At 43.8% G+C, this 125,278-nt stretch overlaps 1 protein-coding gene across 2 annotated transcripts; it reads right to left on the bottom strand.

Moving 5' to 3' along the window:
* Nucleotides 1–31,974: 31,974 nt before the first annotated feature.
* On the bottom strand, nt 31,975–102,593 carry nrp1a (neuropilin 1a). Of its 2 annotated transcripts, none has more exons than XM_050056233.1 (18): nt 102,064–102,593; nt 100,362–100,814; nt 98,945–99,119; nt 81,119–81,300; nt 69,131–69,358; nt 65,161–65,316; nt 61,956–62,122; nt 50,332–50,487; nt 47,459–47,603; nt 43,640–43,971; nt 41,073–41,217; nt 38,396–38,506; nt 37,671–37,721; nt 34,275–34,418; nt 33,889–34,166; nt 33,682–33,778; nt 33,516–33,569; nt 31,975–33,188 (listed from the first exon to the last, which is right to left on the bottom strand). In XM_050056233.1, the coding sequence occupies exons 2-18, from the start codon at nt 100,426–100,428 to the stop codon at nt 32,902–32,904; spliced, it is 2,775 nt and encodes a 924-aa protein (XP_049912190.1). In that variant the 5' UTR covers nt 100,429–100,814; nt 102,064–102,593; the 3' UTR covers nt 31,975–32,901. The 2 variants fall into 2 exon arrangements, with proteins under 2 accessions (XP_049912190.1, XP_049912191.1); XM_050056234.1 differs by having other exon boundaries at nt 38,417–38,506; nt 102,064–102,592.
* Between the last annotated feature and the right edge of the window lie 22,685 nt (nt 102,594–125,278).

Raw genomic sequence — 125,278 nt, 5'->3', positions numbered from 1 at the left:
TATATATTCTCAGGGAGATGATACAAGCTCTAAATCTGAAATACACACCACACACAAATGTGTATTTTCATCTAATTGTACTGTGCAACAGTTAGAATAAAGTTTTTCTATTTGTATGATTGCATTTGTGTTTATTATATACTTGTTTAAGTATAGCAAGTATAATGAATATAATGTAGGAATCGGTAAGAGGAATCAGACCGTTAAGAAAGAATCGGTAAGGAATCGGAATCGTTAAAATCCTAACAAGTCCCAACCCTTCACTTCACAGAAACCTCCGCTGCAAAACTAGTGTTTTGGAGGTGCAACTAGAAGTGACACAGATACACCTCCACACAAGTATAAATGCTCACAACGGTGTAGGCGACGTGTGTAGGGTCTGCACACAACTATAAATCCCACTTTAGTCTATTGATGAGGGCGTTATGATCGACAGTCTCAAACGCAGCACTAACGTCAAGAAACAGTGTAATAAAACATTCCCCAGCATCAGCACCCATCAGTAAATTGTTCCTAACCCTTAGCAGAGCAGTTTCAGTGCTATGTTGCTTGTGAAACCCAGATTGGAATGTATTTAAGATCTTAGTCTGTTTAACACAATTAAGAGTTGGGTTAGCACCACCTTTTCAAGAACTTAAGAGCAAATGCAGTTTATAAAATGAGTAAACCCCCCATTTATCACAACACATAAGCCTTAATAAAAACAATAAGAATTTTCTTCACTTTCCACAGCATGACATTCTATATAAAAACACACAGAACAACACGCGGCTCTGTTTTCGGATTATTTTCAGTAAAAATAATCAACCTAGCCAGTTATGTATTTACTTTAAGCTTTGTGGAAAGTTATTTCTGTCTCAGTAGTGGGGATGGAGTGGAAAAATGTAAGAGAAAACAAACTATCACATCCGGAAGATCCTTGAATCCTGTTTAGACTCTGGGGAGTGTTTACAGAGGAATGCAGCTCCTTATCTCCCTCCCTGCCCCGAGATGGGTGAAAAGTTTAATGTGCTTCAACTCGACGGAAACTAATCCATTCTTTTCCCCATATAGTCTCTGGTATTGATTGAATAACCTAAAAATCATGGTAAAAAGTGCGACAGTTTGGAATTCATTGTAAAAAATGATGACTCATGGGACTCAGATGAAGCAGTGATATAAATCATACATAAGAACTATCAGCAGAACCACTAATGATAGAGCATGAATCACATCACTGAGTGAGCAGAAATGACCGTTAAAGAAAAGAGACTGTGTGACTCAGCAACAGGAAATGGAGGTGATAGAGGTGACGGCAGCATGTCCAGGAAGCTCAATCTTTGAAATGCTTAGTCAGAAGAGATAAGGAGTAACACAGAAACTTAGACAGACTGAATGTGGCCCAGATGAAGCTTTTTAATGTGCACATGGATGACTTGTTCCAACTGTTGAATGCGTGTAATACAGGGTGTATCGTTGGCTATATTTTAATAACTCATCTTATGTATGCAGATGATTTCTAGTCTTCTGCCCATACAGCACTGGCCTACAACAGCTGCTCTAACTATGGTGCTGATTTTGACATCAAATATAAAACCAATAAGAGCAACATCATGATTGTCAGAAGTAAAGGAAACAGAAAATTACTATTGCCTGAATTGTTTTTATCTGGTGTTGCTCTTAAAGTGTGTAATGAGATTAAATGTACAAATATGGCGTGTCTGTGTCACTTTGCAGTTACACCTCAAAAACAATAGTCGGCGGTGGAGGTTTCCGTGAAGTCCTGTGAAGTTTAGTTGATTCAAAACACACATTAAACATGACTTCAATTTCAAACACAAGTACACAAATCAGCTTCACTATAGCTCACAGCATTCACAGACAAAGCACTTGTCTTATACTAAACACGTTTTCCAAACAAATATCACATGCTAACATTATTAGCACAAGCCTATGGTATTTTACATTGTATAAATTAGCCTAGTGGCCAGCTCTACTTCAACGCAGAGCCTACGCCATAGGTATGGCGACGATTCAACACAGAAGTAAAAATTCCGCCTTACTGTGGCCTATAATGATGAAATGAGACTGTTTCTTAAACTTCCACAATGGTGCAGTGCCAGCCAAGTGTTTGTAAATGTTGGTGTGCCTACCTGCCCTGCTGTAATATGAAATCTTATATATCGATATGTGTGAAGGCTCCATGTATCAGGAAATGGCATCATCCAGGCCTTGGCGACCCTGAGCTGATCTCAGTCAGGGGCCACTGGCTCTCCAGCCTGTCTGTGGGTGCAGTTTATTCAATTTTGTATTTTAATATGAATTTGTATCATGCGGAGTGAATATTTCTGCCTTTCTTTTCAATATATTGTATTTATTATATGGTATTTTTGTACATAGACGATTGTCTGTCCTTAATAAAGTCATTATTATGATTATTGTTATAATTCTAATTATTATTATTGGAGAGGTCAAGTAGATTTTCTGATTCAATGTCTCTCTTCTGACTTCACCATGTGATCTTCTCTAACTAAAACAGCACAAACTGATCTGTATTATTCTTTCTTGTGTTTTTGAGAGGATTTTACAATATTAAACATTTCATTAAGTGTATAATAGGTAATAACAATGAAGGCATGATCTGAAGTTCTGATGTGTTGCTCTACTCACAGTATGCTGTACATATCAGTACTTTCATGACTTCTGGAGCCTCCCTGTGGTCAGTTTTGGTCACTGCGTGGAAACGAACAGACAAATGCCTTAAAAATGCAATAATAGTTGGTTTACAGTTTTTTTCTTTCCTTTCATAGCATCCAAAATCCCTGTCATTGACATCACATTCAGAGCAAACAACTGTCACTGTCATGACAACATAATAATAGGCCTCCTGTTTTTTTTTTTTTTTTTAGAGCAGACAATTTGACTTGTCAGTGGGAAGAGCACAATTTAAATTGCTCTGTTCAATTCAAGTGTCCCAGCAAGAAAACACAGTGAGCTAGCACGCACAATACAACCCTGAAAACAGATTTCAGCCATTATTACTTTGATTATTTACACCCTTGCATTTCCTAGGCAGATGTTTACTGTGTATGAATAAATACTTTATTTTCCTCTGGTAACTATTTGTAGTCTAATACATGCCTGCTATAATGTCTACAAAGGATGCGAGATGGAGAAGAACAGAGTTAACATGCACATGCACTGTGAGACTATACAGTGGCTGAAATGCACCTCCATTTGTTCTTTTTTTTTAATTACTATTTTAATGTTTGCACTGTTTGCTCTGTCTTCTTATTGTTGTTTTCTACATCTATTCTATTTTTGTTATTGATGTTGTTTTAATTCTGTACCCCCCAATGTGCAGCACTTTGGCCGACTGCCGTCATTTTAAATGTGCTCTAGAAATAAATCCTGACTTGACTTGACTTGATAACTGCGTATTATTTAGCAAACTATAAACCTATGTATGTGGGAAATATGAGTTAGCTGGAAAATCAAGTTTAAATCATTTTAAATATCTTTGCACCTCTTGTCTGCACTGTTGGTATTTTTAATGGTGATTTTTGTTATTATAAATCATTTAGTCATTAATTTTACCTTTTATAGTGATGACAGCCCCCTTAGCATTCACCTATATTGCCTATGCCACAGGCCAGTACTGCATGTCAGCATTAATAATGTCCACTATGTCTGACTATTCTGAATGTATGTAAGCTCTAACAACATGAACCTTGGTTTGCTAAAAGTAATGGATAAGCGGATAATTGGCAGTAGTTGGCTAAAAATAAGGGAAACTGTTAAAACACTTGGCTTGACAAATGGCTGAAAGAGCATTAGTTAGCTAAATGTAATGGATAACAGTTATAACAGTAAGCTACAAGTAACTATTGAACACTTAAAATAGCATTAGTTAGCTAAAGTAACTGATGAGCAGTAAAATGATTTGACTTCAAACTTTAAAATCAGAACCAAAGTCGGTCAATGAGGATCCATATAAAGAAACCAGTACAAATATAAATATAATATTTTTTAGAGTAACAGTTAACTGTATTTATGTATGTTAAGCTAAAGCATTGATGATCCGTGATTCAAGCAGTCCAGCGGTCCGCTCTAGCACTTGTATCAATCTACCAGCATGTAGAGGCATGTCTCAAAACAACAACGTGTGCCGGTGTTGTGTCCCTACTGGTTTCCAATTTAACTGGTTTCCTTACCGAACAGCCGCAGATGTGCTTCGCCTCCGTCAGCAGATTCGTCACAAATTCACAAACATACACAACATATTACTGGAGATCTTAAAGTCGCAGCCCACATCTACCACAGCGAATATGCTTCTGTAAGTGAGCACTACGTACCAGCGACATTAAAAAAAAAGAAAGTAAAGAAAATATGATATACACAAATTTGCGTCAAGCTGGACTCGATTTCATGTCAACAAAAGACAATATAACACAAATCGCATGTCTACCTGTGTGAGCCACTGAGACTCACAGAGCACACAGCTTTCCTCAGGTATAAATTACGTCAGCATCCAGGTAACATTTTGATTTGGGCTGACCTGAGACAACTGGTTACCCTCGGCTTGCCTTCAAAGTACCCACATAATGTTTCTTGTTCTTTTTCCACGAGTCTACAAACATATTCAGTGCCACATTACAGTCTGTACAACACTGCACACTGACAAACCCTGTTGAAAAAACCAGCATCGACCAGACCAGCATAGACCAGCATCAGACCAGCATAGACCAGCATCAGACCAGCATGGACCAGGTAGACAGGTAGCACAGACGCGTTTCGACACTAGGTCTTCATCAGTGTCACACCGATGAAGACCTAGTGTCGAAACGCGTCTGTGCTACCTGTAAACTGCCAGACGCGTTTCGACACTAGGTCTTAATCGGTGTGACACTGATGAAGACCTAGTGTCGAAACGCGTTATGAGTTGTATGAGTAAGTTATGATAAAATGTTTAAACAGCTAACTAACGGTATTTAATCGGGAACTTTAAGCTAAGCTAAGCTGTGTGGGTTTTTCTCTGGGACCTCCAGTTTCCCTCACATATAATACAACAATAATAAAAGCTAGCTGTTAGCTGTTTAAACATTTATTCTTACCAGCTACTTTAGCAAACTAAATTTGGCAAAATTAATCCATCTTCTAACTGATAAAATAAACATTTTAATTGGCATGTCAGTGTTCAACTGATAAAATAAACATTTTAATTGGCATGTCAGTGTTCCTTTGTGGTGTTTGTGAGAGTGATGTGTTAGAAGTGGTCAGAGAAGAATTAAGTGGCTGTGTCCACAAACCATTTACTTATATATGTGTAATGAATCCTTTCTTATAGGTCTGGGTCCTGGGTGCAGACTTGACACGCATTAATTTAGCTATTGCAAACGTACATAGTTGGGCCCAAGCTAAACAACTGAATGAGACACAAGCAATAATAACATTAAGTGATCATTTAAACACTGTAGGTTTGTCTGATAACACGAATTTACAAAACACATGAGTGGGCCCATCTAAGCATATCAGAGTGGTATTACATCAAGGAGTATAAAGGAAAAAGCCTGGCTTGTTTTAATAAGTCTTGCTAGTTTATGTGAGGGATTCGTTTCATTACCATGGCTTATATGAGTCCCTGCTCAGTAACCATGGTAACCTATACTGCTAAACTAGCCTGCTCCGTGGCAGGCTCACTGTCGAGCTGAGTCTAGCTGCATGTCAAAGAAAAAGACAAAAGACAGTTCTGTATGATATATTTTTGTGCAGGCAACACTTTTATCATGTGTTTCAGACATTTTTCCCATCATGTGACCAAGCATGAATTTACCTGTTTTATTTCCAAAGACCATAATGTCTTACCACTCTGATGTCTAAAAAAGCCAAATGATTATTTGGCATGGTCCAGCCTTTTTCAGTTAATCCCAATTTTATTCATGATCACCCTTGTTTTAGTTTAGAGAGTTTAGACTGTATAATGTAGGGATGCCCATATTTCCCATCATGCCTAGTGCTGGACTGAGCAGTTAGTAGTTTGCAGTTAAGTTTGCTGTTTTATATGCCAAAACACAAATGTCACATTTTATTAGTGACAAAAATGTGTCAGGGCCGGCTGGGCCGTTTATACATTAATCATCGGGGGCTCAAGACAGTGCAGTAGAAATGCATACATATATAAATGGACACAACCAGCAGGTCACATTAGTAGATGAACCTGGTGACATATGTACATATTAATACGTATCCAGCAACTGTCTGGAGCTGGATACATAAGCCCTAAAGTGTTCCTCAATCAAGTACACTGGACACCAAAATACATATTTAACACAACATTCAAGAATCATAGAAACATGTTCAAAAGCAGTTCATCATTCAAACCCTTGGGAGCCAATGTTTGAAGGGTGTGAATCCAGTAAGCCTCACTCCTGCACAACTGGCTTGTTTTCATAGTGTTGTTACACTGTGCACAACTCAGGTAATTTTCGTAGTGGACATTGTTTGTCACGTCCTTCAAGTCCTGCATATGTGTCCTAATCGGGTCCATAGAACTTTTATGTTCCCTCATCCTCTGTTTTAGTTTCCTAATTGTTTTTCCCACATAAGCAAGACCACAAAGACAGCGGATCAAATAAATCACGTGTGTGGATGCACAAGTGATAACACTGTTGACGGGAAATAGTTTGCCTGTGTGGGGATGGGAAAAGTGGCTTGTTTTCATAGTGTTGTTACACTGTGCGCAACTGCGGTAATTTCAATAGTGGACGTTGTTTGTCACGTCCTTCAAGTCCTGCATGTGAGTTCTGATAAGCATGTCCTTGAGGATGGTGAAGTCGCAGTGGTCACTGTTTTTGCGGCTTTCCAGTACCTTAAAAAAGTGGCTTGTGAGGCAGAGAATAGGTCCTGTGTTTACCTGTTTAATGCCACAGAAAGGTAGTGATGAAATATCATGGTGAGCATCATTAAAATGCACAGCCACGGGATACTCCCGGTCATTTCTTCGTGTAGAACTTTTATGTTCCCTCATCCTCTGTTTGAGTTTCCTAGTTGTTTTTCCCACATAAGCAAGACTTGAGTTTCCTAGTTGTTTTTCCCACATAAGCAAGACCACAAGGACAGCGGATCAAATAAATCACGTGTGTGGATGCACAAGTGATAACACTGTTGATGGGAAATAATTTGCCTGTGTGGGCATGGGAAAAGTGGCTTGTTTTCATAGTGTTGTTACACTGCGTGCAACTGCGGTAATTTCGATAGTGGACGTTGTTTGTCACGTCCTTCAAGTCCTGCATGTGAGTTCTGATGCGGTAATTTCGATAGTGGACGTTGTTTGTGACGTCCTTCAAGTCCTGCATGTGAGTTCTGATGCGGTAATTTCGATTGTGGACGTTGTTTGTCACGTCCTTAAGTCCTGCATGTGAGTTCTGATGAGCATGTTCCTGAGGATGGTGAAGTAATAGAATCAATAAATAAAAATAAATACCCAATCTACTTGCACTCCTGCACAACTGGCTTGTTTTCATAGTGTTGTTATACTGCGCGCAACCCAGGTAATTTTCGTAGTGGACATTGTTTGTCACGTCCTTCAAGTCCTGCATATGTGTCCTAATGAGCATGTTCCTGAGGATGGTGAAGTAATAGAATCAATAAATAAAAATAAATACCCAATCTACTTGCACTCCTGCACAACTGGCTTGTTTTCATAGTGTTGTTACACTGCGCACAACTCAGGTAATTTTCGTAGTGGACATTGTTTGTCATGTCCTTCAAGTCCTGCATATGTGTCCTGATCCGGTCCATAGAACTTTTATGTTCCCTCATCCTCTGTTTGAGTTTCCTAGTTGTTTTTCCCACATAAGCAAGACCACAAGGACAGCGGATCAAATAAATCACGTGTGTGGATGCACAAGTGATAACACTGTTGACGGGAAATAATTTGCCTGTGTGGGGATGGGAAAAGTGGCTTGTTTTCATAGTGTTGTTACACTGCGTGCAACTGCGGTAATTTCGATAGTGGTTTTCATAGTGTTGTTACACTGCGTGCAACTGCGGTAATTTCGATAGTGGACGTTGCACCTACATGCAGTTGGTTCACTACTTAGTTTTTGGCATTAGTTACTATACAGGAATTTAAAAGCCTGAAATCACTGGACAGTCCCACTAAGACATGGCATAATGGTTATGTGTGTTCTGTGCGTGAAAGGCAGCCGTGGACCACACTTTGCCATGATGACACACACACTCACTCACTCACAAGGTGAAACAACCTGATCTCACAGAAATACGTGAAATGACCACGCTATATATATATAGCCTTAAAAGACTCAGTGTAGAAATGTCTTCTCTTTCTCCCCACATTCCAAATAACCCAGTACGCAAACACAAGCAAAAGGTTAGGGCATAGTTATGCTAAATCACTGGCGTTGGAGGGGGGAGGGCAGCTCACAGCTCGCAGCGCGCACATTCCGGCAGCCGACATGAGCCGACAACATTCAATACGTGTAAACCAGAGGGGACCCTGCCTGTTAGCATAGTGTGCGGCTGAATGTGCATTATCCCTTTTAATTACACAATGGATCTTACTGCTCAGCATCCCTTTTAATAATTGTTTTTATTCTCTTGCCCAAAATAGCAAAAACAACTGCGCCAGGCCGCTTTATTTTTTTTTTATTTTGACTAGACTGTCCGCCGTCAAAACAGAGGGGTCTTTGTACTGTATATGAAAACTTCGGCTACTTGTCAAATCCTGTAAAGTTGTGATTATAATCTCTTATTATTCAGTCTACAAGTAAAGTCTTAACGTAGGGCCTACTGTGTATTGACCAGATCTATACAGTTAGGCTACTGTACAAGATTCTATTCAAGACGTTGAAGAGACTTATTGACAGATGCCTTTCATGCAGTCGCCAGTGGCTGGTTTTAGATCATAAGGCAAGTCGCCTGTTTCAACTGCCAATCAGCTCGTAGCAAAGTCAGCTGGTCACGTGGGGCAAAATGACAGTTTTGGACAGAGAGAAGAGAGAAAAGAAAGGAAACGATCACCTCACCAATTTGTTTGAGGAATAGCTCCACGGTTCTGCGAGTGTGCAAAAGCATGCAGTAGGCTACCATCAATTTATTATTTTTGCACCCTCAGTTGAAATTAAAAATTTAAAAAGTTAAAAAAAAAACAACAACCCCGCACCACTCCGCCGACTGACGTGTAGCGCCGGTACCCGGTGTATTTTGGCTGTCAGAGCTGTGCCAATTAAACGTAATGACGGCTCAACAAACGTTAAACGTTAGACATTAGTGCACAGGACACAAGGACAGGACTGCTGCTTCATTCATGGGTTTTTTACGCGCATCCGAGCGCCTGTGCCATGCGTAATTCAACTGGGAAGGCGCAGCAGAGCCAGCGGGGTTTCTTCACAAAAACACAAATAATATAAGATATTACACACAGTTGTACACACAGAATATCCTCTAAAACTCTCAATATCCTCGTTAATTGCCTTTTGCTGACAACAATCCCATGCCTTTTGCTGACAACAATCCCCGACAGGCAGCCGGCTGGGAAGGGGAACTTTTGAGTGGCTCCTACTGTATATCTTAAATGAAACTTCTTTAACTTTATTGTTTAAACAAAACTTCTCACCAACCATCCATGCTTTCTGCCAGCTAATTTCTCCATAGAATGAGTTCCAATAAGATTGTCCTAAAGGTAAAGTTGTGGTTTGAATACAATTTCTAATATATTTGTTTGAGCATCTCTTCTTTGTTATATTGATTTCCCCCACAAAAATCTAGCTATTAAAGGATCCAGCAGTAGGCAAAATTCAATCACAAGTTCCTGAGCTTCTAAGAAGCTGCAGTACACCACCTTGGTACAGCATCAAACACTACTGCATACTCTCTGGGTGGGACTGGAAACTGAAATTTATTCATAAATTCTTGGTAAGAGAGTAATTGTCCTCCATCATTAACAAGTTGTTTAACACATATAATCCCATGATCAAACCACTTCCTGTAAAATAATGATTTATTTTTATAGAGAATATTTTCATTGTTCCAGATGTAGAGATTAGCTGGTGAGAAGCTATGCTTATAAATCAGTTTCCAGGCAAGTAAAGCTTGTTTATGAAAGTTTGACAGTTTAACCCGTAGTTTTTCTATTTTGTAATTACATTTCAATAAAAGATGGATTCCACCAACAGCATTAAACACAAATTTAGGAAAAATATTCCAGATGTTGTCTCTCTCTTTGATTAGGTTTGCTAACCACTGCACTTTGAAAGTATTGTTCAACATTTCAAAACTTAACACCGCCATGCCTCCTTTACTTTTAGGGTTACATAAGATTTGTAGCTTTATATAGTGACACCTATTCCTCCAGATAAAATTAAATACAGTCTGATCTAGTTTTTTGTAAATTGCTGGGGGCAGTTCCAGAGACAAGGACACATATACGGATCTGGATATACCTTCAGCTTTAGAAAGAAGAACTCTACCACTCAGTGACAGGTCTCTCATCAACCACATATTGAACCTCTTGGCTATTTGTTGTGTTATTGGGTTAAAATTTAAATTGCAGCGATCGTTTTCGTTTTTATCAACAACCACACCTAAATAAGTGACAGTGTTCTTTACAGGAATACCATTCAGGTCCGACTAAGTGACAGTGTTCTTTACAGGAATACCATTCAGGTCCGACAGATCACATTCTTTAATTGGCAACAGCACAGATTTATTTAAAGGGCCAGTGTGTAAAATGGGTTGAAAACAGTGACATCAGTGGTCAAATTCTAGATTGCAGGGCTCACTCGCTCACCCCTCCCTTCGGGTAAATGACGGTGGCCTCGTAGGGACAAAAAGCCTTGCGCACGAGTTTTTCAGGAGTAGGTCTATCTAGCGACGAGGTGAATGTTTATTTAGAAATCTAAACCATGTTACGATATTGTAATGAATCCCTCATGAGCAGGAGACCAGAGGAGCGTTCGGGAAAAAGGCCAGTTTATTTGAGCACTCCAAAAACTCCGGTAACACTCCAGGGGGTAAAAGACTCCGTCCCAAACTCTGACTCTTCTAGCGTAACACACACACTCCATACACACATACTCGTTTACAATACCTAGCGGGTACCCCCTCCCCTCTCTGCTCCACCAATCTCCAGCCCGCACACTGACTGACAGCGTAGCCTGTAAACAGAGCTCAGCTGTTTATTTAGCCTAGCAATATCTCCGGACTATAGTAGCTGCAATGGACGACTTTGAACGCGATTTTGAAGAGTTTCTTGTAGCGGACACAGACCCAGAGCCATACCTGTTTGAGCCGGAGCATACAGATGAGGAACTTGGATGCTGAGCGGGCGAGAAGAGAGGCTGAATCCTCCGCTCACATTTTGCTGCACAGAATGGGATTCAGTGCTACCATCGTTGGGGAGATATATCATCAGGAGGAAAAGCGCCGCAGAGAGTGCATCACAAGGAGTGAAGTTGCGTCTTATTTTCCTCGCAGATGACGGTTAGGGTTAATTCTCTCCTGTTGCGTGGTAACGTGTGGTCCATTTGCAAACTTTATAACTAAAAAAACTTTTCACTACTCTCTATCGACGAACTACTAACACTCTGCTGTTTCCTCCTCCTTCTTCCTTCCTTCCGCTGTCTTCGTTGAATTTTATTTTATAGCGATTATACACTTGTATAAACATATTAATGGGTAGAATATTCAGATTCAGATTGACAATAAACCATGCCAAATATTACACACTGGCCCTTTAAATTAATTCTTAGACCTGATACAGCTGAAAATTCATCAATACAGCTAACTACTGTACTTACTTCATATTTATCCTTTAAGAATATCGTTGTATCATCTGCTAATTTAAATTCTCTGCCTAGAGCGTTTATACCTTTTAAATGGATTCTTTTTTATATGTACAGCCATGACCTGTGTAACCAAAAGGAATAAAAAGGGACTTAATGGACAGCCCTGTCTAATCCCACGCTTTATATAGAATCTGGGGGTTGTACCACATGTTAGTTTTACTGAGCTGTTACATCCTTTATATAAAGTTTTTACCACTTTTTGGAACTTTTCTCCAAGTGCAAAAAACTCAATAGTTCTAAGCATAAACTGGTGACTGATTGTATCAAATGCTTTATAGAAATCAACAAACAGAATAAGGCTTTCATCAGGAATATAATAATTATAATCAATCATGTCCAATATTAATCTTATATTACTGACTATGTTTCTTCCAGGCATAAATCCCGATTGCTCCTCATCAATGATGTCATTTAGTCCAAGCTTTAGCCTTTTGGCAAAAACTGAGGCAAATATTTTGGCATCGTTATTCAGCAGGCTGATCGGTCTCCAGTTCTCAATGCGAAGTTTGTCCTTATTTGGTTTTGGAATTAATTTAATTAGCCCTTGTTTCAGGGTTGGAGGTAACTCCTCTTTTTCTAAAGCTTCTTCAAACATTGCTGCTAAGAATTGCTGTAGTCTTTGTAGAATTCTCCTATTAATCCGTCATTTCCCGGTGATTTATTGTCTTTCGAAGCTTTAATGCAAGTTTGTACATCCTTTAAACTAATTTTTTGGTCACAGATTAACTTAAAGTTGTCATCATTTTTTTTTAATACCTGGTTCTAAGCCTTTAAGAAACACTGCAATACTATCTTGGACTACTGAGTCAGCACTGTACAGTGTTTCGTAGAACTTGGCCACATATTGTGAGATCTCCTTTTCATTATCACATATTGCATCATTAATTCTGAGTTTGCCCAGAGACGATTGTTCATAATTTCTTTTTTCCAAGTAAAAAAAATACTTTTTCACCTTGCTCTAGCCACCTTCTCCTCGATCTGACAAAAGCACCCTTGGCTTTTTCCTCATATATTTTGTCCAGTTCAGGTTGTGCAGTAGTCAGATCTTTTAGTTAGTTTAGTTTAGTTAGCTAGTTTTGTTGATAATTTTATAATTTTTGTGACCATTTGAGATTCTCTCTCTCTTTTTGTTTTAGAAATCTTTTTACACATTAATATTGCAAAATTCTGAACTTCAAATTTCATTGACTCCCAGTATTTCCTAAAACTATTAAATAATTCGGCTTGTTTCCAGTGTTTATCTATAATTTTTTGAGTTTCTTTAGAAATTCTTTATTCTGTAACAGTGTCTTGTTCAATTTCCAGTAATCTCTGTTAAAGTTATGTTTCCTTAAAGTTGTTGTTAACTGACTGAGCTTATTTTCTATTATTAAAAATAATTATATATTCGTGTTTTTATTATTGGAGGCATAGATGTTTACAAGAATGAACTGTTGATGGTCAATCTCAACAATAAGCATTATCCATCTCCCTTCTGTATCTGTAAGGTGTTTAATTACATGGCCTTTAAACTTGCCGAGCAGAATAGCTACCCCTGCTGATCGACTGCTACCACATGAAAACCACACATCTTTTCCCCACTGACTCCTCCAATATGATAAATCTGTGTCTGAGGCATGAGATTCTTGAATAAAGTAAAAATCTGCACCTTTATTCTGGCAGTATAAGAAAATACTTTTTCTCTTCAACTCATTTCTGATAGCCCTGGCGTTAAAACAGAAATTGACATTCAACACCACACTAAACAAGACAAAAAAAAAAAGAAGCAAAAACAACATGAGAAAAAAAACCCACCAAGAGAATAAATTAAAAAGCACTCAAAAATCCTCTCTTAGGATATGAACTGCTGTTGTGTTTGCGACAGAAGAGTCTAGATCTTACAGGGCTTATTAAAATTCATTTTCCAAAATATGTATTGGCTTGACTACCTAAACTTATAACAAGAACACATAAAGACGTTACCTCAATTGCCCTTATTAAAGAGGCTATATTTTAATTTAGTTGAGGCACCAAGATAATAAGCAAGACAGAGAGAAAAGAAGTGGGCTGATATTGGAAAATACAACAAATCAAATATATATTGCCTATCATTTATGATCCTCTCTAAAGAACTAAAAAAAAGTCGCCCATCATCTCAGCGGTTTAAAGCCTTGCGAAAAAGTTACATTTTAGTCTGAACCACCACTCTAAGTTACTGTAGTAGGCCTATGCAACATTACCCGTTCACAGGTGTTCATAGCGTGAAAGGGATAATATTACAATTCATCAAAGTCTGTGAATCCTAATAAACTATATCCACTTTAACACATCCTGTAGATCTATAATTAACCACCATCCAGCGATATTGTATAGAAACAGCCTTATAACACATCCTTCACTGTAACTCGCCTGCTCCACCAGCGGCCACAGCTTGTTCCTCGCGTCTTTAACTTCTTGCGTCAGGTCCTTCATTATTTTTATGTTCTTTTCTTCGAGTAAGCCAGAGGTTCTGGTGTCCTTCCATATCTGGTCCCTGTGGGACCGTGACAGGAACTGGATGGCAATCCGGCGGCTGGAGCGAGCTTCTCCAGAGCGGGGACCCAGCCTGTGCGCAATGTCCACAGAGAAAGGCAGCTGCTCACCGATGTCGGGGGAAATCTGGCAGAAGAGACCGATGACGACCTCCTTGACGTTTTCTCCGGTCTGCTCGGGGATCCCTGGGACCCGGAGGTTCCATCTCCTCTTGTAGGCGTCCAGGTCGTTGCATTTTTCGCGAAGCATCGTATTTTCTTTCTCCAGAGTTTCAACTCCGGTCTGGAGGTTGTCAGGTTTTTTTTGTTACATCCTCCACCTGTTTCCCCAAAAACTCAAGGGAGTCTGTGATGCTTTTCAAAGTGCCTATGTTGCCTTTAACAGTTATTTCTAGAGACCGTAGCCGTCTGAGGGATTCTTCTTGCATCCTCTCAACTTGTTCCATGGCTGACAGCAAGCGAGAATTGAACTCAGGCTGCTCATCCTCCTCAATAATCAGTGTCTTTGATTTCTTAGATGGTGGCCTCTGATTTTGAGTTTGGGGAGAGGACTCCGAGGGTGGCCCCTCTGAATTCGGTAGCTTATCCATAACTTCCAGCTGGTCCTCCACTGCTTTTCGTGCTTATGAATGCATGTTATCATGAAAGAAGTTTTTCTTCATGTCTGTCAAAGTGTTTAATGATCCGACCAACAGGTGCAGTGCAGAGGTCCGATGCAGGTAAAAAAGTTTGGTCCGGCCTCATGTTCAATCAGCTGTTCAATCAGCTGTAGCTGGCTTCAATTCAGCAGGTGGAGCAATGGAAACACGTCTCTCTTTGCTCAATCTTTACTTTGTAACAGTTCAGGTAGGCATATCAGGCCCTTAGATGAATATAGGTGTTCAGAGAGTTTAAGATTTACTCATCATCGCAGAGTAACTCCGATGCGCTGTCACAGAGACGCCATGCCTGCAGCTGGCTCTAAGTTAGGAGGTCTCTGCCAAGTTAGTTGAGAGGGACCCAGCTGCAGAGGAATATGCTGAACGTAGATGCTTCATTGGCTTCTGCGGCGCCGCCCTCTCATCAGAACTCACATGCAGGACTTGAAGGACGTGACAAACAACGTCCACTATCGAAATTACCGCAGTTGCGCGCAGTGTAACAACACTATGAAAACAAGCCACTTTTCCCATGCCCACACAGGCAAACTATTTCCCGTCAACAGTGTTATCACTTGTGCATCCACACACGTGATTTATTTGATCCGCTGTCCTTGTGGTCTTGCTTATGTGGGAAAAACAACTAGGAAACTCAAACAGAGGATGAGGGAACATAAAAGTTCTATACGAAGAAATGACGGGGAGTATCCCCTGGCTGTGCATTTTAATGATGCTCACCATGATATTTCATCACTACCTTTCTGTGGCATTAAACAGGTAAACACAGGACCTATTCTCTGCCTCACAAGCCACTTTTTTAAGGTACTGGAAAGCCGCAAAAACAGTGACCACTGCGACTTCACCATCCTCAAGGACATGCATTAGGACACGTATGCAGGACTTGAAGGACGTGACAAACAACGTCCACAATCGAAATTACCGCATCAGAACTCACATGCAGGACTTGAAGGACGTGACAAACAACGTCCACTATTGAAATTACCGCATCAGAACTCACATGCAGGACTTGAAGGACGTGACAAACAATGTCTACTATCGAAATTACAGCATCAGAACTCACATGCAGGACTTAAGGACGTGACAAACAACGTCCACTATCGAAATTACCGCATCAGAACTCACATGCAGGACTTAAGGACGTGACAAACAACGTCCACAATCGAAATTACCTCATCAGAACTCGCATGCAGGACTTGAAGGACGTGACAAACAACGTCCACTATCGAAATTACCTCATCAGAATTCACATACAGGACTTGAAGGAAGTGACAAACAACGTCCACTATCGAAATTACCGCAGTTGCGCGCAGTGTAACAACACTATGAAAACAAGCCACTTTTCCCATGCCCACACAGGCAAATTATTTCTCGTCAACAGTGTTATCACTTGTGCATCCACAAACGTGATTTATTTGATCCGTTGTCCTTGTGGTCTTGCTTATGTGGGAAAAACAACTAGGAAACTCAAACAGAGGATGAGGGAACATAAAAGTTCTATACGAAGAAATGACCGGGAGTATCCCGTGGCTGTGCATTTTAATGATGCTCACCATGATATTTCATCACTACCTTTCTGTGGCATTGAACAGGTAAACACAGGACCTATTCTCTGCCTCACAAGCCACTTTTTTAAGGTACTGGAAAGCCGCAAAAACAGTGACCACTGCGACTTCACCATCCTCAGGGACATGCTTATCAGAACACACATGCAAGACTTGAAGAACGTGACAAACAATGTCCACAATCGAAATTACCGCATCAGAACTCACATACAGGACTTGAAGGACGTGACAAACAATGTCCACTACGAAAATTACGCGCAGTCTAACAACACTATGAAAACAAGCCAGTTGTGCAGGAGTGCAAGTAGATTGGGTATTTATTTTTATTTATTGATTTTATTACTTCACCATCCTCAGGAACATGCTCATTAGGACACTAGGGCTGGGTATCGATTCAGATTTTCCAGATCGATTCCATTCGATTTTCAAGGACTCAGTTCGATTCGATTCAATTCAGTTCAATATCGATTCAGTCAAGTATATTTCAATTATGATACAAAATTTGCTTGGATATTAAGATATTTTCTGAGAACTAACGAAGTATATTTAACAAGGATCCCTCTGACCTGGTGCATTACTATTAAAAATACTGTTTACATTAAGAATTGACCCCAAAGCAGTACATTAGTCATCATGTACTTTTATTTAACATTACCTGACCAACACATACAAAATAAATATTTTAAATTAAATCTAATCACAAGGCAGACAATTTAAATGAAGTGGCTACAAAAAATGTAAACAAAGGACATCCACACGTTTGCTGCCTGTAACCGTCTTATAAAGCTTTTGTGCAATACACTACAGTGGTTGTGATGCACACATTGACTGTATCAGAAGAGAAACAATATACGTAGGTGAACCCTGCAGCAAAGTGAGCCCTCTTCCTCAGAGAGGATCTTTGCCTCCAAGTTTGTTTCTGGCGGCAGAGCAGAGTGAACCGTCTTTCTTCTCAGAGGATCTCTGTCCCATGAGAGCAGGCACACCGCTCTCCGTGTCCGCAGCCCTGAATAGCTTGTAAAGCTTTAGCATAGTTAGTTAACACATTTGTTATTGGCCCATGTGTTTACTGCTACAGAAAATTAATGAATCTTTGGTTTATTTGCACGTCACCTCTCTGCCGTCTTTTATCACGCTTGCTAACGCTACGTTAACTTTACCAGCAGATCTGTATGAGGTACAAACTGAGGCTACAGTTAATCTTTTCTGTGAAACTAATGTGCATTTAATAAACATGCGTACATTATTAGCGTTATATTTTTAGGGGAAAATGCGAGTGAGAAAAATGCACCGTAGACCCATGCCTTCAGTGGACGCGCTCCCACCATTGTTTGCTGCTCTGTTTTCATTCAGTGTCCGGCCGTCTCGCAAGATCTCTCGCCATAACCTCAGGTGCTAAATGCTGATCTCATGAGACTACCTGGGTTGATAGTACTACAGGCTGCTGCAGTCTGCTACCGGCTGTACATGTCCACGGAGGAAAATAGTTATAGTAAAAGATCGATTTTTTAATTAATGAATCGATTTTCTGCCATTTAAATGAAAATCGATTCAAATCGATTAAATCGATTTTTTCAACCCAGCTCTATCATGATAACACAGCAAAAAAGTCACACAAAGCACGGTAAATGAGATGGAGTTTAATTACACTGGGGTAGCCTAATTAACGGGAAAAACAGGGACAAGTAGGTTTTGAAAGATAAAAAGAGAGCGTCCTCTTGGCTTTTCACATGGTAATATTATTTTAAAAAATATGGGTTGCATACAATAGTTGTAATTCGACCTAGTCATAAAATGCTACTAGGCTAAGTAGTGGCTCCGTGGAGCCATGGACCAGCTGATAAGCCGTCTTTCCCACATCTGCAGATATTACAGTATTTTGGTGATAATCACTGCTCCTCCCCGTGTACAAATGAAGCATTGCAACTGGTTTTCACACAGGTCTCTAGGGGCGTTACAAGTCAGGGCTGCATTTCCTACGTCATCGCGGGGGATTAAATTAACTCCACAGAGCAGGTGGCAGGCTTGCACGGAGCCGTCACGGATCTGCCGCGGACCTGCCGAGGTTCAGTCATGGAAACGGGAACTTTTGAGTGGCTCCTACTGTAAGATTTATCCAACACAAAAAATACTGGCAAGGTTTAATATTGATATTGATTTGTTATGTAAATTCTGTGGGAATGAAGAGGAACAATTCATCATCTGTTTTATCAATGTGCATTTTCAAAAGCAATCTGGACTGATGTACAACATTATATAAGGACAATAACAGGACAAGTACTTCTTTTACAAGAAAAGGACATTTTCATTTATTTTGAAGAAAACCTGGATGATGATACAGTCTTTTTTGTTCAACTAATCCTGATGCTTGGGAAATTCCACATTCATGTTTTGGAACTGCAGCGATACGCCATTACAATTAAAGACTGTAAAAATAAGAAAGCTGTCAGAACAAACCGTGTGCTTCAAAGTCTCAATATTCATCCCAGTTAATGAGGGATGTGTACAACCTCACTGGTAAACCCTAGCAAGAATGGTTGTAATGTTGTGTTATTGCATTGTTGGCTTTTTTTGTTTGTTTTTTTTCTCCTTCTTTAAGGTGGTCTTGTTTGCTTGTCTGTTTGTTTGTTTGTATGTATATCTGTATTGGATGTGATCTGTAGCTGTGTCAATAAAAAAAAAAAAAATTCTGATGAGTAGTGATGTGTCCTTCCGTGTCGAGGCTTCGAAGCGTGTGTCGAGTAATCTGGGAAGATTTTTGTGAAGCACATATCAAGGCTTGTGTTGATGACGTATGTGGTGACGTTCGAAGCCTCGTGAGTCGGCCGTACCACGTGACTGATTCAGCAAACGGTTCGCGGGTTTGGTGTGAGATTCGAAATATAAGGGGCAGCGAAACGCAATGGATCCCCCCGCCACATTTTGTGAACTTCAGACTTTGTTACGAGTTTGTTTGCGATCTATTCGAACTTTTTTTTTTGCGATGGAACCAGCAAGACAAGAGGAGATTTTCCCCTGTCCCCCTATTTCGGAGTTTTAATAACACAATCGTGGCTTTTCAAGCGCACATATGATGTTGAATGTGTACACTTACTGGCGAACGTGTATCAAAGCAAACAAATGAACAAAAGCGATAACCAAAGCGGTCAACAAAAATTACGGCTACCTAGACTTGCCTCCCTCGCCCCAGTGCAGGTGAAACAGCCTCTGATATAACCTTCTGGCTGTCAACTACGGTGCTCACGTGACCCCAAACTCTACATCACCATGGCAACAAAACAAAACAAACTGAACACAGAATAATCAATCAGCAAAGCAATATCTGGCTCCTACAATACATATATTACATACATTACATACAATTACATACTATTACTGTTACGATCCCCTAAATCAGCTCGTACCAAGGAGACCGAACACAATTACACAAGTCCAGAGTTGCAATAAAAAACACATTTTTATTATTGAACAAGGCAGACAAGTGATGTGACCAACTCAGTAACCAAAACATACAAAAACCCTAGCTAAATAAAAACCCCTCCCAAACTAACTAAATACTGGTGGGCCAGCCAAAAAGAACAAAAGAAAGGGAGCCACCTCTGTCCAACCCACATGGGCCGGCGGAACAGGGTTCTCCCCTCTACCCTAACAGAAACCAACTAAACCCTAAGCAATGGAAATGAAGCCGCGAAAACTGAACTACTGGACCCACCAGAAAGAAAGGAGAAAGAAACCAAAAACAACTTACATAAGGTCACACAACCACTACCAAGATCTCTGCTAATGCAGCAGAATGAGGAAAAAGAGCCTGAGCTGCAGTCCCCTCCCCCTCTTTACAGGTACTCTGATTGCTGAGCAGCCACACCCGTTGGGAAGGAGGCAGACACAGAATAGGCCCATTTCCACTGAAGAAGTTCCTGGTACGATTTGGGGGGCAGGAACTACTACAGGAATGTCCTCTCGCTCGGCCCTCTCAACCGCCGTGTCTCCACTGAGAGAGCGGAGTAGGAGGAAGGTTCCTGTAAAGTTACGGGCTCTNTCAGCGGCAGCCACTGATGTTTTCTAGACATCGTGATTTCCCAAAACTGAATACATACCACACATAGCAACACAAAACTGCTTTGCTAGCTCAATCATGTTGTAACTAGGATATCCGCTGGAAAGAATATTTTTTTCACGGGCCATTTAGTGAGTTTTTTTTTTACATGGCGGAGGAAGCTATATGAACGAGCTAATCCTCGTCTGCTGAGTTTTAAAAATGCCAGCTATTTTGTTGCTTTCTGTTGACATCACATCCCTCCTTGAGTATATCCAATCAGCACCAAGTAATCCCCAAGCCCCACCCAGGAGTCTTTCGGGGCCGTTCTGAGTACCTGCCCCGAGGTAGGTAACATTACATACATACATACATACATACATACATGAGCTGAGCTCCCATAAAGAGGGCATTAGCTCCCATGAAAGCTGTAAACCATACATCTGTGGGGGTCTCTAACAAAACATTAACAACCACTATTTTATCACAAATTATGTGTTTTTCAGTGTAATGAGTATTATTTACATTAGCGAGATAAATAACTAGTCCAAAATAAGGACATGTTTTCCAAAATAACAACGATATTCTCCTGTGAATGACAGGCCTTTGGCTGCATTACGGCGCCAAGACTCCATGGGGTGCTGTAAGCCTATAGCCTATCTTTGTTATTTTATGTGCTGTAGATGTGGTGAAATACAGCTCCGGTAGCTGACATCACGCAATTCCGGAATGCAACAGTCAAAATCAAAACGTAGCCATATTGGCAGGAAAGTTCGCTGTTCAACTGACTGCCAAGCATTGTACAGCTAACAGCTAACTCGTCTCTTCTTCAGGCTGTATTCATATAAAAGTGAACATGGTGGACAGTAGGGCTGGACGATTATGGCAAAAACAATAATCATGATTATTTTGATTGATATTGAAATCACGATTAATAAACACGATTATTCATTGATTTCAAAACTTGAGTATTTATTGAACCACCAAAACTCAACTTTAAATATAACTTAAAAGAACAGCCAGAAATAAATTAGTAACAACAAGTAAAAAAATAAAAATAACAATAGTAAATTATAATAATAATAGCAATAAAACAATAAATAAAAATACAGTGTAAATACCCAATCTACTTGCACTCCTGCACAACTTGCAAAATTTACAACATGCAAAAAACACTAATAACAAGGCCAAAATCAAAACAAAATACTCTTTGAAGGTTTTTCAAAAACCTTTTTTTTTAAAAAAAAAAAAAAAGGATTGGCCCTCCTCTCTGCAATTTGCCTCCTACATGTTGGCTGGGAACAATCAGCACGACATTTATCATACAGGGCTGGCAGTGCTGAAATGTTTACGTGATTACGTGGTTTACGTTTATAAAAGGCAAGTTTGACCTTTGAATTATGGCGTGGATTTTGTGAAGCTAGTAAAAGGATGTTACTCACTCAATGAGCAGCGCAAAACAAACGTGCGATAAGAAAATTACTTACATTATTTTATTACCATTATATGTAAGGCTGCCAGATTGTATCCATTTGTACCCCTCCAGGCTCTTGTAGGCTTTCAGGGAAATCCATTTGTACCCCTCCAGGCTCTTGTAGGCTTTCAGGGAATCTCCAGAGTAGGACGAGGGAGAGTAATTGTAGATGTCGGGATACTGCAATATTGGAAAATTGTCCGCTCTGGCTGTCTCAATACTCCTGAAAAGCTCCCCAGGGAGCATTGTAAGGGTCAGCTATGATTAACAGGTGAAGTTTTGCGCTATATCGCAAAATTTCCGGGGCTTTAATGTGCGAAGTGAACTCTGACACTCATTATGGAACACTGCGTGGCCCCTTCACGCTGCAAAATGTCACTGATTTCTGCGTGTCTTGCCACTCTCAAAAAGTTCACGGATCAGGTCTGCATAAGGCTGGAGTGCAGCCATAACTAGGCTACAAGTAGTTGAGAATGGAGCGCTCCTCTGCAAAGTTCAGAAGTTCCTCTGCAGATCTTCCAGCATTCCCCAAATTTATCCAAATATCACAATAACAAAACAAAGAAATTAAAAACTTCATTTTCACCTTCTTCTGTTCTGCTTTTAAAACAGAAAAACACAAAAACTAGATTGTTTTTCTGATTTGGTTTTGAAACGGAAAAACAAAAGAACGAAGGGTACACGGATTCAATTGAAATATTTGTGTTGTTTTTTTTATTCTTTTCTGCCAGGGAAACACAGAAATCTACACCATAAAAAATGAATGAACAGTTTTAAAGTCATTCAGACCTTCATTACACTGCCTTTGAATGAGCATTTAGTGATCAATTTTACCTTTTATATCTTTTTTCTCTTTGCTCTTTATTGTAAATCTATATTTTCTTTTATCATCTTATTGCTCTGTAGAGCACTTTGAATTGTCCTGGTGTATGAAATGTGCTATACAAATAAAGTTGCCTTCCCTTAGCTATGAGGAACCACACTCATTTTAACTACAGTATATATGAGACATTAGTAGTTTGTAGTAATATTACTCCACTGAGCCATCCAGTGGTAGAATAGAAAATTGCAGATACAGTTTACACTGCAGTCAGGAGCTGATATGGCTGTTTGATGATCATGTTCAGTGGTGGAAAAAGCATCAACAACCTTTATTTAAGTTAAAGTACCATGAACACAATGGAAAAAATTACTCTAATACAAGTAAAAGTCTTGTTTTAAATGGATTTGTAAGTTAAAAGACTTAGCTACAAGTAATTTTTGAACAATTAAAATAGCATTAGTTAGCTAAATGTAATGGATGAAACAACAATGACACCTGAACAGGAGTACAGATGCTGCCAGGCTCTGTTTTACATCGAGCTGAGAAAGCTGAAAGGACACACCAAGGAGTCCATTCTTGAAACCCTTCTGACAGAGGACCCACACTTTTTTGTTCTCAATGGGGGGAAAATTACCGTCCTGCAGACACAAGATGAGGTCGAAACAGAGAGGTCAACCAGCATAGATGATGCGTTTGACTCATTGAGTGACGCTTATGATAGTATTCACTTCACAGTAAGCAGGCTGACTGCTCAATTTCCCCTGTTCAACAAAAACGCAGGGGGAAAGAAGCAGCAAAAACGCAGGGAGATAAGTTATTGGAACCCCTGCAGAGAGCTTTATGAGAGCACAGCTCTCTAGCCAGCAGAACAGGACAGCCTCTAAGAAGGAGTTAGTAGAAATGCTCCACCGGAAAGCAAGAACGGACGTAGAAACTGAGGATATTGTGATCTAGGAAACGCCTGGAGGAAAAGTTGTTTATTACCTAAAACCCTGGCACTGGGGTAAAAAGTAGGTAATAGGTCAGTAGGTAGTTGGTAGAGCTCTTTTGCTGTGTGGGGTTTTCTCTGGGGTGCTCCAGTTTCCCCGACATATTTAAAGAAAAACAAAACAACAAAGCAAAAGGCTCATCCATCAGACGCTCACCACCAGCTGCCCCAGGTCTGTCTCCAAACATGGATGGGTAAAATATGGCCCAGCATGTTGGGTCGTACATTAACCCAACATGCTGGGCCAAAGCAGCCCAGCGCTGAGTTACAGAAACAACCCAAGTTGGGTTTAAGTTATGATAAAATGTTTGAACAGCTAACTAATGGTATTTAATCACGCACCATTAACTTTAAGCTAAACTAAGCTGTGTGGGTTTTTCTCTGGGACCTCCAGTTTCCCTCACATATAATACCACAATAATAAAAGCTAGCTGTTAGCTGTTTAAACATTTATTCTTACCAGCTACTTTAGCAAACTTAATTTGGCAAAATTAATCCATCTTCTAACTGATAAAATAAACATTTTAATTGGCATGTCAGTGTTCCTTTGTGGTGTTTGTGAGAGTGATGTGTTAGAAGTGGTCAGAGAAGAATTAACTGACTGTGTCCACAAACCATTTACTTATATGTAATGAATCCTTTCTTATAGGTCTGGGTCCTGGGTGCAGACTTGACATGCATTAATTTAGCTATTGCAAACGTACATAGTTGGGCCCAAGCTAAACAACTGAATGAGACACAAGCAACAACAACATTAAGTGATCATTTAAACATTGTAGGTTTGTCTGATAACACGAATTTACAAAACACATGAGTGGGCCCATCTAAGCATATCAGAGTGGTATTACATCAAGGAGTATAAAGGAAAAAGCCTGGCTTGTTTTAATAAGTCTTGCTAGTTTATGTGAGGGATTCGTTACCATTACCATGGCTTATATGAGTCCCTGCTCAGTAACCATGGTAACCTATACTGCTAAACTAGCCTGCTCCGTGGCAGGCTCACTGTCGAGCTGAGTCTAGCTGCATGTCATTAATGTATTAATGCTCTAATGATCAGTCATGAGCCACTGATGAGAACAACCTTTGGTTTTCCAGGTGAGAAATATAAATTTGACCAATCCTCCTTGTGGTGTGACAGCTCCTGAAAATGAACTGCAGAGCAGCTGGACCAGATCTGGTAATTAAAAACTTAATATTTACAATTGCAGACCTGCTGGATTATTAGAAAGTGATAAAATAATCCTTTATTAATGGTTTCTCCAGAGTTTTGGTGTTTGATGGCATATTACACATTTATATCTGCATTATTTCTGTGTAGGAATGATAAATGGCAATGGTATTTTTCTCTAAGTTCTTCTTACTGAAGGGACAGTTCACCCCCAAATTAAAAATGTACAGTTTTCCTCTTACTATTTTCTTTCTACCGAACTACACCCACCAACCGTATCTCCCTGCAGAAGGAAGAGTGCATCTACTGCTAGCTCACCTAGCACCACTGAGCTAACTAACGTTACAGCTCAGCTGAGAGGGACGCCAGTAATGTTTACGGTTCCAGCTGTCATGAGCCTCTTAGCCATGAGTAGATGCACACTTCTGTGTGATGATACATCTGGTGGAGGTAGATCTGTAAAGAAAAGTTCCTCTACATAACTGTCACGACTGATGGAGGCAGCAAAGGCAGGAAGGACCCAAATGCAGACTGAAGGCAGACAGATTCAGTGAAGACAGTTTAACAGTGCAGAACAGGCTTATAGGCAGATGAGATGACAAGCAGGCAGCAGCAGGACACCACAGGGGGACATAAGCAGATGATCCAACAAGGAGCTGTCAACAAAAGCAGGTTTATAGACTGGCATGGGCGATGAGGGAACTGATGAGGATGTGTGAGTGGGGAGGAAAAGTGCTGGTGATTGAATGTGGGAAAGAGGTGAGGATATGGGGACAGAAAGAAGAGTGCAGGGACATCTGGTGGGTGGATGGAAAATGGCAGGTCAGACAACCCTGCTGTGTGTTCCAATACCCACACTACCATACTAATAGTATGTCAGAAAAAGATTTCAACATGTCCCAATACATAGAATGTCAAATGCAGTATGCAAAAAATACCAGGATGTTCTATTACATCCAGACAGATTTTGCAGTATGCAAGCCAGCTGGCTATTCTATGATTGGCAGGTGTAGTTCAGTAGACTGGAAATAGTTACTGCATGAAACTGCTCACAACAAGGTCTGTGGATTATCTCGAGTAACTACATCATGATTTCTGTTCAGACATTGCTGAGTGCCATCCAGTTCCATTGTATAAAAGAGAAGTCAAACACCTCTACTGCTGATTTTCCAACACTTGGCAGCTCACACCAAAACTAGATTAATAAACAGCACTACAGGTAAGAGGAAAAATGTGTTTTTTTGATTCTGGGATGAACTGTCCCTGTAAAGGTCTTAAACAATTTATAAGACACTATTAATGAAAATAATTCACATGAGTATCCAGTCATACATCATTGGCAATAACTGAGCAGTTTATTAAAAGGGTGTGTCTTTATATGACTGCATCGTTTGGTTTTTAAATTCTTTGAATGTTCTGCAGAGCATCCCAATTCTCCATTAAGTATGTAACACAAATAAATGATTGATGATGCTTTGCCTCTTGCTTGCTTGACTAATTAATTAATTAATACCGAGCGTTGCTTTGCGAGATCCTCGGTTCAAGCAGTTTTAGAGGAGATAAAAAGGATCTGGTGGTGTTGCTTGGTTACAAATCTTGCAGTTAATTGTGTGTGAAGAATACGCAGCCAAATGATGTTACGAGTCTAATTTGCTTGTTTATGATAATGGGGACTAAGCGTTGCTGCTATTTATCTAAGATCTGCTAATGTTTAAAGACATTAGGCACCACACATAATTGCTGATATTCTTACTTTTGTCTCACATTCAGAGGTGGAATTTAAATGAAACTATAAAACTAACTACCTTTCATATTCTCTGGTATTCAAAGTCATTTCCTGTCGATGTCCTGCCAGAATAACACAGCAGTGCTTTAGGATGTGGCCTCAGCTCCTTAGATGAAAAACAAATCAGTGAAAATGAAGACTAAGCGTAATTTCTGATAATGATAGAGCAACAAGAAAAGCAGCTGAGCAGCTGAGTGTGGCGCACATCAGCTTCTCATTAGTGGTCAGCACCCGCCCTTCGCTCCATGCCATGATCCTAACCACTGTTTACCACTCTAATAGGTGGAGAGTCCTCACATTAGAGACTCCACTGGAGTTGTTTCCATCTGCTGTAAGATCTGGGCAGAAATGTTCACCATTTATTACTCGGTGTCACAGTAAATTAGTTAATAAGTTGTATTTACTCTCCTATTAAATCCACCAAAACAACTTAAAGGGGAACACCACCTAAAATGAGAATTCCACTGTGTTATTTCCAAAGGCCCTGGAGAGTTCAATCAATAATTGTGAACATGAACTACTCTCTCTCAAAGCCATAAACCAGAGAAGTAAAGTCAAGTTTCTACACTTTCTGTATGGTACCTTTGGAACCAAATGTACCGTTCAGACATGGTACCTCAACCCAAGCATTTCCTCGGCAAACATTACCTTTAAATGTGGGCGGCACTCACTGTATTTCCTCTTCTATCAGTCTGCCACCGACATTTTCAGAACAAAATAAAATAATATACTAAATAAACTGTCTCTGTGTGCACATAAAAAATAAAGACCTGGGTATATTGTTAAATTCAATTCGCAATCCAACTTAAACAACAATCCAACTTAAACTTAACTCCAGTGTGGGACCGGCACGAAGAAAGGAAGGTATGGTCTCTGATATATGTGTGTGTGTGTTCACTTCAATCCTACTGCACTTGACGTGGAGGTTCAGTTAACATCCTCCTTACGGCAGCGACAGGTTCTGTATCTCACGGGCTGGGCTCGCCATCCAGTACTGGAAAAGGTTCTCTCTGAAATCGCCTCTGTATTCCTGGGATCTCTGCTGATGGCTCTGAGGTGTCCTCTGAAGTCTCAGCTCTTCTTAAGGGGACTAGTAGTAGTAAAGCTAGTAAATTCACCTTAATGCAAAAAACAATACAACAAAATTAACAGCATAAATGTGGTCACTGATGTACCTTTAAACTATTCCTCAATTTTTGCATATATATGTTCAATTATTACTGCCGTCAGCACTTTAACTGCAGCAAATAACTCTGAAATGGCATAATGGCAAATGGCACAGAAACAATATAAATGTCAGTCTCCTTAATACAGCAACATAACAGAACGTGTCTGTTTAGCAGCAGTATATTTTAGACACTATTACATGTCCGATTTTCAACCGCTAAGAAATTTAGCATAGTCAAATGGGATTTTACATGGTGACAATAAGCACTAAAACTAGCTTACTTTATGTTAATTAGCCGCATGCTAGCGGCCGTTAATATACTAATTAGCGGCATACTAGCAGAGTTAATATGCTAACTGGCCGCATGCTAGCCTACTTTAACATGCTAATTAGCAGCGTGCTAGCAGACATTAATATGCTAATTAGCCGCAAGCTAGGGGCGTTCATATGCTAATTAGCCGCGTGCTAGCTGACGTTAATATGCTAATTAGCAGCATGCTAGCGGACATTCATGCTAATTAGCCGCGCGCTAGCGGGTGTTCATATGCTAACTTGTAACTTGCTAACAGTTGACTCATCTCACCAGTGCACTGTAGCAGTGTGTAGGCTCGGAAATGGCGTCCGGCCTACTCTGCTCACACTTATACAGACACAGACGGCGTCTCTCTTCCTTTTTCCACACTGTAGTTTTAGCTTTTAATTCACTTTTCCATCATGTTCCGCTCAGTTTCTTATCACTTTCGTAGAGTCGTTTCCTCTCATCAACGGTTCAGCCAAGACTAACTGCCCTTTCACTGCGCTGGTGTGACCAATCAGTGGAAGGTCGGGAGGTGGCTTAAGCATCTGATTGGCTGAGGTGAAAGTGATCTCTGTGTTTATTGGCTGTTTTAACTCTCATACTTTTAAACACTTTTACACTCTTGAACACGTTTATGTGTGCTGTTTAAGAGAATTGTATTATTTCAAATTGAATGGTATGAATTTATAGATGTTAAAACAGAGATGTGTTTATTTATTCATCTTTTTAATGGCTTATTTAACCCTCTGGGCTACATAAGCGTTCCACCTTAAATGTCACTGTCAGTCGGCCCAGTGAATGAAGTTATATTTTTCTCAGACTACAGCTGCTGTGAGAGGCAGCAATACATCCTTTCATTGTATACTTATAGTTTACTAATGTATGAAACACTCTCCACAGTATGAACTCTTCCACATTTTTCAGGCCAGGCTGAAAGAGAGCGATTGAGCAGGGACCTCCAGTTATACACTATACAGCAGTGGCTCTCAAATGGTGTGATGCCAATCCAGGTGTGCCGTGGGATTTTGTGATAACTGGAGCTGGAGCCTATCCCAGCTGACATTGGGTGAGAGGCAGGGTACACCCTGGACAGGTCACCAGACTATCACAGGGCTGACACATAGAGACAGACAACCATTCACACTCACATTCACACCTACGGACAATTTAGAGTCACCAATTAACCTGCATGTCTTTGGACTGTGGGAGGAAGCTGGAGCACCTGGAGGAAACCCACGCTGACATGAGGAGAAGATGCAAGCTCCGCACAGAAAAGCTCCCCCACCCTGGATTTGAACCAGGAACACTCTTGCTAACCACTGCACCACTGTGCCACCCCTTATTTATTGTAAACAAATCAGTCTATATGCAGAACATCTCCCTCTGCGCCTGTGCTCTGAGTCATTTTCTGTAGAGCTCCAGACTTTAAACCCTATGACTTCACAAATGTGAGTTTTAGCACTCCAGCTGTGGGAGTTGTTTATGTTTTATGTTTTTCAGACTGTCTTAGACCATAGGAATAGGAATGAATTTTGAAAATGGGTGTGGCTTCCCTTTGACTGCACTGTAATTAATTAATAACCAAATAAATGATCAGCCTCCTTCATATGAAGATGCCTTTTATTCATATCTTTGGAAAGCGATGGCTGTGAGACAGGAAGAGACAAAACCCTCTTGTTTACATCACTGTCTTGCTGTAAAAGTGCTTCCACATTACTTTGATGCAAAAAGCAGATGTCGCTTCAAAGAGCCGCTCCTGAGGCTGCTGGTTAACCCTTTACAACACGGCTGTGATGTCGATCTGACTGAGACGAGGTGGCGTTTCAGACTCTGGATCACAACACAAATATTCCCTTTTCTTTTTAAGGCCTTGCTGTTTATTCATTTTTTTCCTACAACAGCAAATTACAGAAGCAGTATTGAAAATAAAAGTCTTATTTTCTTGTTCTTGTAAAAAACAAAACAAAATCTGCACAAAATTTGAATGACAGTACAAAACGAAGCGTTAATATGCCATGTAAATGGACAGGGAGGGACATTACTGTTGGAAAATCTTTTATGCCTTTTTCAATAATGAAAACATCTTAATATTTTTACATTTCAGAATTATATCACATAATCTGAAACTATATTTATATATATATAATATAAAAAAGATGAAAGAAATGAACACGTGTTTTTTGTGTTTTTGAATTTCTTCTGTTTTTCTTTTTTGCAAATGAACGCTATAAACACATAAACCTCTTAAATATATTTATCAGTGCAACATTGTTTGTTTTGAGTCCACGCTACAGTATCCTTTTTCTCTAGTTTAGCAGACGTCGCCGGAGCTACAGTCCTCCATAGCTGAGAGCGCAGACGGAAAGGTGTAGAGGTCGAAGAGGAGTGGGAGGTCAAATCTGAAAAAAGAACAAGCTGAGAATGTGTTCACCACGGCACGACACACAAAGCACACAGATGTAAAAGACGCCACCCTTCTCAGGATCAAGTTTTTGATTGTTTGATTGTGGTGCGGAAAAAAAAGGGTTACGGTCCTGTGGGCCCTTGTGTCCTGATACTGTCGCTCTCACAGGGAGTTCACACAGAGTCTCTTCCCCTTGTCGTGTCTCGTGGTGGGATCACCCCATCCATCCATCTGCAAACAAGAGTCTCACCAGAGATTTGAAGAGTTCACGCTGAGGTGATATTTGCGCTTCTTTTAAGCTTAAAAAGAGATAGAAAAAACACACATTGCTCTTCTCTACAAGCGTCCTGTCGTCCTGATTTCCTCTGCTGGCGCTCAAGCAAGTGTTCCTTTGTGAGTGATGACCACCGGTGAGCCGTGGTCTTATAGTACTTTAGTGTGTGAGTGAGAACCCCCCAGTGAACAAGAAGGGGGCAACCATCCTTTGGTAAAGCCGCGGAGGGGAGGCCAGGTGACCTGATTCAGGTGACGCCACTCCATCCCCCGCCGTACCAGTGTCCCATCCTAATGACATCAGCTCTGACATCACAACGTTATGGCTGCTACACGTGAAACACGTAAAAACTCTTTGCGGTCCGAGAGGCCTTAAGCTACAATACAGCATGTGAACAATACAAACTGGGTTGTTTATTTCTTTTTCTTTTTTTTTTTAATCATGAGACAAACGTGTCTGGCTAAAGTAATGATAGCACCATTCTTCAGTTAGTGTGTTTACCCCTCTGATGATAGGCTCCTATCACGAGGGGATCAGTAACAAAGTGCATTCAAGCTGCATTGTCCAGATAGCACTTCTTCAGTGAACAATCCACAGTGACGTTTGGAGGTGACAGGCTAGGCTAAGTGTTAGCTGAAGCAAAGCAATGTTGATTGTTGGGTTTTTTTTGGTATGCTGGCAGACATTTGACATATTTAATCACCTCCTCTGCCATTAACAATTGATGTGAATGTTTGGTGACCAGTCACAGCTGAGATATAATTAAGACATGAGATTAGTTGAAAAAGAGTTCGTCGTGATAGCTTTTTTTTTGTTTTTTGTTACCTTCTGATTCATTCGTCCTTCGGTGGTTTTTGTGAATTGGGCGTTTTCGATGACAGATGGCTTGAATGCACATTGAGATCACTGTAATATCACACAAATCTTACTCGTCTGAGTAAAAAGCAATTTGAAAATTAAAAATCGTAACACTGCACCTTCCACAAAACAGTCAGAAGATTGTATTTACACACACAAACAAACCCATGAAAAAAGGGATACTGCAGCTTTTTTCCTTTTTACTTTCTTTAAAAAGGGCAATAAAATATATTAAAACTTATTTACAGTGTGTGGTTTTTGGACAGAAAACAACAAAAGAACAAAACAAAGCGCTGTGATCGACTGTAACCCCGTTTTGCAGGTATTTATACGATAATGTGCCCCTGTTTCCTGTCGTCATAACTTAAGCCAAGTACAGTAAAAAACACCCGGATCAACAGAGGAGGCCAACCGAAATGTACTAAAGGCACTGTCAGAACCATACATTGCCATGAATAGGACCCTCACTTTAGAGTGATAGAGGTCGAAGGGGAAAGGGTACATGTTTCAGGGTCATGGGTTATGGGCACACCCTGTATGCCACGCCACGGGCAAATCTACAGTTTTTGCCGGATATGGTTCATTTAGGATTTTGATACGTCTCTTTCAAAAGTTGAAAATAAACAGCCTTCATGAACTGATAATAAAAAAAAAACATTTCTTTCCCAGAAAACGATAAATACTTTAAACATTATTAATAAATTGGTCTCAACACCAGCATCCGATTGTAAAAATGAATGAAAATCAAAATAGAAAATTAAAATATCATCTAAATCATCTGTACATATTTTTTTTCTGTATTTTATTTGTACACAGTGTCCCCTACTGGTAGGTTCTTTTTACTGCAGCTCCTGAGAAAAGCGTGGATCAGTCCAAACCTCCCATTGGTTCCTGAACCTGTCCCTCATCCAGCAAGTCGAGGGCGTCGGCAGTCCTTTGAGCCTACCTACTCGTGGATATACGGGAGGATATGCCTGTAGCAAGTCTTGTGCGCGCTCTGTGAGCTCTGCGCGTCATACAGTCACACCGAACACACTCAGTCCGAGCTCACGCCTCTGAGTACGAGCTCTGTACGTTGAGTTTGTCCTTCTTTAGTTTGACACCGTCCACTAGTTCAAAGTTATAGTTCTCCAGGGCTGATAAGTTCCTGTCCGACATGCCTCCATGTGAGCAGGCGCAGTACAAGACCACGCCGCAGATGGCGCCTAGGAAGACTCCCAGGGCGGACATGGCAATGATAGTGATGAGGATGGGGTCGAGCGTCTTCAGCATGTTGCCCGCTCCGCTGATCTGATTGGTTTCCACAAAGTCTGGGTATTCAGTGATTTCCTCAACTGGAGGGGAGAGACAGAAAAGGAAGATGAGATGTGAGGTGCAACAAGTGCCGGACCTAGGACATTCAGGGCCCTAGGCAAACCCCCACCCCCAAATATCATTATTATTATTATTAAAATATTATCTTTACATTTGTGAAAATGGGGACAGTACAGAACAGTTCCAGTGGTACCATCCACAACATTTTACAGTGGAAATAGACAAAAAGCGTACCATAACTGAACTGAACTGTACTGCTTGGTGAAATGGGGCTGATGAAGAATCTGATGGAGTGCACGTGGCTACCAAAAAAAGGGATAATACTGAATATATACAAAATGACTTACGGATATCATTGATGTGATCTTCTGGTAGCATCGGCTCTGTGGGCACGTCAGGATCTGTTCAAACAGAAACTCTAATGAGATCAGACCTCGAAAGAAAACTGTCGAGTCATAATTCAGATAAAGAACTGAATGCGGGCATTGTAACTATGACCACTAAAAGCCTCACCTTTACACTCCCCCATGCTGAGTCCATTGAGAACCTTAATGTCATCCACAGCAATGTCTCCCCAGCTATTTCTCTCCACCAGACCTTCGATCACCACCTTAAAAAAACAGAGTGACTTTTTGGCAACCTTTTCTTGAATGCCACAATGGAAAGAGCACGGGTGTCGTGGTAAATGGCCAGACAAGTCACAGGCCAATTTTGATTTACCTGATAGGGTTTGTTAGTGCGGGGCACAAGGACACGGCCTTCCCTCCAGCGGTTGCCTTGGTGACCACTGACTGTCCACAGCAGGATGTCGGCCGGTCCGTCAACTGTCTGTTTGCGCTGTTTGATATGCAGCGTGCCAATGTGCGGCCCGAACATGTGGTACCAAAAGGACACGCACAGGTCTGAGTCCGGGGAGCTGACCATGGGGCTGACCAGCCGAGCCACCTCGGTCTCTTGGGGACTTGTCGCCAAGGTGTAGATGAAGTTCCCTGATCCACCTGTTGGATAAAAAAACCTGTATCACTGAGGCTGAGAGAAATGTGGGAAATGTGACTTTCAGCATTAGAAGATCGGCCCAATTAAGCGGAACCCTGCAGGGTGCTCACCTGTGTGGTCCATGTTAGGTCCAGTGTTTAGAGTGGGGGTGCCGCTGGATTGGATCTGCCACCTAGACCCGGTGTCCTCTGATGTCCAGCTGCAGAAGGACGGGTCATTGGCCCAGCCGAAGTCACAGGCAAACCACAGAAAAGCTGCAAATGTGTTGAAGAAAAGGTCACGATCATGTGTCAGGAGATCACATTTCATCATCCTCCTTATTACAAATGGAGAAATAGCCGAGAGCTCTGGGCTTTCACCGAACAATGACCTGGGGGCCTGTCATGATATGACTGCAGGCTACACTTTGGGGCTTTATTCACTCGTCCTGATCAGCTACAAGCACTAGAGGGCAGCAAAGAACTGCGGGACTAAAGCTTGGCCTCCCATAGGTGGGGGAGGTAAGACCAGCAAACTCAGGAGGGAGAGACAGACTGGGACAGTTACGGCTCTAACATGAGAAGAAGAGCGAGCCAACAGCACAGACCTCATGTAGACCTTATTTCTTGGCGACAGTTAATGATCTCTTTTAATGAACGTGACAGGGTATATAAAAGAGGTATGGAGGGACACTAAGAGCAGGCACAGCACAAAGACAGGGGAAGAGGAAGATGGGGTCTGGACATGGTGTCCAGTTGAGAAAGCAACATTCACAGAAACCCGCAGAGAGCTCAGGATTTTAATGAGAGCAGGGACTTGAGGTTTGAAGACAGCTATGGTAACAGTGCCGGGGCCCCATTCCAACAATGCAATCCCCCACGGACACATGCCGCGCTGAAGGAGCCTCAGTAGAGGCAAGAAAATGTGTGGGAGCTAAGGCTTTAGTGTTTTTCAAATTGGATAAAGAAAGACTTCCAAGGAACACAAGGGAGCGAGATGTTTGGGATGTTCGCCACGGCCTTAAACTCCAGCATGAGATGTCTTGAGAGATACAACGAGGCGGCGCTCCAATTGATAGAATATATGAGCCAATATTCCCTTTAATAATGGGAAGGTTTTAACTAGCTTCTGCAGGCAACGACTCTATTTACCCATTAAACACAAAGGATGGAATTCCCATGTGGAACCGCACTTCAGACGCCAAGCCACTTTTTTCGTAGCGACGTCCCGTTCCCAATTAAAATGGCTTTGGCTTTTTTTTTTCCATTCTTGGGCGGCTTTCACTGAGGCTACCAACAAGCTCTGGATAAGATGAGCAGCCACATGACTCACTTGGCCATTTGATGAAAAGAAAAAGACTTTTTTTTTCTTGTCGTATGCCAACGGAAACTACATCCTCCGAGATTAGAGAGCACGGCACGCGCGCACACCCAAACAGACACGCACAAATACACAGGACTGATTAGCATTCATGGTTTGAGACTCTTGAAATGAAAAGTCAGACAGATAAGTGTTTGCCCACCGAAATGTAGTTATGTTCATACACACGCAAATATGCAAACACCTGCACCTCGGCTCTCATCTATTCTCGTAGCCGCTGCCCCGGCAGACTGCAGACAGACCACAGAGCCAGCTGATGGAGTGAAGGGGGCTGGGTGGAGCCTATGGCCCATTAGCCAAGGTCAGACTGGGGCACAGCCTCTCAGCTGGCTGCTGCCTCATCAACCCGCTATAGGAGACAGCGCTGTATGTGTGTATGCGTCTGTGCATGTGACCTCAAAGCACACCCAATTTCCTGTGGTCGTTTGCATTGTGCTTCCTTGTTTTTTGTGTTGTGTGTTTTAGTGTGTGTCAGTGTCGGCCCAGTGATTAGTGATTATGCTGAGAAGGCAGCAACAGAGCACCAGTGCTAATCATCAGCTCGGCCCGCATCACACAGCCTCCCTCACCCTGTCAGCAGGAGCCTCTCAGGGCCATATCATCAGCTTTAATAACAGACACACATCAGAGGAGAGAGGCGCCTAGAGCTGGCAATCATTAGCTGAGGTACGCTTCTTGATAAATCTATGGAAATTAATTCTAAAAAAAAAACCTTGAGCAGTTAAATATTTACTCTGTATTCAAACATTCTGCAATGTAATCCTTAAAGGGACAGTTCACCCCAAAATAAAAAACACATATGTTTCCTCTTACTTGCAGCCCTATTAATCAAGCTAGATTGTTTTGGTGTTCGCTGTCGAGAGTTCTCCTTCTCTCCAGTATTACAGAACTAGATGGCTCTCGGCTTGTGCTGCTCAAAGCGCCAAAAAAAGACATTAGCAGCAATGTCTCTTTCCAGAAATCACAACCTGGTTACTCGGTAACTACACCTGCCAAATGTATCACCGCACAAAAGGAAGTGTGCATCTACTGATGGACGAGAGGCTTGTGCTTGTTACAGCGCAAGATAAAAACATGGTGCTAGGTGAGCTAATAGTAGATGCACGCCCAATTCTGTGCAGTGATACAGTTGGCAGGTGAAGTTCTGTAGAAAGAAAATAGTTCCAACATGAAACTGCTCACAACAAGGTCTTTGGATTATCTTGAGTAACCTGGTCGTGATTTCTGTAAAGAGACATTGCTGCTGATATTTTCCAAATGTATTTTTCTGACGCTTTGAGCACCACCACAAACCGAGTGCCGTCTAGTTCCATTATATTGGAGAGAAGGCAGACATCTCTACAGCCGACTCGGCCAAACTCATTAACAGGCTTCCAATCATTCAAAACTCTGCTGCCCGGATCATTACCCACACCAAATCATCCGACCACATCACCCCCATCCTCATCCAACTACACTGGCTCCCTGTCCAGCATCGAAGTGACTACAAAAACCTTCTGCTCACCTTCAAAGCCCTCCACAACCTAGCCCCCACCTGTCTCTCTGACCTCCTCCAGGTGAACACCACCTCCTGCTCCCGTCTCTCTTCTTCTGCTGGTCTCCTGGCCATTCCCACCTCACACTGCAGCACCATGGGCTGCAATGCCCCCAGGCTCTAGAACTCCCTACCTCCACACATCTGACAGTCTGACAGCCTAACATCCTTCAAATCCCATCTCAAACCCACCTGTTCAAGCTAGCTTATGCACTTTAGCACTAACAGTACCCTCTGAACCCCAAAATTTCGTCCTCCGCGGCCATTGTGCCCTGTGCAAGGTAGGGGAAGGCAGCTCACCTCCTGTCGCCTTCCCCCCTTCTCCCGCCCCAAAACTCAGTACAGTACTCTGGTACTTTGGAAGACGCTGGCCTCCGACTCCGACGCTGATTTTTCCCGGTGAGTCAAGTGCCCAGTAAAATGTATATATTATTTCCAACACTCTGCAACTCACACCAAAACAATCTAGATCGACAAACAGCACTACAGGTAAGAGGACAAATATATATTTTTGATTTTGGGGTGAACTGTCCCTTTAAAGACATTAAATTCAGCACTTAGTAAAAAGAGGAATCATTGATGGGAAAATAAATATCGTTAAAATTTTTCTCACCTGGGATGGTATCCACTTCAGCAGTAGTGGTCTCTGGCATCGTGGTACCACCTGTCACAACACATTAGCATGGTTAGCCTAGCCTGGCAGGTTCCTGTTTAAATTGCTGCACTCATGCACTTAACGTATCCATGCTAGCTAAATCTAGCTAATCAGCACATCAGCACAAGTCCCCTGCCTCTGTATATCTACCATGACGCACTTATGTAACACTTCCAAAACACGTGACCGAGGCGGCGCCATGCTCATCATTGGAGACTGCTGGTTAATGGGGAGTGCAGGCAGCAGTGCAGGCTCAGAGAGTTACTGGGTTAGTGGGAAATGAGGTCAAGAGGAGTGAGTGGAAAAGAAGGTGCAGGAGGACGAGGCAGGTGAGAGATAAAAGGACAGAGAGGCAGAGCGGGCTGTCGGTCGGTTTAGAAGCAGGTGTGCGTGTGGATGTGCACGTGACGATCTCTGATGTGAGTTTGTGGAGGTGGAGGTAAGAAGGAAGAGGCTGAGAGGAGAGGTGGGATCTACAGGTGCAGATAATTAGAGCTGTGCATGCATGCGTGCTTGCAAGTGTGCACAGCAGGTAGGCAGATCAGCTGCAATATTAAGTCTGACTACAGCAGAGAGAGGTGAAGCTGGGAAAGTGGAGCAGATCGAGCGCAAGCCATGGCAGACAGAGGAGCAAGAGGGGGGCAGGAGGTTTGGTTGCAGTCTCATGAGGGCGATGTTAGCACCTGTCACGTCGTAGTCATCACCTGTGCCGCTGTGGCAGCTCGCCTGGTCGTCGTCGCACTCGTCGGAAGGAGTGGTGCTCGGGACTAGTGTGGTAGGTGGGAGTGTGGGAGCTGCAAAGGTGGAGGAGAAGAGAGACAGCACATGATGTAGATTAGATTTCTAATCAAATGTGCAAAATTCCAGTGATGTGGTTCACATTCTAATATTTTAAGCAACCAATTCTTTCCCTCATTGTTCAGAGAGGGTACACTCATGTGGATTGTTAGCTGTTGCAGAACATTACACGCTCACAGTCGGAGCATGTTCTCAGCTACAATAGTGTTTGTAAATTTAGAGGGAAAATACTGCAAGGTTTGAAATCACATTACATTCATTTGGTGGAACATTTTTGTCCAAAGCGACTTATAATAAGTGCATTCATACATGAAAGGGACGGGAGGGGGAAACTGGGAATGAATACCTTTTAGACAAACAAAAGTGTTTTCAGAGTGCCCGAATAAAAGCACTCTTTTTCCTTAAGAAATGAGACGTAAGGAGAGCCAGCGTGGAGATGCAGTCTGAAAAGGTACTGTAGGGTTTCCAGCCTGCTTCATAGTTAAAATAGAAAAAAGAAAAACACTGAAATATGTATTCAGAAGCTCAGCATGTTCTGCCCACACTAACACACTGGGCTTCAATCTAGGCCTGAGCTATTAGCATCCCTCCTTTCATCATGCTGTGGAGGTGTGGGTGTATAAATAGAGTTGGAGCTACAGCATGGTGCTCAGGGCTGGGGCGGCTGAAACTCAAAGACGCAGAAGCAGAGGCTGGGGATTGGCTATAGGCAGGGCCCCTGGCTGCCATGGTGACCTATCATTACGGCCCCGCCGCACTTGGATGTGGGCATGCTCCTAGATCCGCTCCACGCTCCGCTGCTGCACAGCCGTTCTGCGATGTGTGTGTGTGCATTTGTGTGTTTTCACTGACTGAGTAATGAACGGGAAGAGGAGAGAGGCCTGAAAAATGTATGTGCACCGTATCTATGTGTGTTTCAGTGTGTGTGTGCCTATACTCTCGCTCTCTCCCTCAGCTCGATGAAATATGAGGCAGATCAGCCTCTGTCAGATTCAGGGTGGGGAAGGTCAGGGATGGGGTCAGCGCTGCGTCAGGGGAGCCTCTCACAGAAATGAGGATTTAGCCCTCCTGCTTGCTACACACAGACACATACACACACACACTTGTGCGCACTAGTCGGAGCACCTGTGCATGTGGCTGATTGTGTGTACATGCTTGTAACCACATATTTGGCAGGGCGATTGCGGTCGCTCCGTGTGTGTATACGTCTGCGTGAGTATGTGTGCGCATGGCATTAACACTGAAAACAAGCATTATCATCTGACTAAAGCTCCCGGTGGGAGTCCACGAGGCTTACAACGGAATGGGCCTCCCTGAAATCCAATATGTAAATCCACTTAGGGCGAGCGCACTACACACTCTTATATCGCTGAGCTGTTTCTGTGCTACATCAACTCCGAGAGAGACAGATAAAGAACAGGGGGAAAAATAGGGGTAATTTTAAAGATAGCAAAGTGTGTGCGGCCCTTTGAGAGGAGAAAGATGTGTAAGGGTTGGGAAGAGTGCAACGGGGGCCAGGCTGCAATAATCCTACTGGGCCAGGTGGGCTTTCATTTGATCCCCACTTGAAGTGACGAGCTACGGGCGCAGCTTTGATGTAACATGGAGACAAGACAACTGTCCCATGTAGGGATAAAGAGCAGGAGCTGGGCAGCTGTGGACTCGGCGCAGGGAGCCCCTACATCTTTAAATAACCCCGACTCTGGCAAAGACATGACGCTGCTTACAGCCATGTCATTAGCCGGGATGATCGATAGCTCACCTGTGTGAGCGTCAAGACTCGTCAGATGTGAACACATGTACACACGGTTTGTGAACGGATGCACTGAGTCAAGGTGCGCACAGTGAGCTTGTTATCGTGGGTAGAAAATTAGTATTCTGTCTTAAAGAGCGCCAGGAGTGAACATTTCATTGCCGTGGGTAAAAGCGTTAAAACACTGCTGGAAATGTCATCGGCATGGTAAAAACGTTTCACTGTGGGTTGTAACTTTTCCACCATTGGTAGAAACGTCATTATTGCGGGGGGAGAGATCAGCACCACGGGTAGAAATGGTAAATGGACTGCACTTGTATTGCGCCTTTCTAGTCTTTTAACCACTTAAAGTGCTTTTACACTACGAGTCACATTCACCCATTCACACGCTCTCACAAACTGGTGGAGCAGCCATCAGGAGCAAGTTGGGGTTCAGTATCTTGCTCACTTTGACGGATACTTCGCCAAGACTTCACCAAATCTTAAAGGAACACTTCAACCACAAAATGATCACTACTGCACAAGTTGTGTGAGAGTTCGTAAACAGATGTTTTAATAGTTTTGCTGTTGTTAAATGCACTCCCTCTTCACTTCAACTCATTGAAAATATTCCCCACTCTTGGATTCTTCGTTCACCATGGAGACATGAGAGAAAAACAAAGTTTCTTCCCAAATTAAAGTAACACGGGGTGAGTAATTAATATACAAATGATCATTTTGTGGGGAAAGTACTCCTTTAAATGATACTTCAGACAGAGCATAAACAATGCAACAGACAGGTTTGATAGATTCATTCAGTCCCAGTTTACCTTCAATCTCGCAGCCCAGGAGCTCAAGTCGCAGGCCCATGCCAGCAGGAGTGGCCCTCTCTGGGTAAATCCTGACAAAACGGGTCAGCAGGGGCTCCACTGTCCTGAGCTCAGGTGTGTCGTAGTTGCTGTTTCCTTCAAATATCTGTCAGGGAAAAGCAGAGAAGGAGCAGAAGGTAGAGGGGACAGAGACAGAGAGGGAAGAGTGAGCAATAAGGACAATATTGGTGATAACGTCACTGCTGGGCGTTTGACTGATAGAGCTCTTCAAACACAGACACAGAGGCAGACTCATCCCTGCCTCCTGAAAACCAGGAGTGGGGTGGATGGGTGGCGTGTGCTGGGTACGTGGTGAGAAAGAACAGAAGATGACCAGATCGCTCTCATCTGGCTGACATCTAAAGCGCGGCTTAGGCAAGTGAATCAGGGGATGGAGGGTTTGGTTTGGGGCGGGGGGGGGGGGAGTGGAAAAGACAGCACGCCACACACCTCTGTCAAAAGTAACTTTCGGCGCCTTCAACTCTGCCTCAGATCCTCAGAAGGAATAAATGAGGCAAAAGAGAAGGATGTGGGATGCAAGAGTAGCAAGTAAAGGAGGAGAAAGAGGATTGATGGAAGTGGATTAATGGGTGTGATCACGTGAAGGAGCCTGGTGCACCTTAGATGCTGGGAACCTCTCAGGCGAGGGGAGAGAGGCGGCTAACTAGGACAGGGGGGATATGGATCCTCCTTACTCTCTTCATAAATCAACCATCAGCCCATCTGGATCAGATTTATGCCCTGTCAGGGACGCTTGTAATTGGGGACGAGCTGTTGCAGCTTCTCTCGGAGGTGTATGTGATTGTGTATGTGCTCTTATATATATATACATTCTTTGTGTGGAAGCGAGCGCATGCATTGAGCAAAGCGTCGGCGTGTGTCTCCTGTGCGTGCTGTGACACCGGCAGATAAATCGTGGGTCACTTCTCGAAGTTGCGCGTTCTTTCCTCTCGTCTTCCCTCCCCTGTTTCCCCCCCTGGCTCGATTCACCCCTCCTTTCCCTCTGGAGAGGTTTCACTATCCATTCAAAGGGTTGAACGGTGCGTGTCGCACAGAATACAAAGCAGGAAGAGAGAACTGGGAAAAGGCTGTGAGAGACTTGAGATGCTTATCCTAATGTGATTCAAAGCACTGCTGAAATTGACTCGCAACGACTCCTGAATGACTCACAACTGCCAGGCGCAACGCTCGGGTGAAAATTGACTAAATGCGTCATAATCGGAATCGATGCTCTGATGTATCTGGGAGACATTTTTAGAAGCGTGTATTCAAATCATTTTCCACAATTCTGAAGGTAAAAACTATCTTTTGGTGTGTGTTAGAAATCAAACCAATTCCAAACCATTTCCTTGAGAGAAATTTGCCTCGACATAGAAAAAGCATTACGAGTTCTTTGGTTATGCTTCTGATTTGTTAGAAAAACTGAACAAATATCTCCGTTAAACAGAATCAGGCTGTTCTCACGCACATTTGTACATTTTCCTACAAAAAGTAATGCACCAAAATTCATCCATATCCTATGCATTCATGAGCCAATAATTCATGTATAACCCACGTCTTTGGGAAGGCTGCAATCATGTGACCAATGCTCTGATGGCAGTAAAAGAAGGAAGCGGTCCCGTTAAGAGGCGGGCTGGGGTGGTGGATGGGTCACAGAACAGGACTTTGCCCTGGGACTTTCCAAAGGGGATCGGTACTTGGAACCTTCAGAACCCAAATTCATACATATTGCACGTTTTTTGGAAGGCTGTGATCACGTGAAATAATGCACTGACTGTAGTAAACAAGGAAGCAGTCCCAAATGGACTTGTAAGAAGAGAGTTTGGGGTGGTGGAAGGGTCACAACAACATGGACTTTTCCCTGGAGACATGTGTTTGGTACCATGTGAACTTTGATTGAACTCGGAGTCATTTTAAGGTATGTCCTCTCCACGTAACTTCATGTTAATTATGCAACTGTACGTTACGGATGTAACATCATTCATGGGGGCGTTTTTTGGAGGATATCAGACAAACAATTACGTCTGCATTTTCTTAGGATATTATACAAGCCGTTCAATGAGGATATGTTAGTAACGTAAGTAGTGTAAAGTTCTACCTAAGCATGTTTCTTTTCCTTAACCTAACCACAGCATATAAAGTGCTTTTCAAAACAGTCACAAAGTGCTTCACATGACAATAATTAAAAAAGACAAGACATGAAAACAAGTATGATAAAAGTATGTTTTTAGAACGGACTTAAAAGAGATTGCTGACTTGGCCGATCTAATTTCCTTGGGCAGATTGTTGCAGAGTCTCGGGGCCCTGAAAGCAAACCTTCTGTCCCCTTCAGCCGGGCCTCTGGAACGGACAAAAGACCTCTGCCCGAGGACCGTAAAGTACGTCCTGGCATGTACAGTACTAAGAGTTCGGAGATATAGCTGGGAGAGACACCATGAAGAGCCTTAAAAGGAATTCTACAATGTCCCGGCACTTATTTGTAGGATATCATACATTGTGTGAGGATACGTTGACAGATGACATCTCACCTTTGGCTTGTTCCCGCTGGTGTCCAACACCATCCTCCAGTCGGACCCATTGTTGCTATAGCCGAAGCGAAACTTCTTCATGAAGACTTTGTTCTCGCGGTGCTTCCCTCCCTGGATGATCATCCCCTTCACCAGCTTCTCCTCGCCAAGATCCACCTGCAGCCACTCGCTGGTGAAAGGCTGGGGCTGCGGCAGCAGGGTCCACCCGGTCCTGCTGGTCAGCAGGCGGGCGTTCTCTGGTACCCAGCTCCGGTCCGTGTGCGAGGATGCAGTGATCTGGTTGTCGGTGATCAAACCTGATACCATGCCCAGCATGCCCGAGCACGGGTACTCTGAAAGACAAAAAGGGAAAGCAAGAGGTGCTTAGCTTTTTGATACAAACTAATGAAACCCTGCAGAGATGATGGGCAACAAAAGACTTGATCTATATCCAAAGGCTTGATGTTCAACATCATTTACCACGCCACAAGTAGAGTTTGGTGAGTTTGAGGTTTATATAGGGGCAGCAGGGATGGTGAAAGTCAAAGTGAGGAGGACAATTCCCCAAACTCTTTGTGATGTTGCTGTGATCTCTCCCTCTATTCTCTGTCTCTCTGACTGCAGATCTCATGCATACTAATTCCTCTGCCTGAAGCGGTTGTCTCCAGGCAGCCAATTAAAACCCTCCTCTCGGTTGGTGCTTCCACGTCCTGCATTCTGGGAGTGCTTTTTCTTTTCATCTCCCTCATCCACCCCCCTCCTCCCTCTATAGACTCACATATACCAACACACAGAAACACATTCTCTTTGTGTTTTATCTGCTGCTGCACTCATCTACCTTCTGCTCCACAGCTGTCAACATCTGTGGGACTGTGTCTTTTAACACCTCGTTGTTTCCTGTCCGCATTTTCAAACTTTCTTCTCCTCCTTTTATTCTACTTCTCTGATCTCAGCCTATTCTAATTCTCTGTAGGTTTTAGCATCTTTGGATGTATTTCTCATTTGTTTCCAAAAGGAGACAGCTGTTTTCTTATTTTTTGTTCTCCATGCCATCCTTGTATATCAGGAGCTGAACAGGATAACAACCTGTTGCTGCGGCTCAGACGCATTTGCATGTTTAAATCTGATTTTCCTAACTTTCCACATGTTGTTACCTTCTTACAACTGCAAGGATTTCCAGTGCCATCCTTGCTAAGCTGTTGTTGGTATTCTATCCAATGATGTATCATTGACTGTTCATGATTGACCAAAGCTTCTGATGGTACTGTGAACCAGAACAGATAACCCACCTTCCTTTTATGGGTGGTCCACCTTAAAAATTGACTATTTTTTTATGTTAGACTCTGGCATTGAATTTTGACATTACATTTTCAAAGATTTATTGGAATATCAAACTGCTCTGAACATAATAAGCCGTAAAGTTTTAAAGGTTTCTGTCGTATACCCTTAAGTAAATTGTGCCTGGATAGGGCCAGTCTACAGATTTGTATATTATTTGTTTTAAAACTTTATAGTTGTTGTGTCCTGTGGGTGTAACAGTAGAATACACTGGAGCTCACATACAGTAAATTTCCCGGTGATGTAATTACCCCCAGAGTTCTGACACTTAGCAGCGTGTATTAAGGGTAAATCTTCCTCTCTGTCTCTTGCTAACTCTTAATCCCAAGACACTGAGTCAGGGACATGTGGTAAGCAATAACATATTTACTATCTGGCTCCCACGGAGGGATAAATCCGAGCATTATTACATCTTCTGTGTCTGTGAGACAAAGTGCGCACTGTACCGCTGCAGGACTCAATAGCGTAGCTGCATCTGGGAAAAGAAAGAGCGAAGACTTGGGAGAACAAGGCTTCATTCAGACTTGTGTTTCTCTTTCTGGTTACCTAGAGCAGCTCCTATGCAGACCCATGAGGACTCTCTGGTCCTGCATTCTTAAAAAATCGGAGCTCAAGGAACAAACACTAGCGGTGCGGAAGCCTCTCAAATGTTTTCTCGGTTCGTCTATCGTCTTTCTCTTGTCTTTGGCCAAGATCTGCTCAAGAGTGGTCACAGTCTCCGGTAGAGCAAAGCTACGGCACTGTACATTAACCGCCTTTGAAGTGGGAGGATATGAGAGAAAGGTACGTGTGTGTGATTGTGTGTGTGTTTCTGATCTGAGTTTAGACACTCGGGTGAAGTACCCGGGTCATCTGGAGCTGGTAATCGACTTCAGCTGCGATCACAGGAGCTTCAGAGATGGCGTGCATGCAGTGACACACCCTGAGGAACAAACACGTGTGTGTGTGTGTGTGTGTGTGTGTTTGTGGACTGTAAGCATGTTGATGGTGAAACATGGCGGTGTGGGCTGCATTTAGGGTTTGGGTGGAGCATCAGAGGTTCATCAGAGTTATTTATACGCTGTGGCATATTTACAAACAACAGGGCGGTGGATCTTTTTATTAATGAGTAGCTGTTTGTATCGGCAGGGGCACGCGACCATGATGATTTAGGGAACGACATCTTGCAACATTCTGGGGTACAACTCCTCTGATCTAATACCCGAATTATCTTGACATCTGAAGAGGGAGTTTGAAATAATTCGACATAGCTCATGTTTTGGTGCACTGTATAGAATATTGTTACCATGGCAACACTTTCCAGGAAAAGTGGAGATGCACTAAAAAGTTCATATTTCTTTCAACAAAAGTTTATCCAGTAAAGTTCTGGTATCATAACTCAAGGTAGAACCGAGTGAGTCACTGAGTTTATACAGCCCTCAAGAGCCTCCCCGCTCCTCTCTGCTAGCTTGCAGTGGAGCTGGCAGTGACTTCATAGCACCCAGGGGGTGCTGACGTCCTTACAGAGGCCCTGCGGTGACTTCAGCTCTGTGATGTGTTTACGCTCTGTGCAGCGGTCTGGTCGCGCGCCTGAAACACACGCCCCAGCTGTAACCCTGCTGTACCCACAGTGCCCTCTGCTATTACATGAACAGCCGCACACATGTAATGCATAACTGCGTTACTCCACACACACACAGAACACTATATGAGCACATTTGGCTGGCTGCAACTAATCCTGACCCTCACTGTAATCCAAGGCTTAATGCTGAACTAACAACAGAGGCAACAAATGGCTTTTTCCCCTGTCCTTGTAAGATATACAAGTACAGAGCAGCAAAACACACAGGCAAGCATTAATTAACATCCAATACACATGCTCATAAACCCGTAGAGATGCTCACAGATGTGCTAAAACCATATGAAAGTGAGCCACACACACACCAGTCATTAAAACAACATCGACAAAAAGGCAAAGATGAGGAGAGCTTTGCCAAAATCAAAGCTCTGCAAGCAAAAGACAGACTGTGGCTAAAGAGGAGGCTGAGACCGGCTCGGCAGGAGGGATGGGGCCGTATAAATCCCACCCAGCTCCCACTCTCTCTGCCTGCCAGCTGTTGGCTCCATTTATATTGAATGAGGTGCATCTAAACATGGGGTAACATAAATAGGTAATCCTCCTGCATGTGCCGCTCCTCTATAATGCAGCAGCTAGCTTTAGCCTCGGAGCAGGACTCTCGCAGAAATAGAGCTTCATGTCAACACCTGGCAGAAGAAGTGTTTGTGCAACTGGGGCCAGCAAGTACGCTGAAACAAGACAGGAGCTAAACTAACACATGGGCATGTGCACAGATCCTAAATAGAGCATCATCTGATTGTTGCATTTGAAACTGTATCTAATTAGACTATACGCAGTATAACACAGGCGTGTGTGTTTCCAGTGGCAGCTGTGAGCGAAGATAGAGCTGAGATGTGTGTGTCTATGTATGTAGGCAGATCAGCAGGGATCTCAGCAGTACCAACCTGATATCTTACATCCATACACCTCGAAGCGCAGCGCGATGCCTGTTTCCCAGGTAACCGGACGGATCCGGACGAAGCGCGTCAGCGTGGGTTTGGGCAGCATTGTCTTAGCAACGTCTGTTGGGTTGGTGTTGCCTTGGAAAACCTGCGATGGAGGCAGAAGGTGTGTAAATTATTGACATGTGGAGTTGAGATGCAGGGCGGAAGTTTGTCTGAGGCCTTGACTGCACTCAGTCGAGGAACAGAGAGCCGAGGCACATGTATTTATTATTACACTCTGTTTAATGCACACATTGAAGGAACTAAAGGGGATTGTATTTCACTGGAGTTGTCCCTTATGTGATTTCATACGACAGATTAAAACTGATTGATTAAGATGCAACAAGTATTGTCATTGTCATAATCTGAAAATTAAAAAATAAAACTGCAGGTACTAAGCCATTGTGCATTAAGTCAAGGTATTGACACATGAAGCAGCACTGGAAACATCCAAGCGGCAACCTGTGAGGCAACAAAATAAAGCCAAAGTGGAGGTACCGAAAGCTGCAATTCCTCTAATGGCCACCAGGGGTTAGCTCCAGAAGTGTCCCCATAGACCATGTGTCAAACTACCCAACCTTACAGCAGAAATAAACATGTTTACAACTTGATACACAAAAACAGTTTTGGTCTCTATAGCTAATTTTCACATTCAGGACAACTGTACAAGAGGTACATTTTTATATAACTCATCTGTTAACATTTTATCATGGCTTAAAGTCATGTTAGGCGTAGCCGCAGCTGTCACTATTTCAGTGTGTTTTGAGTTTATGAAAGTTAACTGTAATGTTTTAGTCGCCTAAAAAGTCTTGTTCATCATTTTGAGGTATTAAAAGACCTTCTATGTTCAGTTTTTCTGAAAAGTACTTTTTGTTATAATGGTTTTCAGCCTGTTTTTTCATAGCAAAAATTAGCATTAGCATTAGCATAGTTAAATATAGCAGTAAATGCACTGTGCAAACCAAGCTAGCAGCTAGCATTAGGGTTGACTCCACCTCTTGTCTCCCAAAATCCAAGATGGCAACGGCCAAAATGCCAACTTGAGCTTCAAAGCGGGAGTCAGCAAACTAGTGGGTGACGTCTCAATGGCTACGTCCATTATTTTATACTCTCTCTGGATATGACAAATTTAAAAGGACAGCTTTGGTGCTATGTTGTGCAGCTTTTGTACATGAGACAAATGTCATACATACAAACGCACATGACAGGCTCAACTGATTTCCCCAGTCACCCCTAAATTTGCCCTAGGACTTTCTCCTGCGCCACATGTAGCAGCACAAACAGGCCGTGGCCTGTGACTGTGAAACCTGAGGCAGTATGTTTAACACTGACAAGACCAGATTGACTCAAGATGTCCTTTTCCTGTCCTCTAGGTCCAGATTTGGTGGAGGTTTTACTGCAGTGTCTTGTTTAAAGGTCAGAGATGCCACTGTTCTCCCCTGGGGTCAGTTGACAGTTTACTAGCACCATACGCAGAGGCCGGCCACCCAGCAAAACAACTCCCAACAGTCCGTCACAGTTCATTCTGGGTAATTGAATCACACCAGTGACCATGTGACCTCCTGACCTCCCCAGTAGAGTGTCTATGGGGCAGAGAGGAATCCAGCTGAGAGGAGCAGGATGGACAGAGAGGAAGCAGTTCAGCTAATCTAGGATGAACAAAAACACCACCAGAGCTGATCCATTAGTCCAAACAGCCTGCCTGCCCCTCTGCAACCTAGTCCCAGAGCAATACCTGTCACCCACGTCACTAAGGGACTGCAACGAAGTCATCCACTCCCTTAAATGTCACGCCGAGTCTCCTCTCCACTCCACTCGCTAGCTGTAAAGTGGCTTTTTCCTGCGCTGCGCTAAGACGCCAAACTGCAGGCTCAGCATGTAGCAAATGGTGCCCCTCCGCACAAAAGCACTTTAGAGTCCGGAAAAACACAGGCTGGGCTTACCACGGCACCTTTAAGCCGCCACTTTACAGAAGGGACTGTGTACTTTGGAGAGACCATAAAATAATCAGGCCTGGGGCATGTGTACATAGCAGCACAAACACGCTTGTTTGGATGCTGTGTTGCTGTTGAGAACTTTTTTTGTTCCTCTTGTGGTATTTACATGTCACACAGACACGCACATGCCTCTCGGACTGTGCGGACACCCACCACGGAGATGGTGTTTGCCTCCAGATGGACAAAACCTGGTCTGATCAGCAATCGATGGTTACAGCCTGTCACGCTCCGGTCAAGCGTACCATTCCTTCCTTTCTCTTCTTCTCCCTCTCTTCTGGACACTCCTCTACCAGCTGCTCAAACATTACAGCCTCTCCCGTTTCCCCTCTGTCCCAATAACTCTTGTTTGTCAAGTCTTTTGTCATCCCCGCTTCTTTTACGACAAGTTGACGGGTGCCTGAGATAAAACAGAGGCTACATTCCTTACATAATCCTCCCTATGGCTACTGCAGTGTTGCATTAGCACCACAGTCTGAGCTGAAAATACCATCCGCTAACATAGACCGTGGGTATATCACCATTCAGAGGAAAGTGTATAATTGCATGTTGGGAGTCAGAGAGTCAAGTACATATGGCTGGGTATTCCCCCTTTTGTTCAGCTCAAAGGCAACTTGGAATAGACCACAATTCAAGTCAGCTGGCGGCTTTACTAAGACGGGATATTTCAAGTGAGGACCATGTGCGGCGGTGGCTTTTATGACAGTTACTGGTCAGGCAGAAGCAAAAACAAACTATTTCCATTATCTAGTCTGCTCTGATCGTGTTGTGTCGAGGCAGTGGCTGTTAGGCTACTAAGAAAAGTTATCAGAGCTTCATATCTCCAGATAATTTCACTACCTTTTGTTTGGAGCCTTCCTTCAAGGTGATCCAGTCCTCTCCATTGGAGCTGACGTCCACTTTGTAGGACTTGACATAGTAGATCTTGCGGGTCTCCTGGGAAATGGCGCCCTGGGTCCCGATGGCTGAGACGAACCGCAAGAACCCGAGGTCCACCTGTAAAGAGAGAAAAGACACTTGAGGAAAAGCTGCTTAAAATGTTCCACAGGAGCTGAAAGAAAGACAAGATCCTCCCCGAATGCTGATTACCTGGAGCAGATACAGCTGGAGTATAGAGCCTGTTTAAATGCATGAATATTTTCTTTTTTTGTGGAAAAGCCTTTCAATGCATCGTCTGTGTTAATAATGCACTGTCAAGCTGGAGAGTTAAAAATATAACCCCACTATTAGAATCACCTCTGGCCATAGTCTGCTACCTGGAATTTAATAAACAGCAATGAAATGATATTCACATTAATGAAAGAGACACAGGATGACAACTTAATTTCCTGAGATGGGAGACAAGAGCTTATTGGATAAAAGTGAATGTTGAATGGAGCGAGGGCCACGATCACATTATCAAAATTGGCCAGGAGGAAAGAGAGATACAGATTGAATATCAAATATTGTGCCTTTAAAATATGCAGGGCTTTATAAAGTAATCATGAACTGCGGCGCATTACTGGAGGGCTATTATATTTTCACAAGGAGAAATCCAGAGGCGGTGGGGTCACAGAGGCACGTGAGCGAGTGTCTGGGTCTACGCCTGCTCTGTAGTTGTCATGTATGTGTTTTCACGTGTGTGTGTGTGCGGCTTTCAGAACTGACGCCAGGCAGAGAGTGTCACTGGTTTGCATCAGACCTGGTAAAGGAGCGATGTGTCCGTCTGCCAGGCATCACAATCGTGACCATCATTGCCAGGAGAGGAAAACACACACAGACACAGTCCTGTGTGTGTGTCACCCTGGCTTCTGTTTCTGTGGTAAGAATAGCCTTCATCTGGCTTTTGATGATGTTAAAGGAGTACTTCACCCCCTTAATCATGGGTGTTAAACATACGGCCTGTGGGCCAGAACTGGCTCGCCAAAACGTCCAATTCAGTCCACTAGATGACAAGAGTTAGAGGTGCTGGGTTTCAAGAGCAAGTTAAACAATGTGTTGCCTGGCCAATAGTTACATTTCAGGCAGGAGGCGGTAAATATCTTGACTGAACTAATAACAATGGAGGATGCTAGATGAAACTCACTATCAGGAAAGTTTAGGGCTCGGGTCGGGTTCGGATGTCTGTTGGGGTCGGGCCAGGCTCGGTTATAACTGTTTGAGACTCGGGTTGGGTTCTGTCAGGACAATGCATCCCCGAGCAGCGTTCTATGGTGAACAAAGAATCCACAAAAGGAGAAAATTCTTGATGAAGCGAAGTCATGGAGGCGGCATTTAGCAACAGCAAAACTATATCAGAATATTAATTTACAAACCGCACACAACTTGTGCAGTATAATTTATCTGGCTGTATGCTTGGTGTACCCAAACACGTACAATTTCACTAAATCCTTAACTTAAAACTGAACTGACCTGAACTCTTATCATAAAAAAACATAATTTTACTTCGCTGAACATGAGAGCTGCTGATCTGCCACTGCCTCCATCAGTAGTTTGATATTGTGTGACTTTGGGGAGTGGTGGGTCGTGGGTCCATTCTGAGTGCAAGTGACTTGCAAACATGCCAAGTTTGTAAAAAACACACTTCATTATTAGGAACAGTGAATTTCTGGCACAGAGCTTTTATTTTGAAGTGCTGTTTTCTGCTGTCGCGTGAGTGACTTATGGTCAGCTGCTTGACAGAGACAGCAAACTAGCTTGACGACATGGCCAGACGCAAGTATGATGCTGAATATATTAAACTGTGTGGACCTTGAATTGATGACTAAGGAGAAATCTGGACCCTGTGGCTGGACCAGTTGGGAACCTACGTCACACAGTAACACAAAAAAACGGACTGAACGAGACAGCAGCTCCTGTGTTCAGTGAGGTAAAATTACATTTTTTGTCAATGGATTCTGGCTTTAAAGAGAGTAAAGATATGTTGCACTTTCAGTTCAGTTCCCCGTTGGAAAGGGGTGTCTGTTTGGGAAATACTGAGCATATGACTGGATAAATGAGACTTGGATTATACTGCATGAGTTGTGTGAGAGTTTGTTAGTGGATGTTTGATATAGTTTAACTGTTGCAGACCCCCATGACTTCGACTCATCAAGAATTTTCTCCATTTTTGGATTGTTTGTTCTTTTCTTCTTCTTTTCTTTTCTTTTCTTTTTCTTTCATCATTTGTTTTTTCATGACTTTAACTTCACACAGGGTGATTAACTGATATACAAATGGCCATTTAGGGGTGAAGAATTCCTTTAATGCAATCTCACTCCACTGGGACTATGAAGGCCTGACTCAGAGCTTGGAGGTGAGGTCAGTTATTGTAAGTTCTAAGACACGCAAGGAATTTTTTCTCAGCCATCAGTGATAACAAATCATCTCCTTTTGACCTCTGCGGAGGCTACTTAACCTCGACGTACCATCCCTTCATCCATAACAGAGGAGAAGAGCGGTTGCGGTGTGAAACTGAGAGGCTTTCAAAGGACTGCTAACTCCTCAGTGTATGAAGCAGCAAGATTAATTTTAACAAGCATTAACACCATCTCTGACAAGCTGAGCTGACGTTAATGAGGAGTAATGGTGTTGCGTGCAGACGCCTCTAAAACACGGGAGTGATGCAGGGAGCCGGGGTGTCAGTGGAACAGGTTTTCAGATCCTGAGGACAGATGAGGCCTTTGATGTTGACGTGAGAAGAAACGGCGACCAGAGTCTTGACTCAATTACTGTGGAGATCTTCGGTACGTGTGCACGCGTGGTGTGAAAATGAAAAAGTGGAATCCTTTATATGAGAGTGAGCACACAGACACAGAAGCGTGCACATATTTTAGAAAATCAAAGCCAGGGTGATCTGCCACCAAAAATCTCCACAGAGCTCCGGCATGCTAAAACCATACAGTCCGTGGAGGCGGCCAGCTTCGCCTGCCAACCTTATATACAGCACCGCACCACACTTAATGACTCGGAGCAAAGAGCAGGAAAGGAACATCTGCATGCCACAGAACGCCGGTCATTCCTGCTCCTCAAATTCACTTCCAGCAGTAAGAAGACATAAACAGATGGGAGCAATAAATGAGGTTCCACCATGCTATTCTCTCACTCTCTCTTGGCTACTCAAAGGATTTGGATGGATGGAGACTAACAAAAAAGACAGTCACATACAGAGATGGAATACTTTTGTTCCTGTCTACAAGCTCAGGGGGCTTATACAGTAAGTCCCAGATTTCTTCTGGGTCCACAAATAGAGACAAAATCAAATCCCCTCAGCTTCAGACGGTTCCCATTTAATAATGCAGGAGGAGCCGAATTCCTCTCTGCCGGGTAAACGGCCATATGTGCCAGTGCGAGATGAGGAAAGCAAAGCGGATGGCAGCACGGCCCGAGCCGGCGTATATTAGCCCAGGCAGGTCTTTAACATCTGTGTTCAAACGGCCGGCGTGACTCATTTCCAAAGTGGACCAATGGCAAAGTAGCTCTCTGAAAATGCTTTATAAAAAAGGTCTAATAAGACTTGGCCCTGAGATTTTTTTTTCCCTAAAAAAGATCTCATTAGGTGTAATGGAGAAGAAGAGCCCCTGGGAATGAAATGAGTGGTGGGGCTAATTGGGAACACTCATGGGTGCTCAGACTCAAACAATCTCAGAACCTGAGTGTGCTGAAATATGGGTGGTTTTGAAGAGGGTTACACTGATGTACGACTTTAATCAATATTCTGCAGGGGTTTTTTTAAATTAATGTTTTTATTTAAAGGGTAGTCATTTTTCCAGGGCTTCTCTGCCATTTGATGGGTGTGGTGAACATACTTTGATCATTTGTGGCTCACACAAACTGCAGGGATGCGGGGGCAAATCAAAATTTAATAACTTTACAAAGTTTCTGGCACAAAAGCTTAAATTTAATCACACTGAATATATGCCACTTGAGTCCAAAATTGGCATCAGGGGAAGCTGTGACGGGACGTGTCGAGGGGGAAAGTGATGAAAGACCGCTGGAGGAGAGGAAAGCGTCCAGAGAGGGTGAAGGTTGAGAGGCGAAACAGGCCGCTGACAGTGATGCCTTGCAAGATGTGAAGGACAGCAGCGTGGAGGTCTCCAGTGGAGAAGTGCGCAGACTAGATCAATTTCACAGACACGGGTTGATAACAGGGCCCGGGTAATGAGCAAAACATGATTTATTAATGGCCGCTTGTTAAAAGCGGAGGAACCAGGCCGAGGCTGCGCTAACAGACCGGGGTTACACAGGTCAGGGAGAGAAGACTGGCTGCCAGGACGCTTGGATGTAACGCGCAGTCCATCCCACACCGCAGAGACCGCAGTGAAAACAAACAGGCCCAGATAATGATAACTAGTGGGACTCCTTTTAGCCCAGAGCCACGAACAGCACTAGCTGACCCATATACATAAAACAACATTTAGAAATCGCAAGCAGTGCGCAGTGGATCTTGGGTAAATATATCACCCTCAGATGACAAACTTAGTCGTCATCAGGCCCTGAAAGGCTGAATCATGCTTAATGGGTGATGTAATCATTGCACCCAGAGGTGTGAATTATGACTCCTAATCTAGCATCTGTGGAGATGTGCTGCAGTTTGGGACTCTGCTGATGTAACAGAACGAGGCTGGTGTCTGTTACTCATTCACCTTATTGTTATTTCTCCTATGAGAGTGCGTGTTTGGACCGGAGCCCACCTATAGACAAACGGCACCGTACATTCTGCTGGTGCACAGTAACTCATATCAGGAGGGACACACACACTCTGTGAGTCGTAAACATGCCAGGCAGGGTAAGAAATCACCCAGACTCCTCAGAATCTTTCCATAAAGCAACGGCAGGACTTCTACATGTCCTTGTCTCCCTGGAGTTTTTCCTTCTCTGGCAGTCCAAAAATATGTTCGACTCATGTGTTTTGGGTGCTCGCTACCTTCCTGTTGTGAGGCAAACCGATGACTCAAAGCCCCTCGCCTCACAACAGCCAGTGTACACGGCTCCAGTCGTTTCACAGACTAATGAAACCAGAGAGGCAGAAAAAGAATTAGTCGTGCTCGGGCTTGTAACATCGGCCAGTTAGAGCCTGGTGTGCATGCAATTAGATCAACATACTGAATCCACATCAGGCACTTGATTGAGGCATGTATATGTGTGTGTGTTTGTATGTGTGGGAACGAATGACAGGCTGACAGTGTATCTATCTATTTATGTGTGTTTGTACAAGTTTCAAGAGACAATTTTCCCATTATCCCTGAGCAGCAGTGGCAGCTGTGGGTGTGATCATTAGCTCTATCTGTTACTCAGTGTATTGTCTCTGTTTGCTGTATGACTCAGATGTGCAGTGAGGCCACATGATATGTATTTGAGGCTAAAGCCGAGTCTTGTTGTGTGGGTGCAGTGAGGAGACGTGTGGTTTATAAGGACGGGGTGGAAGAAGGGTGGAGAGGGGGGGGCGTTACAAAAAAACAGCAAAGGCTCAAAAGCTTTATCTCTCGCTGCTTGATTGGCTTATAATTGAGTTGCCAAGAAGTTGCATGCAGCAATCCGTACTGCGGGAGAAGTTTACCAAATACTTTCTTTTAAATCCATTTCTCTGCTTCCTCCGACAGACAAGGGGAGAAATAGCTTCCCATGTGTGTGTCTCAGTGTGTGTGGGCTGCTGACTGAATAACCGAGGCCTCTGGGGAATGAGTTTATTCGTTTTCCCTCACCAAAAACAACAAGAGAAATGCCGAGGGTGAGAAAGGAGGGAGCGCTCCTCCGTGTTCCAGAGTCAAAGAGCAGCTGGTAGACACAGACAGGAGCCCGCGTCCTGGAAACAACCTCTGGAAATGCTTTATGGATCTCAGAGGATGGTATAGTTGGAAGAAAGATAGCCTGGAATCATTGCGGGCCATCAAGTACATGCACAGCCTCCAGTCACCTCTTTCTTTTTTATTTTGCATACAAAATCTGATTATAATGTCCTTTGTATGATAATGAGAGAAACATTTTTCTGAACTACTTCACCACGCAGCTTAAGAGATGCTTTCCAGCCCCAGATGCAGTATTTCCAAACCAGCTTTCAGCAATCTGTTCCCTAATTTCACCTGCAGGACTTCTGCAGCGGAAGCTTTTCTGGAATAGCTCCATTACCTGGAAGTGTAATTAATTCTCCTTTCATGAAAATTGTATTACTCAAATGCTGCAGGACCTATGAGCTCCACTCACGACCCTCCATTTATCACAATATTCACCTGACAGAATCACAGTTTATTTTTAGCCCCCGACACCTCTTTGGTGGCATTAAATTATGCATGTCTTCCCCGCGCGCCAATCGTGACAAAGAGGGATGTATAGGTCGGGCGACAGCTGTAATAAAATAAAAGGTTGTCTGGTTTGTTGTGTGAAAAGTCCGCTCGGATGTGTACCGTTGCATGATTAAGCTGATTAAACTGCCCAGCTGTAAGAGGAAGCGTTTAACACTGAGGTTTTAAAGCTTCCTTCCTCCTGAATCATCTTTAAGACTCTAACTCCAGGGTCATTCCCATCCTTGCAACACACATGACTAACGCTCTGAGTCATGATTATGAAACTTAAAAACAGAGATCAGGAAGGAAAAGAGGGCGACCTGAAGGTATGTCATGTCTGGAAGCGGCTCGATGATCCTATCCCAGGATCTACAGCTGCGGATGACCGTTTAGTGACGACGGCTGAGTCGACAGCTCTAAAGCTCTTTTTGTCTTTAGCGCAGACACTGAAAATGACGCTGATTACAGCTGAGCTTTTTGTCTCGCTGTACTTATGCAGCGCCGTTTCATTTCATTACATCATGCCATCCTTCATGTTTCGATTTCTAGTCCCACTTTTGGGCTACTCCACTCGAGTGCGGGTCTCTATCTCGTCATTGATTTTCCAATTGAGAGCGAGGCCCGGGAGCAGCGAGGCACAGACAGCATCCATTGTTTCCATTTGTACGACACGATGATGATCTCACCAGCAGCCGCGCATGCCAGCCTCCGCTCCTCTGCTCTCGCTAGACTTCATCAGCTGAGAAGCTGCTGTTAATTACCAGTCCATATTCTAATTACTCATCACTCCGCGCGGCGGTAAGCCCTGGAACGGGGACAGGAGTGAAGAGAGAGACAATGGCAATGAAGGGGGCATTTCTGAAACTCATTGACCGCGGGTAATTGGAAGCACATTGGGATGAGGAGGGAAGCAGGATATGGCAGAGCGCGCTGGTTTAGCGTCTGACGTTAGCCTCTGCACTCCAGGCTGTGGAAAAGAGGGAACGGTCTTTTCATTGAGGAAGTGTGCGATTAGTGGTTGTTTGGTTGGTCAAGCGGCGGAACTTAACCTGTTATCTTTGCTAAGTGGCCCATATTTTCATGTTTTAAACTGCCATGTAAACCTTTGACATCCTTAAGCTTAAGTTCAGTATCACATGCAGGAGCTAAAGAAGCATAAAACACTGATATGATTCTTAGTGGTTAGACACCACTTGTTTGGACACAGTTCTCAACATGGAGGTGAATGAGCGGGTGGCTAGCAGCTAACAATGCTAACTCCATAAATGGTGCTAAAAACACAGCTACAGTATTAACAAGAGGGGAATCAGAGAGTGGGCACTGCGCTGTTGTGACGACCCGTCTCTGTATCAGCTGTAACAGGTGTACGTTTTATTTCAGTTTTGGGGAGGACACACATGAAGTGGGGGTTTGGGGTCCTCTGACAAAAGATTTTGAGTGTCTTAGGGCCGTACACAAGCTGTGTCTAAAACCGCCTGGAAACGCAAGCTCAGGAGCTGGGTGCTACCCTAGTGCCTTTTCTGTGCCAGCTTTCAAGAGCACGGCGGCAGGTTGCATCCGAGGTTGGTCAGCAACAAGCATGGTATTAAAGCCTATTTATCTGAAATCCTGAGTGCAGAGCTGATCTTCTTCCAGGTGCTGTTTTTAAGTGTGTAGGCCGATCGTCCATGGGACAGATGGGACAGACAGGGCGGATCAAAAACACGGCATGTGTTCAGCCTCCAACACTAAATTTCCTGTACTCTGACGATTTTTATGCACCAATTTGTGCCTTCTCCGCATCACTTTATGGTGTAAATGTCCTTAATTTTGTCAAAGTAAAAGTCCTCTGCTACTTTCTTGTTTTAACTGGGGAGAGGCAAACCAGCTGGACCGGCTTACCAGAACAGACCACAGAGAAACTTGATTACAACACACAGGGGTAGCATGACTTCATTCTCTGCTCAGGACGACATTACTCAACTATATCTTTACAAAACAAATAGTTTGCTTCCATATTAATGCTCTTAATGTCGTGCACAGAACTTTTAAACCATTTAGGCTTTCTGAGTCACATAAATACATCAATAAAAAATGAGGTAAATAAGATATAACACAATCTGGGAGGAAGTTAATGTCAGGAGCCATCGTGGCACATTATAAATTCGGAGAGCAAAATCAACTCCAGCTCATAAGGATGCAAAACCCTACCCTGGTGTATGAGATAACATGAACTGTACATTGCCATTATGAGATGCTCAATAAAGAGGCTTTCAGGTATTGACAGTTGGGTTCTCTCCAAGACGGTGTAAATTATTCATGTTGTGTGTATGTGCGATCAATGGCAGCTGCCTGACAGAGATCCAGCCTTAGGTTTTATTGCATCATTCAGATGCTGTGGTGACTCTCGGTGGCCATCAGATCCTTTCGCCGACATATTTGACAAAACCGTTCCACACTATGTCAGCTTCATGGCAATTTCGCCTGTCACAGTCCCTGAGGAGCTGTCAGCTTTCAGGCTGTGACGCGCAGAAATCATATACCTTCCCTTCAGAGATGTATGTGCTGCACGGATGCAGTGTTGTGTGCCGTTCAGGTTTTCCTTGTGGAGCCAGTTGGAGTTCATAAAGCAAGGATCAGGCAATAAGCTGGGTAGTCTGGGGGTGTACCCTCATTTATTTTTTGCTGCAACCTGCTGCAGAGACCCTGCTGTTCATCCTCTTAAGCTTCAAAGACAGTCATGGCTCACACAGGCTGATAATATGCAGAAATCTCCCGCTACCTTGATGTAGATCTGTAGACCCTGAGTTTTCATGCAAGATGAGGAGAAAAGAGGAGTGAAAAGGCACAGATCTGAAAGGGACGAGGAAAAAATGACACGGAGGCCCGTTTTGAAGGATTATTGCCTCTTTTTTTTACTCCCTCCTCAAGCCGCAAAACCCCCCTCAAAGGACATCTGTCCATCTCTGAGTACACCAAAGGGGCTGATTAATGGCCTGGCTAACCCAGCACTCAATGCTGAACCACACCACACCAATCTAATTACCCAGAGAAGAGCACACAGACTCTAGCATCTTGCCCTCCTCCTCTCCATGCATTAGAATGAGGCAGCATTAAAATGGATGACAAATCTGGATTATGTTCAGCAAAAAAAAGGAGAGCAGAGCGAAGGAAAATGCCCAGGAATCAAAAGGCCGCCTGTCATGAATAATAAAAACTGTCTGCCTCAAAACTGCAGTCAGGGAATGATAATGAAATAAATAATGAATTGATTACCATGCATCTGACGGCGCACTGAGATGATTTGTACGTGCCGCGAGGGGGCCTGAGCTTGTTGCAGCGCCACGGACAGGCTTAATGAAAGAGGAATGAAGAATTTCACTCTTTTAATACCACTTGTGATAATTGGGCTTCGGCTCAGAGTGCTCGGCACAAGTGCATCGTACTCCTTGGAAAACATAAATTATGTGGCAACCACAGACTTGGCTCTTTCACTGCGTTTGAAATTAGAAATTAGAAGAGCCCCATTCAGTGTTTTGATCTGATTAGTATTGGGAAATCAGCATGCCCATTAGAGCACATCCCCTTCAAACTCCAGATTTTACTGCCAAATCGAATCCTCAATATGATCAATACTGTAGCAGAGATGGTCCGGAGTGGCAACAAATCATTGTGATCACTTGTAATTTCCGCTGACAAAAAGGCAAACGGGACTGGAGAAGCCTTCAAGTCTGTGCTCTTACCCTTAACACACATATCTGACTATGAACAATGGCCTTTTCTTTCAGAGAGAAAAATGCTTCAATACAAAAGACTGTCCGACTGCTAGAGGAAGTGGTTAGGGAGGCCATGTTTCTTCCTGATCCACTCAGATGCACGCTGGGTTCCTCTGCAGGACAATATGGACTCGGCCAGACCCTCCCTACTCACCCGCAAAGCCAAGAACGCACACATGGACACGTACACACACACACACACGCATGGGAGAGTGCACTCGAGCTTGCACACATACATGTTTAAACACTGATTAAATTAGTCTGAAGGAGCAGCAGGGGCCCTCAGGACAATATTTTCACTGCAATAATAAAGGAAAAGCTTGCTTATGGCCCTCCCCGAGCAAATATTTGGCTTTGGGTCAGCTCTATTATTCATCCCCTGAGGAATACGTGGGGGCCAAACTTTTCAGCAATGAGGCAAAAGACTGTACAAAAACAGTAGAAAAAGAAAAACAGTCTGGGCATTTACAAGGCCTGGAGGCTTTCTGTTAATAAATCAAACATGCATCCAGGTAGTGCGGTTGTGTCACGCGGGGGTTGTGCTGTGACTGGACATGGGATATGTGACTGGGAGAACTAAATCCTTAATCTTCCCACATAAAGTTCCCCCCATGGGTGATGATCGCTGTGTGAAGATAAGCCGACAGAAAAAAAATATGACAGTGCCTGTTTGTGTGTGTGTGTGTGCGTTTGTACTCACTACACTGTGAGGACCATGTTTTTAACCAACAGAGTGAGGACATTTTTGGAAAGTGGGGACATTTTGGACAGTCCTTACTTTTTCGCAGGCCTGTTTGAGGGTTAAGACTTGGTTTAAGCTTCAGGTTAGAATTAGGTTTAGGTTAGGGGTTAGAATTCAGCTGGAGGAATAGGGAATGCATTATGTCTATAAGGGTCCTCGCAAAGATAGAGGTACAGGGATGTGTTTGTGTGCGTGCGTGTGTGTCTGTGCGTGTGAGGCTGGGCAGGATGCCTGGACTAAATCCCAGCATCCCCGGAGGCGGCCACTGTTATCAAGGAAAGAGGAAGTTATCAGGTAGGACAGGGAGACAGAGGGAGAGAAAAGACACAGACAGATAGGCAGACAGTGACAGAGAGAGTGGACACAAGCAATTTTTGTGAGGCGTGGACTCAACCACCCCGGAGGTCCATCAGGACGGCTGACATTCATCATCGAAATTGTTGGGTCTCGTCAAAGTGTTATGGAGACACCACACCTCCAGAGACTGAAGGACAAACACAGAACACTCCTACTGTGTTCAAGCAGGCACTAGTCACTTCTAATGCTGCATACACCCTCAGACTGTGACTCACCTCCAAAAACATACTGCAGGGAGCTGACGAATTGTTCTTTACTGCTATGGTTTCCTTTTCTTTACCTTCCCTGTAACTTAAACTACCTTTAAAGTGATATACTGTGATATTTTAGTCTAATAACCGTCCTAAAAATCATGAAGAAATGTGGCACCTGTATCCACTCTTTGTTCAAGTCCTCTGCTGGCGTCCACGCATTCTCATAGTAGTTGAGTCTGGAGCGCTCGGGGGACCAGGAAGGGTTGTACTGGGATGACGCCATGATTTGGTCTGATGTTATCTCCCCTGATTCCATTCCCAGAGGGTCGCTACAGTCAAAGTCTGAAGGGAATGAAAAAGAAGAGCAAAAGATTAGTTGAATCCCGAGTGCTGAGAGCACCAGAACGCACCCAGCTTGTGCTTTCAGTGTCCCCCGGAATCAGAGCTCGTCTCCGGGGAGGAGGACGCCACAGGACAGGCACTCAGCGCTGCTGGCCGGAAAAGAACAGCACATCAGCAACGCCTCAGTAAATCCTTTCTGTTTCTCCCTCTTTAGTTTCTAATGGAGGCCGGATGGAAGTGTTCCACGTTAAGATGTAAAAATGTCTTCATAAAACATTCAGTGTGGGCTAAGATTAAGCCAGTATTAGGCGTTAAAGTGACTCTCACTCCAGTTGTTTCTTCCACTGACTGGATCTGTTTCCATCTTCTCCCTGTGGGCAGTTTATCTTTTTTGCACTCAGGGACTATTTTCCCTAACTCGCTCTCCTGGGGGAGTTTAGGTGTGTTTAGTATCTGTATTTTGGGGCCATATATCACACTCATGGCTCAGCCGCTCATGGTAGGAGGTGGTTTCCCTTGTTTGTGTTGATGTGGTGCAGCCGTTTAGAGGCATCCTGGGCTCCGCATCTAAAGGCTGAGCTGGGTCAGCTTGGGGCCGGCTTCTCTAACCCCTGGAGGTCAGACATGCTGACACCGCTGTGGACAGAGCTGCGGCAAAGGTTGGAACGAACGACATGACCTTTTGATCCACGCAGGAGTCGTATAATGTCACCACAACAACACAGAGGCATGTGAAGGCACACTTTCACACATTCATGCGGACCATTATTCTTCTCATTGTTTATTTACTTCTTTTTCGTCTGACGGCGAAGTCTCTAAACACCCTGCCATAAACATTCGACCCTTCGCCGAAAAAATGCAGTCATATGCTTGTTTGTACATGGTCACACACTCAGAGGGCACAGGACGAGGAGCAGTGTGGAGCTGCGATGCGGCTGCTGCCTATGAGCTAACACAGATGGTCTCCCCATCTGCCACACAGCTAACACACCTCAGTCACTGGGTCAGTGTGTGCGTTTGCGCTTGACGGTGTGGCTTGCATATGTGCGTTCTCACGTGCATGAGTGTGTTGGAGTGTCAGCGTGAGGCTGAGAACACCGTCTCGCACCTCTCCACCCTCACCATCGGCTCTCTTTGAGAAGACTGCCCGTACTTGTCAAACTTTTGTACCCAGACCCGCATCATGTAGATAGCTGGATCATGATCAACAAAAACACAACGAGCCGTTTGTTTGCCGCTGAGGTCGCTATCTGATCATGTGGGTTACCAACCAAAGTGGGGCTGATAGCTGAGGAGATAAGGAGGGTGGTTGGATGGGTGGAGGGGGGGCGATTGGAGGGAACCAGTGCAAGAGAAACGGGGTTAGAACAAAAAGACAAGGCCTCCTTTCATCACCTTATCACCTCTCATCAGCAGCTTTCAGCTCGAGTGTACCCTTCCCTTCGACATGCGGAGGCGAGAAAATCCACCGTGTATTATGCATAAGGGGATTATAAATGATTCAAGTGGTACAAGTCTGGAAGAGCGCAGACAAAGTTTGGAGATTTTTTTTTTCTCTGTCTTGGATGCGTCTCGGTCGGTGATGTAAGACCAAGCAACTCATGTAAATGATGGTATTTACTGATCGCGGGTCAGATATTTCACCATGCCTCTAAATGGTGAATGTGAAAAGTTGATTTGCGTAATCTGATCTTAGATGTGTGATTAAAGCAGCTCAAGTAACTCGGTGGAAACTGAGGAGAAATGACATCAGCAGTCATCGCCGTGCTCATTACTGTGAGGCGGGGTCGCTGTTGTCTGTGTGTGTGTGTGTGTGTGTGTGTGTGTGTGTACTCAGCGCCTGTCTTCCCTCTGGGCAAGACAAAATCCTTTTTTGGAGACGATTAGTAGATTTGTTGAATGTCATCCATCTCCATTGCTATTCAAAGACTGACTGTGTGTGTTTGGGGTGGTCTCGCCTCTGGACAGATTTACGACTCCTACCAGCGCTCGTCTTCCTTAATGAAATGTTTAGTCGGAGCGTTTTGCAAAATGGGGTCAGGGGGTCGAGCCCTGCGATGACGATGCTGCATGTAAAAGCCCTGGGGGTGTGTGTCCGGGGTGGTTAGCGGTGGGGAAGCTGCCTTTTGGAGCCCGTCTGGGCTCAGAGTGTGTAAACTGAGGTCTTGTAAACCACAGGAGGCAGACTTGTACCCTGTAACACATTACCCAAATGAAGAAGCAGGAGGTGTTTATTTAATAACTCTGAAGCTCTGTTAAACGTGTGGGAATTTGTCATAATAGGAGCACGTGTGGCTTCAGTTGCGGGCAACATCTGCTTCTTGCTCTTAGTAATATTCCTCAGGAGGTTACTTTATTGCCCTCTAATTCTTTTGCAACTACCCAGTTTTACTTCGGGCTCATCCAATCCAAACTTTCTTCCACTGAACAACTCTCTCTGGATTGTGATTTAATTCTGATTTCTTTTGATTATTTTTTTTTGCCTCCTCTCCTCCAGCCTCCTCTGATGTTTCAGTATTTTTATCAGAGTTGTTCTGATACCAGTATCCAAAAAGCCTTTGATGCTGCCTAAAATGCTGGATTGGGTTTTGGCCAGTACACAAGTCTACGCACCGATCCAATGCCATATAACTTATTAATAAACTTTCAAAAAGTTTTACAAGTTTTCTTCCCTTGAATCAATTATTCTTCGTTGCACTAAAACAGTAGCATACAAAGTAAGCTGCGCTGTGCAGCCACTGGCAGCTACTGTTTTAGAGCAACAAAGAAGAATTGATTTCTGGTAAATTATGAAGCGGTGGTCATTAGCAAATGTTTGATATGGCAATATCAAGAAAGTTATATGGCAGAGTTCAACATGAGCCACACCAAACATCAATAATAGCAATCATTTCACATCCTTACAGGGTTCACAGTATACAGCTGTTGAATTATTTTATGACTCAATGGTATTGGATCGGTACTCGGTATCGGCCGATACACAAGTTCAGGAAGGATTTAATAGTGTCTGAACATCTCTAGTTTTTGTGCCAGCTTACCCTCTGGAACAGTCCTTTCAATGACGGTGAAGTTGGCCGAAAAGCCTTCCTTCGCGATGGCGCTGTCAGTGTTGATTGTCAGTGCCATGATGCCTGTGTAGGAGATGATCCTGCCTGGGGTGTTCTGCCCACAGTACCTCCCAACGTAAGGACCGACTGGTGAGAGAAAGGAGAGAAAAGCATTGTAACTCGGGTTAGACTTGGGTTAACTCAATATTTGTTTGTGTGTCACAGCCATGTCACACATGGGTTTAACATTCAAGCGTTCACCCCCCTACGGAGGTGTGAAAACTAGTGTGTCGGTGAGGTATGACACAGACCGCATCGTATTTCTTTACCCAACCCCATAAAGACGCTTGTGAAAAGACTCCCGACATTCCTGACACAAGAAAGCAAAGCGTAGAAGGGACCTGTGGTGTAGGCAGGTCTCACGGTCTCTGTCTATTTGCTGGCTGTAAATTCAGCTGTTTTTTTAGACTTGATGCGGACACAGCCGTGGCTGAGTGAGCTTTGCAAAGGAAACTGGGTAGAGACAATAGGGGAGCACTGAAAGACAGACAGAGAGCAATAAAAGCACAAGAGGGACATGTTCCACTGGGCACACTGAGTGGAATGGGGGAGCAGGAGGGACGGTGAAATGGGAGGTGAACATTAGGGGGAGACAGAGTGGCAGAGAAACATGGGGAAAGAGTGATGGGGGCAGGAGGGAGGGAGTGGGAGAGCACAGTGACCTTGCCCTGTGCCTCCGATGTGTGCTATGATCCATGCACATTTGTGGGTGTGTGTTCCTGTTGGCGTGTAGGGACCTGCAGCTTATCTGTGATTAGTAATGCTGTGATCAGCGGCGAGTGACAGTCCTGCCTCCCTGCGGCCTCCTGTCATCCAAAACATGCCACTTTCAGTCCAGCTCCTACATGAAAGGCAAAGGCCAGACCCCTCGGACTTGCGGGGCAGGGGCGCGATGGCTCCGATTAATCTTCAGGTGTACGTGCGTGAGAATCTCTGTGTGCTTTTAAACCCTTTGAGGCCTGGGCTGAACATAAAAATGCCATCTCCCGGATTATCTGCATGACTCCCCAGCGCTATGAAATTTTAAAGAGCCTCGCTATGAAGTCTGCATCCTGCCTGCGTCTCCGTTCCTCAGGGGAAGAGGGACAAGGGAGTGGAGGTTGCTCTTCCGCAGCACCTGTCCAGCGAGGTGTGCTTTCAGAGGCGGAGGGACAGGGAGGTGTGATTACCCCAGTGCTTCACGTAAGCCTGCATTCGCCCAGGCATCTCCCATCTCTGAACACCCCGACGGCGAGCAGGCCTCCAGCCTTCTGTGCTAATGCACTATCGATCCAGCAGGCACCACAGGAGCCACCTGGCAAAAGCCGACACACTGTTTTCCTCCCATGGCTTATTTTTATACAAGGCTGTCTGTCACATACAACAACACTTGAAGGAGGGTGTGAAACCACGTCAGTCCGGAGTGGTCTAGTTTCTGCCTTGTATTGGCTCACTGTTGGACAAAAGATCCTGCTTCGTTTGTGCTGTATGTTCAGCTAAGAGAACTGAGAGATCTCAGAATTTTAATAAGCTGGAAGTTGCACAGGAAATGTTTCTATTTCAGACCCCTGAGGTACTTTTTGTATAAATATGTATTAAAAGGTGATAATAATGTGACATATTCTCAGCTCTCCGAGCCTTTGCGGGTCTCCTTAATCAACACTAATCTTGAAAATTAAATTTATCCCACCTCGAGGAGAGAACATGCAAGTGAGTTATGGAAATACTTTGTGGAATCAAAGGTCAACTCCGCACTAGTTCAAATCTACGGAGCTCAGAGAATATTGGACTTCAAGTAAACTCACTTGAAAAGACACCGCGATTTACACTTCAACCTTATCACTTGGAGCGCCCCAGCGAGAGAATACTGATGTGCACCAGGCTGAATGCTACTAGATCAAATTCTTTCAATTTTCAGCCACTGATGGGTGAGAAAAGCTTTCATCTTGTCTGCACCCTGCGTTGGAATAGCCAGGAGAAAAACTGCAAACTTCAAGAGGTGATTTCGCTCGCTGAGTTCAAAGGCTCATCTCGGGCCATGGAGGCATTGCTTTGAACAGCGCGCCCCCTCTCACTCCGTCTCTCACCTGCTGATTTTTTAGATGGATTTGAGAATGCTATTTTATGGCAATATTTTATTGTGTGTCTGAATCTAAGTGTGAGCTGCGGGCCTTTGCTCAACCCCGCGACCAGGAGATGTTGGCCAAGCTGGTTCAGTTCAAATTCTCTCTTGTGGGAAACATAAGGAAACTTCCACAGGAAATTCCTTTCATAGTCATTTCCTGCAACAACAAATTGTGCTTTTTATGCGTCAGAGATGCAACAAGTTAAATATCACAGCTGAGACTAGACCTCAAATTCCCAAACGTACAAACACTCACAAATCAATGTGGCTAGCAGAAGAAAGAAGGGCGGGTGTGATCAGGAAGTGTTTGGCGTTGAGCGATGACGAAGTGAAACGCTCATGACGACAGACTCTTGGACACTTGCCAAGTCTGGTTAAAGCAGTTAGCCCACTGGCCCGGATAATGCCATCATATTTATTTCCTCTGAAACAAAGTAGTGAGAAGTGAAGCTGAAACCACCTCTCTCCTCACCATCTTTCGCTCTTACTTTTTTTAGTAGTGTTTTATTCCCTCATTTTTTTAGTGCTTTTTTGTCTTTCTTTAAATTACAGATACAAAAGTTCATCTACAGTTCAGGCTTAAAGGGGACCTATTATGCTCTTCTGTCTATTAATAGTTTTATAACGAAAGAATTAAACAAAACAAAAGTCTCGATTAACGAGGTTAACGGAAACCTCTGGCTGAAGACCGTTCTGAGGACTCCAACAGTTTTTTCTACTCTGGCTACAGTATGATGTCATAGTGTGCTCCATTTCTTTATATGGGAACTGCTCCAGGCATGTTACTGCAAGTGTTTACATTATGTAGTCTACACTGCTACATGTAGCTACATGCTAACGTCAGGGAAACATGTAAACGTGGCTGCTGATGTTGTAAATTTCTCTCTGATTATGGATTATATTCCCACTGTAACATGTCGGGTTGTGTTAAAAAGCTTTAATTGGTGATTTTTCAACGGTAGACAGTGCCACTATTTTCCGTTATAGTCATTCCCCAGCTGCAAGAACACTGCTACATGTAGCTACATGCTAAAATCAGGGAAACATGTAAAGTGGTTGCCAATGTTGTACATTTCTTCCCGATTTTGGATCATATTCCCACTGTAACATGTTTGCTTGTATCTAAAAGCTTTTAGTGGTTATTTTTTCACAGTAGAAAGTGCTGCTATTCTCCGTTACAGTCATTCACCAGCTGCAAGAACACTGCTACATGTAGCTACATGCTAATGGCAGGGAAACATGTAAATGTGGTTGCCAATGTTGTGAATTTCCCCCTGATTTCAGATCATATTACCACTGGAAACAGTTTGGTTGTGTTTAGAAGCTTTGATTGGTATTTTTTATGGCTGAAAGTGCTGCTATACTCCTTAACAGTCATTCCCCAGCTGCAAGATCACTGCTACATGTAGCTACATGCTAACGTCTTATTTCTCCCTGGTTTCGAACCATAGTTGGGTTGGGCTTAGAAGCTTTTATTGATGTCTTTTCATGGTAAAAAGTGCCACTAGTCTCTATTACAGTCATTTCCCAACTGCAGTGATGGCCAAGAGACAGAACACCCAGAAACACTAACCAATCAAAACAAGACTGGGCTTTTTTCAGGAGAGAGGGGACTTAAAAGAGACAGGCGCTAAAATGGAGCATCTCAGACAGAGGGTGAATACAGATGTTCCATCACAGACATGAGGAAAATAACATCCTTTTGACCATGACAGCATGTAAACATGTGCTAGTAGAAACCAAAAATAGCTGAAAATGATCAGAATCGCTCCTCTTCAACCAGCACTGCTTGCTCACCTCCAGGGAAGCCATCCCAGATCTCTAGTCTGTCATAACGGCAGAAAACACCAGTAGGGGGCGTCGGGTCGGGCTCCAGCTCAAAGCTCTCGAACTCCAAGATGATCTCGGACATCCTTGGGGCGAAGATCATGAAAGTGCAGTCCAGGTTGTTGGGGTATTTCTCCGGGAAGCCTGGTGACTTTATGACACCGCTGTTGGAGGTGAAGTTCCTGGAGCACTCAGGACCTGCAGGAAGGAAACGAGAAGTGAGAAGACGAGACAATACAGAGGACAAAGGAAAGGGTGGGGGTGATCCTTTTGAATGACTTTGGTTAAGTGATCTGTTTTGGGTGGCTTTGTGTGGCAGGTATTGAGAAGCTCTGCCTCCCAGCTGGTCTATTGAGTGGAGGAGAGTTTACAGCCCGCAGACGAGAGACCACCTTGATGGTTCTTCTATTCAAAAGAGGCAACATCTGGGTCTCTCAACCCTCCGCTATGTGGCTCTCTGCCTCCTTTTTCAATCCCTCATGGGCACAACATCATATTTCTTCATCACTGTGTATGTGTGATGAATCTGTTACTCCTGGAACATCTGGACTGTGAGAGTAAACATTAGTGAAAGGCCTCAATCACCAGAATCGGGGAGCGGTGAATAAACAGCTTGATTCACGGTGCAAAAGCCTGTCTTTCTTCCTCTCACACATACACACAGCTACACACACTCATCAGGAGACGTCTGTGAAACATATGAGAGGTGCTCAGGCAAAATTACAGCGTCAGTGATGGAAGACGAGGGCAATGACTGCGCATACATCAACACACAGACACGCACACTTAAACACAATTTTACACAAGGGAAAGTCAAAATATTTATTCACAGCTCCCCGGAGAGCTGCCTTTCAGCTGATGAGGAGCATTAACACATTTCCCATGTTAGCCACTTCTCAGAGCATCATGAGCACAAGATTATGATTTAAGAATGAGTGACATGTGATAAAAAAAATGACGCTAACATCTGCCGGATTTTATTTATTTATTTTTTAAAGAGAGTGATAGAAAGAGACATTAAGACATGCTCACTGTGTGTGCTCAAGCTCTGGGCCAGATTGTTACCAAGCCTGGCTCCACACAAACACACACATACAACTCAGAAAAAAGAAAACTACTGTCATCCAGGGCAATTATTTGGAGCCATTAGTGGCAGAAATGTGCACAGGATAATGTCATTTTCATGCTAGTCTGACAGGCGGCGTGATGGGCGCAGATGGGGCCGATCGAAACCAAAATTGCAGGGAGTTATCGCTAGATAGAGCCTCCGTGCTACAGTCATCATAGCTTAAATAAATGTGGCAAACTGCTTTTTTTCCACTGTCACTCAGGCTTCTTGCTGGGCCCCTAATTCAGGACCATCAGGCCTACTTCAGCCTGTCCACCAATGGAGTGAGTGAAGGGAGGGAGAGCCATGTTGATTTTTCTCTCTCCAAGTTGAAAGCCACGGCGAGCGGCGTTTTGACTCTAAAGAGAGCTGACATTTAGTGCTGCCGCTAAAGTGTGGCTTTCAAGAACAGTGGGCGCCATTAATTTCACAGCTTCCCCTCGTATTTACCCCCAGAAAATGGAGAGATTTTGTCGAGAGAGAGAGCGTTCGGCGAGATGAGAGGGCTGCTGGATGCTGCAGTTCTGCACTTTACCCCACCGTATTTGGGAGAAATGTCAGACAGTTTTTTGGGGAGGGGGGAAAAAACTACACATGCGAGCCACTTTTTTGAAAAAGGCGCACGTGAGTCCCTGAGTGCTCGAGACAGTTGGAGTATCCAAAGTGCAATTCGGGTCAGGGTGCTGAATTTCCTGTGGATATTGGCTCAGAACGCCACTCTCCATCCATTTCATCAGCCTCCACCATGACCCTTATCTCAGCTCAGCAGTTGACCAGAACAGATTTGGTCTTTGGGAATGGTTCACTCTGAAAACCTGTTAAAATCCAGGCAATAGACTGTCACTGAAAAGAATATAATGCCTCGACTGATGCATGATGCTCTATAATATTGAGAGATGCAGCGGTGGGATTTTATTTGGCCGATTTTGATCTTTGAAGTTTGACTTGCTGATTTTTGATTTATGTTGTATAACTATATATATATATAAAACTATAATTAACAGCATACACAAACATATGTGGAGCTTTTCTTTAAAGCCACTGGAAACCTGAAGTTAAAATAGTAAAAATGTATACATGATATTAAAAACAAGCATCTCATTAAGCATCCAAATTTGAGTAAACCTAGCTCAAAAAAAAAGTTTGTTGTCTGAATCAGGGACTAATTTTGTTACAAAGTTGTATAATTGCCTAGAGTTGGTTCGTGTTCTCACGGCAGCATTTACAAGCGGACCAGCTCAAATGCCTTGTGTGAGAAAGCTGCTCTTGATTGGTCAGAATTTCCATGTGGGAAAAATCCAGGAAGTAAAGCAAACGTTGAAGAAGAGTACACTTGCAAGATGAATGTGACACTTTCTAATGTCACAATGGAGGGACAACTACGCAGGTTGATTTTAGCGCTGCTCATCGTGGACTTTATTGCTGTCATTGTTCATTTTAGTCAAACCATACAGTTTGAAAACGAGGCGCGGCTCCAGACCACCTCTTCAAGATGGTTTCAGTCCGGTTGTCCTGGTGCGCACCTGAGTGTGATTGCTGTGTTCACACCTGCCCAAACAAACTGCACTAAGGGGGCTAAAAAACTTGAGTTTGATTGACGTGAACCAAACAGGGCAGGTGTGAAAGCACCCTTAGAATAGATTAGAACACCAACTGGAATATGGCGCTAATCATTTTAGCATTTTCCATTTACTAACTTGAAATGGTTAGCATTAGCTTGTCTATGAGAAACTTGAGCTTATTATCCACTACCCCAGTAGTCTGCTAGTTATCTCGACTACTAGCAGACTTGGGTAGACCACTCATACTTGTCTTTATATTGAGTTATACTTTCCAGACTAAGAAGCTAGGTGCATTTAGCATCTTCCATCCACTTACATGAAACAGTTAGCATTAGCTTTGCTATGCTACATTTTTGAGCTACTTATCAACTCCATGATTAACACAGATTTGGTGAGTCACCTCAGTCTGCCAGTTAGTTTAACACAGCAGCTTTCAAACCATGTGCAGAGCAATGAATCACAACTTTTGAGAACAGGTTGCAACGACTCTGACAGCACTCACTGTTTGTGCTGCTGTCAATGCCGTGAGCCATCGTGTGGCACATTGTGTGACATCTGATTTCAGTCATCAGCCAATCAGTTGGTGCATTTCTATTAATACTTTCTCAGTGATAAGTTCAGTCTTACAATTTGGCCACATCTTATTTAATGCATGCATTTGTGAGATGTAGGGTAGTGCTTAAAACTATGTATTGGTATTTATTCCCTGTTTACTTAACATATCTCCCTATCAGCATCAGGCCCTCCTGCTTCTGTGCTCTTCCTTTATTTCCCTGACTGAGGCCGAGCCAAGGACAAACTCCCCTATTGTCAGCTTTTGTGTGCCTGGCTGCGTTTCTACCCCCTCAAGAAAAGGACAGAGCGAAGACATCACAAACAAAATAGAGTGGCGAGAGAAGACAGAGCGCTCTGGTCGGTCCCACTGGCGAGATAATCATCCAACAGATCTCTTTTATCTAGCGCCTCCACATGGGAGGGCTTCCGTCGCCAGCTCCCCTCGCTACACCCAGGATGCTTTGTGCTGATGTCGCACGTGTGAGGCATCCAGTGATAGCGGTGATGCTTTTTTCTGTGGCGGCGTACGGCGTGTGTGCGCACATCTGTGTTGACAAGGAGCTTCAGGAGACAAATATATCCCGTTGTCAGCCACATGCTAACTCCCCACCCCTTTTCTCACTCTGTCTCTCACTTGTTCCATCGCTGAGGATTGATCTATATGAAAGGGGGTTGAAATAGGAAAGGGTTTTGTAACTGTGACAGGTTTGACTCAGGTGAGGCTGACAGGGAACACACACACACAGGCTGTCCTATTCCATCTGAGATAAAACAGTTAGAGCCAATAGTCCAGCCGCTGCTTTTAAACAAACAGCTGAATTTACGACAGGAAGTCGGGAGAGAAAAAGAAGTAACCTTGAACACACGGTACATTTACCGGCAACCTCTAACCAGGCGCTCAAACATTTACTGCCGGCAGTAATGGATTCCTTTAACTCTCGTTTATGTTGAGCCCTTCTCGTCTGGACGGGGGAGTAAACAAATGTCACTGTGACTCGCTCCTCGCTGACTGATTAGAGTTTGTTCAACAGGACAAGCCGCAGCCGACAAAATGATATTTAATGGGGATCTGATTTCAATCTTTGCAAGTGTTAGCGATTGATATAAATCTTAAATAAATATGGTTTCAACATTAAGGGAGCAGGGCGCCTTTCTACTGTTAGTCTCCCTGATGACTTGTCCTCTACGTCTCTATTAAGCTGTTGCTTTAAGTGCTGAGAGCAGACTGGGCGTTAATCATTAGAACAACATTGTGCCAAGGAACAGGCGTTAAATGTGACAGCCTCTTGCTATTTTCATTTTTAAATCTGTCTCTGTGTCGCTTTCCCCCACTTCTCTCGCTTTTTCCATCCATTCATCTCCCTCTCTCCTCAGTATGGGTTATTACAGGCCGGAGCCATAGGGGCTGAAGGTGTTGTTCTTGGACCGCTAAGTAAATCACCACTGTTTATGTTCCACGTTGCTCTCTGGCTGATCATTAGCCCAGTTCACAACCCTCCACCCCCCATTACTGCCACCACCCCCTCCAAACCTCCCCTCCCCTTCACTCTGTCCTCATGCCACTCTGACAGAGGGGTTAATCGACGGTGGAGAATTAACTCTTTCGACACTAAATCAAACATTAACCTGAAGCCTGTGGAGTGTCAGTCAATAAAACAGATGGAAAGGCAGGTTTACGTTTGCCCATACACACACACACGCCCTGAGGTCCTGCACAGCTGACATGGTATTTAGTAAATCGCAACCCAATTGGTAGAAAAGTTTTGCCATTGTGCGTTTCTGCAAACCACGGATAGGTTGTATTTGCATGTTATTATGTAGCAGATACATTGAAACTTTATACCTGTTTATGTTTTAATAATGTTGTGGTTAACATGTGATTAGGTTTAGGCATAAAAACTACTTAGATATGGTTGAGAAAAGATCGTGTTTTGGCTTAAAATATTCAGATTTGGTGTCGCAATCCCCGCTGGAAATGCAGAGATGTCTTTGAAAAAAAAAACAACCACTTTTCCTGCCACTTTCCGGGAGGGAAACACAGTAAATACGAGTATGTTTTTTTTGGCACTATCCCCGCTGGAAATGCAGTGACGTCTCAGTAAAAAAAACAATCGGTTTTAGTGGCCCTATCCTGGCAGGAAACGCAGCGATGTCTCCATAAAAGACAAACAATTTTCACGCCACTATCCCAGAAAAAAACACAGCGATGTCTCTGTAAATACAAGTACTTTTTTTTGGGCACTATCCCAGCTGGAAACGCAGTGACGTCTCCATAAAGACAAACACTTTTCATGCCACTATCCCAAAAGGAAACGTAGTGATGTCTCAGTAACATCAACCACTTTTCAAGCCACTATCCTGGAGGGAAACACAGCAATGTCTCAGTAAATACAAATATTTTTTGGCACTATCCCGGTAGAAAACGCAGCGATGTCTCTGTAAAAAAATACCGCTTTTCATGGCAGTAGCCCGGCTGGAAATGCAGGGACATCTCTGTAAGAAACAACCACTTTTTGTGGCACTATCCCAGCAGGATACGCAGCGATGTCTCGGTAAAACAACTGCTTTATGTGGCACTAACCCAGCTTGAAATGCAGTGATGTCTGATGTAAAAAACAACCGCTTTTCGTGGCACTGGCCCCGTTGAAAAAAAACAAAAAACAGATGGGTCGCTAAAAAACATCCGCATTTGGTGGCTAAAAAGCTGCTGGAAACAGTTATGACTTGTTAAAACACGCCTGGTTTGTTTGGTGGTCTCAAACAGCGGTCTGTAGCTTGGCAGGCATCTCTCGCCTAGGTGTCACCCATCCCCTCCACCTCCACATGATATCGTCAGCTCATATACTCCGTCACTTCAGAAATATGATACAAATGAAACGTACAAATGTAACTTATCTGTGGTTTGGGGTCACGTACAATGCCAGCTTTTTCTTCTGGCGACTGGGCTGCATGTTGCCTGCACCTGTGACGTTGCTTGAGGGATGGCATGGCGGTGATGAGATGGAGGGTAAGAGGAGTAAGGGGGGTACGGGAGGGGGTTACAGTCTCCCTCTGGCTCCCTTTAAAGACGTTTGTTGTCTTAGGTTTTCATGAGGGCTGCGTGTGTGTGTGTGATGACAGTACGTCTCCATGCCAGATGTGACCTATGCCATCAGAGCGTGCTGTCCATGAAAGCAGAACGTGCCCCCTATTAAGCCCCTCCCCACACACACACACACCTTGAAAGTGTTTTCACAGGTGTGCGCTTAGAGTCAAAGTGCCCGCATGACAGTGACATGATAAACAGGGCTTCTGCCTGGAAACACTGTGCTTTTGAGTGTAAAGACGAACGTCACAGGCCTCTGTCTAATAGGCTCAGTCATTCTGCTGAGTAATTGCAAGGAGACAGAGATGAGCTTGTGTGTGTGTGTGTGTGTGTGTGTGTGTGTGTGTGTGGGGAGGCGGGCGGGGGGTTACTACCAGTGGCACTATCTCTGCCTCCTCGCCCACTTCAATGGGCCCTCGGCCAGCATTGATGTGGCTCTAAGCTAACTGCAGAGCTGTTAAAAGAAAACATATGTTGTGCATGTGCGCATGTGCGTGCACAGGCACTTAAGAGGACGGATCTCTCCAGAAACACTTGAGGATTTTAAGTGAGATGCTGTCAGATGACGGGATAAACACAGCGTTCAGTCCTCTGCAAAAGAGGGTAACCCCACCTCATCTCTGTTTACACGACTTTCGGGGGCTGACGTTACAGATTTTTGTTCAAACCGGTGGTTGTTTATCAAGACAAGGCCATAGTTTGCCATAACTTCTTTTTATTCACCATTTTATTACTGCCTGGAAGCCAAAGGCCTCCGCAGAGACACACATAAACACAACCAGCTTGCTAATCTTTGAGCTCCCTTCAGCTCGAATATTCCACACTCCCCGATTCATCCCTCTCCTCTATCTCTTTCTCTCCCACCATCTTCCTGTCTCTTGCCAGACTTCAGCCAGCAGAGCGAGCCTGCCAATTTGCAGGCTATAAAATAAATTGCCCATGCTAATTAAGATGGTCGGACGGGATTGAGGAGTGGAGAGGGGTAGAGAGTGATGTGGAAGCGGCCATAGAGAGACGCAAAACAACCTGTTCTCTTCCAATTAGACACTTTGCGGGCTACTGTTGATGAAAGCCAGGGCTCCAAACGCCGGCACGTTGAAGTGTGTGAAAGTGTATTTACATAGTTTACAGCTTAAGTGGGCAAACCTGCACATGTACTCGTATGAGTCAGCCTATGATCCCTCGGGGGAGTTCTTGTTTACACATGTTTGCTTTGTGGGAATATTTATCTTCCATGTGACCTTTGCTTGTGTGTAACCCCAGATGAAAGGCAGTACCAGCCCCTGAGGTTGACTTCCAGTGATCCCCACGCCTATAATCACGGTGATAAACAGCCCGCATTCTTTGCATTTCCCTTCATTGGCATGCACAAGCGCCAGCCTCCCATTCCTCCATCCGTTATCAGAGCATCTGTGTATCATCATTAACGTTACATGTGTTAGCCAACACAATGTTTTCCCAGCTAATACCCTGCTTGTTGATAAGCTGTGCTAATCAGCTAGCTTTGAAACTCTCTTTCTGCTCGGTTCTCTCTCTCGCTCTCACAAACAGGGCTGTTAATTGATCTCAGAGCCCTCTTCTTGGCGGCAGGCAGCACCGCAGTAGTCAAAACACGGACTAAATTCAAAGCATAACGAGGGTCTGGATCCACTAAGGGAGCGGCGGCACACCCATGGTGCTCCTCTCCGCTGGGGGACGGAGCTAGGTGCAAAACACCCAGACAAAAAAGCTCTGCCCTGGGTTTAATCTGCAGCAGCGCCCCTGCTGCCTCCTTCTCCCCTCAGCCCTGATTCCCCTCTGGATTCTATAAGCACAGATTCTCATCTAGCTCCAGCTCCTCACTCTCCATCTTCTCCTCTACCCACTTATTCATATTTCTTGCTAGATCCGTAGTTCCTCATATCTCAGCGCCCTGCGACTGTGCTCAGCAGTTCCCCTATCGCCACTGGGCCCCTAACACGCCTCATTTATAATCAGTCCTGGCTAATAGATGAGAGTGGGAAATACCAAGCTAATCACGGGAAGAATGTAGTCGATTTCAAGGGGAACGAGGGAGCGCGTGCGGATGAGTTTGCGTATGTCGGGGTGGAGTGTCGCTTTGATCTCGTAAATGGAGCCACACTCCACCAGCTGCCCCGCCGTGATGGTGACACGCACAAGCCCAGACACACAAACAGCACAAACACACACTGGCCCAGATTAAAAGGAAGGAGGGGACCTTGCAGGGACATTCATCATGTCTGCGAGGTCACGGGGGGCCGTCCCACAGACTGCTGCTAAGGTTAATTAATGAAAGTGGAGTCTGTAGCACCTGTCTGCCTACAAGTCACTCTCCAGATATGTGCTGTCCTCCTCCTCTTCCTCCTCCTCCTCCTTCCAGTCCAAACAAAGGAAGGCAGCCAACCTACAGGAAATTCTTCCTCCTGGGATGCTGTGTTCTGATAAGATAGACATCCCCTGAGGTTATTTATGGATTATAGTACATGATTCCTGACTAAAATTACTCACAGGACTTAATGTTAAGGAAGGAACCTCGCACTGATTGGATACCACTACAGTGAAAGCACTTCCTACACCCACGTCAGCTCACTTTCTCCACAACCAGCTTGTCTGTGTTCACACTGAAAGGTTGATCCTCTTGCTGTTGGATCGCCATCTGACAATAAACCAGTGCTTGAAACATTTGTTGAATCAATGCTTAACAAATGACGCCCTTGCTCACTGTACAATCATTCACACCAGATAAAAACTGCAACAATTATGGAACATATGGGACAATGATTCACTGGTTCTGAATGGAGCATATTGCTCGCCATATTGCGACTGCATAATTTGATGCTCTGGTGCCTTGACTAAATCACAAACAAACCATGAAAGTAGACAGAGAGGCTCTTTCTGGCCCCTTTATCACAATTATTCCTCCAGCTTTCATACTGTATCGCACTGCGTATGTGTGATCGTGTCAGATAAAGACAGATCAGATTGAAATTACATGTGATGTTGAGCTCATAACAGTGTTTCCCCAACTTTAAACCAAGAACTCACACTTTATTCTATAAATATATAAACCATGGGTGGATTATGAGACAGTCGGCCCCTGGGCACAGATATGTTAAAGGGCTCTTACAGTGGAGCGAGACGCATAGATTTTGTGGTGGTTTTATGTCTCTTTGGAGCCGTAATGCATCTTTTTATGGCTTTGTGTCTCCTTCTTGTTGTTTTGTGTCTCTTTGAGGTAAGTTTGTGCCTTTTCTTGTTTTTTCTCAGTCAATTTGTGGGCATTTATTGGTCGTGTTTGTAATCATTTGCATCTCTCCGAGGTAATATTCTGTCTTACTGAAGTCATTTTGTGTCTATTTCTGTCTTTTTGTCACTTGGAAGTCATTTTATGTCTCCTTGTAGTGGTTTTGCATCTCTTTGTGTTCATTCCGAGTCTCTGTCCTTGTCATTTGTGTCTCGTGTCTTTTTTGTAGTTGTTTGCGTCTCTCCGAGGTTATTGTTTGTCTTACTGAAGTCATTTTGTATCTCAGTGAGGTAATGTTGTGACTTTTTGGGGTCTTTTTGTCACTTTGTAGTCATTTTATGTCTCATTTTAGTTGTTTTGTGTCTGTTTTTGGCTGTTTTGTAGTTGTTTGGGTCTCTCTGAGGTAATATTGTGTCTTTTTGAGGTAATTTTGTGTTCTTTCTGGGCTTTTTTGTCACTTTGTAGTCATTTTATGTCTCCTTTTAGTTGTTTTGTGTCTTTTTTTGGTTGTTTTGGATCTCTTTGTAGTCATTTTGAGTCTCTGTCCTTATCACTTTGTGTCTGTTTGAAGTCAAATTGTATCTCATTGTAGGTTTTTTGTGTTTTCTGATAGGTATTTGTGTCTCCCTAAGGTAATTTTGTGTCTTTTTGAGGTAATTTTGTGTCTTTTTTGGTCTTTTTGTCACTTTGTGGTCATTTCATGTCTCCTTGTGCAGGTTTTTTGTCTTTTTGGTTGCTTTGCATCTCTTTATTGTTATTTTTTGTCTTGTTGAGGTAATTTTGTGCCTTTTTGTCTTTTTGTGTGTTTTGGTAGTCATTTGGGTCTCTCTGACCTACTATTAGGTCTTTCTGAGCTAATTTTATGTCTTTTTGGGTCTTTTAGTCACTTTATAGTCATCCTGTCTCCTTGTAGATGTTTTGTATCTTTTTTGGTTGTTTTGTATCTGTTTGAAGTCATTTTGTGTCTCCTTGTGTTTTATTTGTGTGTTTTTGTTCTCTTTGGGTCTCTGAGATTATTATTTGTCTTACTGAAGTCTTTTTGTGTCTTTTTTTGGTTGTTTTAGATCTCTTTGTGATCACTTTGAGTCTCTGTCCTTGTCATGTTATGTCTGTTTGTAGTCAAATTGTGTCTCCTTGTGGGTTTTTTGTATTTTTTATAGGTATTTGTGTCTCCCTAAGGTAATTTTGTGTCTTTTTGAGGTAATTTTGTGTCTTTTTTTGGTCTTTTTGTCACTTCGTGGTCATTTCATGTCTCCTTGTGCAGGTTTTTCTGTCTTTTTTGGTTGCTTTGCATCTCTTTATTGTTATTTTGCATCTTGTTGAGGTAATTTTGTGTCTTTTTTTTTTTTTTTTTGTCTTTTTGTGTGTTTTTGTAGTCATTTGGGTCTCTCTGACCTAATATTAGGTCTTTTTGAGCTAATTTTTTGGGGGTACATGTCATTGGTTCGACATCCCATTAGTCCGACTGTCCGCGGTGCTGAACGGCTTGCGGCGGGCGTATGGTGCGCCGCGACCGTCTTGAGGCGGAGCAGGCTCACGGCTTATGTGTTTGTCACTTTCTTTTTCATTTTAACCCACACCATGATCTTTTCCTGACTCTAACCAAGTGGTTTTTGTGCCTAAACCTAAGCAGACCTTAACCACAGGGCATCATGATGATTTCGGAACGGACTTCGGAACAATGAGTTTAATATGGTCGGAACAATGGGATGTCGAACCAATGGGCAGTTCCCATTTTTTGGATCTTTTTTTCCACTTAATAGTCATCCCGTGTCTCCTCGTAGACGTTTTGTATCATTTTTGGTTGTTTTGTGTCTGTTTGAAGTCATTTTGTGTCTCCTTGTGTTTTATTTGTGTGTTTTTGTTCTCGTTTGGGTCTCTGTGAGATAATTATTTGTCTTATTGAAGTCTTTTTTGTCATTTTATGGTATTTTATGTCTCTTTTTAGTTGTTTTGTATCCTTTTTTTGGTTGTGTTGCATCTCTTTGAGTCCATTTTCTTGTCATTTTGTGTCTGTTTGTGGGTTTTTGTAGTCATTTGAGTAATCTTGTGTCCTAATGAGGTCATTTTGTGTCTCTTTTGGTTTTGTGTCACTTTGTAGTCATTTTATGTCTCCTTGTAGTTGTTTTGTGTCTTTTTGTGGTCGTCTTCTGGTTATTTTGAGTCTCTTCCTGGTCGGTATGTGTTACTTTGACATTTAACATGTTGCCAGTGAAGGCCAGAGGACCAACTGACTTTAGGTCCCTGGACGTGTGCCCAGTACGCTGATATTAATGATAAAAATTGCATAATATAAAATAAGTTGTGTTTGTGGGTCCATATTTTAAATATTATTTGTGCCACGTCAGGTTGTATTTCAGATGGTTGGGATGAAGTGAAGCTGCAGCTGTGTCAGGCCACTCACCTGTCTTGAAGATCTCATATCGGATGGAGAAACCTGCTCCGTGCGTCTCGTAGTCAGACACGAACTTGATGAAGAGCTGGTTTCCGGAGGAGACGACCGGAGAGGGAGCGATCTTCCCGCAGTACTTCCCCACTAGCTGACCGCTCTCGTCCACACCGTCTCGCACCTCCACATAGTCATACCTGAACAAGACAAGAGAAAGGGAAGCGGCGCTTGTCACGTTGTGCTTTGGAAAACAATATTTTTCTCTTGAGGTTTTTGCTCTGTTCCTGTAGAAATATCACTGTTATTACACTCATGATGTGCATGTATGAAGACACACACACACACACACGGAGGTAAACACACATAGATACATACTCAGAGGACCACATGAACACAGAGCAACACAGCATATTGTGCAGGTAATGTAGTGGAAATAAAACACTGTGTACTAATGAGGTCTCAGGTTAAAACTCAGGGAACAGGTGGGCAGGTTATGCTTTCATTATATCGACCTGGTACACACGCGCACACACACACACACACACACACACACACACACACACACTGCAGAGGTTTTGTGCTCCCAGCAGCACTGAGGTCAGCTTTACGTAACTGCTTTGACTACTGAACTTGAGCTGAACAGTTGTCTATCTCCTGTTTAACCACTAGATAACACTAACAGACAGTGTGTGTGTGTGTGTGTGTGTGTGTGCCTCTTGGATGAGAGAAAATAGGAATTGAAAGTAAAGTGATTATATCTTGGCCTTTGGCTTAGGCTGGTGTATAGAAAGAGCAGGTGTTAAAGCTGTTGAACACACACCCACACACACACAAACATCACATTCAAATGGAATTTCAGACCCACGGCTACTGAAGGGAGCAGCCGCCTAATTGAGTCGGCACGGAGTTTAGAGGAGGAAAACAGCTTTGAAATAGGACTGGGAACAGGAGCCATGACGCACACACACACACGCAGAATCTGGCATGTGAAACTTAAGCTGGTTGAGGAGAAATTAGAGCGACCGGCCGACGAGGGTGGTCCAAACAGCCTCTGGTTATCAGTGTGTGTGTTTTCAGGCACTTGTTAAATGCACTTGAATGGCGGTTTTTACTCTGGTGCCTGCACGTGTGTGTGTGTAAGTTTGCATGATGGTTCAGATGACTTTTCCGTGCTGTGTTTTGACTGTGAGTGACGGGGCGAGTGCAGCTCCAAAAGCAGATTTGGGTTCAGGTTTCCACAGTTCCTAATTGCCCATAACGCCCGTTTACCGCCAAGTTTTCAGCTCTGCAGGCCACTTAGCGAACATATTCCTGCCCAAACCCTGATGACCCGCTGCGACGCTCCTCCATCTTCATCAGAAACCAGATGAAGAAAAAAAGTGCAACTCACACACAGTAAATTACATGAATTAAATCTGATGTATGTTGGGATAATGTGCAGCAGGTGTGCGGCACATTCAGTCGCACACATGCTTCTTCTGTCTCCTCCCTCTCTGAGAAGGTATGTGCCTTCTGGGCAAAGGGCCCCATTTTCATAGTTTTGCTTGATTCCCAAATTACTGTCAAAACATCACGTCTCCTTAGCGATCCTGAATTCACTTAACGCACAGGATTTCACACAAAAAGGCGATTTACACTTTGAATGACGGCCTGGGGATGTTAAATCCCTCAGGTGGGGCCTGACTTGTATCCACACGCAGCTTTTGCCACCTTTTTTAAAAAGAAAAAGGTTTCCTTCACCTGCTTTGAGTTTAAAAAACTTTGTGAAACAGAAATCAAGCTACCAGAGGTGATGTGGGGGCAGAGAGGAGGGGTGTCTGCTCGGTTTTTATATGTGAGACATTAAAGCAAGTGGTGGGAGTCGGCTGGTGAGGGAGAAGAACAGAGTGTAACTAAATGTGGAGCTGGACAGAAGTGGCACTCCTTGAAATTGGGTCCCGCGAGGAGGTGCGGTGGATGGATGACTTCACTCGTCTTTCTGCTTGGATGGAGTGATCTGAGGTGATATGGAGCTGTCAACATGCATCAAGTGTCTCTTCTTCTTCTTCTCCTTCCCTTTAAATCTTTACTGTCCCGGGTTAAAGGTAGTCTGTGTCTCATCCCTCTGTGTTTGTCTTCTGTACCTCCAGCTGAGGCAACAGTCCAGCTCTGCTCACACAAGCACCACTTTGTTTCAGCTCCTTTATCAGCTGCACTGCAGTAAAAATACTAGTTTCATGTGGTGTTTACAGTGTTATTCCCCCCCGCGCCTTCCAGGCTAAATGGCCAGGGAATTACTCATAATTTGGTTTAAAGGGCTCCCCTGAAGCGGGGGTCGGGTTTCTGTCTGTTCTAACGATGTCATGGTGTAGTTTAGTCACCAGAGCAAATATTTAGGATGAAAGATGTGAAAGTTACAAAAAGGGATCTTTAATCGTAGCAGGAAAAGTTATTGTTACTGGAAGAAAGGCTCTTGATGTGATTCCTCTCCTGATTCCTTTCCTCTCCTCTTGTGATTCCTTTCCTTTCCTTTCCTTTCCTTTCCTTTCCTTTCCTTTCCTCTCCTTTTGTGATTCCTTTCCTTTTCCCTTTTGTCTCCTCTCCTCTCCTCTCCTCTCCTCTCCTCTCCTCTCCTCTCCATCTCTCAGTTCCCAGCTCACAACAGAGAGCATCAATCTTCCTGTGGCCCTGCTCTGTTCTATCAGCAGACTTATAATTCACCTCAGAGCCTCTGTTTCTGCAGCTATCTGCCCCCCCCCCCACAACCCCCCATCCCGCTCCACCCACCAACTGCCAAAAGCTGAGCATTGCCAGACGCCTAAAAAATTGATGCTGAGATGCATCATTGAGAAGAAGGAGCGAGGAGCAGGCTGCAGTACAGCTGAAGGAGCTGAGCGAGTGTTTGAGTGGGTTTGTTGTTTGTGTGTATACATGCACCACATATGTGCAAACGTGTGTGTACATTCAGAGCATTATGCATATTGTGTACAGCGGGTTTGTACGTGTGTGTGCACACAAACGGTTGCCAGTCAACTGATGTTTGCATCTCGCCTGTCCTCACGCACCCCTTATTCACCATCCAAACGAGAGACACACTCTTATTTTTGTTTCTATTTCGACTCCTCGCACGTCCAGAAAAGCTGTTTATTGCATTTTTACTCTGGCGCATCATCATCAGCTCGGATGGCCCTCGTAAAGGCAGCACAGCGGGAGAGAGGATGCAGATGGAGGCGAGAACACACCCTGGGGGTCCTCGCTGTGCTTGCTCTGTGTGCGAGGCAGGAGAGAGAGAGAGAAAGAAAGAAAGAGAGAGAGAAGACCTCCTCCTCTAAAATGTCTCTATTTGTGCCTAAATGACTGGTGTGTCAGCCAGAACTCCAGCGGTTCTGCGCCAGTGGGCCCACACGCTCTGCTCTGCTAACACAGAGCCATCCAGGCCCTTATCATCTGGAAGACATTATGGCAAACGTTTGGCGGGGCAGTTTGACGACTCTGAAAGGCTCTCCTGTTGCCAGCTGTGTTAAATGTAGCTCTAATCCATTGCTTTAAACACCTGTGGGGACTCGCTTCTCGGATTGTCTATAGGGACGACGGGGGACAGTTAACAACCTCTATTTCGGATCATAAAAGAAGAACATGACCTACTTTTCAGCGCCGGATGGTCCCACAGTTTCGTGGTCCTCCTGACCTTCCTATTTAAACTTAGATCCCTCCTCTCAGGTGGGCTGCGTGCTGATTTTTGTATGTTGCATCACTCCTGTTGTTGCTCCGATTCCTCATGACAATACAATCCAGTTGAGCCGTGCACCTATTTATCTGTCTCGTCTGCTTTGGGTCTGGGTGGGCCTGCCAACACGCCTCGACACACACACACACACAGACGATCACACACGCACAGTGAGCTGCCTACCACAGTGCTAATAGTGAAAACGGTTTGCCAATCCAGTGGGGAAATTAAAGGGAAAAAAGAGAGGGGGAGGCGGGTGAGGAGGGGGTGAATGTAATTCTCAACGACCTTCGCTTCACCGACTCAAATGTATTAGCCTGCCTTCTTTCTTCAGGCACAGAGAGAAAGCAATCCGCTAGTGTCAAACGAGAACATTAGCCCTCCTTGCAAAGCCAAAGAGAAGGCGACAAACCACCGGCCTAACAATATAACAGTTATATTGCCTGAAGCTTTCCCATGGAAACAATCTGTCCTCCCTCTATAAATGTCTGCTTGATATGGTTCTATAAAAGCAATACAATCTGAGGCAATGGAATAACGCTATGACGGACTGTATAAGCCTCACACAATTGGTCGGATTTCTTAATCAGACCATTTATAAGCTCAAGTATGCCGTGGAAACCCCCAGAACAAGAGCTCTTTCTTTGCTATTACTCCCTTTGGTTCAGCTGCGCACAGAACAAACGTCCAGCGCTTTTCTCTGGCGTTTCTCTTTCTGCGCCTGTCACAGTATAACCTGCTATCACACGAAAACATGTCACCTACAACGTGTCAAAACATCTCCGGGTAACACAAGTGGAAAGGCCTAAACAACGGGCCTGGGACAGCTCTGTGAGGCCCAGGGGACTTAAGGACTTTGTCGTGAGCTGTCAGAAAACTCCAGAGACCTCACGTGTTAACGAGACTCGGCTAACAAACTGTCACTTGGGGCTCCTGAAAAACATCATTAACGTTTGTACAAGGGGGCACAAGACACGCTGATCCTCGACTGACTTTTTACAAGCCTGGAGGGGACATACCTCGCTGAAATAAAATGGTCTCTCTTTCTCTACCTTCCCTCCCATACTGCCTCCCTTGCGCACGTGACATTCATTAACCCGCGCTAGAATAACAGGTTCCCTCTTTCCTGTAACAACCCTCGCATCAGCTCACCTGGACAGACACGAAGGAACGGAAAACCAGGGCAGTAAACCCAGTCTACATTTTAACGCTCTCAGCTGAAAACATTAACCCTAATTGACTTGCTAGCATAAAGATTTTTATTGAAGATCAAGACGTCATCGTTAAAACAGAAACCATGAAGCTGGAAAAAAAAAATCAGCAGATTTCTTTCAGCGATCGCCCTCTCCATTGACGTGTCTCCATTTCTGGTTCCACAGAAAATTACTGCAGGAGTTGAAGGCCTCAGAACGTGGCAACCCACCCAGCGGGACAAACCACCAACCAATCAGAGCTGATGGGTTCAGAAGTGGTTCCTCGTCGGCGAGGGGGAGAAGGGCATGATTGCTTTGCTCACCACCACGCTGCCACATGGAATGATGGAAGATAAAAAAAAAAAAATTAAAGATGGATGAAAAGATGGATACTCCCCGTCCAGGCGGCCCAGCTGCACCCCTCTGACTGGCCATTTTGGGTGTCGCCCCCACACTGTTACACTCAGCTCGCTCATATTTTTAGATGCGGCGGCTGGTTCTGATTTTGCGGCGGCCTCGGCCACACGTTTGTAAAGCATATTCGCTTTCCTGAGCAGCAATTATCATTAGCATTGATGGATTTAGCGTGCCTCCATCCATTAGCTTTCCTAATTACACTGTCTAGAGATCTGCTGTCGCCAACAATCAAATTAATGAATTTGGCTATTTAGACTCAATTATTGCATCCCCCCTCCCTCTGCAACATGCACAATAATCCTTTATTTGGAGATATGGGCGCAGACTGACAGAGGGAGAGTTCTGCCCCAAGGGGGGGATCCTTTCTGTTCAGCACAGAGCGGCCTCACACTGCCCTGAAGTGGACGGAGAGGCGAGGGCAGGGGCTGATGGGTGGGGGGGGGCTAAAAACAAGCAGGGGAAATAAAACCACAAAGTTCCTACTGTTAGCAGGCTGTCTAAATCCCCCCTAGCTCACCTCACATGTAAGGCCCGTTGCGCTCTGAACCCTGGCGAAGCTCAAGTATGTTCAGCTGACTTGCTTTCTGTTCCCATGGGCCGCTGTGACATGCCCACAGGGCCGAAGCAGAGCTGTGCGTGTTTCCAGTGTTCCCGTTCTGCACACTTTGATCATTAAAATTGTGATGCGTGATAAATCAGTCACAACAACACTATTGTATAAATGTAAAGTGGTTTAAACAAAGGACAAAGTAAATGTGTTGCTGTTAACTTCAGTCATTTGTCTGATGTGGCCAAACACTGCTGACTCAGAGATAAAATAATCACTGGTTCCAGTGCTTAAGGTTATTATCAATTAAAAATGCCAACACATTCTCACTCTGACCTCGTACCCAGTGTCAGCTGACATAGGCTGCAGCCTGCTCGTGACCCCTAAGAGGATAAGCGGTTACAGAAAATGAATGGTTTAAAACTGAATTTTGGTTCTAGTGAATCCAGAAGTTATTGTGACTACAGCTCCAAGAGGGACAATTTTACATATTACAATAAAGATGGCCTCCTTGTTGAGCTAATAAAAAGTCAAGAGAAAAATGTGAATAAAACATGGCTGATTATATAATATGGTTGTAAATGGTTGTTAGACTGCAGAGTGTCTTCCTAAAATTCAACTGTCAGCTTGATTTTTGCATTATTGAATATTTATTTGCTGTGTCTTTTCAATACTCCAGTTAAAAATGACAAATTAAATATTAATTAAGTGATAAATGTTCCTTTCTTTAAATGAAAATGGAAAACAATGAGTCCTCAGCCTGTGTTACTATACAAAATGTGTCAACACATCATCTACTGTATCAATGCAGCACAGAACAAAAAGCTACCTGTTTGATAATAATAATGTGAAAATGGTTGCATCAATCTGCAGTGCACTGCTGACGTGTAAAGTTCAAGACTATATGAAAGCTGTATATAATAGCTGCAGCTGTGAGCAGAATATCCATCGAACCACATTTTCTTTTCCCATCACACATCTTGTTATCATGAATACGGCGAGAACGACTAAGTACAATTAATTAGAAAACTGCCCGTGGCGAAATGGAAATACACATTTAGCACTTTTCCCCTGCAAAGCGAGCTTCGGAAATGAAATTGCTTAGCATACAGCAGCTCTCCATATGCATCTCTGTGTGCTGATATGAATATTCACGCGTGAATGTATGCTTTTGCAGCTGAATCCCTTTGGGTGGATTTCTAAGAAACACTTCATAGAAGTAAAGCGACAGTGAAGTAATGGCCTTATTACGGAGTCGTTTTGAATAAGTGCTTTTATGCAATATGTCAGTTATACACCGTATCATAAAAAGGTTTAACACATTAACACAACAAAGCCAGACACTCTGTGATAAGATTTACAAAGGGCCAAAAGAGAAAATGAAATTTGTATAAAAGTCTGAAACATACAAGGAAAGAAAGTGAGTCGACGAGACAGAAAGGATGAAAAGTCCTGTGTGTTTCCTCAAAGAGGGGAGCGAGAAGCAGAGGGAGGGAGTGAGAAGCACTCCAGCCCATTTCTGGGGCCATTACAGGAGGGAATGGCTCCCATTTGTCCCACCTTGACATTTGAGAGGATCTCTGATTACACAGGAGAGAGGGGCAGGCAGAGGTGAGCGAGGAGAGAGTCCTCCACAGGGGTCTGTGGCACGGCTCAGATGATACGCCGTCGTTACAACAATGAGAAGTCAAGGGTAAAAATAACAGGGCGAAAGGGAGAAAAGGGGGCGATGTGGCACAGCAGGGCTGAGGCGTATACTGTCTTTTTAAACACACTGTCCCCGCCCTGCTATAGTCGCCTGCTCACCCCCGGGTTATATACGGGACTCAGTGACATAGAAACACGTACACCCCGCAGGGTGGTGCAGAGTGTTGGGCTGCTTCATCACAACCTACTGTATAATGAAGACGCAAAGACCCACGAGCCTCAGCTTAGTTCACAATGTAGGAATATGTAAAATATCTCAGGCCTGTAAGCAGGGGTCCAAAACAAAATCGCTTGAGCAATTGAGCACATAAATCCTGTAGTTAAAGGTCCAGTGTGTAGGATTTAGGGGGGCATACTGGAAGAAATGGAATATAATTTAATAGGTATGTTTTCTTTCGTGTATGATCAGCTGATGAATAAGAATCGTTGGGTTTTCGTTACCTTAGAACGAGCTATTGATATCTACACAGGGAGCAGGTCCTTGTCTACGGATACTGCCATGTTGCACTGTCATGTTTCTACAGTAGCCCAGAACGGACAAACCAAACACTGGCTCTAGATAGGGCCATTCGCATTTTCGCACTGGCAATGGTAGTTAGCAGCCCCTCAACGATGACACGCAACTGCTTTATTCAGCGTTTTGACCAGTTTAAATTACCATGTCTGAGAAGACCAAACCTCTGCGGATTGTTTGGCTCCTCATTAAAAACTGCCGAGCGTATGGATCTTCATTGATCAGAGAATAAAGGTGAGCACGCTTTAACATGTGGTGGATGACCCGCCTAGCTCCGATGAGCCGAACTGCTTTGGAGAAACACAGATTTGTCAAGTACAACTGATTTGTTCAGTGTTTTTACTGGTTTTAATCACCTGGTCCATTTGATTTAGAGACACAGAGACCTCCGCGGATAATTCGGCTCAATGTAATGTAGTGATGCGCGTTAATCACCTGGTCTATTTGTTTCAAGAGGAAGAAACCTCTGCGGATAATTCGTCTCACTGTAAAAACCACAATGAACACTAAAGGAATTCTAACCAGGATAAGCTTTAGCTGGCTGCAATCTGCAATCGTCACCACATAATCTCCCGAAATCATACACACTGTTCCTTTAATATAGCAACAGGCATTTTTTTCTATTAAAAAAAATGTAATTTGGTTCACTATTACTTGGAATAACTGGGACTTTTTCATCGTAAACTCCCAAGAGTTAACTTTCAGGATAGACCATGAATCTAATCAAAAGAGTCCAAGAACAGTATCCCATTTATTCTGAGTATGTCACAAAAAGGGGGTGCTTGTTATGGGACAGACTATTACTGGATATCCTGTTCATGACTACATGTGTAGGATGTCCATGATTGAGGCCCTGCATGCTGGAACCTTGTGACAAGAAGAAACACGAGGAAATGTGGAGATAATTGTCAACAACCTTGAACTAGTGACCCACTGACCTCATCATGGGACTAAAATTAGCCGAGGGAGCGCTACATAAGGTCGCATTTTACTGGCTGATGAGAGAGAAAAAACTGCAACAATAAGAATATGCACTCCCCCAAAAATCGAGCATATACAAAGGCAATCATCTATCTGTTTCTGATGCTGTGAGAAGCTATAGCGGCGCTCCCCGCTGGGTAATGAGCTGTGTGCGCGAGGAGCACGCCGCATTCAAAGACGGCAAGAGGAGCTGAGGAGGAGAGTAGAGGAGCGAGGGAAGGGAGGAGGGGAGTTGAGGCTGAGGTCAACTAGAGGTAAAGCCTTTGGGTGCTGTTCAAAACTCTCTCTCATCTCCACAATGGGCAGGAAGGGAGAAAGAGAGTGTGGCGTGGGCGGGACGGTGGTGTTGCTGGGTTAAAAGGAAACTGGCTGGCGAAGGAGATGAAGAGGGAGTGTGAAGGCATGTAAGTTTAGCAGCTGATAGGGCGATGGAAGAGAAAAAAAAGGGAGAAGTAGTGCAAATAGTTGATAGAGGGAGTTGGCAAACAGGTGCCGACATGAATCCAGCAAAAGGTTCAGAGGCGTGAGGCACGCTCTTTGTATCTAAGATTCTTTTACATGGCTCAGCAACAGCTTGGAAGCTCGAGGGCAATGGTAGTAATAACTGCACTGGGAATTATTTAATTAAACGCCCCATCCGTCCCCCCTAGCGTTCTCCCTCCTCTTTCTTTTCTCTGTCCTCCCTGCAGTCTGCGGAGGCGGCGGGGGATCGAGGGGGTCAGAGAGCAGTCTGGGCCGGGTGCTCCGTGACCCGGTCATCTGGCTGGACACGCAGCAACTTGGCTGGGAGCAGTGGAGACTGTGAACAGGCCCTGAGAACGAGTCCTGGAGGGATCGGATTGTCCACTTGAGTGTGTACAGTACGGATAAACAGCCACCTGACCTTAAACCACACAATAACCTTGAAACAAGACAAGCTATTCCTAGTTCTTAACAGGAAGAGGGATAAAAATAAAGGAGAGTGTTTTTACAATAGCACATATTTGCCAGAATAGCCAGTTGATCAGTTGTTGCCAGATATAGGCAGTTTCCTTTCAGCGTGGATCAGCCCTTGGACGCAATATCTACCATTTATAACCACATCCTTTATTTAATTCTGAAGGCTGTATTGTTCTCACTGCGTGCAAAGAACTCAGATTTTCCAATGATGCAGCACTTCGACAGCCAAAATAGGCCGTGCTGTGAGGGCCACATGCCAAGCGGTGTATCTCTTCCGTGGTGTTGGGCAGAGAAGCTGAATGCTTGGCATTACAGGGCTGATCTAAGTGCTGACGGCCAGCCAGCACCTGCCAGCATTTGGAGGGCAAGGTGACTCCTCCATTAACTGGCCATACAATCAAACTTTGCTGCCAACTTGAGCCCCTCTCCCACTGGACGAAAAAACCCCACTAACACCGACTAACATCTGGCTTTTGTCTTTAGTGGGAAAGGTCAAAATCAGCACTCATTCCTGGGACAAGTGACTCTGCAGTAGTCACAGGTATTTATTGAATCCAGATCCAGACCATTTTGGTCGGTAACCTCTGCGACTCTTTATCGTCTCAGCCACAAATTCCATCTGTCTCCGTCTAGAAGAGCTTGAATATTGTTCCAAATTAGTCAAGTTTGAAAGAGTTTAGTTAGTTTTCCATGTTTAAAGGACCCGCATGCACATATTTTGATAGAAAAAGGGTGTTTGATGTCGTCTGTTCGAGAGCAATACTTCCTTCTGCTTTCTAGTGACATCCTCTAGGAGATTGTGTAAGTATGCACGGAGGAGAGGGGCCTTCTTAACACTGAGTAGGCAGGGGTCATCCTGGAACGGCTTGACAGGCGCCAGGGGTACAGGCTACTAATAACACTTTCAGCACTACCCCACTGTGATAATGTCACAGAAGGTTGCTGTGAGGCTGAATTTACAGTCCTTTTTTTCACAATTACTGCCATCTAACAAAAAAATAAAGCCGTGAAAAAAAAAAATTAAGTGGTGGCTGTGACGAAAAAGAAAGACCACAACTAATGCTGCCAATTTAGTGAGGGGAGATCAAGCAAAGAGCAAACAAAGCCGGGGATTGTGAGTGGCTCTAACTCAATCAGAGAGCAGCGGGGTACCACCCCATCAATCACTGTCTGCTTGCCGCCCCGGCCGAATCACGCCCAGTTGAGTGGTGGAGAAACACCAGCAAGCCGGCGGCCCGCTGGGCCCAAACACAGCGACCGAAAATGACCCCGGGGATATGTGGCTGACGGTCATAGGCTTTACTTCCTGCCTACCTACCTCTTAGCCGCTGCAAACAAACTTTGCAGTCCCTCTGGGGACTTGCTTGATTGTTTGAATAAAGAACCCTGTGGTCGCTGAGCCCCCCCTCCCACCTGCCATCCCTTGTGGATCTGTAAGCACCGTGGCGTTAGGGCAACAAACAGGCCGCGTAGCACCACAGCCACATCAATCAAACTCCCGAGCCCCATTCAAGGTTAGACCACTGAGCGAAACATGTCTGACAAGCCTGGACACGCTGTATTAAAGTGTCCAGAACTCCCTCATCAATTCAACTAAAGAGCCTCCTCTCTTTCCTTTCTCCTCTGGGACGGGGGGATAAGTAAGACATTCGGAGGCACTGCTTCAGAGTAATCCACGCCTGACTACTGCTCTGCCACCCACATATCATCAACTCCAATGATTCCTCACTCATTCACCCTCCTTGCCCCTTCTTGTTGTTTTCCATACAGCCTCATAAACCGAGAAATCAGCATTTGATGGGAAGAAAAAAAAGGCGAGAGACGAAAACCTGTTGCTAATTATATTATATGAGGCAAAGAGAGGGGGGAGACGGTGCTTATTGCCAACTGTCCTTTGGAAACAGAGATGCATAATTGAATCATAGCCTCAGTGTTTAATGCTTTTTCATTGGCGCTGGAAGGAAAATGAGTATGATTTTTTCTTACAGTCAATAGATGCGTGTCCAGATAGAGGGCTGAGATTACCAAATGTTGTCCTCTAATCATGAGACTCTCCATACGGCTCCTTTTTCTCGCAATCTGTTTTGGATAAAAAGCTAAAGAGCATACAACTGACATCTCTAAGCTGTGTGGGCAGCGGCTCCGTTCCACAAGAAACTTCCATATAGGGAAGCTCGTATTGGTTTAGGGCTGGAAAGAAAAAGAAGACACAAAAAAAAAAAAAGAATTCACCAGCCGTGTGCCAGAAACAGCTTAGTGACACTCAATCCCTGGCAAACACGAGCCGCTAACTCCCACATCGAGATGAAAAACAAAACAGGCAGACACGTGAGACCGTATGATGCTTTTGTGCTGCCGCAGATATGTGACCGAGGCTTGAAATCCAGCGGGTTATTTATGAGCGCTGGCCTTGTCTCGTCGCTCTCCCTCTCTCTTCCTCACCCTCCTTTTCTTACTCCTCGGCTGTGAAGTGGACCTCCCTCCCGCTGCGAGGTAGAGTGGCTCGCCTCCCGGTTGTGGTCAGGTTGTGCATGAATCAAAGTGGTGACAGAGCAGCGGGGAGGATGGCAGATGCCACGGCCAGAAAGCTTTTCAATCAGGCTGCCCTTCCAAGCCGTGGCCAAGGTGAAACACTTCACCGGCAGATGAAAAAAAAGGACCCTCAACCCCATGGTCACTCACACACACAGACACACACACACGTATTGCATGCGTGCACACATATGCACAGACCTACTTTAATCCTGCTCATTAGCCAGGGAGAAACCCTTTATGTTTAAAAGAGATGAAGAAGAGAGTAATGAGAGTGGAGGTCAATGGCATCTCTGTCTGCTGTCCCATCTCTCCTGCCCTCTGGTTAATTAGCAAGGTGAACACGTAACGTTTATCAGCAGCTTTCATTTGCTCTGAACGGCTCACCTCACCTCCTCAGCGGTTACATTTCGCAGGTAGCAAATGATGATGTATTGTAAATAGAAATTTAAGATGCGGAGTGCTTGTCTCTGAAAGTTTCACCATGCTGACAAAATAAGGTTTGGTATAATTGCCGTGAAGTGCAAACAAGATAGATTCAAAGTTGATTGCTCTTTGATATGCCGCTGACAAGCCAGTCTTCCACAGCACACTGTTTCAATGTAATTCTAGGTGTAATTTGATTTCCATTGTTACGAACTGTGGGAGTCTATTGCTGTGGAAAATACCAGGTGCATAATTTCAGCTCCTTTTGTCAAACCTGGTCGTTAAAAGAAGCGGCGTCGCCCTACGCGCTCCTTATTTTGCAGCGCCGCTTTGAACTCCACCGGCACGGATTCTTCCCTGACATGCACTTTGAAAAGAAGCACACGTCGACAGCAGAAATAAATGCCCGCTAACAGGCCATAAGTATCTCTAACAATCCATGTCACTCCGAAGCCCCGTCCCCTGAGCCCCGGAGGTCACAGCACTTCCCGTCTTTAAAAGCCTCCGCCGCCACAGGCCTGTTAAGAAAAGGCTCCTGTTGCGTTCCTGCCTTATTTATTTTCCTCCATGACAACGGCTGATAAACGGTCACACAGCCCACTTCTCCTTATTTGTTGCCTTGCAGAGGAGTGTGAGAGAGGAGTTACCGCTCCTCACTCCCCAGCTGTGGAGCTCCACTGCTGCATGCTCTTTAGGTGGCAGGGGTATTAGAGAAAGTGGACAGCGGGATCTTTTCCCAAAAGCCCCCTCTGTCCTTCACTCTCACTTCCTAGAAACAGGTGGCACCCTTTGTTGGGCACTGTAAGCATATGAGTGGAGTTAGTGGGATTCCACATGACAAAGGAAGAGCCAACTATAGATGCGGGAAGGGGTAATACCCACGCTCCCCCCGTCCCGAGCTGCTGTTAGTCATCTCTGGAGTCAGGGCCTGGTCAGGAATGCCAGGATGTCTATTGTGGAGGGTGCACAGCGGAGAATGTTTGCCTTCCCAGCAGGCCAAGCAGCTCCACAGGGGCAGCTCAGCAGGAGGACGGAGGGGACAGAGAAAGGAGAGGTCTACAATTAAGAAGAGGAAAAGAGTGCTTTTCCAAGCTTTGAGTTACAGGCACCTGAAGGCAGGGGGGCTCTCGCAGACTTTTTGAAGCGTGGAGAGGTGGGAGGCTTTTTGCTGGCTTTCCCCTCCATCTCCCCCACAAAGGGCCGCTCAAGAAGGCATTCCTCGAATATCTCTGCCTAGTACCACCCTGCCATACATCTCTGCTGCACACTGTCACATTGGAATTTCTGTGAGGTCCAGAAAAATACCATCCAGACAGAGAGAAAAGCAAAGAAACGAGGGAGGGCTGAGGGAGACGAGGCAGTGTCTCTCTCCCTCCCTCCCTCTGTTTTTTAACCCCTCTCTCCTGCTCCTCCAAAACAAACACTGCAGCCTTGACTGACTGGCTGGCTTGCTGCAGGGATTTCACTGTGCTGAAGAAGTTTTTTTCAGTCGGGTCAGCAAATCCGATGCCATCAATGATTCATAATATTGTCAGGAGTACATCATATGTATAGAAAGTTGGTTCTCCTCCTCGAGTCAGCAGGAGATGGAGAGAACAGCCTGCAGCTCAGGACCCAAGATTCACCAAATCTTGTTTGAGTGCATTCAACACTGGACACTTCATCCAGTTTCTACACAGACAATCTTCCTTTAACAGTAAGAACTATACTCTGTCTTATAAAATAGATAAATTGCCCTTCAGTGTGCCTTATGTGAAACCTGTCTGTCACTTGTTTAGATTCAAATCCACTGAAACCTCCATCTTTTCCTCAGATGGCAGAGCTGTCAGTCGGACGAGCCTGACAGCCCTTATCAGATCGCAGGGAAACAGAGAGTGCATGAGCGGGGAGGGAGCGGAGCGAAAGCATATCTATTTACTTCAGATTTTTTCACTTGAGCTTAGCTCGCTCATTCCACTGATTTTCAGAAGCGAATTGACTTCAAATATTTGCCTTGATGCGGGCTGCGCCTTCGCCTCAAACTTCATTAGCTGTGAGAGCGGTGAGGGCGGCCCCTGCTACTCGGCTCTGTGAAAGTCTACAGCGGTGCGTGAAAGGTAAACACGTTCTGCATTCAGAATCGCAGGGCTCACTTAGTCTCCTTATCTCTGTGATGAAGTGTTTTCCTCCTCCAGCTCTCAGGATACAGGCCTCTGCACTTCCCCAAACAAACCTGTCAAGGGGAGTGCACACGTGCAACAACACCGCCCCGGCCAGACTCCACTCACTAAAGGCTGTTTTTCTTCTTATGAGCACCACTTTGAGTGCTTCTTGTTTGGTTTGCTGATAACAGCCATGTTGGAGAACATGTGGTGCATGTGTGTTCCATTTGCCCACTAATTAGATTGCAAGGCAGTGCACTGAAGCATGCATTGTGGGGCCCCGGCTGCCTCCGCCCACTCTGCCAGTCCATCAGATAAGGAAGCCATTCTGGCTCTCATCAGTTTCCATTATGTAAGGGTTGATTTGGTGAGTGGTGCTGCGACAGGGAGTCTGATGGGTCCGACACAAATCACACCCAACTACTGTCTACAGATACATAAGTAACTATTCCCCGACCCATAATCGAGTTACCTATGACATGCCTTGTCAGCGATTAGCACAATAACCCACTCTCATGTTACGCAGCGCCATAATTTGAAATTAAGGCAGAAAAAGGAAAGTGGACCTCAGTGTGTGGCTTGTTTGTGCCAGCTGAAGCCAAAGTGGCGGTGGAAGACAATGTGAAGTGGAGCTAAAGTCCCATGAAAACCACTCCATTAAAAACATTAAAAATGAAACGGTACACCAGGTTAAAAATAGGACAAAACTGTAGGTCAGGTCGACCTCGTTTCCAGCTGCAATCTCTGAGTGGCCACATGAATCGGAGACTTCAGTTTCACAACCGTCTGTTGTTGTCATTTGTTAACGTTGCCTCTAGACAAGTGGTTTATAACCCTCTGACCACACTCCTGGTGTTACAGCACATACTGTAGCTTGTGTTTGCTCCAAATTTAAGGCATGAGGCGAACGAGGAAAAAAAGAAGGGAGAGATGATCACAGATGCAAACACATCCACTGCACAAACTTCATCTGCCGTTGCTTTTATGAACAACTAACTGGCAATCAGCACATTCAGTGGCGGCTAAATGAAAGCGCGGTGCTAATTTGCAAATGATACATCGATGGATCACTAAACTCAAAGCCCGCCCTCCTTTTAACTTAGGGGGGGAGAAAAAAAAAGCAGCTTCCTCGAGCCTGCAGGGACTGAATTCTTTTTGCTGCGTGTGTTTAGAAACAGGAAATTCATTCCTGACTAATTTGATTAGCATGAGCATTGTTACTTCTACTCCCTCCTCCTCCTCCTCCTGCCCCTTCCTCGCTCCCTCTCTTCCTAACCGAGGATCTCAGACAGTTTAATAGTCCCTCTGGTGCTGAAACCGGACCCAAAAGAAGTGTCAAGGAGCATCCAGCCTTTAGAAGACAGCGGCATTCAGCCTGCCATAAATCTCTGACAGCAGTAAAGAAAGGTTAAAGTGGGATAAAAATCTGGGATTAAAAAACCAAACCCTGCAGACATATACTGAAGGGGTGGGGGTGGGGGGGCACAAAGGGAACGTAGGGTCCAGGTTTGGGTGGAGCGAGGATACAGTAACAGGATCCAGCAAAGCCCTGTACTCTCCCGAGCCCTGCAGCGTAAACAAACAGCTGAGACAGAGCAGGGCAGAGGCACCGACACACGCACCAAAAACCACACACACACACACACACACACACACACACACACACACACACACACAGACAGACAGGCAATCAGAGTGAGGCAGTCTGCCCAGGCGAGGCTCACCTCAGGGCAGCCACACTGACACAGGCTCATCACATTACTGTCTGTCTCCTGTTTCATCGGCTTAAACTATCTATCTGACAACAGGTTAGCCGCTTAGCCTTTTGTTGGATGCGACAGCTCGCGGCTTACAAGTCAAATAAGGATCAGTAACTAACTGTCACCGGGAGATTCACCTTAAAAAGGGTAATGTCACCTAGTGGAAAAAACACACGAGTCATATCGTTGCATTTCCAAACGACTGCCTGATTAAAATAAGCTGAGACTTATTATTCTATGTAACCCCTTCTTGGAATTTCTTGTGTGCAGAGTGATGGGATTTTAAGAGGAAAACATGAATGGCTCATTAATAAGGACATTTTCTCTTGCAGTGTATAAACTAAACCACAGTTAATATCCTCTGCTGAGTCTTCTGGAGCCCACAGCTCTCCTCTCAAAGCCTTCTGCAAAAAGCACGGCAATTCAAATCGATATTACACCCCGGTGACTTCACGCCACAAGGCCGAGGAGCGGGGACATTCCAAAACCAAATGGCAGGGGTGAGACATTCCTGCCGCCCTGTGTGTCAGTGCCAGAGCAGCATTGACACAGTTTCAGGGAGCCTGCGGACACTAGATGGCGCAGTTTCATGTGCAATATGCATGAGGGGAAGGGGGGAATGAGTGTCACACACACATGACCGCTGCACACATATGAAAGGAACATGCATACATGGTATAAAATATGAATCTAATACATCTATTAATCTATAGGTGTGTGCGAAGGGCTTCTACACAGACTCTCAAGGGGCAGAGGTTCCCAAAATGAGGTCTGGGGGCCAAATGGGGCCTTTGAGAAGCTTCCTAGACAGTTTCATTCTCTGTTATTTCATTCACCTATTCATGCAGAGTAAAACAAAACTGATTTATTCCCAAACTAACTTTAAATCCAATCAGAGCCCCGGGGAAAAATCTGATTGAAAATGAGGTTTATTTTGAGCACATCTGTTTTTCATACACAAGATCACGCTGTACTCACTTGCACTCCCGGTCCTCCAGATCGAAATGCGGATTGAAGTTGATGAGGATCCGCTGGTGAGGACCAGGCGCCGTTATCACCCACACACATCTCTGAGAAGGCGGGTAAGACAAGGGGTATCCGGGAGAGGTGAGGTAGTTGGCGGTTGAGATTCTGATGTTGCCTCCACATTTATCTGTGGAGGGGAGCGAGAAGAGATTTGTGAGGACAGAAACAAAGAAAACTCATGAGTCTACTACACCAGTGCCTCTCTAAAGATGGGCTGATGGGCTTACAGGACAACACTGTGATACAAACTTTAAATTTTGTTCAACTCCTTTAGAGTGAAGGTCCAAAATCTATCTGTTTATGACTAATACAAATTTATTTTACAGGGTTTAAATGTTCAGGATGAACAAATGTGTGCACAGACTTTCACTGTAACAAAGTATGTCTACATATTTTGTAATTAAGTAGTTTATTATTATTATTATTATTATTAAAACAATTGTGTTTAACAGATGATAATATTGTTTATAGTGAGCTATTATTAAATAGGCTTGCTTTGGCACATTAAGATGAAGTTACACTGACATAAAGGAACAGTTCCCCACATTAAAATAACAAAAGGAGCAACTTTAAATACATACATAAGCAAAACAAATAAAAAGTCTGAATATAAAAGCTATTAAAAACAAAGTTTTTGTTTTCCCGGAGTCACAATGATCTACAGTCTGTTCCTTTAAACTTCCTTAACGCAGTGAGTTTCACCATTAACATGAGTTATCCTTTGTTTTCAAAGGCCCGCTGCTCACGTTTATCTTCAATTGTTTTCATCCTTTTATCATAAAAGCCTCCACCATCTGCTGCTCTAACCTTCACACACATACACACATTTTAGAAATCAATTAAATCGGATTAAAATGAGAAAGGAATGAGAGTAGAAACGAAACTGATGCGTAAAGAACACAACATGGGGAAGTTGTGTTAAGGCTGACTTTTTGAACTTCACCAAAACACAGATCTTATTAACTGATGGCTGATAAAATCATGTTCTTAAAAGGAGCGTTTTGTAGTTTACAAGCCTCACGAGAAACTGTGCCTGCGTAAATACAAATAAAAAGATATTTATGGATATTTAATGGTGTCATGGGAGATAAAAAAAATTCACTCACAAGGCATCGAAAAACTGCTCAATAAAATAGAAAAGCAAAGTTTTAAAATAATAAGAATAAAACAATTATCTGTGAAGTCAAAGTCTCTGTTGAAATGTAATAAAAGGGATTTTTCCGAGGTGTTGGCAGGTGAGCGTGTTGCGAGTTTGCCAAAAGATCAGCGGAGATCAGAGCAGGCTAATCTTTTAGAAAAATATTGGGATTAGTAGCTTTGCTGAGTACATAAAAGCTTTATTTATACAGATATCATATGTCACACTCACCGTTTTTGAAAGCCTTGACCACCAAAAGGATTCCCATGAACAGGAGAAAGACTAATCCACAATGCATCCTTGTTTTCTCACCAAAATAATTAAATTACGCATATAAAAAAAGAAAAAAGAAAAAGGAAAATCCGAAATTAAACTCCTCCGACAGGTTTTCTTTTGGGCAAATATTCTTCTCTCCTCCTCTGAGCTTGGCAAAATAAAGCAGAAGTGTCTCTTTGAACGAAGTTGGAAGTGATCTGAGTGCGGGCTCAGGTCGCTGGCATCCTGTCATTCAGCTCCTGTTTCCTCTCGCCTGTGCCGGCTGCGCTCTTCTCTCCAGCGCCCACCGTGCCATATCCTCTCCAAAGAAGCCAAGATATATGAAGAAATCACCCACTCCTTTTTCTTTTGTTTAATTATTGCGTTGTTACTCCGTCAAATGATGCCCGGGCAGGAGGTAATCCTTGGCTGCGGAGTGAAAAGAGAGCAGGTTAGGATTGCGCGCTGCGGCCGCCGTGCGCTCTGGACATTCCCCGATTCTGTCTGAACGCGCTGTTGTTGGTACAAACAAGGCTATAAAGGCACGGATACACCCCTTCCCCAAAATTGTGACCACTTTGCTTCTATAGGCTCAGAGTGAGGACTCGGAGAGGCTGATGATTGGCTTGATTACATATAGCCAACCTATGTGGGAAAAGCCCTGTGTCTTTATATGTAAGCGGAGCTGCGCACTGAGTCACAGAGTACCAGCAGTCCGTTAAGTGACATGACTCTCTCTCTCCTTTTACTCACTCTCTCTTTTCCCCTCCCTCCCTCTCACACAAAAAGGAGCCAGACATTAATGGGAGATGTAGTAACACAACAGGACTCCCTCCAGGAACATCTCAAAAATATTATTTGGGATATCACCACATAGGAAATAAGAAATTTGGCGATGCTGTGCTGCTATAAAGCTTTGTCATTTTACCAAATATATAACCTGGATTCTATGGAGTACAGTAGGGGTGTTTCCTCGGGATGTCCTCCTCCGCTTCTATCTGGGACTGATAATTTTCTGTGACACACTAAACTACATAAGTTCCCTTTTGTGTCTTCAATCCATCCCTCCTCCAAAACTGATCCAGCCCAGATGGAAGCATATCTCCACTGCAGTGCTCCTAATAGGCCCATTTTTTTTCTTTTTTTTGTACAGGAGCTAAATAATAAAGTGTTTTCCCCCCTTTTAGTCCTTGTGGATTTCTTTTACGCGCCGGTAGCTACCCAGATTCGCCGATTGTCTGCCCCACAACAGTGACACCATTAAACCGGCACTCCGAAATTTAGGGGAAATCAATTAAAGCATAAATTAAAGTAGCCTCGAGTCATTTACTCAAGGCTGCCCTTACTGGGTCACTCTGCACACACACACAAAAAGGAACGGAGCAGGCTTGTATTCGGCAGCACAATACAGTCCTGCGCTGCACAATCCTGCATGAACACAATGCATGGCAACATATGAAACATTTGTTTTAATATGCATGTTATGATTTAGATATTTTTAAACACATGGAATAAAGGATTGCGACATAATAATGAGATCATATCAGCCAAATTCGCTAAAATATGTGCGTGGAATTATGTAAAAATAATGAAAAATCTATGATGATTTCAGGCACTTTAACGCACCGGTATTTCTTTCAGCTTCATGCACAAGCCAAATAAAAACAGCTGCATTCACCTGCGTGTTGAGGACTCGCAAACCCGCAGCCCTCCTCTGTCCACTTCCAACATGCGTGGAGCAGAGTGTACGATCCGATAGGCTTCCTCCGATTCTGTTCAAAATGACACAGATCTTCTCCACAAAAGCAAGTCAAGTTATTTCTCCCCCGACACCCCCTTTTCTTGTACACAGGGGGGAGAAACACAGAGCAGTCCACTTCGGTCCTGGGTCCCCACCGCGCAAAGACGCACAGCCGCTGCCCGGAGACTCGCTCTGATGTCCGCGTACACACTAGTCTCCTCCCCGCTGATCTCTCCGGCTCTCCCTCCGCGTTCCGCTGCCTCTCATTCAGCGCTGTCACAAGTGAAATCCGGCCAGTGTGAAGCAAAAACACAGGCAGTCCCAGAAAATATCAAAATGATATTGAAGAATAACGCAGAGAATCAGAAAAGTCGCGGTTGATCTAAGTTTTTTTTTTCTCCCGTCCGTGTCTCCGTGCGCCACCGCTCTCGGCTCCTCCACTGATGCAAATGCAGAGGGTTTGAGTCCCTGCCAGCCCCACACGCCCCTTTACGAGAGATGAGTACGCGGGCGCGCGTGATTGTCCGCGTGCGTGCGTGTGTGTTGGTGTGTGTGGAGGGGGTGTCTCTGCAATCGAGATGCAGATTTCACCCAGCTGCCTCTCTCTCTCCCTCTCCCTCTCTCTCTCTATCAGCCTGTAGCCTTCTCTGGACGCATCAGACAGAAAATGCTCTGTAACCCGACGGCGTCTTCTGAGCTCATAAGCCATCTTGAATGAGATCCATTTTTTATTTATTTTGGATCACTCACAGAAAATCTTCCAGCTCTGATGAGAAACTACAGTGCCTCTGTTATAAGTTTAACAAAGGTGAGACATGAACACCACAGTGAATCTGTAACTCTGACATCACAGACACTAAGGAGCACCACACACACCACAGGTTCCTATAGAAACATCATAAGGACATCATAGACATGCTGTATGGCCCCGTTTTCTGGGAGCCTATAGGGGCTCAGGGGACCCACTGAGTGTGCACTGTTGTTCCTGTGAACAAAGACGCTGCTGTATGGACAATCTGTCTGTCTGTCTCACACTTAAGCCTGCACCAAAAATGCACAGACTCACAAGTGACAGCATATGTCATTTCAACCACTGTGACATTAAAGGTGTGAGATATGACACCAGCTGGGAGTGTGGAGCCACAAACCCTTGTAAAACAAACAAATAAAAGTAATAAAAATCACAGTATTTGGTGTTATTAATGGTGAAAACAGGATTGATGACAATGAAAATTGGACTTGGCGTGTATGAACTGTTAAATTAGCAGCAGAGGTGACAGGGAAGGATTTTAGAAATCTAAAAACAAACAGGATCAACCATGGAAACAATCTAAAAAAATGAATTATGATTTCTAGAGTGCACTCACAAACTTTAATTTGCCATAACTGATTATGAAACTGAAAAACTGGAAGCAGAGAGAGCAAAACTTCCGGTCAAAACACCCATTCATATTTTCTCTCATTGCACAACCCTCCAGTAGAAGAGGAACTGACACTGAAACAAAAATTCAACCTACTTCCCATAAAGCTCCAAGCTCCCTGACCCTGCTCCTCCTCCCGCTGTCACCGGGCTTTAAGGGTTAAGCCTGGCACACACTGCTGCTTGAGTTCTCTGCTGTTTTAGCTCAATTGACTGCAATAACTGGAGGTTTCCAGCTGCAGGTCTCTGCTGGTTGGGAGCCTTCTGCCCTGTAGGGGGCGTCAGAGCTGGTGAGCAGCTCAGGCAGAGCCACCCAACTGCTCCGCCAGCTCACCTTACTGTAATGCCTCTGAGAGTGCACAGCTGGGTTTGCAAACAAGTGCGCTGATGAAAGGTTTTTGCAGACTTAATCACTATATTCAGCATAAATCTGAGTCAGACTTCATGCATCAGCATTAGCAGCATTAACAGCACTCTGCTGAAATGATAACTTTGATGCAGTGTGTGTTGTAATCTGCTTGTTTTAAGGACATAAATCATTGTGTTGCCCTGTGAGGGATGGAAGCAGCGCTGTCAATTCAGGAGGTTGACATGCTTTATGGTGTATTGAGATGTCCCCCTTTTGAAAAGTTTTCGTGACACAATGGAGCAAGATAAGCCTACAATCCCTGCACATTATTATTTTCTGTTCCTAGAGAGAGGCAGACAGAGGATCGAGTGGCTTTATTCCCATCCCAGCCTCGGTAATTCTCTGTCTTGCTGATAACACAAATGTTAAAATGGTGCCGGGCATCTCTATCAAAGGCAGCACTAACTAGCCTTTCGTGTCTTCAGGATAACACAGGAACAATGGCTTAGAGTCATTTCACAAGGGTGCCTGCCTGCGCCGTATCTAAAATGAGGGGGGGATTGTAGGGGAACAATAAAAGAGCCATTTAAAGGATTTGCTTCTTCATATATATCCGCACTAATCTTTTGTACAGCCCCGATGAATAATTAGCTCCGGTACAAAAGCAGACATTTTATGGCTCCTGTGAGCAGTGGACTTGATTTCATTAGCCTGGCCTTTATTCACCAAAGACAGTGAGCCAGAGTAAAATGTACAGGTTCAAACCATTTGGCACAAAGTCAGTATGAGCATTTCACCTCAGTTTCTGATTGAAAAGTCTCTCTTTGGAGACGTTGCCAAGAATTCAGACATGATTTAACACCTTTTGTGCTATTTTGAGATCCTGCATATAAATTTCTCGGCACGACACAGGGGCTCACTGGATGGTTGGGAGAGTGAATCATATGTTATGGCTTTCACAATCAGATCTCAACCCCACTGAGCATCCACAGGAGACTTTACACCAACATGTAAGACAGTGCTGTCCAACACCAACATTAAAACACCAAATGTAGGGATGTCTTTCAGAAGAATGCTGCTCTGTCCCTCCAGGACAGTTCAAGAGACTTGTACAATCTATACCAAGACGCACTGAGCTGCTCTGGAGGCTCGTGATGGCCCTCACAAAGCAGCACTGTTAGACAAGAACATCAATATTGGGCAGTTCTGCTAAGCCCTGGCTTCCATTCAGTTTCTTTTTCATCCAATGCCAACTTTTAAAAAATCCTGCTTTCTACATTAATGCACATGACAGCTATGGTATTGTTAGAGAAAGATCGGCCCATGCACTAGAGGCAAATGCTGGCATTGTATGTGTCTGCATACCACAGATACATTTGTACATTCATATGTATTATATCAACATTTCTATAGTGCAGTAAGAAATGTCATTGGGAGATGGGTGGATGGCGTATCATCCAAGCTGCAGATCACTGTTCGACACCAACAAACAACAAAACTGTTGTTTTTTTAGGTACCGAACATAGGTGTTTTCTGAGCCCAGTCTCACCCCGAAGGCTTCAAAATCTGGTGCTTAGGCAGTGACTTGCAGCGTCAGAAACCAACAAAAAAGGCGTCCCTTAATGTCGGCATGATACAGTGGGAACCAGGGGGACACGTGGTGGGACGAAAGTTAAGGTGACGAAAGGCCAAGTGGGGCAAGCTGGCGGGAGGGGTGGTGGATGGGTCTAACAAACACCGACCTTCACCTGACAGAGCGGTGTTCACGTCTCATAAGATTCTAAAGCCAAACCCTTTTCTTTTTTCCTAAGCACATGTTTTTGTTGAAGGAAAAAGAAGTAAATTTGCGGTGTTGTACCAACGTAGTGGGTTTATTTTGAAAGAGACTGTATGTAAACGTTAAATTTCCTGTGAAAACAGAAGTGTATTTTGAAAGAAGACAATGCATGCAACAGGCAGAACTTGACACAACATCCCAGAACATCAACAACCAACGCACCCAGGGTACCTTTCACGTCATATGTGGAAAGTCCATGACCCAACGTCGATATGTGACGAGGTCGGAGTGAGAATGTGTTGCCCATCGCTGTGTTTCCACCATGGGTAGTGCCACAAAGAGCAGGTTTTTTTTACAGAGACATTGCTGCATTTCTATCCAGGATTGTGCCATCAAAACTGCGTATTCCAAGCCAAAACATGTTCTTTTCCTCACCATATCAAGTTGTTTTTGTGCCTAAATCTAACCACATTTTAACCACAGTGTTATGGAAGAAGAAGAAAGAAGACACGTAAAGTTTCAATGTATTGGCTACATAATAAGATACAAATGAAATGCATATGTGGTTTGCAGAACATACAATGCCGATATTTATTCTGGCAATTAGGTTGTTAAGATCATGGTTAGGGCAAATAAAATGTAGTTGAGGTGTGGCAATTAAGACACTTGGTTACGCTTGGGGAAACACTGTGGTTACAGATGGAAATGTTAATAACAGGGCTGTGATAGGACATAATTTCTGGTCTCCTGTATCAAAGTAAGAAATGCTACATGCTCATTCACCTCCCCACCCTAACTTCAAACTTGCATTATAAAGGGCACGCTCCTTACTGCGCGGGTACTGGGCGTAAATCATGAGGTGAAGAATCGTCCAAAATGGACATAATTCTTAGTGATACTGAGCTGACACTTTATATTGGTTGTGTCTCCCACCTGTATGTAGAAGCTACTTTCACAATCTTTGGGGAGACTCCAGAAAGGAATTTTAAGAGGGGATTGTAAATATTAAGTTGCAGTCATCAAAAAAATTCGATCTGTCAGTATGATATATGATCTGTGATCCATCAATAAAACAGACATTTGGCATCCCTGAAACATTCCCCTCTGGGTAGTTTTTCAAACCTGTTTTGTTTAGTCCAGGTGTGTCAGACACTGCTTCGATTTCCCCCCTTTGGTATGATTCATATGGAACAAATTCTGGAGCAATAATTTGTGGTGGAAATGTGATCCAGACTTGATCAGACCCAACTACAAGGCGTGCTCTGCAAGTCTGAGTTAAACAACTAGCCATGAGTGAAATCAACAGTTGCTAGCAGATAGCCAAAGAATGAATCAAGGTCTGACCTGGACCAGCAACGAAATATATTGCCCTCTTGATAATAGGGCAGACAGGACCCTCCTCAGGACGTTCTCTCTGTGGTTAAGCTCTTGTAGTCTCACATAGCCAGACCTGTCTCGCACCATGCCAGCTCTGGAGAAAGGTCTGAACCCTTCATAATTCAGTACTGAGGGATATAACGCTCTTGGTTGTTTGTATTTTGTATTTCTTTAAACCAATCACAATTGTCTTGGGTGGCATATAGCCCAGGGCGACAGTGCCCTTGCAAAATAGTGTTGGGGGAATTTGTTTTGGTAGAAAGGCAGGGGCCGGCATTAAAATGGCTAAATCCCTGCAAATGAAAACACGACATAAAACATTTTAGGTTTTAGACTGTAGCGTGTAGGGTGCTAGCTCAGAAGTTGTTGTTTTACGCACAGTACTAAAATAAACTGTGTAGATACGTTTCATGTAGCAACAGGGAATTTGAGATAGGCAGGCTTTACACCATCGACTGTACAAAAATAATGGACGTAGCCATTGTGACATCACCCATTGGTTAGTGGACTCCTGTTTTGAAGCCTCGAGTTTGGCATTTTGGTCGTCGCCATCTTGGTGTTTGCAGCCAATAGTGATCAAAGTGGTGGAGAAACATAGGGTGGATCTGACATATAGACCGTGGTGACGGATCACTAACAGCCTGTCATTCAAGGCAGCCCCGCCCTTCATTTTGAACAGTTGTCGTGACTGGGGTAATTAGCTATGGAGACCAAAACTGTTTTTGTACCAGGTTGTAAACATGCTTATTTCTGCTGTGGATTTAGGCATTTCACTATGGGTGTCCAAAGGGATTGGCTTGCTTTTGGAGCCGGCCTCAAGTGGCCAATTGAGGAAGTGCAGTTTTTGGCAACAACACACCAGCTTGATTTTTCCACCCAGGAGGTTGCAGCTTGCTTTCTATCCACAGGCTACTTCCTGTGAGCCAAACTAATATTCTTGCTCCCGACCCAAATACGTTTAATCAATGAGCGGAGTAAACAGTCTCTCGTGGCTTTTAATGATGCATTTTGATTTGCTTGAAGCCAAACCAAGGGGACTACACAGCAAGTTTACCAACTCACCACAGCAAACAAACTATATTAGCTCCCATGACAACTGGCCTGACCGCTATCCCGGTTAGCTTTACAAGCTCATAGTTCATACCAGTGCCCAAAACAGTTTACTGATGAGGAGAATCAAACCAGCTCACAGCCTCAGGGGATTAAGCCGGGCCACCAATTCAAAGATTTGGTCCAATATTCCACTTGCAGCTGCACTGGTATTTTCAGCCCTGCTGCCCCAAATGACTGGGTGCAGGGTGCCAGTCCTGATGTCATATCATCCAACGTATGTTGCACTGATCTCCGTCAGACACTGAATCTTGCCTGCTGCCGTCATATGGACCATTTAATCTCTTGGATTTATGCGCTAAAAACCCCAACCTTTTGATATGAGCTACACTATATCCATCTTGGCAGTATATCCTCTGTGAAAACAACATGTACTCTGACTGTCACAGAGTGCATCAGGGACATGGCTGCAGCACACACTCTACACTTGAAGTTCAGTATGAGATGACAGACGTAGTGTTTCCTCCACCAGCAGGAATATTTAAATGCATGTTCTCGTTCCACTGCATTACAAAGTGGATTAGAGGTGCAGACCATGAACTTTTTAAAAGACCTTGTTACCTACTAATCACGCCGCGTTCCAGTTTCTCTCCCATGACAACCGCAGTAAAAGACAGCTACGGGCTGAAAGTTTATTGTGCACGTGAATAGGGGCTACACGGCTGTCACACTGAGCTGCCGTACCTGTTTCACAATTTCTGCAGCTGTTGATAATTACCAGCCGAGGAATGTTTTACACACTCTTGAACAGGCTTGCTGGCACAAACGAGACACGCACACAAACTCTGTTGAAGTGTTGTAATCGGGACTTTTTTGTCCGCAGGTATGTGGAATGCACATGTGTGAGGAAAGAGGGTGGTGAATGCAATCGAAAACAAAGCAGAGAGAGACAAACAGAAGCCGAAGTGGCCCGGCTCTCTTATATTCACTTTCTGAGGCTTTGGGTGAGGAAACACAGGAGAACCTGAAAAATCCCTGCACCGCTGACTCTTGAGGGGCGGGCAGCGGCGGTGGTTGCGGTGGTGGTGGTGGGGTTCAGTCAGATCAAGGTCTGGTGTAATTGCTACAAAGGCAGAGTTTCTCCTCCGAGGCGTTTGGGCGAGGTGAAACTAAGTGTGAATGGAATTAGCAGCGGGTTGAATAAAGCGCTTGTGAAGTTTAGAGACATTATGGTAATAGAGAGAGAACAACGAACCTGAAACATTTTCAGGGATATTCCTCATTCAAAAGGAGGCAGGGGGAAACACGGAGGACGAGGAGGAGGAGGGCGGGGTAGAGGGAATAGAACAAAAACATAAAGAAATGGCTTCATTAGAAGTAGAAACATTTACAGTGACATTTAGTGAAGCGGGGAGGATGTATGAATAAATATGCATAATGTTGCCGGGAAGCATCGAGAGCTTCTCAGGGGCAGAAGGAGGGTGAGAGTGATGGCTCCTGAATTAATGATGAGGGAGCCTACTGTCTGTCTCTGGGTGTGCATGTGGGCTGTATGAGTGTCTGCACATGTGACAGCATTTAACTGCAAATGTGTGTGTGTGAACTTTGGGCACACACATACCCAACTCACTCTTGCAGCACCCCAATTTCACATCATCACTGATGGAAATTACCCAATCCCTGATACCTAATCAAGCGATCTTTTTTTTTTTTTGGAGACACACAGATTCCCGATTGTCTCTGATGCTTAATTACATTTCTGGAAAGCCAGGCAGCAAATTCCAATTTTGGGTGTAGATATATATTATTTTTCTTTTCGGGTTAATGTTCTATTCTCCACTTGTTTTTTTTTTTCTCTGAGATGATGAATATTGTGCCGCTCATCATCAAACGCACAGGGAGAAGCCCCAGAGATCAGGGCAATGGAGGGGAGGGAGGGAGGTGTGGAGCGGGAAGGAACTGTCAGGGAGAAATGCTATGTAGGTCAATGAAGAATTGCACTGGGATATTGCCTCCTCAGCTCACAGTCTGGGAAGCTGATTTGATTTCCGGTGAATCCATCCGACTTGAATTATGAGAGATTACCCTCCCTAAAATCACCTTGGTGACTGCTGCGCTCTCAGGGGCATCCATACAGAGAGATCTATACAGTATATTCTCTAATATATATATAATTAGAGTCTGTCTAAGTTCTTTAAAGAAATCTCATTCATACAGTTTCTCTTTTGTGACGGTGCGTCCTTCAGATATGAGCTGGCGTGTAGTGGAGAGAGGACTATCCTTCACTCCACTGATCCACACTTTTGTGGCTGACACAAGTTCCTACTGAGTGTACAGTATATTAAATAGCAAGAGAAACCCTAACGCCAAACAGAAACATCAGTATTGAAAATTCTCCAGAACTTTAGAATATCTTAAATTGCAAGTTTTTAATACTCAATGCCAACATTTTTTAAATTCTACAGTATCTGTGTAAGGAAATAAATGTTTGGTCAGGGTTAGGGAAAGATTGTGGTTATGAATAAAGTAAAAGCACGTCTTTGATGGGACACAAACTCATCCATAGAAATACCATTCACAATGACAACATATAAATTGCGGGAGATTTGTGTGCCGTCTGTAAAGATTACGCATTACTAACCACACCAGGAAAAAAAGGACTTGGAGTGTATAGAAAGATCGGGGTTCTGTGGTGAGACACATTGCTTGAGCTTGTCTCAAATTTCAGCATCACTGTGTACAAATCTCACATTAAACTTTGAGTATATTGTAAGTCAAGTGGTCAGAGAGAAAACTAGACTTCTTCACCTCCTCTTATCACAGACTCTGGTCAGTGACAGGTCATTTCAGAGAGAGGGCGTTCATATTGGCTGTCCTACAAATGCAGATTCATGTGCACATCTTTTGGCGGAAGGCTGATTCAATGTCCGGCAGAGAAAGTTGCCATTCCACCACTGGCAACAACAGACTTATCAAAAAGAAATGTCAAGTGTTTCAGAGATGGAGGGAAAATATTGCTAAGAGTGTAGCCCTCTGTTAAGCTGCGGCTTCAAGTTCATCTTCATGTAGCCAATCTAAGCCAGAGCCTTGATCAGTGTGGCCTCACTGCCTGACAACCTTGCAGAGAGGAGAGTGGGCGGCAAGTCCAGAGACGGAGCCCCAGTCAGTGGCCGCAACAATCTAAATCCAGCAGAAACCCCAGCCATGGGGGACCAGTCAAACCCAGACACCCTGCCGAATCAGCAAACTTTCTGTTGCTGCTGTTACGCAGGTTAGACCTGGCACTGCTGCTGGCCACCATTTGAGCTGATATGGTCGCCGCCTGAGTGTTTGTCTCAAGAGCAGCTGACCGCTGTCCTCCACAGGAAGATGTCCGCAGTAGTGGGGAGTGAGAGGGAGGGATCCTTGGGTGATGAGCTCGCAAATTCTTGTCTCATTTGTGGTCTGATAGAAAGACAGAAAGAGAGCAGGGCAAGGAGGGGCTGAGCGAACGCACCGCAGGCAACTCTACAATTAAATAAGATTATATAAATCAATGTAATGTATGCGTGTGCATGGCCTGTGGTCATCTCATGGGAGGGGCTTAGGGCAAAAAGGGAAGAGATACAGGACGAGGGTCTATCTATCTATCTATCTATCAAAATCCTCTGTCAATTACGAGCATATAACTCGAGCCCATACACAAATTACGTGACACAGCAATATGCTTGCATATTATACAATAAGTTAGAATGAAAAATGAACTTATAAACAGCCTAACAGCGGTAAAACACGGAAGGAAATTACCAAGAGAGCAATGTCGCTTACCTCTCCCATGGAGTACAACAGCAAAAAGGAAGCGATAAGGCGGAAGACACTCCTTTATAGGTGGGGTACCCCCAAAGGTGAACGCAGGGGTTCAGAAACTGGTTATCAAACAGTCCACATATTGACTATGGAGGCCTGAGTGTGTCAGGTGTCACAACTGAAACAAATTTTGTGTAATACTTATTATAAATTTGACTTTGTTACACATATTACTGCTGCATGATTGACCCTGTTACATATATTTATACTGCCTTTTCCAGATGTTTGCCAACTCCAGCTTTAACATGAAGTTTTGGCTGGTCTTCATCAAGGTTCAAAGCAAGAGAAACCAGCTTGATTATTCTAATACATTAATTCAGTGAAGACTGGATAAGAGGGACGATGATGAGCGTTTTTTAACTTTGTTCCACCAAAAAAGAAAACAACGAATAAAAAACAATTATCGGCCCAGATGTAATATAATATAATATAATATATGAAAGAAGTATTCATGAATTATTCTCCTTGAACTTTCCTCTGCTCTCACATTGCATCTGTTAAGAAATCTTGTAACATGACACCATGAGCTGCACGTTCTTAACCTCAGATCTCTTCTTTGTGCCTGATGAGGGTGGAAGTGGTGAAATTTATTCAGCCATTGTTCCTCTTTTTTCAAGCACTCGCTTCATATCGGTTTGTATTTTGTTACATAAAAATCTACAGCTGCTTTAATGCTTGTGTTGAAGCTGGTTACAGTGGTGGTGGTTTCTGATTATGCTGACTACTTCCTTGGTAAAATAAAAAGCACTGAGTTGAAATAAAAACTCCTCCCTGCTCTCCATGCTTTGTTCAGTTAGTAATTGCCCCAACAGGTGGTAAACCTAGCTGCCCCTCTGGCCCTCCAGCCTCACAGGGGGGTTAAAGACACACAACAGGGTCAGAAATGGAGCCTGAAACAGACGCAGTAAGCACAAAGCTCAGTGTCCTAGTAATTAAGAAGAGGAAACCCCAACAATAGCGGCCCGGCCTGTGATGGTAAAGATTAGCTGAAACTGTGAGATGGGCTACTGAGGAAAGATGAGATGCTGGCCTTTGTACATGAGTGTGTGGGTGTGTGTGTTGCTGTAGGGGTGGGAGGCACCTTATCAGTCTGTGTGAGTGGGCAAAGAGCACTCGTACAGTATGTGCGCTGTCATGCTGATATGTGCATCTATTTTTCATGTGGCTATTTAAACATGTTGTTGTGCGTCCTTTGTATTTCTGTCTTTGTCACAAGGTCTGACTGTTGGCTGACAAAACACTGTATCATGTGACAGGACTTGTGATTTAGTCTTGGATTATTTACAGAAGACTGACAGGATGTGGCTTATGAGGCTGAGCCACTGAGATCATAGGGAGAAAAAAAAAAAGCTCATGTTTGATTCAGACCCAACTTGGACAGGAAGTCGTCGTTGAATTAAGATATGTCATTCACCCAAACACACACACACTCTCACAAGACTGCATTTCCCAGCAACATCAAACATGGTCACAATCAGCAGAAAGAAGTTTTTCCCCAGAAAGCAGAACGACCGAGGGACTTTCTCACATCAAATGTATTTCGTTTTACCAGAAAACCATGTGACACAAACACACTGACACCCATGGTAAATGCACTTCTCTTTCAAAGTTGTCTAAGATGAAGGCACAAAATTAAAATGCCACAAAAATCCGACCGCAGCAAAGGATTCATTTGTCAATAAGACTGAAATTCCTCCAGCAGCGAACTGATGCACAACCTTTCACATCACACGCTGCTCAGTTTGTATCATCATCCTCGGGCTGTGCATAGGCAAGGCTTCTTGAAATTAAGTTTTCTAAATGAATCTGGCTTTCACCCTAAAAAGCCAATAGGCTCTCCAGTCTCAACACAGCCTAATGGGATTTTAAGCGATAGCAACAGTTAATATTCCTTCCTCTGTGTAGACTAGGGATTACATTTAACAAAGAAACTCACGTGGGGTGTGACGTATTTTGTCTTTGATTTGAAATGATCATGATGTCCTTGTCTGCCTTTGTCAGTGCCATCCAGGAAATCAAACTGACTCACTCCAGTGGGAGTCTAAATCCAACATGTCTGGTTGCCAGATGAACGATGCACCAGAATTGGTCCCAGCACAACTGGTCTGATTTGAGGTGCCAGCATTGGCTCAAAACTGGCCTGACAGCAGCTATGATATGGTAAGAAAGTATCCAGATACTCTACTTAAGTTACAGTACCAATAAAAATGTCATAACAAGTAAAAGTCCAAAGGCATTAGCAGTAAAATGCACTGAAGTAGAAGTTCTTGTTTCAACCATGTGACTGATATAATGTTACATATGATATTAGATTGTTGGTGATGCATCAAGCAGAATGTCACTGTCGCAGCTGCTCGAGGTGGAGCTAGTTTGAACTACTCTACAGAAGTTAGCATGTTTAATCCTGTGGATCCCAACACTGGGGTTCGGCCCCTCCATAGGGTCCAAAATAAATCCGAGGGGTCGTGAGATGATTAATGAGAGCGGTAAGAAGAAAAAAACAAAGCTTGGATACACAAAGCTGTTTCCAGTTTTTGGGCTCTGGACAGAATTTTTGCTTTGTTTTGTTGAAATATTGGAACATTTTAGCCCTTTGGGTCTTGAACAGTTATTTAAATGAAACCATGTGAGAAGTAGAAATAACTCTGCTAACAGTGTGACAAGGGAACCAAACTACACACTGCTTTCTTACAGTTGAAAACCACTAGTTTAATATTTAAAGGTACACTACGCAGGAATTAACAGTTACTGTTTGTGAACACAACATTCAAATGCGGCCCCTCCTTCCTACACTGTTTTACCCCTTTTAGACAGTCATAGGCTGGCTTTGCTTTGTTTGGTTTGGGTCATCAACCCAGCACAGCAGGGATTTGCATTTCCATTACAAGAGAGCTACCTTCTTGAAGGTGTGTCTCTAACTGATGCTTGCTTGTCTTGAGTGATGATGTTAATCCAACACTACAGCCCCCTGTTATCTCTGCTGCATGTGTTTTTCCACGGCAGGGCAGGTAAAAGAAGTTTACCTGTTGGAGGTGAGCTGTTTGCAGAGGGGGTTGGCTGCGGTCGGCGAGACGTCATCACTACCTACTTTGGGGCAGACGGACTGGCTTTTGGACCTACTCCTAAGAAGGTCCATCTCCAGCAAGGCTTGGTGAGGCACGGCGCTTCTAAACTTACAATGGAAATGTAAATCTGTGCGGCATGGCTTTACTCAGCACGGCCAAGAGTGACAATGGAAAAAGGGTATTTGTGACATTGCAAGCTGCTATTGGAAGAATGTTACAGTTGTTGTAATGGAGAGCAGATACTTTAGCCAGCTCACTAAGCTAATCGCTAGCACCTACCTCTCCAACATAAAACATTCCAACTACACATCATTCATCCCCACCCTCTCCCCAGATTCACTCTCATTTTGGGTCCAGCTTTGTCAACTTGGTGTCTAGCCTCGCAATATTTGTGTTGTCACTGTGCTGTGTCCTCAATTTTTGTAGCTACCTCATGGATGTATGCTGGTACCACCGCTGTGACCAGGAACATCTGAGTCTCTGCAGATAAATACACCACCACACTTCTAGTGGGTCATAAGTGATGATTGAGAAAATGACCTCTGAGTCTGTACAGTTTTTTTTTCTTTTTAGGAAATTCCTATATAGTATACCTTGAACAATGTTTTCCATTTATGTGATTATCATATTAACAGGTTGGTTCTGGCACTGAGCTTTACGGGTATGGCCGGGGTTTCAAAAATGGACCCATGCAGGACTCTGAGGTATACTATGCAGGAATTTACAGCTACTATTTGTGAACAGTTTCACCAGTGAAAGTGTAAGCCAGCCCTGGGTTTTTTCGCTGTGCGTTTCGGCTTGTTTTTTTTTTGCATTTTTTGGGCACTGTGTCTGGGATTTTCGTAGCTTCCTCTTGGATGCGAGCTGCTAACTGACTGGTACCTTGTCGCTACCTTTTTCTCTCGACCTCACCAGCGCAGTGTGCCTAGGAACACCCTGAACACAACAAAACAAGGAAAAAATAAGACACTCTCGGCAGAGGGCCGAGTCACTGCAGGTAAATACACTGCCACACACTTCTACTGGGTCATAAGTGATGACCAAGAGGGATTACTTCTGTATGAGTCTGTGCATTGTTTTCTGGAAGATCCTGCATGCCTTTAAGTGCACTGATTAAGTAAATGTGTTTAGTTACTTTCCTGTATTCCTACAAGTTCATTACTGTCACATCCAATTCATTAATTATCTGACAGGGCAGTTATTGGAGGACGTTACAGCTTCAGCGACACAAATGCAAATGTAGGCAGCGTGTCTGAGCTCTTATGAAGGAGCACCAAGTTTACTGATCATGTACCTTTTTGATTCTGCAGAGCTGTAACTGAAGGCAATAACAGACCTCCGAGTGGGTTCAAAAGCTGGATTTATACTCGACGCGATAACAGTTCTACTATTGATACTCATGGTGCAGGTGTGATTTATACTTCAGCCTTGCATTTTACAGAAAAAGGAGAAAATAACTGAGCTATTTTCACTCAGTCGTTGCCATTGTGAACATGGCAACATTACCAAAAATAACCCCTGATACAAACTATAAAAATAAGACAGCTACAGCTGATGTGTGCAGCGCTTAGAGGCTTCACCTCTCCTCCCTGCCTACTCACGGTGACCCCTGAAGTCCACTCCCTCCTCTCCGTCAATATCTGGAGTTGTTATCCTGACTGCAAAGTGCCGCCGTCGCTGCAGGAACAAACTAACTCCATTTCACCATGTCAGAGTGCAGCCCTCAGAGAAACCAACCTGTCCACCAAGACAAATAGAGACAGACAGCGAGAGAAAGCGATGCGGCCGGACAGAGAGGGAGAGGAGGGAGAGACGGGAGTAGACAAATAGAGGCAGGACAGGAGAGAGAAAGGGATAGAAATATTTGGAGACAGATGCGGCGAGAGGGACAGTGAGTGAGAAATGTATAAACATCAAGAGTGAGAAATGGAGTTTGATGCAGAGAGAGGGATGGAGGGAGAAATTGTGCTCGGCAGAGACAGAAATGGAGAGAGTGGGAGAGGGAGGGAGAAATAGAGAGATTTGGAGTCGGATGCAGACAGAAAGAGAGGGAGAGAGAAATGGAGGTTGACAGGGAGAGAGAAAAATGTAATTGGATGCAGACAGAGAAACAGAGCGGGAGAGTCGAGGAGAGGGAATGAGAAAGTGATTCAGAGGGATATACTGTGATCACATCTTTGTCTTCTACACAAGATACATATCAATTAAACTAAATTATACTGCCAGATATTCAGTACTATTTAAATCTTACTTGTAGAATACATGTTGGTCCATAGCAGGGGTGTCAAATGTAGGCAAGGACATTTGAAACGACACCCATCTTGATCCAAGCATCTTTACTGCATCAAAGTTTATACGTATGTGTGTCTAGTTATGCAGTGGTTGATGGTTTCACAGGTCTGACCCACTTGTCATCAAACTGGGCTGTATGTGGAACTAAAATGAGTTTGACACCCCTGGTCTATAGATGAGTTTCGCTATTTCTCAGATTAACACTATTGCACTGTACACAACCAGTGTCCTGTGGGAGCTAATGTTAGCTAGCTAGCTCATTCAGCGATTACCGCTTGTAGTACCATCTCGACCCAGCAACGTCGCTATGGAAACATTGTGCCCACCCTTCGGTCTCCCTCCCAGGTCACCCTGTTCTTAACTAGGCCTATGTTTTTACTGTTAGCTCTCACCGTTAGCAGTGTCAGCATGGCTACTGGTGCCAGCATATGTTAGCTGACAAGGCTAAATCGGTTTTGCAGCTCAAAATGGAGTTGCGTATTCACCAAGGTGACCTGGGGGCAGACCAGGGGGTGGCCAACATGTTTCTGCAACAACACTGTCTTGGTGGCGGGACCTTGGTAATAGCAAATGAGCTGCAACGCAAGCTAGCTCCCACCTGACCTGGGTGGCGTGCCGTGCGTAGTGGCCAAGGCTAACGTTAGCTAACCAGTGGAGAGTGGAGGGTGGGCAGTGGGCGCTATGTTTCCACAAGTTAACACAGCCAGTTATCTGTTTATCAGCAAAGCCAACAGAAAATAAAAGGCAAGAAATGAACATCTCAAAACACCTCTAAATAGAAAACGCTTTAAAATGTGGTGCTAAAGCTCATTGAGTCAATGGAGCACCAGACCAAAAGGAAAGGCCTCTCGTATTTCATGTCATTTTGCAGTTTCCCTTAAGAACTAACCAGTTAGTTACCAGTTAATGGGTGTCAAGCTATCGAAAGCAATCGTATCTACAAACAAGTTGGCTACTGTAGCCTGTTATATCTTACTTCTCTGTGTCAAAACCAACTAATAAAAATCCAACAATGACTCACACTGTTACTTCATTACCATGAACACACACACAATGTAGTTTATTTTGACTCAGCCCTATAAACCATGCTGTTGTAAATGCTCACTAAAGCACCAAGTGCACGTTAATCCCCCTCTGAAAATAGTCCCTCACACTACAATGCACTATTTCCCTCTGTTTGAGTAACGTTTGCTAAAAGCTACAGTGCCCAGCTGTTTTAGTAAATTACTGAGCCTTTTTAAAGATGCAACTATTTATTTATGAGCTCTTTTTAAAGACTTATGTCTTTACTATGTGCAAACTATGCCTCCTCTGACCACAGCTGTCTCACTGTGTGCTCTCGTTCCATTGTACACTCAATATAAACCGCCCGGATGTGCGGGGTCCGCTGAATACAGCCATGAATGAGGAGGAGGCCTCTGAGGGCCGCGATTCACGTCATCCCATCTGATCTAATCCTCTACACATATTGACTGACCCCCTGAGTTCATGTCCATGGAAGTCCACTTCAAACGTTTCATTTGCCCTTGGGAAGGAGGAGGCTGATTATTACCTGTTGAATGTAGTTGCATCGTACTGGCACGCTGCCACGTCACCATTCATTAATTTCATTCACCTGTGATGCAGGACACTCCCTATGTGCTGTAATTCGTTACTTTTTATGTTGCTAAGTTTAGTGAAACATTAGCAGTTATCAGAAATTGAATATTAATATTCAGAAATGTTAACTGCAGCAATTGTCACCTATTAATGGTTTTTTAGCACCTCATTTCCAGCCTCAATACTGTGTCATGACCACTGTTGAATGTCAATGTGATTCATTTGTGTCATTAAGGCTACATGTATGGCGAACGCCTTTGGTCTTTCATGCCTTTATAGTATTTCTACCGTCTTTCAGAAACCATATGTCAGTCAAATCTATCATCAATCACCCTTACCTGTTACATCCATGTGATCTGTGGATAACGTCATCATTCATTTGCCTGTGCTGTAACCTCCGCCTGTATTATCTGAACTTTATAATCCAGACTTGTGCTTGTCCGTAAGTGAAGCCAGTGAGTGGGGTTCAAGTTACCCAGCCAAAAGCAAATTGTTTTCACCAGTAACGTGCTGTGAGGTCAGTAATACGGTAGGTTTTGTGTTATGAAGGCCAGATTAAACCTCATCAAGTATTTCTTTTTTCACTTTGCGCAGGCAGGCACAGGCGCAGACACGCACACACCGGTCAATATCAAACAAGTTCACATCAGCGATGACACAGGATTTATGTACTGTACAACAGTGGCATATAAAATGCAACTACTAAACAATGGTAACTTCTATTCAGTATCAGAATGCAACCATATCCTTAATGACAGCACAGCGCCCAGCTATGTTTCTGCCTTCCAAGCTGTAGATCTGGGCTACTTTTTTGGGTAACATCCAGCCGTCGATCTTTCCTGGTGAAATGCTTTATTGGCATGGAGATTAAAATTACTGCCTTCATCCAGATTATTTTCATACTCAATGATGCACAACTGCCACATGTCTCATCGCAACGTCTAAACTACTGAATTAATACACAAATTAAAGATATACATGAATATCAAAATATTACAAATACAAGTTCACGGTATGAAATATAATTGGTTTAGAAAATGTGATTGACATGGGAGACAGGTCGGTCCTGCTGACCTTGCCTACCCTGACGGCTCGTCACTGCCATCGACTCACAGCAAGTGATTTTGTGAAATTGTGGTCTTGGTTTAAAAAAATTTAGAAAGTCAACACTGACTCAGCATGACACAAGACGTGTTTACAATACGTAACTGAAACCACAGTCCTCCATAACCAAAGTGCTTATGTTGCCTGAACCTAACCACATACCAGTTTTTGGGTCTTTTGTTTTATACAACCAATGTCCATCATGACCATCTCCCTGTGCTTTTACTCTGGTACAAGATGCAGCACTTCATTGACTGAAGAAACAATGCCAGTGAACATTATTAAAAGGAAGTAATTATGTTTGCTTTTAAAAAATGTCAGCAATAAAAGGGTAGTAAAGCTGTACAGCACTGAAATAGGAACTTCTGTAGCTGACAATTATATGTAATACAGATTAATGCAGACCTTAGTCTTTAACGTGACAAACAGGGTTGGAGATTAAGTTATAGTATTTACACATTTGCCCAAAACATGTTAAGATAAATATATGTGTGTGTGTGTGTTTGCATAATAGAAAAATATATCCTGACGCTTTTGGGAAACAGCATTTCCATACTGTAAAATATTTCCAGGTACTGTATCTCACACACAAAAACACATCTAATTTCTGTGTTATGTACCTTTGCTTCTTGGCTGTTGTCACATACAGCTGTGTGCCGATCACTACCATCTTCTGAGATGCCACAGACTGTGTGCCAACTGAGACGATTTGTGGAGGGTCCGTTTGGCATCCTAAATCCTGGACTCTGGCTGTAGTGGAGAGGTGTTGGGCACCAGGGCTCTGCTGTGATGTACTCTAACAGACAGAGGAAAATTAAGTATCTTAAACTGATATTGCACCAAATGAAAATGGCCAACATCTAAAATGCTAAACAGTGTTTTCCCCTGTAAAATCAGATTTAAAATTAGAAACACTTACATCCACTGATGAATTTAAAGGCATCGTAAGGAATGTGGTGTTTAAGTCATGTGGTTGTTTTTTCTTGAGAGGCCACTATGTCTGAATAGTTGTTGTTTAATTGTGGATTTTTGTATTATATGTTGTATTTGTTGCATTTTGTTGCGACTGGAACGAACGCAGAGAGAAGACAGTGAGAAACTTGAGAGTGTGGAAACTTCCTGTTCCACGGCTTCCATAGATTTAGTGTCTTTCTTAAAAGAGAAGACTGTTATCAAAACTAAAACCCACTTGGTCCCCAGTGAACATCAGCTTTCTGAGCACTGAGGCCAGACAGGTACATGTTTATTTATTCAGGCCTCATTCAGGTTACTAAATAGCTCCACGATGGTCTTTTCACTTTGTCTGACCTGATTCTTAAGATAACCAGAGGTCTGACAGGGAGGGTTAAAAACACAAACACAGGTGTGGGGTTTTAAACTAAACTAGTTTCAGTTCTTTACATTTTTTATTATTAGGATATACAGTGAGAATAAACACACAGCACTGCACACAGTCACACTGCTCCGTTTTAATTTGCAATAAAGACTCATGAAATCATCCTGCTGGAGGAAGCCAGGCTCGTTTTTGGACAGCGGACAAAAGCGACAGCTCACCACACTTCCTCCAGTCATATTTTATGGTTAATTATAAAGCGTTTGATGAGAGTAGCTGTTTTTAAAAGGCCAAATGGATTGGATGGCTGCGAAGCTACAGCGCTCACAGACTAGACATATGGCTGGGTGTAATCGCCACCAGGTTTCAGCGAACGCTTTAACAACAAAAAAAAAAGCGGAGGGGCTGGCATGAGAACAACACAAACAACACACTCGCTCCCAACACATTGCATTCTTGTTAACTGTTACTTTCATTTCGTACACAGTCATTTCAGGCTCTGTAAATTTGCTGATATGAATCAAATGCCAGACTATGAGTAACTATTCTGTGTTTGTTTTGCAGGAGTGTGTCAGAGCTCTGCTGCTGGTTTATCAGCTCCCCTGTTTCTGCACGACTCACAGTCATACCAGCAGCAGACTGAGACTGACATTGTGATGTTGTTGACCTTCAGTGACCCCATTTGTTTCACTGCCAGCGTCTGATGTAGCGATATGCCTCTGTCTGTTTTATCAGGCCTGCCTGGTCTGTGCCTCTCTGACTCTGCCACCTTCACCGCCTTACACTGGGCCCTTGAGGCAAACTGCACACAAACGCACATATACGCCCAGCATGACACATACGTACTGGGGTTATCTTGCCTTGACATGCCGGCGGTAATCAGTGTCCCATCACACTGTGTGCAGCATATCCAACTACTCTCCAAATGAGGCCTATAAAATGAAATGTTCTTCTCAGCTATATGGTTTCTCGTCTGCTCTTCCCCTCTTTTCCCATTACGCCGCCCCCATCATCCTGTCAAGCCGAGGAAGTGCGCCTAAGCAGACACTTAATTTGTCTTGTTTTGTCATTAGCTCCGTGGCCGCGGAGCGACCCACAAATACATGCCCCCCGCATCGATTTAATGTCAGCCGCTGCGTGGCAGTGATGCACGGATCGGCCGCCCTTGTTTCGGTTTTAAAGAAACTGACGGGACATCGCTTTGACGAGATACAATGGGTAGCGGGGTGACAAGTAGGACGGATGGCATTTGATATGGTGTTCCTTCACTGCTTTGAAAAGTCAACACATACGGCAGGCTCGCTGTCGGCCATGATGAACTGATGGAGGGCTGCCTCAGCATGAGGAGAGCAGGAAGTGCTGTCTGCCCGCTGCTCCTGCTTCTGCTTCTGCTTCTCGTCTGACACATTTCTTTACTGTTAAACAGGCGCAGACTGATCATTGGGAAGTTCAGGAATTTTCCCGGTGGGCCAGTCTTGTGAGGACTGGTCTTTTTTTATACCCAACCCCAGAATTATACACATTTCCTTTGTCACCAGGGAGAAAAAGTACAGTATAGTTTTGTGAGTCAGGGGGAACTTGTCTATGACTAATTCTTCCTTATTTTTCACCTCCTGCAAATTCGGCCAATATAATACATTGTTATTCCTTTCTTTGTACACACGAAAAATAAAAAAGCCCCATTTGTTTGTGTCAGTGTGTCACAGTTCTTGCTAAAGCCAATAAAACACAAGTATTTCCACGTATTTTCCTGTGAACCCAAACTGACTGGTCTCATCTTGCCTTCGTTTTGCTTACTGAGGATACAAAATTACCACACTGCCATCTTCTTTAGTGACAACTAATCACTCAAAGTGGAGACTTGAGCAGGAATTATTCTCGTGTGTCAGTTCTATGCAGAGCCTGCGCCATTGTGAGCATTTATACTTGTGCAGTGGTGTGTCTGTGTCACTCTGCAGTTAAACCTCCAAAACACTAGTCTGCGGCGGGGTTTCTGTGAAGTGCTGTAAAGTTTAGCTGATTCAAAACACACATTAAACACACATTAAACATGGCTTAATAGAGACGATTTCAAACACAAGTACACAAATCAGCTTCACTATAACTCGCAGCATTCACAGACAAACACTTGTCTTTATCTGGACACATTTTCCCCACAAAGACAACATGCTAACGTTATTAGCACGAGCCTATGGCATTTTACATTGTATAAATTAGCCTAGTCGCTAGCAGACTTTTCCTCTACTCATATGAACCAGTGACAACAGCAACATTTAACAAAGGTAACGTTACAAAATTCCGCTCCATTACACCTCACAAGGTTCACCGACGAAACAACTGCTAAATTAGCTAGCCAGCTAACCCTACACTTTTCAGGGTTTGATTTTGGTTTTGGAACAAGAAAGAAACGTGTATCATTTTCATCATCAACATCCACATTTAGCTCCAAATCCACAAAACCAGCCTGAAAATGAAGGAAATCTGAAACAACTGCATTACAGTCAATGGACCACAGCTGTGTTGTTGTCAGACTCTGGTCTGATGCTACGTTATGGTTGGCCAGTCTGTGTCCGGGGGCGGGACTTAGCAAAGGGTCAATTCTAAAGAAAGAGAACTTTTACAAATAAACACTGACTGTGGGTGAATTTGTATAATATAAATCTAAATTCTGAATATGGTTGGTGTTTGAGAGTTGAACTTTGGCTGCATTTACTAAGTGTGAGCAGATGTGTTCTGTCACAACGCATCGATCTGTCGTTCCACTGGGCCGGACACTGACATAGTGACTGACTGCTTTGTTATGAACCAAAGGAATATGTGGATTCGTCTTCTGTGACGAGTGTAAACATGTTTTAAAAGACTGATTTGAAGTGACTGTTAGTTATAGCTGAAATAAAGCAATTTTGCTGAGTCCATTTATTATTCATCATTTTCTTTCCCAAAGCCAATTAAGCCAATTAGGCAGTAAGTCAGTGCAGTTTGTGCCACTGCTTCGACTTCAGCTGTCCGGCCCCGTCAGTGTTGGAGGGAACATTTTACAGCACGCAGGATGGATGAATGTGCTTGTTCGTGTCAGGCCGTTTATCTAAAAGACAAACTGTGTTAATGTTGTGAGCGTAGCACACTGCATTATGTTTGACAGCGTATTTGTAAATGTTTTGTGTAGATTCTGACTGAATGAATGAAAGTGATTTGCTGTTCATAAGTGTGTGCATAGTTGCGCAGCCTTGTCTAACTGGGTTTGTTGATGTATGGCTCTTGATACAGTCTGAATGTGAGGCATAAATACATAATCAGTCCTCAGCTCGTTGCAGCACACACATGCATGTGGTTACACATTGGATTGGGGTTTGGGCCTCCACAACACCAGCCACAAAACACCAGCACTTCTTTTTATAGCAGTGTAATTCAAATCACAACCCACATTATTTGTATTATTGCTGTTGTTATTATATTTACTTGTATATTAGTTCAGGGGAAAAAAATTACAGCTCCTTCCTGGCTCCATCATCCACAATTATCTGCCTCTGCTAGCATTTTGTCATCTCCTGAAAATTCACTCGCCAGGACCATGAAATAACTTTATAATGACTGCGAGGAAACCAAATTGGAAATTTCAGCTTTGCCCACATCTCCTCTGGCCGCCTGCAGAAAACTTGTCAAGAACGAAGAACACTTACCTTCACAGTTTAGAATAAGTCAGAGACAGTACATGAAGACGTTACACTACATGGCAAAAAAGGAGGTCTGCATACGTTCACTTACTTTTGGTCTGGGTGGGTGATATGGCCCTAAAATAATATCACAATATTTAGGGGTATTTTTGCGCCAACAGTATTCTTGACGATATGAAAAATTAGTAAAATAATAATAATAATTTAAGAACACAGAATTGCAACAAAATAAGTGATATAGTTTTACAGTTTGCTTCAAATATTCA

Source organism: Epinephelus moara, chromosome 11, assembly GCF_006386435.1.
Source record: "Epinephelus moara isolate mb chromosome 11, YSFRI_EMoa_1.0, whole genome shotgun sequence".
Classification (NCBI taxonomy): Eukaryota; Metazoa; Chordata; class Actinopteri; order Perciformes; family Serranidae; genus Epinephelus; species Epinephelus moara.
Note: the sequence above shows the minus strand (reverse complement) of the source record. Positions and strands in the feature narration are given on the sequence as shown.

Coding starts and splice junctions, on each gene's coding strand:
- nrp1a (XM_050056233.1), bottom strand. CDS start 100,428: ATGCATTGTGGATTAGTCTTTCTCCTGTTCATGGGAATCCTTTTGGTG. Junction 69,359..81,118: donor ATATGAGATCTTCAAGACAG/GTGAGTGGCCTG, acceptor TCCTTCCTGCAG/GTCCTGAGTGCTCCAGGAAC. Junction 50,488..61,955: donor TGAACAAAGAGTGGATACAG/GTGCCACATTTC, acceptor CTCTCTTTACAG/GTGGACCTCGGGTTCTTGCG.